This window comes from Hyperolius riggenbachi, chromosome 3 (assembly GCF_040937935.1).
Source record: "Hyperolius riggenbachi isolate aHypRig1 chromosome 3, aHypRig1.pri, whole genome shotgun sequence".
Classification (NCBI taxonomy): Eukaryota; Metazoa; Chordata; class Amphibia; order Anura; family Hyperoliidae; genus Hyperolius; species Hyperolius riggenbachi.
Window position 1 is genome coordinate 136308738 of NC_090648.1, and position 144179 is coordinate 136452916.

At 44.0% G+C, this 144179-nt stretch overlaps 2 protein-coding genes across 2 annotated transcripts; one reads left to right on the top strand and one right to left on the bottom strand.

The window, feature by feature from the left end:
- Positions 1-17984: 17984 nt before the first annotated feature.
- LOC137562225 (piggyBac transposable element-derived protein 4-like) lies at positions 17985-19796 on the top strand. The gene has a single exon (XM_068273558.1). The coding sequence runs from the start codon at positions 17985-17987 to the stop codon at positions 19794-19796; it is 1812 nt and encodes a 603-aa protein (XP_068129659.1).
- Positions 19797-51406: 31610 nt separating this feature from the next.
- Positions 51407-102387, bottom strand: RAB11FIP1 (RAB11 family interacting protein 1). The gene is made up of 6 exons (XM_068274962.1): positions 101904-102387; positions 70947-71386; positions 68690-69416; positions 61971-63356; positions 55049-55154; positions 51407-53151 (listed from the first exon to the last, which is right to left on the bottom strand). The coding sequence occupies exons 1-6, from the start codon at positions 102251-102253 to the stop codon at positions 52933-52935; spliced, it is 3228 nt and encodes a 1075-aa protein (XP_068131063.1). The 5' UTR covers positions 102254-102387; the 3' UTR covers positions 51407-52932.
- Positions 102388-144179: the final 41792 nt, after the last annotated feature.

Below are 144179 nucleotides of genomic sequence, written 5' to 3' on the forward strand. Positions count from 1 at the left end.
GTACAACGCTGCCTTAGATCGCAGCGCTGTACAGACTTATTAGACGGCAGTTTCGCCGTCTAACTGTCTCCAAGCGGTGATCGCCGCTGGGAGACGCTCCGCCTTCCAAGCGGAGATGCGAGCGCGAACTGCTGCTAGCCCCATTGAAGGCCAATTGGCATGGCGTGGTCCTGGGGCTGCCTCTGCGTTCACGCCAATTGGCGTGGAGCGGTCGGCAAGAGGTTAAAGCGTAACTGAAGATCTAAAAATAAAGAGTTTCACTTACCTGGGGCTTCTGCAAGCCCCTTGCAACCGTCTTGTCCCGCGCCGGTCCTCAACGATCCTCCGTTCCCCGCCGCCAGCTAGTTTCGTTACTTGACTTGTAAGTTGAGGGTCGCCTGCGCAGCCTTGCCAAGGTTATCCTTTTTCCGCAATCCCATCTGCAATAGCAATGTTGTGGACTGAAAGCGAAGAATCATATGTGTGGCCAGAGCTGCACAGGTGCAGTGGCCCGTTGGCAAAACCGAAAGTAGCTGGCTGGAGAACGGAGGAATGTGGAGTACCAGTGCGGGACAGGACGGCTGCAAGGGGCTTGCAGGAGCCCCAGGTAAGTGAAACTCTTTATTTTTAGAAGATCTTCACTTCCGCTTTAATCACAAAATCATCAAAATGTGGTTGACAGACGGACGGACGATGGAGAGCCTGGAGTGAACAAGGCTAAAAAACAAGGCATGGCTTAGGACGGTTAAGCAAGAAGTTATAACCACTTCACTACTGAGGAATTTTTCCTCTTCTGTACCAGAGCAATTTTCCCGTCTGCGCTCCTTCCATTAATTCACCTATAACTTTATTACTACTTATCACAATGAAACGATCTACATCTTTGTTTTTTTTTTCCGCCACCGATTAGTCTTTCCTTTGGTACATTTTGCAAAGAATTAATTTATCCTAAATGCGTGTTAACAGGAATAATAAGAAAAAAATTTGAAAAAAATCATTATTTCTCCGTTTCGGCCATTACAGTAGTGTTGGGCGAACACCTAGATGTTCGGGTTCGAGAACGTTCGCCGAACATCGCCGCGATGTTCGGGTGTTCGCGCCGAACTCCGAACATAATGGAAGTCAATGGGGACCCGAACTTTCGTGCTTTGTAAAGCTTCCTTACATGCTACATACCCCAAATTAGCAGGGTATGTGCACCTTGGGAGTGGGTACAAGAGGGGAAAAAATATTTGAAAAAGAGCTTATAGTTTTTGAGAAAATTGATTGTAAAGTTTCAAAGGAAAAACTGTCTTTTAAATGCTGAAAATGTCATGTTTCTTTGCACAGGTAACATGCTTTTTACCGCCATGCAGTCATAAATGTAATAAAGAGAAGAGGTTCCATAAACAGGGACCGGTAACGCTAACCCAGCAGCAGCAGCAGCACACGTGATGGAACAGGAGGAGGCGCAGGAGGAGAAGGCCACGCTTTTTGAGACACAACAACCCAGGCCTTGCATGAGGACAAGAAGCGTGCGGATAGCATGCTTTGTACCGCCATGCAGTCATAAATGTAATACAGATGAGAGGTTCAATAAACAGGGACCGGTAACGCTAACCCAGCAGCAGCACACGTGATGGAACAGGAGGAGGCGCAGGAGGAGAAGGCCACGCTTTGAGACACAACAATCCAGGCCTTGCATGAGGACAAGAAGCGTGCGGATAGCATGCTTTTTACCGCCATGCAGTCATAAATGTAATAAAGAGAAGAGGTTCCATAAACAGGGACCGGTAACGCTAACCCAGCAGCAGCAGCACACGTGATGGAACAGGAGGAGGCGCAGGAGGAGAAGGCCACGCTTTGAGACACAACAACCCAGGCCTTGCATGAAGAACAAAAAGCGTGCGGGTAGCATGCTTTTTACCGCCATGCAGTCATAAATGTAATAAAGAGAAGAGGTTCCATAAACAGGAACCGGTAACGCTAACCCAGCAGCAGCAGCAGCACACGTGATGGAACAGGAGGAGGCGCAGGAGGAGAAGGCCACGCTTTTTGAGACACAACAACCCAGGCCTTGCATGAGGACAAGAAGCGTGCGGATAGCATGCTTTTTACCACCATGCAGTCATAAATGTAATAAAGAGAAGAGGTTCAATAAACAGGGACCGGTAACGCTAACCCAGCAGCAGCAGCACACGTGATGGAACAGGAGGAGGCGCAGGAGGAGAAGGCCACGCTTTGAGACACAACAACCCAGGCCTTGCATGAGGACAAGAAGCGTGCGGATAGCATGCTTTTTAACGCCATGCAGTCATAAATGTAATAAAGAGAAGAGGTTCCATAAACAGGGACCGGTAACGCTAACCCAGCAGCAGCAGCACACGTGATGGAACAGGAGGAGGCGCAGGAGGAGAAGGCCACGCTTTGAGACACAACAACCCAGGCCTTGCATGAGGACAAGAAGCGTGCGGATAGCATGCTTTTTACCGCCATGCAGTCATAAATGTAATAAAGAGAAGAGGTTCCATAAACAGGGACCGGTAATGCTAACCCAGCAGCAGCAGCAGCACACGTGATGGAACAGGAGGAGGCGCAGGAGGAGAGGGCCACGCTTTTTGAGACACAACAACCCAGGCCTTGCATGAGGACAAGAAGCGTGCGGATAGCATGCTTTTTACCGCCATGCAGTCATAAATGTAATAAAGAGAAGAGGTTCCATAAACAGGGACCGGTAACGCTAACCCAGCAGCAGCAGCAGAAGCACACGTGATGGAACAGGAGGAGGCGCAGGAGGAGAAGGCCACGCTTTGAGACACAACAACCCAGGCCTTGCATGAGGACAAAAAGCGTGCGGATATAGCAATGCTTTTTGCCGCCATGCAGTCATAAGTGTAATACAGATGAGAGGTTCCATAAACAGGGACCGGCAACGCTAACCCAGCAGCAGCAGCACACGTGATGGAACAGGAGCAGGCGCAGGAGGAGAAGGCCACGCTTTTTGAGACACAACAACCTAGGCCTTGCATGAGGACAAAAAGCGTGCGGATATAGCAATGCTTTTTGCCGCCATGCAGTCATAAGTGTAATACAGATGAGAGGTTCCATAAACAGGGACCGGCAACGCTAACCCAGCAGCAGCAGCACACGTGATGGAACAGGAGCAGGCGCAGGAGGAGAAGGCCATGCTTTTTGAGACACAACAACCCAGGCCTTGCATGAGGACAAAAAGCGTGCGGATATAGCAGCAATGCTTTTTGCCGCCATGCAGTCATACATGTAATACAGATGAGAGGTTCAATAAACAGGGACCGGTAACGCTAACCCAGCAGCAGCAAGCCAGCACCTCTATTGCGTACATTGCCAGTTCGTGCCAGGTGTCTAGCTTCGATACCCAATAGTTGAAGGGTGCAGATGGATTGTTAGACACAGCTAAGTCATCTGACATGTAGTCCTTGACCATCTTCTCCAGGCGATCGGTGTTGGAGGTGGATCTGCACGCTTGCTGTTCTGTGGGCTGCTGCTGCATGGGTGTCAGAAAATTTTCCCACTCCAAGGACACTGCCGATACCATTCCCTTTTGGGCACTAGCTGCGGCTTGTGTTGTTTGCTGCCCTCCTGGTCGTCCTGGGTTTGCGGAAGTCAGTCTGTCGGCGTACAACTGGCTAGAGGAGGGGGAGGATGTCAATCTCCTCTCTAAAGTCTCCACAAGGGCCTGCTGGTATTCTTCCATTTTGACCTGTCTGACTCTTTCTTCAAGCAGTTTTGGAACATTGTGTTTGTACCGTGGATCCAGAAGGGTATAAACCCAGTAATTGGTGTTGTCCAGAATGCGCACAATGCGTGGGTCGCGTTCAATGCAGTCTAGCATGAATTGAGCCATGTGTGCCAGAGTCCTACCAGAATCCTCATCATCCTCTTGTGAGCGTTGTGATAGTTGTTGTGATGCATCATAGTCGTCACCTTCTTCCTGGTCTGCTTCTGCTGACCATTCGCGCTGAATTGTGGAAGTCCAACGTGCACCGCTCTGGCCCTCGTCAGTGGTGGCAGGAAATTCCTGCTCCAACTCCAGCTGTTCCTCCTCCTCTTCTTCGTCATAGCTGCTGGGGCCAGCGTTTCCTGAGGCGGATGGCCTGATGTTGGTACCATCACACTGATCGTTTTCTCCTTCAGATTCTCCCAGTTGCATCATGACAGCTGTTTCCTTGATTTTCAACATTGACCTCTTCAGTAAACACAGCAGTGGTATGGTAATGCTGACTGAAGAGTTGTCACTGCTCACAAGCAACGTGGATTGCTCAAAATTTTGGAGGACTTGGCAGAGGTCCAACATGTTGGCCCAATTGGATCCACAGAAGCTTGGCAGCTGGCCGGATGCGCCTCGGTACTGCGCCGTCATGTACTGGACCACTGCACTCTTCTGCTCGCAAAAGCGGGCTAGCATGTGCAGCGTAGAATTCCAGCGCGTAGGGTCATCACACAGCAAGCGATGGTGGGGGAGATTGAAGCGCTCCTGCATCTTGGCGAGTGCCCCCGAAGCAGTACTGGAATTTATGCAATGTTTGGCCACTTGTCGCACCTTCAACAGAAGATCGGCCACGCCTGGGTATGTCCTCAGGAACCGCTGAACTACTAGGTTCATCACGTGCGCCAGGCAAGGGATGTGTGTCAGCTTAGCCAACCTTAAAGCGCGAATGAGATTACTCCCATTATCACACACAACCATGCCCGGTTTCAGGTCCAGCGGTGCCAGCCACAAATCCGTCTGTTCCTTTATTCCCCTCCAAATTTCCTCCCCTGTGTGCTGCTTATCCCCAAGGCAGATCAGCTTCAGCAACGCTTGCTGACGCATGCCAACAGCTGTGCTGCACTGCTTCCACGATCCTACTGTTGCTGGGTTAGCGTTTCCGGATGAGGTACAGCTTTGAGATGCGTTGGAGGAGAAGAAGTCAGAGAGGTAGGTGCTGCTGTTGTTATCCAGTGGGCGGTGCAGCTGTTTGCGGCGTGGGCAACACCCGCGCCGTAGCAGGTGAGAAATCGCTGCCAGGCTCCACAAGGTTCACCCAGTGCGCGGTAAGGGAGATGTATCGACCCTGGCCGAACGCACTCGTCCAGGTGTCAGTGGTGAGGTAAACCTTGCAGGCAACAGCATTCTTCAAGCTTCGGGTTATTTTGCTGACCACGTGCTCATGCAACTCAGGCACTGCAGAGCGCGCAAAGTGGTAGCGGCTGGGAACCACGTAACGTGGGATGGCCACTGACATCATGCCCTTGAAGCTGTTTGTCTCCACCACTCGATATGGCAGCATTTCGCAGGCCAGAAGCTTGGCTATGCTGGCTGTTACTGCCACGGCCCGGGGGTCATTTGCTGGCAATTTCCTCTTGCGCTCAAACATCTCCGAGACAGACAACTGAACCGTAGGGCTGCACACTGAAGGGCTGTTGGTTGTTGTGTTTGATGAACACTGGGAGACCTCAAGAGCACTACTCCGGAAAGTGACAGTGTCAGCGTCGTCTGATGTTTGTGAATGTTGTGAACCACGCAATGGCTGGGCTACTGCTGCTGCTGAGGCGGGTCTGGTGGTGAGTCTGGTGAACCCAAGGGAGGCAGTGTTGCTGGTACCCTGTCCTGTCGAGTTTGCCCACAGAGTGGGATGTTTGGATAGCATGTGGCGGCTCATGCTGGTGGTGGAGAGGTTGTTAATACTTTTCCCCCTGCTCAGGCGGGTCTTGCACACCTTGCAAATCGCCATGGTAACATCCTCAATGCAGTCTTCAAAGAAAGCCCAGACTTTGGAGCACCTGCCTTGCTGGCGATTTCTGTTTGCGCCTCTTTTGCCTCTCACTTGAACTTCCACGCTTGTGGTGCCTGAAATTGCGCGCCGCCTACCTTGTGGCACAAGGCAAACTCGTGCAGCAGTGGGTTCTTCAACAGACTCATCTGTGCTGCTGCTACGACGGCGATGTTCTCGTTCACAAACAAAATCTGGGTCTCTGTCCACATTGTCCATACCCTCCTCTTCCATCTCCTGAAACTCGTCATATGTCATTGTGGGGGGCCGCCGCCGTGGAGTAGAGCTCCCCAGAACAACCTCTGCGCAGCTCACTCCAACGTCGTCTTCCAGATCTTCTCGGCCGACCTCCTGCAATTGCAACCCCTCCTGCCCAACTTGCTTTGGGATTTGGGTTTCAAAGTCCTCGGACTCGCCTTGTTGTATTTCAGTGCCCGGTGCATTTCCCACCGTTAATGGTTGTGAATCCGGGCACAACATTTCTGGCTGTTCCTCCATTGACCTTTCAAAGGTGGAAGTTTGTTGGCCTGGGAATAGCTCCTGCGAATACCCCATTGTGTCCTGAGGTAATTCATCGGACTGGTTATCTGGCAGTTGTGTGCGTGGTGTCGCTGCCGGTTGTGTCAGCTTTGTGCCCACTGGCTCCTTGTAACTGGCTGAGGACTCGGACCTCGTGCGTGATGTGCTGGTGCTGCTTAACCCACTGCTGGACGCTTGAGAGGTCATCCAAGTAATTATCTGGTCCTGTTCTTTTGGATCTGTGAGGGTTGTTGTCCTGGACAACATGGGCGGTATTGAGTGGGTTTTCTTGGGTGCTCCCCTGTGGCCTGTACGTGAACCGTCAGGGGAAACACCTCTTCCCTTGCGCCTCCCTCTTTCACCGGATTTCTTCCTCATTTCACTTATCCTTAAAGTACACGCTGACTGGCAGCAGTACAGTGGCAGTACAGAAATGCTATACAGTGGTGGGTGAGCGGTGTACCACTATTGCCAGCAGCGACACAGAGCACAATGCTATACAGTGGCGGGTGAGCGGTGTACTACTGTTCCCAGCAGACACAGAGTGGCAGTAAACACAATGCTATATAGTGTGGCTGAGCCGTGTACACACAGTGGCAGTAAACAATGCTATATAGTGTGGCTGAGCCGTGTACACAGAGTGGCAGTACACACAATGCTATATAGTCTGGCTGAGCGGTGTACACACAGTGGCAGTACACACAATGCTATATAGTCTGGCTGAGCGGTGTACACACAGTGGCAGTACACACAATGCTATATAGTCTGGCTGAGCGGTGTACACAGAGTGGCAGTAAGCAATGCTATATAGTCTGGCTGAGCGGTGTACACAATGCTATATTGTCTGGCTGAGCGGTGTATACAGAGTGGCAGTAAACAATGCTATATAGTCTGGCTGAGCGGTGTACACAGAGTGGCAGTACACACAATGCTATATAGTCTGGCTGAGTGGTGTACACACAGTGGCAGTAAACAATGCTATATAGTCTGGCTGAGCGGTGTACACAGAGTGGCAGTACACACAATGCTATATAGTCTGGCTGAGCGGTGTACACAGAGTGGCAGTACACACAATGCTATATAGTCTGGCTGAGCGGTGTACACAGAGTGGCAGTACACACAATGCTATATAGTCTGGCTGAGCGGTGTACACAGAGTGGCAGTACACACAATGCTATATAGTCTGGCTGAGCGGTGTACACAGAGTGGCAGTACACACAATGCTATATAGTCTGGCTGAGCGGTGTACACAGAGTGGCAGTAAACAATGCTATATAGTCTGGCTGAGCGGTGTACACAATGCTATATAGTGTGGCTGAGCGGTGTATACAGAGTGGCAGTAAACAATGCTATATAGTCTGGCTGAGCGGTGTACACAGAGTGGCAGTACACACAATGCTATATAGTCTGGCTGAGCGGTGTACACAGAGTGGCAGTACACACAATGCTATATAGTCTGGCTGAGCCGTGTACACACAGTGGCAGTAAACAATGCTATATAGTCTGGCTGAGCGGTGTACACAGAGTGGCAGTAAACAATGCTATATAGTCTGGCTGAGCGGTGTACACAGAGTGGCAGTACACACAATGCTATATAGTCTGGCTGAGCCGTGTACACAGAGTGGCAGTACACACAATGCTATATAGTCTGGCTGAGCGGTGTACACACAGTGGCAGTAAACAATGCTATATAGTCTGGCTGAGCGGTGTACACAGAGTGGCAGTACACACAATGCTATATAGTCTGGCTGAGCGGTGTACACAGAGTGGCAGTAAACAATGCTATATAGTCTGGCTGAGCAGTGTACACAGAGTGGCAGTACACACAATGCTATATAGTCTGGCTGAGCCGTGTACACAGAGTGGCAGTACACACAATGCTATATAGTCTGGCTGAGCCGTGTACACACAGTGGCAGTAAACAATGCTATATAGTCTGGCTGAGCGGTGTACACAGAGTGGCAGTAAACAATGCTATATAGTCTGGCTGAGCGGTGTACACAGAGTGGCAGTACACACAATGCTATATAGTCTGGCTGAGCCGTGTACACAGAGTGGCAGTACACACAATGCTATATAGTCTGGCTGAGCGGTGTACACAGAGTGGCAGTAAACAATGCTATATAGTCTGGCTGAGCGGTGTACACAGAGTGGCAGTACACACAATGCTATATAGTCTGGCTGAGCGGTGTACACAGAGTGGCAGTAAACAATGCTATATAGTCTGGCTGAGCGGTGTACACAGAGTGGCAGTACACACAATGCTATATAGTCTGGCTGAGCCGTGTACACAGAGTGGCAGTACACACAATGCTATATAGTCTGGCTGAGCGGTGTACACAGAATGGCAGTAAACAATGCTATATAGTCTGGCTGAGCGGTGTACACAGAGTGGCAGTACACACAATGCTATATAGTCTGGCTGAGCCGTGTACACACAGTGGCAGTAAACAATGCTATATAGTCTGGCTGAGCGGTGTACACAGAGTGGCAGTACACACAATGCTATATAGTCTGGCTGAGCGGTGTACACACAGTGGCAGTACACACAATGCTATATAGTCTGGCTGAGCGGTGTACACAGAGTGGCAGTACACACAATGCTATATAGTCTGGCTGAACGGTGTACACAGAGTGGCAGTAAACAATGCTATATAGTCTGGCTGAGCGGTGTACACAATGCTATATAGTCTGGCTGAGCGGTGTATACAGAGTGGCAGTACACACAATGCTATATAGTCTGGCTGAGCGGTGTACACAGAGTGGCAGTACACACAATGCTAAATAGTCTGGCTGAGCGGTGTACACAGAGTGGCAGTACACACAATGCTATATAGTCTGGCTGAGCGGTGTACACAGAGTGGCAGTACACACAATGCTATATAGTCTGGCTGAGCGGTGTACACAGAGTGGCAGTAAACAATGCTATATAGTCTGGCTGAGCAGTGTACACAGAGTGGCAGTACACACAATGCTATATAGTCTGGCTGAGCCGTGTACACAGAGTGGCAGTACACACAATGCTATATAGTCTGGCTGAGCCGTGTACACACAGTGGCAGTAAACAATGCTATATAGTCTGGCTGAGCGGTGTACACAGAGTGGCAGTAAACAATGCTATATAGTCTGGCTGAGCGGTGTACACAGAGTGGCAGTACACACAATGCTATATAGTCTGGCTGAGCCGTGTACACAGAGTGGCAGTACACACAATGCTATATAGTCTGGCTGAGCGGTGTACACAGAGTGGCAGTAAACAATGCTATATAGTCTGGCTGAGCGGTGTACACAGAGTGGCAGTACACACAATGCTATATAGTCTGGCTGAGCGGTGTACACAGAGTGGCAGTAAACAATGCTATATAGTCTGGCTGAGCGGTGTACACAGAGTGGCAGTACACACAATGCTATATAGTCTGGCTGAGCCGTGTACACAGAGTGGCAGTACACACAATGCTATATAGTCTGGCTGAGCGGTGTACACAGAGTGGCAGTAAACAATGCTATATAGTCTGGCTGAGCGGTGTACACAGAGTGGCAGTACACACAATGCTATATAGTCTGGCTGAGCCGTGTACACACAGTGGCAGTAAACAATGCTATATAGTCTGGCTGAGCGGTGTACACAGAGTGGCAGTACACACAATGCTATATAGTCTGGCTGAGCGGTGTACACACAGTGGCAGTACACACAATGCTATATAGTCTGGCTGAGCGGTGTACAAAGAGTGGCAGTACACACAATGCTATATAGTCTGGCTGAGCGGTGTACACAGAGTGGCAGTAAACAATGCTATATAGTTTGGCTGAGCGGTGTACACAATGCTATATAGTCTGGCTGAGCGGTGTATACAGAGTGGCAGTAAACAATGCTATATAGTCTGGCTGAGCGGTGTACACAGAGTGGCAGTACACACAATGCTATATAGTCTGGCTGAGCGGTGTACACAGAGTGGCAGTACACACAATGCTAAATAGTCTGGCTGAGCGGTGTACACAGAGTGGCAGTACACACAATGCTATATAGTCTGGCTGAGCGGTGTACACAGAGTGGCAGTAAACAATGCTATATAGTCTGGCTGAGTGGTGTACACAGAGTGGCAGTACACACAATGCTATATAGTCTGGCTGAGCTGTGTACACACAGTGGCAGTAAACAATGCTATATATAGCGTGGCTGAGCGAGGTACACAGTGGCAGTACACACAATGCTATATAGTGTGGCTGAGCGAGCGGTGTACTACTGTTCCCAGCAGCGACACACAATGACTGGGGGGACCCTGGCTAGCGTGGCTGGAGCGCGAACTACCCTGCCTGCCTACCCAAAGCTAAACCCACAGACAAATGGCGGAGATATGACGTGGTTCGGGTATTTATTTACCCGAACCACGTGACCGTTCGGCCAATCAGAGCGCGTTCGGGCCGAACCACGTGACCCGTTTGGCCAATCAGAGCGCGTTCGGGGTCCGAACCACGTGACCCGTTCGGCCAATCACAGCGCTAGCCGAACGTTCGGGGAACGTTCGGCCATGCGCTCTTAGTTCGGCCATGTGGCCGAACGGTTTGACCGAGCACCATCAGGTGTTCGGCCGAACTCGAACATCACCCGAACAGGGTGATGTTCTGCAGAACCCGAACAGTGGCGAACACTGTTCGCCCAACACTACATTACAGTTTTAAAATAATACATGCTATCGTAATTAAATTCCACACATTTTATTTGCCTATTTGTCCCAGTTATTCAAACATTTAAAATATTTCTCTAGTACAATGTATGGCGCCACTATTTTATTTGGAAAAAAGGTGCATTTTTTTCAATTTTGTGTCCATCACTAATTATAAGCCCATAATTTCATAAAGTACATTAACCCATTCGCGTTCCGTCATTTTCACTTGAGAAATGTTCACCTCCCATTCATTAGCCTATAACCTTATCACTACTTATCACAATGAACTGATCTATATCTTGTTTTTTCCGCCACCAATTAGGGTTTCTTTGGGGGGTACATTTTGCTAAGAGCCACTTTACTGTAAATGCATTTTAACAGGAAGAATAAGAAAAAATGGAAAAAATTCATTATTTCTCAGTTTTCAGCCATTATAGTTTTAAAATAATACATGCCTCCATAATTAAAACTCACGTATTGTATTTGCCCATATGTCCCGGTTATTACACCGTTAAAGTTATGTCCCTATCACAATGTATGGCGACAATATTTTATTTGGAAATAAAGGTGCATTTTTTCCGTTTTGCATCTATCACTATTTACAAGTTTAAAATATAAAATATAGAAATATTTCATCTTTACATTGATATTTAAAAAGTTTAGACCCTTAGGTAAATATTTACATGTTTTTTTTTTATTGTAATGTTTTTTTTTATATTAAACATTTTATTTGGGTATTTTTGGGAGGGTGGGATGTAAACCATATTTTTTTAATGTAATTGTGTGTTGATTTAAATTTTTTTCACTTTTTGTTGTAGTTTTACTTTTTGGCCACAAGATGGCGGCCATGAGTTTGTTTACATGACGTCACTCTAAGCGTAACCCACGCTTAGAGTGACGCATCGGGGAGGGAACAGCCAGAAAAGGCGCAGCTTCCGAGAGAAGCTGTCGCTTTTTCAGCGGGGGAGAGGAATCAGTGATCAGGCACCATAGCCCGATTCACTGATTGCCTGGCTAACGAACCGCGGGCCGTCCGCGGGAGCGCACGGTAGCGCGCATGGTTCCTGGACGTAGTTTCTACGTCCAGGAACCAAAATAGGTTAATGTACCCGTTTGACATACATATTAAAAAGTTCAGTCCCTAAGGCAACTATTTATGTATTTTTTTTTAATTTGTCATTTTTTTGTACAATAGCAAGAATAAGTATGTGAACCCTTTAGAATTATATGAATTTATATGTATTTCTGCACGATTTGGTCATAAAATGTGATCTGATCTCATCTTCAAGTCACAACTATAGATAATCACAGTCTGTGTAAACTAATACCACACAAATAATTAAATGTTTCCATGTTTCTATTGAACAAACCATGTAAGCATTCACAGTGCTGGTGGAAAAAGTATGTGAACCCCTCGACTAATGACATCTCCAAGAGGGTTGAGGTGTCAGCCAGCTGGAGTCTGTATATGCATATCATTTATTTAGGTAACTATGGGAGAGGGTGGAAGGTAAGGAGTTAATTTTAAAGATATTTACGGATCTTTTTATAATTCGGACACAAGATATCCTCGCACATTGTTTCCTATTAGCGTACTATAACTATGCGAACAGGAAGTAATGGGTGGCCGTGTTACTCCAGTAGTTACAATGATCGTGGCATCTCATTGATGCCAGCGATCATTTACACAGGTACTTGGATTAATGAATGGGAACTGCATTCCCATTCATTCATCTCCCCTCTAACGGACAGCGCGGGAGCGAGTGTCGGCCATCTGCCAAAATAGACAAATATCTAAGTCCCTGAGCAAGAACTGAAGTTCTGCAGGATGTAGATATACCATCTATAACAACATAAGTTGTTAACCCTTTCCCTGCCAGCCAATTTGTCCTAAACACGAACATCTACTGCCAGGCAGTTATTAGACATTCTGCACTCATTAGGTTTATTAGGATTTTTGACAAGAAAACCTACACGAAATGGGACATATTATATATTGTTTTTTTCTGTGAATTGGGCTTGAACAATGAAACAAAATTTTGTACATTTCCTGGAGATATAACAATATTTTTGAGTGAAATATGTTCAATAAAAAAAAAAATATTTTGTTCTGTTGTGTTTTTTTTTTTTTTTGAAGAAAATTACATTTACTGACCAAAATGTTACTGGTCGTTAAACCCTGATTCTGCTGAATCCAACAATACTGGATATGTATTGGTATTCCACTTTTCCTGTCCTGGTATAGGTGCCTCCAGTACAGGTAGCCAGATATAGGTGCAGCCAGTATAGGTAGCCAGGAATAGATGCCCCCAGTACAGGTAGCCAGGTATAGGTGCAGCCAGCATAGGTAGTCAGATATAGGTGCTGCCAATACAGGTAGCCAGATATAAGTGCAGCTAGTATAGGTATCCTGGAATAGGTGCCACCAATCAAGGTAGCCAGATATGGGTGCAGCCAGTATAGGTAGCCAGGAATAGGTGCCACCAGTACAGGTAGCCAGATATAGGTGCAGCCAGTATAGGTAGCCAGGAATAGATGCCCCCAGAACAGGTAGCCAGGTATAGGTGCAGCCAGTATAGGCAGCCAGGAATAGGTGCCCCAGTATAGGTAGCCAGGTATAGGTGCCCCAATATAGGTAGTAGGTATAGGTGTTCACAGTATAGGTAGCAGGTATAGGTGCCCCAGTATAGGTAGCAGGTATAAGTGCCCCAATATAGGTAGTAGGTATAGGTGCCCACAGTATAGGTAGCAGGTATAGGTGCCACTGCGGGGAGGGAGGCCAACATTATGCTCCCTCCCTCACCATGGCCCTCCCTCCTGTGGCACCCTGCAGAGCTGGAGCACAGCGGTGCAGTGTATAATTAACTCACCCGATCGCTTGCTCCATGCGGTGTCCCCACCAGCAGCAGGCTCCTCTCTTGCCGCCCGATCTCCGTATGATGAGTAGTAATCACGTGTCATACAGGGAATCAGGAAGAAGAGAGGAGATGGCTGCCGGTGGGGGACACTTGGCATGGAGTGAGCGATCGGGTGAGTAATTGCACACTGTCTGCTGTTCAAGCTCTGCAGGGAAGCCCAGGAGAGCCCATGGAGAGGTAGAAATGGTATCAGTCCCCCTCCCCACTGCTTCCTGGGGGACAAACTGACAAAAATTGTACTAGGTACGTTGTTGGCAGTTGGAGCCCTTGCCTGCCAAAACGTACTTAGTACGCAGGGGCGTAGCCATAGGGGTTGCAGAGGTTGCGACCGCATCGGGGCCCTTGAGCCAGAGGGGTCCCAAAGGGCCCTCCCTCAACTGCAGTATTATCTCTCTATTGGTCCTGTGCTCATAATAATCAATTCTATACAGGGAGTGCAGAATTATTAGGCAAGTTGTATTTTTGAGGAATAATTTTATTATTGAACAACAACCATGTTCTCGATGAACCCAAAAAACTCATTAATATCAAAGCTGAATATTTTTTTTAAAGTAGTTTTTAGTTTGTTTTTAGTTTTAGCTAGTTTAGGGGGATATGTGTGTGTGCAGGTGACTATTACTGTGCATAATTATTAGGCAACTTAACAAAAAACAAATATATACCCGTTTCAATTATTTATTTTTACCAGTGAAACCAATATAACAGCTCAACATTCACAAATAAACATTTCTGACATTCAAAAACAAAACAAAAACAAATCAGTGACCAATATAGCCACCTTTCTTTGCAAGGACACTCAAAAGCCTGCCATCCATGGATTCTGTCAGTGTTTTGATCTGTTTACCATCAACATTGCGTGCAGCAGCAACCACAGCCTCCCAGACACTGTTCAGAGAGATGTACTGTTTTCCCTCCTTGTAAATCTCACATTTTATGACGGACCACAGGTTCTCAATAGGGTTCAGATCAGGTGAAAAAGGAAGCCATGTCATTAGTTTTTCTTCTTTTATACCCTTTCTTGACAGCCACACTGTGGAGTAACCGGACGCGTGTGATGGAGCATTGTCCTGAATGAAAATCATGTTTTTCTTGAAGGATGCAGATTTCCTCCTGTACCACTGCTTGAAGGCGGTGTCTTCCAGAAACTGGCAGTAGGACTGGGAGTTGAGCTTGACTCCATCCTCAACCCGAAAAGGCCCCAGAAGCTCATCTTTGATGATACCAGCCCAAACCAGTACTCCACCTCCACCTTGCTGGCGTCTGAGTCAGACTGGAGCTCTCTGCCCTTTACCAATCCAGCCACGGGCCCATCCATCTGGCCCATCAAGACTCACTCTCATTTTATCAGTCCATAAAACCTTAGAAAAATCAGTCTTGAGATATTTCTTGGCCCAGTCTTGACGTTTCAGCTTGTGTGTCTTGTTCAGTGGTGGTCGTCTTTCAGCCTTTCTCACCTTGGCCATGTCTCTGAGTATTGCACACCTTGTGCTTTTGGGCACTCCAGTGATGTTGTAGCTCCGAAATATGGCCAAACTGGTGGCAAGTGGCATCTTGGCAGTTGCACGCTTGACTTTTCTCAGTTCATGGGCAGTTATTTTGCGCCTTGGTTTTTCCACACGCTTCTTGCGACCCTGTTGACCATTTTGAATGAAACGCTTGATTGTTCAATGATCACGCTTTAGAAGCTTTGCAATTTTATGAGTGCTGCATCCCTCTGCAAGATATCTCACTATTTTTGACTTTTCTGAGCCTGTCAAGTCCTTCTTTTGACCCATTTTGCCAAAGGAAAGGAAGTTGCCTAATAATTATGCACACCTGATAAAGGGTGTTGATGTCATTAGACCACACCCCTTCTCATTACAGAGATGCACATCACCTAATATGCTTAATTGGTAGTAGGCTTTCGGGCCTATACAGCTTGGAGTAAGACAACATGCATAAAGAGGATGATGTGGTCAAAATACTCATTTGCCTAATAATTCTGCACTCCCTGTAGATTCTTTGAATAGTGATAATCATTAACTAGCTGCTCCGCCTCCCCTTCTTGCACCTCTGACACTGTAGTTGCTATTGGCAGGTTTTGGTGCACCATATCAATTGTTATTTATAGAATGCTTGGGGGGACCCATTGTAAAACTTGCATCGGGGCCCACAGCTCCTTCGCTACACCACTGTTAGTAAGTGCTTGTCAGATAATAGGTTAAAGGATAACTTAGCACTTAAAGGAATACTTAAAGAGAGTCTGAAGCGAGAATAAATCTCGCTTCAGACCTCATAAATAGCAGGGGCACGTGTGCCCCTGCTAAAACGCCGCTATAGCGCGGCTTAACGGGGGTCCCTTCACCCCCAAATCCCCCTTGATACACCCGGGAGCGCTTCCTGGTTGGGGCAGGGCTAACCGCCGCAGCCCTGCCCCACGCGCGTCTGTCAGCGCGTATCTCCGCCTCTCCCCCGCCCCTCTCAGTCTTCCTTCACTGAGAGGGGCGGGGGAGAGGCGGCGATGCGCCGCTGACAGACGCGACTGGAGGCAGGGCTGCAGCCGTTAGCCCTGCCTCCAGGAAGCAATAAATCACGACCAAATCTGCGACCAAGTGTTGCAGTGGTCGCTTTGGGGGTGAAGGGACCCCCGTTAAGCCGCGCTATAGCGGCGGTTTAGCAGGGGCACACGTGCCCCTGCTATTTATCAGCTCTGAAGCGAGATTTATTCTCGCTTCAGAGTCTCTTTAAAGAGACACTGAAGCAAAAAAAAAAATATGATATAGTGAATTGGTTGTGTACTATGAATAATTACTAGAAGATTAGCAGCAAAGAAAATATTCTCATACTTTTATTTTCAGGTATATAGTGTTTTTTCTAACGTGGCATCATTCTATAATATGTGCAGATTACACAACACTCAGCATTCAAAATGAGTCTTTCAGAGCAGTCTGTGAAGTAATGACCTCTCCTCTAGCAGAGGAAAAGTAAATAGTCCAGGAACAGTTGAGATAATAAAAGTCAGATAACAGCCCTCTCCACGACTAACTTAACCACTTAAGGACCAAGGTGATAGAGATCTACGCCCTGTTTTGATGGGCTCCTAGTTGGCAGGGCGTAGATCTCTATCACCGGCGCCGCCGCTCCCCGCCGCGATCGTCTGCACGGAATCCGGAGCTCTTAGCTGTCTTATGACAGCTAAGGCTTCCGGGTATCGGCAGGAGCCGTCACTGATTGGCTCCCTGCCGTGTGATCGCTGTGAGCCAATCACAGCGATCACCCTCCGAAAGGCAACATAGTTGCCGTTCCGCCTCCCTCTCCCTGTCACTGTGAGGATCTTTTGTGACAGGGAGAGACGCACAGCCTGCAGCCGTGACAGGCTGTGCGATTTTACCAAAAATAACACTTTTAGATACATTTATTTATCCCGATCTCCCCCCAATTCATCCCTTGATCCCCTTCCAACCACCCATATATATATATATATAGAATATATAGCTATATATATATATAGTATATAGCTATATATATATATATATATATATATATATATATATATATATATATATAGCATATAGCTATATATATAGTATATAACTATATATATATATATAGTATATATATATTTATATATATATATATATATATATATAATATTTACTGGATTGTGATTTTATTTACTGTGCTTTACTGCAGTTAGATAGGGGTTAGTATAATAGGCAGGGTATATAGTGTTTAGGGTATAGTGTAGGGTATTTAGGGTTTAGTATATAGTTTATTATATAGAGTAGGGTATATAGGGCTTAGTTTATAGTGTAGGGTATATAGGGATTAGTATATAGTGTAGGGTGTATAGGGTTTAGTATATAGGGGTTAGTATATAGTGTAGGGTGTATATATAGGCTTTAGTATATAGCGTAGGATATAAAGGGTTTAGTATATAGTGTCGGGTATATCGTGTAGGGTAAATCGGGTTTAGTGTACAGTGTAGGGTATATAGGGCTGTATATCAGTAGTGTAAAGGGTGGCATATAGGTTCAGGGTTTATACGCTTACGTATATAATGTCAGTGTGGGGTCTGATATTGTCTGTGCATATACAGGCTTGTTAGGGTATATTGTGTCCTTTATATTGTGTCCTGCACTATATACGTGATGGCGAAGAGATCTTTTACTGCTCAGCAGATTGTAGATCTGATCTGCCAGTCTGGGGAATCCAGTGAGGAATTAGACTCTGAAGAATCAGAGCCTGAAGATTCAGACTCAGAGTTTGAGCCAATCCCTGACAGTGACACCCTACCAAGTGAATCGGACGTGGAGGAGACTGAGAGTTCTGAGACAGCCATGCCAGAGCAGCCAAGCACTAGTCAGGAGCAGGAAGAGAGTGTCGCAACACCCAGACAGAGACGCCGCAGGCAACAGAGCGCTTCTACTAAACGTCGCCGCACTGACGTACCGGAGGAATTGCTTCACCCGGTGTGGTCGCCTGCCAACCTAGAAGCACCCTCAATTCCTCCTTTCACAGGCCAGGCTGGAATTAAAGTGCAAACGGCTAACCTCTCCCCAATTCAATTTATGGAACTCATAATCACTGATGAGCTCCTCGGCTCTATTGCTGAGCAAACAAACTTATACGCTCAGCAACACATTGCTGAGAAACCGCAATCCAGCTATGCGAGGCCTAAGAACTGGTGGCCCACTACAGTGGAGGAAATAAAAACATTTTTAGGCCTCACAATAAACATGGGCATTACCAAAAAAACAGACCTAAAACGGTATTGGTCGAAAAGACCAATTCAACATATGGGGATTTTTTCGCAAACAATGTCGAGGACACGTTATTTGACCATCTTGCGCTTCCTCCATTTCAGTGACAATTCCCAGTACCAAACCGGAGAAGATCCAAATATTGATCCCCTATACAAAATTCGGCCCCTAATTGACTACCTATCGCAAAAATTTTCAGAGGTATACGTGCCAGAAAAAAATATAAGTATTGACGAGTCCCTGGTACACTTCACTGGTCGACTTAGGATCAAGCAATACATCCCTTCCAAGCGTGCCAGATATGGCATAAAAATTTATAAGCTTTGTGAAAGCAGCACTGGCTTTACATGCGCTTTCCGAGTGTACGAGGGAAAAGACAGCCAGCTGGATCCACCTGGGTGCCCACCTTATATGGGCACAAATGGTAAAGTTGTCTGGGATCTGATTCACCCTCTCCTGAACAAAGGATACAACCTGTACCTAGACAACTATTACACCAGCATCCCACTATTCAAACATTTAGCGAGAGAGAACACGCCAGCTTGCGGTACCATCAGATCCAACCGCAAAGGCTTCCCTCAGAGCCTTGTCAACAAGCGCCTCAAACCTGATGAATCTGAGGGTCTCCGCAGTGAAGAGATGCTGGCTCTGAAGTACAGGGGAAAAAGGGACGTATATATGCTTTCAACCATACATACTCCTGAAAGCATAACACCCAGGACTGGAGCACAAGAGAAACCTAAATGTGTTCATGAGTACAGCCAATATATGGGTGGTGTAGACCGCAATGACGCGGCAATGAAGCCGTACCTGGCCGCACGCAAAACCAGATATTGGTATAAAAAATTAGGCTTATACTTGCTGCAGTTGGGAATTTACAACAGCTTTATACTATACAAAATGTCAAAAAACCCTCTCAGCAATTTAGAATTCCAGGAGGAAATAGCTGAATCTCTCATTTCCAAAGCTGCAACTCACCCTGGCAGAAGATTTGATTCAGTCGAGAGACTTTCTGGATATCATGTTCCAGAAATTATACCACAGACGGGGAAAAAGCAATACCCCCAGAAAAAGTGTAGGGTCTGCACTAAACAAAAAATAAGGACGGATACACGATACCATTGCCCCGAATGTCCCGAAAAACCAGGACTTTGTTTGAAAGACTGTTTCAAAGTGTACCACACCTGCCTAAATTTTTAACTTGGATTGTCCTTCAAATTTATGGTACACAAAGCGCCAGTAGCCACACATAGGCGATATAATTTTATTCAGAAGGAGCAACTGAAACCCCCCGCCCAAAAAAAATTGCTACATTTATTTTTTCTTCCCAAACATTCCATTCAAATTGAAGTATTGTAGGCATTCACCCCACAAATGATTCAGTAATTCCTTCTGAATAAAACGATACCACATATGCGTGGCTAGACTATTGCTTTAGTTCAAAGCTGTGCTGAGAAGAAGTTGTCAATTATTGAACCTTCAAAGACCATAAATCACACGTTTGCAATTTCCAGCACAGCCCGCTTTCAATTAAGTCTGAGGTAAAAAGTCCCTCAATTTCCCACCAAAATGAACCCATTTTGTAAACTAGACCCCCTGAAGTATCCATCCGTGGGGGCATTGATGATTTTGACAGCACATATTATTGGTGGAAATTGATGGAATGTATAAGGACAAAAAGAAAAATTCATTTATTTTATTCAATTTCCACCAATAATCTGTGCAGTCAAAATCATCAATGCCCCCATCGATGAATACCTCAGGGGGTCTATTTTACAGAATTTGACAGACTCTTTACCTCAGACTTCATCAAAAGCGGGCTGTATTGGAAAATGCAAGCGTGTGATTTATGGTCTTTGAAGGTTCAATAATTGACAACTTCTTCTAAGCACTGTATTGGACTAAAGCAATAGTCTAGCCACACATATGTGGTATCGTTTTATTCAGAAGGAATTACTGAATCATTTGTGGGGTGAATTTCTACAATACTTCAAAGCGTGTCTGTCACAAAACAGAAAAACTGACATGTCTGAATAAAAAAATGATTTTTTCTTTTTGTCGTTATACATTCCATCAATTTCCACCAATAATCTGTGCAGTCAAATTCACCAATGCCCCCATCAATGGATACCTCAGGAGGTCTAGTTTACAGAATGGGGTCATTTTGGCGGGAATTTGACAGACTTTTTACCTCAGACTTCATCAAATGCGGGCTGTGCTGGGAAAAGCAAGCGTGTGATTTATGGTCTTTGAAGGTTCAATTATTGACAACTTCTTCTAAGCTCTGTATTGGACTAAAGCAATAGTCTAGCCACACATATTTGGTATCGTTTTATTCAGAAGGAATTACTGAATCATTTGTGGGGTGAATTTCTACAATACTTCAAAGCATGTCTGTCACAAAACAGAAAAACTGACATGTCTGAATAAAAAAATGATTTTTTCTTTTTGTCGTTATACATTCCATCAATTTCCACCAATAATCTGTGCAGTCAAAATCACCAATGCCCCCATCGATGGATACCTCAGGAGGTCTAGTTTACAGAATGGGGTCATTTTGGCCGGAATTTGACAGACTTTTTACCTCAGACTTCATCAAAAGCGGGCTGTGCTGGGAAAAGCAAGCGTGTGATTTATGGTCTTTGAAGGTTCAATAATTGACAACTTCTTCTAAGCTCTGTATTGGACTAAAGCAATAGTCTAGCCACACATATTTGGTATCGTTTTATTCAGAAGGAATTACTGAATCATTTGTAAGGTGAATTTCTACAATACTTCAAAGCGTGTCTGTCAAAAAACAGAAAAAACTGACATGTCTGAATAAAAAAATGATTTTTTTTTTTGTCGTTATACATTCCATCAATTTCCACCAATAATCTGTGCAGTCAAAATCACCACTGCCCCCATCGATGGATACCTCAGGAGGTCTAGTTTACAGAATGGGGTCATTTTGGCGGGAATTTGACAGACTTTTTACCTCAGACTTCATCAAAAGCGGGCTGTGCTGGGAAATGCAAGCGTGTGATTTATGGTCTTTGAAGGTTCAATTATTGACAACTTCTTCTAAGCTCTGTATTGGACTAAAGCAATAGTATAGCCACACATATTTGGTATCGTTTTATTCAGAAGGAATTACTGAATCATTTGTGGGGTGAATTTTTACAATACTTCAAAGCATGTCTGTCACAAAACAGAAAAACTGACATGTCTGAATAAAAAAATGATTTTTTCTTTTTGTCGTTATACATTCCATCAATTTCCACCAATAATCTGTGCAGTCAAAATCACCAATGCCCCCATCGATGGATACCTCAGGAGGTCTAGTTTACAGAATGGGGTCATTTTGGCGGGAATTTGACAGACTTTTTACCTCAGACTTCATCAAAAGCGGGCTGTGCTGGGAAATGCAAGCGTGTGATTTATGGTCTTTGAAGGTTCAATAATTGACAACTTCTTCTAAGCTCTGTATTGGACTAAAGCAATAGTCTAGCCACACATATTTGGTATCGTTTTATTCAGAAGGAATTACTGAATCATTTGTGAGGTGAATTTCTACAATACTTCAAAGCGTGTCTGTCAAAAAACAGAAAAAACTGACATGTCTGAATAAAAAATTTTTTTTTTTTTTTGTCGTTATACATTCCATCAATTTCCACCAATAATCTGTGCAGTCAAAATCACCAATGCCCCCATCGATGGATACCTCAGGAGGTCTAGTTTACAGAATGGGGTCATTTTGGCGGGAATTTGACAGACTTTTTACCTCAGACTTCATCAAAAGCGGGCTGTGCTGGGAAATGCAAGCGTGTGATTTATGGTCTTTGAAGGTTCAATAATTGACAACTTCTTCTAAGCTCTGTATTGGACTAAAGCAATAGTCTAGCCACACATATTTGGTATCGTTTTATTCAGAAGGAATTACTGAATTATTTGTGGGGTGAATTTCTACAATACTTCAAAGCATGTCTGTCAAAAAACAGAAAAAACTGACATGTCTGAACAAAAAAAATGATTTTTTCTTTTTGTCGTTATACATTCCATCAATTTCCACCAATAATCTGTGCAGTCAAAATCACCAATGCCCCCATCGATGGATACCTCAGGAGGTCTAGTTTACAGAATGGGGTCATTTTGGTGGGAATGTTACTATTTCAGTGACTTAGTGCTTCAGAGAAGTGATGTACAACGCAGAAAACAAGCATTGTAGATTTTGTTCACTGAAAAGCAAAATTACACTTTTTTTCACAGTCTCTACAATGTACCAAAGATGTAAATAGTTTTCATTTTTTTTGCACATATATATTAGAAACATATGGCAGAATACATTTTGAAAAGAATTTATGTTTTAATTCAAGATATATACATATTTTTGGTTGAAAATTTCAGACAATATACATTTTTTTACTTTTTTTTAGCATAAATTCTCTTAAAAAACATATAAAATTCCATTATCAATATAATTAAGTGGTATAGATAAAAAGCCCTATTTGTTCTGAAAAAAACAATATCACATTTGTTTGGATAGACCAAAAATTTACTGAAATATCTAAACTCAAACAAAGCATGTCAAAACCAAAAAAAACGCTCTGGTCCTTAAGGCCATTTTATATGTTGGTCCTTAAGTGGTTAAGGGGCCCATACACTCAGCCGATTTTCTGGCCGACCGATCGATCCCGATCGATCGATCGATCGTTTGCAAATCGGTTGGCCAATCGACCGATCGATGGCCGATTTCGATCGATTTCGATGGATTTCCATCGAGCTGGCAGGATGGAAAATTTAGGTCGATCTGATGAGATTGCTTATCAGTTTGCATTGGCCTTAATGGAAATCTGATGGCAAAAAAAGGCCATCAGATAGAATTCCAATAGTTTTTAAACTGAAATCTATTGGAATTCTATCCTGGTAAAAAATGTTCTAAAAACGCATCAGATAGATCATCAGATGCATTTCTTATCTATCTGCTGCCAATCTGACGAGTGTATGGGCACCTTTAGTCGGAGAGCTTAATGGCTTGTTTGCATAGAGATAACAACTGGAGTTTCTCAACTCTTCCTGTACTGGAAACAATTACACTGATATATCAGATCTTAATGTTTTATTTCTTAGCTGTGCTACACATACAAATCATAATATCATCATTTTTTTTTCGCTTCAGTGTCTCTTTAATTCTAAAAAACAAAATGATATTTACTCACCCAGGGCATCCCTCAGCCCCCTGAAGCTGGATGGTGCCCTCGCAGCCCCGCTCCGATCGTCCTGTCCCCGCCAGCGCCTACTTCCGGGTTCATCGACAGCCGCCGACAGGCTGGGAACGCGAGTGATTTTCCGCGTTCCCAGCCGCTATATCACCCTCTATGCTGCTATAGCGTATATGTGATACGCTATAGCAGCATAGAGGGTGGTATAGCGGCTGGGAACGCGGAAAAATCACTCGCGTTCCCAGCCTGTCAGCGGCTGTCGCCGAACCCGGAAGTAGCCGCCGGCGGGGACTGGACGATCGGAGCGGGGCTGCAAGGGCACCATCCAGCTTCAGGGGGCTAAGGGATGCCCCGGGTGAGTAAATATCATTCTTTTTTTAGACTTAAGTATTCCTTTAATAAATTCTGAAATGTATGCCATGTATGGGTGTGGGGAGGTGCGCATATGCTTACCTTATTTTAATAAACAGACCCACGCTTATATTTAAAATTAACTCCATCCCTTCCACACTCTCCCATACTATCCTATCTATATATATAATAGAGTAAGTGCCTCAACCTTCAAGCAAGAAGAAGAAGTAGCGCCCTGCCCCCAGGGCCGGTCCAAGCAAGAAGAAGGGGCTGGTCCAAGCAAGAAGAAGAAGTAGTGTCATTTCAAACCAAGGGCAAAGAGGGATAATTTGCATGTTCAGTAGCAGTGCATTGTGGGTAACCATAAATGTTCACTTATAGCTGAATTATTGCAGATTTGCTTCTGTTTTAAGAAGGAAAATTACACCAAGCTTTGCTTTTTTTAGTAGGAGGGCTTTTTGGTCTCTTTTATCCTCCTATACATTCTTAGTAGTTTGCGTCACCCTGAGCTGCTTGGTTACTCTGTTGTACTGGTCCAAGCCCTATCTCATACAGCCTTATCAATCCCTGCTATGTACTGATGAGGACCAAACGTCTGAAATAGGCTGTCACATGTGGGTTTGATATGACTGTGTAAAACTTAAAGCTATAGGCTTGCTTTACTTACCAAGGGTGAAAAGGAATAATTTGCATATTTAGTAGTGGTGCATTGTGGGTAATCACAAATGTTCACTTACAGTGGGTTGCAAAAGTATTCGGCCCCCTTGAAGTTTTCCACATTTTGTCATATTACTGCCACAAACATGAATCAATTTTATTGGCATTTCACATAAAAGACCAACACAAAGTGGTGAACGTGTGAGAAGTGGAATGAAAATCATACATGATTCCAAACATTTTTTACAAATAAATAACTGCAAAGTGGTGTGTGCATAATTATTCGGCCCCCCTTGATCTGAGTGCAGTCAGTTGCCTATAGACATTGCCTGATGAGTGCTAATGACTAAATAGAGTGCACCTGTGTGTAATCTAATGTCAGTACAAATACAGCTGCTCTGTGAGGGCCTCAGAGGTTGTCTAAGAGAATATTGGGAGCAACAACACCGTAAAGTCCAAAGAACACACAAGACAGGTCAGGGATAAAGTTATTGAGAAATTTAAAGCAGGCGTAGGCTACAAAAAGATTTCCAAAGCCTTGAACATCCCACGGAGCACTGTTCAAGCGATCATTCAGAAATGGAAGGAGTATGGCACAACTGTAAACCTACCAAGACAAGGCCGTCCACCTAAACTCACAGGCCGAACAAGGAGAGCGCTGATCACAAATGCAGTCAAGAGGCCCATGGTGACTCTGGACGAGCTGCAGAGATCTACAGCTCAGGTGGGAGACTCTGTCCATAGGACAACTATTAGTCATGCACTGTACAAAGTTAGCCTTTATGGAAGAGTGGCAAGAAGAAAGGCATTGTTAACAGAAAGCATAAGAAGTCCCGTTTGCAGTTTGCCACAAGCCATGTGGAAGACACAGCAACCACGTGGAAGAAGGTGCTCTGGTCAGATGAGACCAAAATGGAACTTTTTGGCCAAAATGCAAAACCCTATGTGTGGCGGAAAACTAACACTGCACATCACCCTGAACACACCATCCCCACTGTCAAATATGGTGGTGGCAGCATCACGCTCGGGGGGTGCATCTCTTTAGCAGGAACAGGGAAGCTGTTTAGAGTTGATGGGAAGATGGATGGAGCCAAATACAGGGCAAACTTGGAAGAAAACCTCTTGGAGACTGCAAAAGACTTGAGACTGGGGCGGAGGTTCACCTTCCAGCAGGACAATGACCCTAAACATAAAGCCAGGGCAACAAAGGAATGGTTTAAAACAAAACATATCTATGTGTTAGAATGGCCCAGTCAAAGTCCAGATCTAAATCCAATTGAGAATCTGTGGCAAGATCTGAAAACTGCTGTTCACAAACGCTGTCCATCTAATCTGACTGAGCTGGAGCTGTTTTGCAAAGAAGAATGGGCAAGGATTTCAGTCTCTAGATGTGCAAAGCTGGTAGAGACATACCCTAAAAGACTGGCAGCTGTAATTGCAGCAAAAGGTGGTTCTACAAAGTATTGACTCAGGGGGCCGAATAATTACGCACACCCCACTTTGCAGTTATTTATTTGTAAAAAAATGTTTGGAATGATGTATGATTTTCGATCCACTTCTCACATATACTCCACTTTGTATTGGTCTTTCACGTGGAATTCCAATAAAATTGATGCATGTTTGTGGCAGTAATGTGACAAAATGTGTAAAACTTCAAGGGGGCCAAATACTTTTGCAACCCACTGTATAGCTGAATTATTGCAGATTTTCAGTTTTAAGAAGGCAAATTACACCAAGCTTTGATTTTTTTAGTAGAAGGTTTTTTTGGTCCCTTTTATCCCCCTATACATTCTGAGTGGTTTGGGTCTACCTGAGCTGCTTGGTTACTCTGTTGTACTGGTCCAAGCCCTATCTCACACAGCCATATCAATCCTTGCCATGTACAGATGAGGACCAAAAGTCTGAAACAGGCTGTCACATGTGGATTTGATATGGCTGTGTAAAATTTAAAGCTATAGGCTTGCTATACACCAGTGGTTCTGGATGCTTGCTTGGCTTACTAAGGGTGAAAAGGAATTATTTGCATATTTAGTAGCAGTGCATTATGGGTAACCACAAATGTTCACTTATAGCTGAATTATTGCAGATTTCCTTCTGTTTTAAAAAGGCAAATTACACCAATACAGTGTGCGGCATTGCAGGAAGTGACAGTGGAACGCACGATGGAACACGGAAGAGGTGAGTCATCCCCGCCCGCTGCCTCTTACTAATAGTGGCGGCTGCTACTGTGCTTAAGCAGGAGGGGGAGCGCACATTAGGGACCCAGGTGAGGGGGGGGGGGGGGGGTTCCTGCTGAGCTTAAAGTGAACCTAAAGCCAAGTAAAAAAAATGAGATTAACTCACCTGGGGCTCCCCTCAGCCCCCTGCAGCCGATCGGTGCCCTCGCAGCCCCGCTCCGATGGTCCAGGACCCGCCGGCGAACACTTCCGATTTGGCCGTCACCAGCCGACAGGCATGGGAACAAGAGTGATTGTTCGCGTTCCCAGCCTGTATATCGCCCCCTATACTGCTATTGCGGGAGGCCGCAATAGCAGCATAGGGGGGATATACAGGCTGGGAACGCGAACAATCACTTGCGTTCCCATGCCTGTCTGCCGGTGACAGCCAAACCGGAAGTGTTCGCCGGCGGGTCCTGGACCATCGGAGCGGGGCAGCGAGGGCACCGATCGGCTGCAGGGGGCTGGGGGAAGCCCCAGGTGAGTTAATCTCATTTTTTTACTTGGCTTTAGGTTCACTTTAAGCTGGAGGGGTAGTGCACATGGGGAACCCAGGTGAGGGGGGGGGGGGTTCCTGCTGAGCTTAAGCTGGAGGTAGAGCGTACATGGGGGACCCAGTTGAGGGGGGGTCCAACCCCCCTCCCCGCAGCTGTGCCCAATACCCCCTTCCTGCCCTCTACCCTCTTATGCGGCGTATGCTACGCCGCGGGTCGGCTAGTTTTATTTTTGCAGGAAAAAAAGAGGCAAATAAAAAAAAATACATAAATAGTTACCTTAGGGACTGAACTTTTTTAATATGTATGCCAATAGGGTATATTACTGTTATTTTTTTACTTATGGGCTTGTAATTAACCAGCTGAGCGGTCTGGACGAGCTCAGCTCGTCCAACACCGCCAGCGGCTGCCGCTCAGGCCCTGCTGGGCCGATTTTAATGAAATAAAAAGCAGCACACGCAGCCGGCACTTTGCCAGCCGCGTGTGCTGCCTGATCGCCGCCGCTCTGCGGCGATTCGCCGCGAGCAGCGGCGAAAGAGGGTCCCCCCAGCCGCCTGAGCCCAGCGTAGCCGGAACAAAAAGTTCCGGCCAGCGCTAAGGGCTGGATCGGAGGCGGCTGACGTCACGACGTCGGCTGACGTCGATGACGTCACTCCGCTCGTCGCTATGGCGACGATATAAGCAAAACAAGGAAGGCCGCTCATTGCGGCCTTCCTTGTTTATTCTGGGCGCCGGAGGCGATCGGAAGATCGCCTCCGGAGCGCCCTCTAGTGGGCTTTCATGCAGCCAACTTTCAGTTGGCTGCATGAAATAGTTTTTTTTTTATTTAAAAAAAACCCTCCCGCAGCCACCCTGGCGATTTAATCAGAACGCCAGGGTGGTTAAAGTAATGGACACAAAGCTGAAAAAAATGCACCTTTATTTCCAAATAAAATATTGGCGTCAAACATTGTACCAGGTAAATATTTTAAACGTTGCAATAATTAGGACAAATAGGCAAATAAAATGTGTGGCTTTTATTCACAGTAGAACTTTTTATTTTAAAACTATAATGGCTGAAAACTGAGAAAAAATGATTTTTTTTTTCAATTTTTTTCTTATTATTTCCATTAAAATGCATTTAGAATAAAATAATTCTTAGCATAATGTACCTCCCAAAGAAAGCCTAATTGGTCGCCAAAAAAATAAGATATAGATTATTTTGTTGTAATTAGTAGTGATTAAGTTATTGGCGAAAGAAAGGAGGAGAGCTGACAGGTGAAAATTGCTCTGGTCCTAAAGGGGAAAAAAAAACCAGCGGTCAAGTGGTTAAGGGCCTGTTTCCACTAGTGCGGAAACCGGGCCGAATCCGCAGAATTTCCCACAAGCAAATCGCTCGGGGAAACTTTGCCACAGGAAATAATGGCGCCGCCGGGCGAATCACTTGCCCTAGCGATTTGGCCGACATTGCCATCAGTTTTCATGCGAGAGGCAGCGAATCCCATAGCCGTGCATGACACGGCTTTTGGGATTCAGTCCCGCCGCGCGGTGGCTAGTGGTAACTGGCCCTAAAGGGTTATGTAAGCCAAAAACGCTCCCGTTGCTGGGATCGCTCTGTGCATGTGCAGTAGTGATTTTCCTATACTGTTCATGTGCAGAACACTCCCAGCAGCAGGAGCACAATCAGGGTGCGTGTGGCTGGCCAGCTTTGCAAAGGTCACAGCTTTTTTGCTGGAGAAAAGTGGAAGGACGGCACAAGCACATGATGACTCCAGAGGGCTGCAAGAAACCTCAGGAAAGTTAAATGGCTTTTTTTTATTTTAAGTTAAAGTACCCCTGACCTGGTCCCAAATACTTTTAAAATTGTTTTATTACTGGTGCTGTGACTTTGTCATAGCACCATCCTCCCACCCTCCAGCGCCCCCTGTGGCCCCATGCTGGCGTCAGTTATGAGCGGGGAGGAAGTAGCAGTTCTTCTCTCTGAGCCTCCTTAACTTTGCCCCCTCCATTCGCAGCTTTAGTTCCGTATGTGATTCACTGCACGCAGCACTCAGGGAGCTGCGGTGTGTGCGGGCTTGTGGTAATCAAGATCGGAAGGATATCCGACCTCAATTACCACAAGCCCGCACCGCATACAGTGCAGCTCCCATGCACGCTGTGTGCAATGGATCAGATACGAAATTAAAGCGACAGATGGAGGGGGCGGGATTATGGACACACAGAGGGGAGTTCCTCCACGCTCATTTTCAATGTTCTGCTAAGTCCAAGATTACGACTGAGCAGAACGGGGGCCACAGGGGACTCTGGAGAAGGGAGGATGATGCTGTGACTTAGTCACAGCACCAATAATAAAACACCATAAAAAGTTTAAGGGGGGGATGTAAACCGGGGTAGGAATACTTTAAGATTTCCTTTAAGCCTTATACACATACTAGACAGTCTACGACTAGGGTGGTTGTTCAGCAGTGTCTCAGTCCAGAATCTAGCTTGTAAAACTGCCCATGATGTCACTTAATCCAGCACACTGGATTGTTAATTGACACTGACAAACTAGTACATTGTGATTTTTCTTACCCAGCCCGCTGGAAGCAATCATTTGTGAGCCATCCCGTTGTCTCTTCTCCTCTCTCTGTTGAACAATACAGGCTGCTCTGCTCTGGCCAAGATGTGTGTCTGTATAGCGCTCATTCTGTGAACTGCTGTCCTAGTGATCAATGCATGTGTAGGCACCTTTATTAAAGGGGAACTTCAGCCTAACCAAACATACTGCCATCAAGTTACATTAGTTATGTTAATTAGAATAGATAGGTAATATAATCTCTTACCCACCCTGTTTTAAAAGAACAGGCAAATGTTTGTGATTCATGGGGGCTGCCATCTTTGTCATGGGGGCAGTCATCTTTTTGGTTGAAAGGAGGTGACAAGGAGCAGGAGACACAGTTCCAACTATCCTGTGTCCTGATCACCCCTCCCAGCTGCACACGCTAGGCTTCAAATGTCAAATTCAAAATGTAAAAAAAAAAAAAAAAAAAAAAAAAATGCACCAAAACAGCAGAACGAGAACAACAAAATCAGAAATCCCATCATGCTTTGCACAGCGTCAGGGGAAAAAAGCCCGGGCAGTTTTCTTCTGTGCAGCTAAAAATTAGGTTTGTATAAGAGAAACAAAGTTCTGATGCTGTGAAACTGTTAAAGAAACACAAAGCCTTTTCATTGCTGCTGAGTCGATTTTTAGTCCGGATGTTCACTTTAGGGCTGAGGGGAAAGAGTGAAGGCTAGATATTGTGACAGCCGGACAGGTGAGTGCACTCTGCTGGGAGTACTCTGCAGGGGGCAAGGGGGGAGCACTGTCAGCTTGAGGGGAGACATGGAGACACTGGGGTTACAGTACTACAATACTTGGGGACCAGCAGACCTAATGCTGCATTGAGTGGGTCAGACATTCGGCACCCTTATACTGCTTTATTTGGGGGTAGGTTGCGTGTCAGTGAGTAGCAGTGATTATTCAGTGCAATGAAAGTAAAAACAAACAAAACTCACTTGTGTTAGCTTAGAACACTGAGGGCTGGTTCACACTGCAAGAGCTTTTCTAAGCGCTTGTGATTTTAAAAGCTCTTGCTAATGTAATACTCAGAGGCGTGGCTAGGGTTTTCAGCGCCTGGAGACAAAGATGGTTTTTGCGTCCTCCCCTGGACAAAATGGGCGTGGCCAGACATCAGAATATGGTCATGGTGGAGTGAAATGTTATTTAGATAGTCATATGTGCCCCCTTAACTTATTCAGATAGCCAGGTGCAAATAGCCAAATGTGTTCCCCTCTAGATAGCCAGATGTGCCCCCTTCACCCTGTTTAAATAGCCAGATGTGTTCCCCTCTAGATAGCCAGATGTGCCCCCCTTCACCCTGTTTAAAAAGCCAGATGTCCCCCCCTTCACCCTGTTTAAATAGCCAGATGTGCCCCCTTGACCCTTTTTAAATAGCCAGATGTGCCCCCCTTCACCTTGTTTAGATAGCCAGATGTGTCCCCCTTCACCCTGTTTAGATAGCCAGATGTGTCCCCTTTAGATAGCTTTATTCTGCTGCTGACTCTTCTGCAGAGGGAGGTAGAGAAGCAGGGGCACTTTGGGAAGCCAGAAAGCCATTTCTCATGCACGTGGGGGTGCAATGGCCGTGCTGAGCGCCCTCACAGTGCTGCACCCAAGGACATATGTCCCCCCTTTGCCCACCCATAGCTACGCCTCTGGTAATACTATGAATTTGTTCTCACTGGAGCGATAGTGCTTTATAAAAATCACCCATAGCATTGCATTTGCATTAGAGGTTACATTAGTGGTTATTCCGCATCCACAGATGTAGTGTGAATAATTCCAAGGCAGGGAATTCCCGTAATGTCACTAGTAACAGGGCAAGCTTAGGACGTCACACATAACCGCATGCTACAGCACAGGAAATGCTGGGGGAAAGCTCTCTGCACAGCTATCTACAGTATGTTTCCTTTCTGGTGTGTGGGACACACATCAGCTGCTTTGAAGCACAGCACACCATGTTTTCTCATATCATACTTTTTTGCCAGTTTTTGCCACTCGTGTATTTTATCTTTACAACCTTTTTTTTTTTTTAACACAGCAGCACTTCCCAACTTTCATTTCAGAACTTTCTCAGTGAAGGCTCATTCAAGCACAGGCGATTTTTAAAATCGCCCACAAAATGCTTGTGCAATGAATGTCTATGAGAAGGTTCCTATCAGCACGGTTTGTGCGCTGTTAGTTCAGCAATGTGGTGCCTGTACCATTTTTGCGGCGATTTTCATATAATGGAAGGTATAGGAAGAGCGCTAAACTCTCACAAAACCGCTTTATGCTGCGTTTGTGTTTTTTTAGAATAAATACATTGTATTTATTCTTTTCCGGGTCAAAGAGTTCACTTCTTGGCTTGCGTCAGGGAGTGAATCTCAAAACCGCTCTGGCAACGCGCTTAGAAAAGTGATTTTTCCAAAAACGCAACACACAGTGGAGCGCCGGAAGAGGGGGAAAAAAGCACACAAAAATGCAAACCGCTTGCGATTTTAGGTGTGAATGAGGCCTAACTCTTATTGGAAACTTGTGATAGTGAAATCAGGTGATGCCTGATGACACAGATTTTCCAGTCTGCAGTGGGCAAATTGGAAATGAAATGTATTATTTTGGTAAGAGGGCTTTCTGGTCACTTTTTGCTGCGTATACTCTCCTAGTGGTGCTGGGTCACCGTGAGCTGTCTGGGTATTCTGTAGTACTGATCCAAGCCCTCTCCCATAGAGCCCTGTCAAACTGGTGTGGCTCTATAAAATGTATCAGCTACAGGCTCACTATGCACCAGCGGTTCTGGATGTGCAGCCTGGCTTTCAAATGTAGAAAGATTTGCATATTCAGGGGTGATGCATCATAGGAAACAACCATTGCTCAATGCTGAATAAAAGTTTTTTGGTCTCTTTAGCCATGAGCGTAGCAATCACCCCTGCGACCTCTGCCATCGCATGGGGGCCCAGATGCTTTAGGGGCCCTTCTGCCTCCATCTACCCAACCACAAGTGCTGCCAATTAGCAAGGAAATTCCCATTTACTCACAAAAAACGTGCAGGAGTGTGTGTAATTATTTCCTGCTTCCAGAGGCTGCTTCACAGCACCACACTAACTGCTGCCATTTGCTGGCTCCCAATCCGTGGGGTTTGGGTACATAGGGGGCCCCATGCTATCATTTTTGCAGGGGGCCCTGTAAAGTCTAGTTACGACCCTGCTTTTAGCCCTTTATTCCTGGTGGTTCTGGATCACCATGAGCTTGCTGGGTATTCCTTAGTATTGGTCCTAGTACTATCCCATAGAACCATGTCAATCCATGCCAGGCACAGATGAGGACCATGAAATCTGAAACAGGCTGTATGCTTGTTGAGTTGATGTGGCTCTGTAACATCTGTAAGCAATAGGCTTGCTATACACCAGCAGTCCTGAAAATGTGCCTGACATTTTGGCTGTTTTCGCTTTTGTGACCCTACCCACATGGAAATTCCAATGCATTTTACAGCCTATTAAAATCAATAGGCTTCATCCAAATCCCCGTGTATCAAGAAAAAAAAAAAACAGCCGTCCGGAAGCATAAAATGTAATTACAAATGCAAACACCCTTAGCTCATGGCTAAAGTCAGACGATAATCAACATCCATTGCATTAACCAGCTGCCGCCCGCGTCACGCCAGTAGGCGTGGCCGCGGCGGCAGCCCCAGGACCGCCTAACGCCGATTGGCGGAAGGTCCTGTCAAACAGAAATGCGGGCGATCGCGCGCATGCGCGCGCACATCGCCCGGCATGACTTGCAGCCCCCCTGTGTCATCAGCCCGCCGGCCAATTAGCAGCGCCGGCGGGCTGCGATCTTTCAAATAGCCCTATCCCAAGTGTATAATACACGTTGTTATGTAAACAACGTGTATTATACTGGCTGCCTCCTCCTCTCCTGGTCACAGCGCGCCCGGACCACCAGGAGAGAGGACGGCAGCCCTGCTCAGTAAGCCACACACGTTTCCCCGCTCGATCCCCCACCCGATTGCCGCTGATCACCCCCACTACCCCCCTCACTGGCCCTGCCAAGGCGTCTGACTGAGGTCTGAGTGTCATCTGGTCGCCTGTCACAGCTCTGATCGAGGTCTGTGTGACATGTGAGTGGCATGTGAGTGACATCATTGCCTGTGCACAGTTTTTTGACTTCTGATTGATTGATTGATTGATTGCGTTGTGATTATTGATCATCTGTGATTGCCCTGTGTTTTCAATTGCTGTATACATTGGTTGGCATCTGACAGCGGCACTGTGATTGATATCTGGTCGCCTGTCACAGCTCTGATCGAGGTCTGAGTGAGATCTATTGTCTGTGCACTGATTTTTGACATCTGATTGATTGATTGATTAGTGATTGGTATTTGATCATCTGTGATTGCCTGAGATTTCAATTGTTGTTTACATTGGTTGGCATCTGACAGCGGCGCTGTGATTGATATCTGGTCGCCTGTCACAGCTCTGATCGAGGTCTGAGTGACATCTATTGTCTGTGCACTGATTTTTGACGATTGATTGATTGATTAGTGATTGGTATTTGATCATCTGATTGCCTGAGATTTCAATTGCCGTTTACATTGGTTGGCATCTGACAGTGGCACTGTGATTGATATCTGGTCGCCTGTCACAGCTCTGATCGAGGTCTGAGTGAGATCTGAGTGACATCTATTGTCTGTGTACTGATTTTTGACATCTGATTGATTGATTAGTGATTGGTTTTTGATCATCTGTGATTTCCCTGTGATTCCAATTGCTGTTTACATTTGTTGGAATCTGACAGCGGCACTGTGATTGATATCTGGTCGCCTGTCACAGCTCTAAGGGCTCGTTTCCACTATTGCGTTGCGAAATCGCTGCGGCAAAATTCGCATGCAGATGCGAATTTTGCATGCGTGTGCATGCGAATTTTCATGCGAATTCGCATGGATGATGATGCATGTGAATTTAACCATGGCAATGCCGGTGTGCTTTTCCATTGATTTCATGCGAATTCGCATGCGAATTCGCATGAAAATTCGCATACCAAAACAGCATGCGAATTTCCTATTAAATACATTAGCGGCGATTCGCATGCGTTCCACTCTCAGGCGAATTCGTTGGCTCTTTTGTGCGTTTTTTCACCGCTGAAAAAAACGCACCTCAACAACGCTACAGTGGAAACAGGCCCATCCACTTGCATTACATGTGCGAATCTGCATGCGTTGGACGCATGCAGATTCGCGATAGTGGAAACGAGCCCTGATCGAGGTCTGAGTGACATCTATTGCCTGTGCACTGTTTTTTTGGCCAGTGAGTTAGCTAGGCCCCTTTTGTTAGGTAGTTAGCGCCCAGCCCACTACACCGCAATCACTATAAGTCGCTGATTAGCGTCATCACTGTCGCTAATCTGCATTGGTACTATATAGTATCTGTAAGTGATCAGTACTGATCACAGTCAGATCTATATAAGTACGTTAGGGTCACCTTAGAGTAGGCTCCACTAAAAACGCAGTGTTTGCCCGATCAGGCCTGATCGTTCTGCCGCACTTGCGTTCAGCCCTCCCCACCAAGTGAAAGAAATTTTTGTTTTCTGATCACTGCAAAAAAACACAATAGCTGCGACGCTATAAAGATCAGTTTTGATTTTTTTTTTTAAAATCAAAACTGAGCGATCGCAGCTCTTTACTTAACAAATACTCCCATTTGCTAGACAGGTGCATTTTTTCCTGGGTGGTCTCAGAGGAATACCCCCTAAATTTAGCAGCCCAAAATGGCAAAAAAGATGTATTCCCTGCAAGAGGCCTACAATATTATGGCCGAGTCGGGTGAGAGTGATTGGGACTTCTCATCCGATGAATCCGGCTCAGAATATGAACCTGTAGAGGACAGTGACTCTCTGACCGATAGTTCTGATGACGAGGTTGTGGTCCCTGCTAGCGCCAGGCGTTCCCGACCCCATGTCAGTGGACCACAGGTTGCGCAGGATCAACCTCAAGGCCAGCAGAGTGGTGCTAGCGCTGATCCAGATTTTGATGGTGAGGCATGCACCAACAGCGCAGCACATCCTGGACTTGAAACCAGTACTGCCGTAGACCCTGGTGAAGTGGCGAGCACCAGCATGGCAGTTGAAACTGGTTCGGCGGTACGTGCAGTAAGACCCCAGTCGCAGCCACCAGAAACACGGGCCCGTAGTACCCCTAGGCTCCCAGAGGTGCTGGCAAACCCTCATTGGAAGTTCCCTAATTCCGCCGCACCCGTAGTGCCCCCTTTCACCGCCCAGTCTGGAGTCCAGGTGGAGACAGATCATCTAGGATCGGCCCTAGACGCTTTTCATCTGATCTTCACCGAGGATCTCTACGACTTAGTCGTGGCAGAGACCAACCGTAAGGCCACACAATTTATCACCGCCAATCCGAACAGCTCCCATGCCCAGCCTTTTCGGTGGAAACAGGTCACAGTTTTCGAATTTAAAATCTTTTTGGGCCTTCTCCTTAACATGGGTCTAACTAAAAAAAATGTATTGCGGTCCTATTGGTCTACGCACCCAATACATCACATGCCCATGTACTCTGCTGCCATGTCCAGGTCACGTTTTGAGGACATCCTGCGCTTCCTGCACTTTAATGATGATACAACCTGTCATGAAAGAGGCCACGCTGACTATGACCGGCTCCACAAATTTCGGCCCCTCATAGACCACCTGTCATCCAAATTTGCAGATGCTTACACCCCTGAACAGAACATCTGTATAGACGAGTCCCTCGTACATTTTACCGGGCGCCTTGGCATTAAGCAGTACATCCCAACCAAGCGCGCCCGGTATGGGGTCAAGCTGTATAAGCTCTGTGAAAGGGTCACAGGCTATACATATCGCTTTAGGGTCTATGAGGGCAAAGACACAAAATTGGAGCCGGTCGGATGCCCTGACTACCTGGGGTGCAGTGGCAAGATTGTGTGGGACTTGGTGTCACCCTTATTCCACAAGGGGTACCATCTCTATGTGGACAACTACTACACAAGTGTGGCCCTCTATCAGCATTTGAAGATACTCGGAATTCCTTGCTGTGGCACCGTGCGGCCTAGTCGCCGGGGCTTCCCCCAATATCTCACTGCTACCCGACTTGCACGGGGGGAGAGGGCTGCCTTGTGTAATGACGACCTTCTTGCAGTGAAATGGAAGGACAAGAGGGACGTTTACCTTCTGTCGACCATTCACGGAGACACGACAGTCCAAATTCAGCGAGCAACTGAGGTTGTTGAGAAACCCCTCGCCGTCCACGACTATAATTTAAACATGGGAGGGGTGGACTTCAATGACCAGATGTTGGCTCCCTATTTAGTTTCCCGAAGGACCAGCCGCTGGTATAAGAAAGTGGCTATTTACTTGATTCAATTGGCAATGTACAACAGCTTTGTTCTCTACAGTAAGGCTGGGAGAACAGGATCCTTCCTTAAATTTCAGGAAGAGATCATTTCGGAACTCCTGTATCCAGGAGGGGCCGTGGCCAATCCCCCTGATGTAGTTAGCCGGCTACATGAAAGACACTATGCTTATGTCTTTCCAAGTACCCCAGGTCAACGCACCCCAAGAAAACATTGTCGTGTCTGTAAGAGGAATGGAATGAGGCGTGACACCACTTTATTGTCCCTACTGTCCTGACCAGCCTGCCCTATGCATAGGGGAGTGTTTTGAAAAGTTCCACGAACAGATTCGCTATTGGAGTAGGGAACGTGAGACACAGTAGTAATCTCTCAAGGCTCTTTCACACTGGAGCGATGTGTTGCAGCATATTGCCTAGCGAAAGTCCCACTTTGCGGTCCCCCCTTACGCCGGAAGTGGTTGACTTAAAGCTAGTGCATACCTACGCTACTGCGCGGCTCCTGTGTGTGAAACCAGACATCTGCTTTTGAGAGACCCAAATACATTGGAGTGATGGTTGCAGCATATTGCCTAGCGAAAGTCCCACTTTGCGGTCCCCCCTTACGCCGGAAGTGGTTGACTTAAAGCTAGTGCATACCTACGCTACTGCGCGACTCTTGTGTGTGAAACCAGACATCTGCTTTTGAGAGACCCAAATACACAGGGCTGCCAGAAACCTCTCCTTTCACTTGGGACAAAGTGCATAGTGTACTTCGCTACATCTCTGTGCGCTTTGCACACTGTCCCATGGGGAAGGAGAAGTTTGTCCTCGGAAGGAAACAAACAAAAAAAAAAAACAGGTAAGCAAAAGTTCCAAATGTTATTGTTTGGTTAAAAAGGTTTAATAAAGTTTACGAATGTTAATGTTAATGAATTTCTTGCATTGCTGCTTGCTTGTTTTTTTTTTTTTGTATGTTTTTTTCTCTCTCTTTTTCCATCCTTTACCCTTCCAGGTGGACCGAGCGAACGACTGATCGACCAACCAGCTGCAGCACTGATGGTGCATCCTGACAGAAGCATTGCGCGTCTGTCAGATTACACACAAGTCGGTGCATGCAGCGCTGCAGGACGAGATTTCTCCTCCGCAGTAAGATACGTTTGTCAAGGCATATGAGCTGAGGGGTGGTGTTGGAGCTCCTATGCTTTGGCAAGCACTTTGTATCAAAACTGGCAAAGGTTTTTTTCATCCACATCGATCGATGTGAATGGATTAATCTGGTTTGCCAGGGCATAGGAGCAAAGTGGGTTTGGAAACTTTTGTGGGCGGTGCTCCTATGTCCTGGCAAACGCCATGCCCCCCCTTTTTTCACATATTTCGGCAGATATTTTTTCATCCACATTGATCAATGCGAATGTGAGAATCTTTGCCGTTCATTTTTCCTTTTATGGAGAAAAAAGTGCATCACCCGTATGCCCAATATAAGGAGTATAGCAGAAACTCCTAATACTGGCCATACATGTAATGATTGTGGAGACGCTAAAATGCCAGGACAGACCCCCACAAGTGACCCCATTTTAGAAAGAAGACACCCCAAGGTATTCGCTGAGGGGCATGGTGAGTTCATAGAAGATTTTATTTTTTGTCATAAATTAGCAGAAATGGATTTTTTTATTTTTTTTCCCACAAAGTGTCATTTTCCGCTAACTTATGACAAAAAATAAAATTTTATATGAACTCAGTATGCCCCTCGTGGAATACCTTGGGGTCTCTTCTTTCCAAAATGGGGTCATTTCTGGGGTGTTTTACTGTCCTGGAATTGTTTGGTGGGGGCCTAAATTGTGAGCACCCTTGTAAAGCCTAAAGGTGCTCATTGGACTTTGGGCAAGTTTGCGCAGCTAGCCTGCAAAAAAGTGTCACATATGTGGTATTGCCATTCTCATGAGTAGTAGTATAATGTGTTTTGGGGTGTCTTTCCACACATACCCATGCTGGGTGGGAGAAATATCTCTGTAAATGACAATTTAGTGTAAAAAAATGGGAAAAATTGTCATTTACAGAGATATTTCTCACACACAGGATTGGTTATGTGTGAAATACACCCCAAAACACATTATACTATTATTCCTGAGTACAGCGATACCACACGTGTGACACTTTTTTGCAGCCTAGCTGTGCAAAGGGGCCCAAAGTCCAATGAGTACCTTTAGAATTTCACAGGTCAATTTTAATTATTTGGTTTCCAGACCACTCCTCACAATTTAGGGCCCCTAAAATGCCAAGGCAGTATAGGAACCCCACAAGTGACCCCATTTTGGAAAGAAGACACCCCAAGTTATTCCATGAGGGGTATGGTGAGTTCATAGAAGATTTTATTTTTTGTCACAAGTTAGTGGAAAATGACACTTTGTGAGAAAAAAAACTAAAAAATCCATTTCCACTAACTTGTGTCAAAAAATAAAATAATCTATGAACTCATCATACCCCTCATGGAATACCTTGGGGTGTCTTCTTTCCAAAATGGGATCACTTGTGGGGTTCCTATACTTCCCTGGCATTTTAGGGGCCCAAAACCGTGAGGTGTAGTCTGGAAAACAAATGAGTAAAATTGACCTGTGAAACTCATTAGACTGTAGGCCCCTTTGCACAGCTAGGCTGCAAGAAGGTGTCACACATGTGGTATCCCCGTACTCAGGAGTAGTATAATGTGTTTTGGGGTGTCTTTTCACACATACCCATGCTGGGTGGGAGAAATATCTCTGTAAATGACAACTTTTTCCATTTTTTAACACACAATTGTCCATTTACAGATATATTTCTCCCACCCAGCATGGGTATGTGTAAAAATACACCGCAAAACACAATATACTACTTCTCCTGAGTATGGGGATACCACATGTGTGGCACTTTTTTGCACCCTAACTGCGCTAAGGGGCCCAAAGTCCAATGAGTACCTTTAGGATTTCACAGGTCATTTTGAGAAATTTGGTTTCAAGACTACTCCTCACGGTTTAGGGCCCCTAAAATGCCAGGACAGTATAGGAACCCCACAAATTACCCCATTTTAGGCAGAAGACACCCCAAGGTATTCAGTTAGGAGTATGGTGAGTTCATAGAAGATTTTATTTTTTTGTCACAAGTTAGCGGAAATTGATTTTTATTGTTTTTTTCACAAAGTGTCATTTTCCTCTAACTAGTGACAAAAAATAAAATCTTCTATGAACTCACCATACTCCTAACTGAATACCTTGGGGTGTCTTCTTTCTAAAATGTGGTCATTTGTGGGATTCCTATACTGTCCTGGCATTTTAGGGGCCCTAAACCGTGAGGAGTAGTCATGAAACGAAATTTCTCAAAATGACCTGTGAAATCATAAAGGTACTCATTGGACTTTGGGCCCCTTAGCGCAGTTAGGGTGCAAAAAAGTGCCACACATGTGGTATCGCTGTACTCGGGAGAAGTAGTACAATGTGTTTGTAAATGGACAGTTGTGTGTAAAAAAAATCTAAAAAATCTCATTTACAGAGATATTTCTCCCACCCAGCATGGGTATGTGTAAAAATACACCCCAAAACACATTATACTATTTCTCCTGAGTACGGCGATACCACATGTGTGACACTTTTTTGCAGCCTAGGTGCGCTAAGGGGCCCAAAGTCCAATGAGCACCTTTAGGCTTTACAGGGGTGCTTACAATTTAGCACCCCCAAAATGCCAGGACAGTAAACACACCCCACAAATGACCCCATTTTGGAAAGTAGACATCCCAAAGTATTCAGAGAGGGGCATGGTGAGTCTGTGGCAGATTTCATTTTTTTTTGTCACAAGTTGGCAGAAATGGAAACTTTTTATTATTATTTTTTTTGTCACAAAGTGTCATTTTCCGCTAACTTGTGACAAAAAATAAAATCTTCTATGAACTCACCATGCCTCTCAGTGAATACTTTGGGATGTCTTCTTTCCAAAATGGGGTCATTTGGGGGGTATTTATACTATCCTGGAATTCTAGCCCCTCATGAAACATGACAGGTGGTCAGAAAAATCAGAGATGCTGGAAAATGGGAAAATTCACTTTTTGCACCATAGTTTGTAAACGCTATAACTTTTACCCAAACCAATCAATATACACTGAATGGGTTTTTTTTAATCAAAAACATGTTTGTCCACATTTTTCGCGCTGCATGTATACAGAAATTTTACTTTATTTGAAAAATGTCAGCACAGAAAGTTAAAAAAAATCATTTTTTTGACAAAATTCATGTCTTTTTTGATGAATATAATAAAAAGTACAAATCGCAGCAGCAATTAAATAGCACCAAAAGAAAGCTGTATTAGTGACAAGAAAAGGAGGTAAAATTTGTTTGGGTGGTAAGTTGTATAACCGAGCAATAAACAGTTATAACTGCAGTGGTCTGAATTGTAAAAAATGGCCTGGTCTTTAGGGGGGTTTAGCACTGCAGTCTTCAAGTGGTTAATAGTGTGAAAATAGCTCTTGAAAATGTTCCTGTTTAAAGAGAACCCGAGGTGGGGATCTTAGAAAGAAATCTATACACAGAGGCTGGGTCTGGCTATAGTGCCCAGCCTCTGTTGCTAGTTGAATCCCACCTAAGTGCCCCTGCGCTTCGCTCTAGCCCATAAATTACAGCCGCGCTCTCGGGCAATGTTTACCTCCCTAATGTCACTCACGCCACTCCCCCACCTCCTGCAGAGCGGCGAGGGAAGGGACGCGGGCAGGGACCGGCGCTCTGCAGGAGGCGGGGGAGCGGCTTGAGTGACACTAGGGAGGTAGATACAGCCCGCTGCGACACGCTGCGTGTCATCAGCGCGGCTGTAATTTATGGGGGAATGGAGCTGCTGACTTTAGGAAAAAGTTGCCGTGTAATACAATGTAACTATGGAAAGATGGATATCATTGTCTGCGGCAATTTCGATCGCGAAAATAGCGAAAACTAAAAGGCGTAGGGTGGCGGTTTATATATCATTGGAAAGAGGAGAAAGAGAGCTTTAAAATGATATGCATCTTTCCATAGTTTCTGCACTGCTCGGAGTCCCTTTAAACAGGAACATTTTCAAGAGCTGGAATGGTCCAAGCAAAAAATAAAATCAAAAACCACTTACCTGGGGCTTCCTCCAGCCCCTGGCAGCCGTCCTGTGCCCTCGCCGCAGCTCCCGGTGTCTTTCGCTGCAGAAGCCGAGTCGGCTTCTTGTGCACTCCAGGGCGCGAATCATGTGGTCCCGCCTGCGCAGTACAGACCTGATGACATCGGCAGGACCACGTGACTTGCGCCGTTGAGTGGACAAGAAGTCAACCCGGAAGCCAACCTGGCGAGGTCGGCTTCTACAGCGAAAGGACATCGGGAGCCACCAGAGCTGCACTAGGGCACCGGACAGCTGCAAGGGGCTGGAGGAAGCCCCAGGTAAGTGGATTTTGATTTTATTTTTTTGCTTGGATGTTTCCTTTAAAGGACAACTGAAGTGAGAGGGATATAAAGGCTGCCATATTTATTTCATTTTAAGTAGTACCAGTTGCCTGGCTGCCCTGCTGATCCTCTGCCTCATACTTTTAGCCATAAACCCTGAACAAGCATGCAGCAGATCAGCTGTTTCTGACTTTGTCAGATCTAACAAGATAATCTGCATGCTTGTTTCGGGTGTGATTCAGTCACAACTATAGCCAAATAGACTAGGAGCACTGCCAGGCAACTGGTATTGTTTGAAAAGAAATAAATAAGTCAGCCTCCATTTACCCCTCACTTCAGTTGCCCTTTAAATCAACAGAACTCTGATTGGCTGTTGATGGCTCCCCCCACTTTTCCTAACTTTGCACAGCTGTCACACAGTGACCGTGGAGCTTGGGGAGCCTGGCATTCAGAGTGTCAGATAGAGATCATGGTCAGCAAGATGCAAATAATTCCAAGTCAATGCAGATTTATGGTCATTTTTTAATGGAAATTAATGCTGCTTGAAAATGGCCAATCGGGCCCTGCAGTGGCTTCATTCCTTTGGTCAGTTTTCTGACCTCATGCCTGTGCTAGTAATAGGATGTTCCATCATTATTTTGCTGCTGCATAGAGAAAAAGAAACAGGATCTTTGATCAGCAATGAGTCAAGAAGCTGGTCTTGAGCAGATAGTGAAAGGCAAAGAATGCTGGCTTGCATACAAATCTAACCCTATGGCAGTGATCTCACTGCTGGCGATTGGCGCTGATCGTGGGAGATTAGCGCCAATCAAAAAACGTATTACCTGCAGCATTTTGCAGCAATCACGCTATAGTGCTTAATAAAGCGCTGATCGAGATCGCTCTGAATCACGGGAGTGTACATTGATTTTTCCGCTCTAATCGCAGCAAAATCACTTGGGCTACAGCTTTGCGCTTTTAAATAAAAAAAAAGTAGGAAAAGATTTCATACATACCTGGGGCTTCTTCCAGCCCCATAAGCCTGGATCGCTCCCACGCCACCGTCTTCTGCTGGTACCGGGTCCCATCACTTCCGCCGGACGCAACCAGTCGTACGCATGCACAGTGGCTCCCTCCAGCTCTGTACGCATGAGCCTGCGCAATACAGAGGGAGCGAACTACGCTTGCATCGAGCTGGCCGAAAAGACGGGATGGGGAACCGGCGGACAGAGGCAGCGATGGACGGCGGCGTGGGAGCGATCCAGGCTGATGGGGCCGGAGGAAGCCCCAGGCATGTATAAAACTGGTAGGTAGTTCGTCTCTGGGTCTCTTTAAGTGCGAATGGGCCCTAAGGCTTGCTGTAGCAGCTGTATGTGCGCATAGGTGAACAAAACCTGTTGCTCTTCCATTGACCTTGTCAGTCAGTACATTATTGATCAGGAGCCAATTTCAGAACTTTCCAAGAAGAAAAATTGAAAGAGAATCTGAAGTGAGAGTAATATGGAGGCCCTTATGAAACAATCCCAGGTGCCTGGCATCTGTGCTGATGCTCTGCCTCTGATACTTAAAAGGTGTATACACATCACATTTTTATTGGTCAGTTGTTGTCCAATTTTACCACCTCCATGTAACTTGAGAGCCAACAGACCTTAAATACTATAAACTGATTGTGTAGATAGGCTCTCATACTACATGGAAGTAGTCAAAATGGCCAATCAAAATTTAATAAGTGTACCAGGCATTAGTCACTGGCCCAGATGCAGAGCCGATGCTTTGATTTGGTCCGACTCCACTGACTGCATGCTTGTTACAGGTGTGCGACTCAAAGAACCAAAGCCAAACTTTCAGCATGACAGCCAGGAAACTGGCATTATTCATAAGGGAATGAAGATGGCTGTCTCTGTTTTCCTCTCACTTCAGGTTTCCAAATAAAGTCTTGGTTATCCACCACCGATGGCAATAGACTGATGTAAATGTGCTCTCTGGGTGCTTGAGACTCCATGTTAAAAAATAGGCCTAGCTTATACAGTAGTATACCCCACTGCCCACTCTATAAACATACCATGACCTCTGTATTAAATGTTAAATTACACTAACAAAGTACTGTATATTGACCTTGGGGAACCCAGCAAACCTGTACTGAAAACTTACCTCCCGCATACTCTAAACTCTTTCTACTCTCCCATGTCCTGTTTGTTCACTATGATCGATGGAATTCTCGTCCTCCATTTTAAAGATGGCATAGATCCTGTAACAGCTTCCTGGTCAGCACACTGATAAACTGTAATGTTGTCTACTTGAGCCATAGGGAAACATGGACATTACCTTGCACATCAGTTCTCCTTTCAGTTACAACTGACAGCAACTGATATATAACTAACAGGAAATGAGAGATTTCAGTTCAGACAAAATCTTGTAAGAACTTGAAGGAATCATTGTTAGAAGAAAATGGGTGAGCTTGAGAGAAATTGACAGCGAGGCAAGTATATAATATTGTGTTTCCCCTAAAGCAGTGATCTGCAAACTTGGCTCTCCAGCTGTTAAGGAACTACAAGTCCCACAATGCATTTGCCTTTATGAATCATGACTGTGGCTGTGAGACTCCTGCAATGCATTGTGGGACTTGTAGTTCCTTAACAGCTGGAGAGCAAAGTTTGCAGATCACTGCCCTAAAGTAAGACATCCCCTGAGAATAAGCCCTAGCAGGAATTCCTAGCATGCTTGAAATATAAGACATTTCCCGAATGTAAGCCCTAGGAGCAGCCCACATAACACCAGCAAGTCACGTTCAATACAAAGCCTGGATACAGGCTGCAGTATAATGTGAGTTCTACACAGTCCTATATAAGTGCCAGGCAATTTGTGTTTTTGTTGGAGCCAGCCCTCCTGATCTGTCCTGATAAGCATCAGCAGCACTTCACCTCTTCCCAGAAAAACACAACATATCCTATCACGGCTCTGGGGAGCATGACTGAGTTCTCTGCAAGAAATAGACTCTTAAGGGGCCCATACACTCAGCCGATTTTCTGGCTGGCCGATCGATCGCAAATCGGTTGGCCAATCGACCGATCGATGGCCGATTTCGATGGATTTCCATCGAACTGGCAGGGTGGAAAATTTAGGTCAATCTGAGGAGATTGCTTATCAGTTTGCATTGGCCTTAATGGAAATCTGATGGCAAAAAAAATGCCATCAGATCGAATTTCAATAGATTTCAAACTGAAATCTATTAGAATTCTATCCTGGTAAAAAATGTTCTAAAAACGCATCAGATAGATCATCAGATGCATTTCTTATCTATCTGCTGCCAATCTGACGAGTGTATGGGCACCTTTACCCACATGATCAGCAGAATCAATTTCTTGTAAAGGTGGCCATACACTGGTCGATTTGCCATCAGATCGACCAACAGATAGATCCCTCTCTGATCTAATCTGATCAGAGAGGGATCGTTTGGCTGCCTTTACTGCAAACAGATTGTGAATCGATTTCAGCCTGAAACCGCTCACAATCTGTGAAGCTGCCACTGCCTCCCGCCAGCTATACATTACCTGATCCGGCCGGCGCAAGTCCCCGCTGCTCCTTCTTCGCAGGGTTCTGGTCCTGCAGGCTTCACTTCTTCCTCTCCGGGGAAGTTTAAACAGTAGCGGGCGCTCTACTGTTTAACTTCCTGTTGGGACAGGAAGTAAGTGAAGCCAGCCGGTCCGGAAACCAGCGGAGAAGGAGCAGCAGTGACAGCAGGGACTCACGCCGGCCGGATCAGGTAATGTATTGCAGCTAGCGTCAGTTGTCAGACAGTCGAACGCCGCTATCGACACACTCCCAACCCGCCGTCGATTGAGCGAAATCTTCCGCACGGACGAATCTTTGGGAACTATTGATTTTGGACAGAAATCGATCGTTCTGTCAGCGTTTGCACAACGATTTCACAGCAGACTCGATCACAGTGATCGAATCTGCTGTAGATCGGTGGGAAAATCGTTAGGTGTATGGGCCTCTTAAGTGACAGTCAATATCTGCAAACCACAAGCTCTGTGTATGCTGCATGTGTCAGCATGGCATGCAGTATATACACATTTTGTATAGGAAAACTACCAGTGTTTTCTCCCAAAATAATACATCCTCTGAAGAGAAGCCCTAGTACACCTTTTGGAGCAAAAATTTATACAAGACAGTGTCTTATTTTCAGGGAAACCCAGTATTAATTTTCAGGTACATCATGTGTTTATTTTTTAAATATATTTTTTAATAATTTTATTTGGTTTAGGTTCACTTTAAGCAGAGCCCACAGCCTAAAACTACCAGCAACTTGGCATCTGTGCTGATGCTCTGCCTCTGATAACTGGGACACACACACACTCATACATTATAAAACTGATTTACATGGACAGATCTTATCTGGTTTTTAGAGCACAGCAGTTTGTTTCATTAGTCATATGTGGTGAAAAGGTGTGTCTGAAATTACCATAGCACGGTATTAAAACAATTCATAATCATCTAAATCGCTTTGCTCAGCCTATTGTATGATACAATGGTTTATTGAGCAAGCTAAATTTCCTGTTATTATTCAGGCAAATGTCATTCCATTAGCTCAGTAAATGACTCCTGAATGCACAGTGTACATATTGGTATGCATGACGCAGTGTGTTAAAGTGCAGCTCTAGTCACAGATTAGACAGAACTCTGTCAGGAGCTCTCCGAAAGTTCTGGAGGCCAAAAAGCGCTCAGAAAAATGCTTAGTGTGTCTGAGCCCCAACTTATGTAACATGAAAGGACTGGACTGAAATGTTTAAGATACAAGAACTGACACCATTAGCAACAATGTCCTGACATAATGAGAATTCAGAGGTGTACATATGCACACTGGTTGTCATCCAAAGGGATGAGGACTCGATCCCTCAGGAAACAGAGGCCAAAGGGCTGTACAGATACTACTGTATGTCAGAGTAACACCTGTTGCTATGGGGAGACTGCACATGGAGGAGCTTCTGGTGGGATGAGTAAGGAGAGAAACAATGTGTTTGGGGGGGGGTTTGATGCAGTTTAAAGTATACCTGAAGTGAAAAGCACATGGTTGCTGCCGTATTGCTGCAATTTTTACATTTAATCAATACCAGTTGCTTGGAAGTCCTGCTGATCTCTTTGGCTTCAGTAGTGTCTGAACCATACACCTGAACTAAGAATGCACTTAAACTAGTCAGACTTCATTCAGAAACAATCGGATCTGCACATTCTTGTTCAGGGTCTATGGCTAAAAGTATTAGAGGCACAGGATCAGCAGGACAGTCGGGCAATTTGCATTGCTCAAAAGGAAAATCGGTCAACCTCCATATGCCTTTTACTTCAGGTGTTTAATAAAGATCTGGCATTCCGGATCTTTAAATCCCTTCGGTAGACACCGGAACATGTTCAATTCCTGGCCGAGGTGGCCACAGACGCCTGCTTCAGCCAAGCTTAATATTGTGTGTAGTGTACGCACCCTAATGTCTGGTACACACCATGCATTTTCCTGTCAAACAGAACATTTCCCATCATTTGATAATTTCCAGCAGGTTTGATTTGTCGCTGATCGAGAAAGGGATAGATTTTAAGATCAGTACTGGACAAAATTGATCTCTTTCTGGATCGGAAGCAGATTGGATATGCTGAAAATGATCGATTTTATTGATGATGTGCTGGTGGTGTGGAGGGGGGACATGCGGGAACTTGATTCCTTCATGTGCCAGCTAAATAACAATGGAAGGAATATCGCCCTGACTTACACTGCGAGTGAGACAGAGATGTCATTTCTGGACTTGCGTATAAGACGAGGGGGCGATTGTTTGTATACAACTACATTCCGCAAACTCACAGCGGGTAATACCCTCCTTCACGCCACCAGCCATCACCCTGGTCATCTCAAAAACGGAATTCCGTATGGTCAGTTTCTGCGCTTGCGCAGAAACTGCACACTAGAGAGTGACTTTGGTAGGGAAGCCTTGGACATGTATGATCGTTTCCGGGAGCGGGGGTACCGACATGATGTGCTCTGCACCGGCTTTGACAGAGCCAGACTGCGAGCAAGGGACGAGTTGTTGGCTGGCAACACAGGCCGCCCTAGAGGCAGGCATGATAAAAAGTTTGAACCCCCCAGATTTATAACACCATACAATGCCAACTGGAGGAAAATCCAGGAGATCCTGTCCAAATTTTGGCCAATACTGCAGACCGATCCCGACCTGAAGGGAATTGTTGGTGAACGCCCTTTGCTTGTAGCAAGGCGCGCACCCAACTTGAAGGATGTATTGGTAGCTTCACAATACGTCCCTGCAGTAACGACCAATTGGTTAGGCCGTAGCAAAACTGTGGGAATGTTTAGATGTGGAAAGTGTGTTGCGTGTGAAGTAATGGTGCAAGCCAAAACCTTCCATGATGCATCGGGTAGGAAACAATGGAAGATCAAGAGTTTTATCAATTGTGATAGTGAATGGGTCATTTATCGGTTAGAGTGCCCATGTCACAAGATATATGTAGGACTAACTACCCGCAAGCTAAAAACACGTATTATGGAACACATATCCAATATCAACAGTGGCCTCCAGGACAATGGACAATTCAAGAGTTCTGTTGCAGAACATTTCTGCCAGGAACATGATGGCGACCCAAGAGGCTTGAAAGCAATGGGGATTGTGTCAATCCCAATGAATAGGAGAGGGGGAGACAGATTAAAACTATTGAAGCAGCAAGAAAGCCGGTGGATTTACCTTCTGGGGGCCATGGGGTCAGCAGGACTCAATTGTGAACTGAGTTATGCCCCATTTCTGCCCTAACCGGTGACGACCTTCACACTGCTAATTTGGGATGCCATCTGTGTTTGGAAAGGGAAAAAGGGAGAGGGGGCTGAGATACTCCAATTGTTGACTCTTTTAGCTGGCGGAAGAAGTATAATGTGAACAATCCAAAGCATGGAAACGAGTTGTGTCCCAATAAGGAAAATAAGACATTCATACGCATATACCTAATCTCCTTCCTTGAACTCACCTTTTTTCTATGGGTGTACATGAGGGCATCGTGAAAAGGAGCAATATGTGATCCAAAACGCGGAAAAGACGCCGCTTGGACGCGGATCTGAAACTATAGCTGGTGTATATGAGTAGCCATGGTTACCATCAGCAGCGTGTGGCGGTGTTGAGGTGGTGCGCATAGACTACCGCATGTACGCGGAATGATGACGCACTGAAGGACTCCCCGCCCCGTAACTGATGGGTAGAAAAGACAGACAGTGTAGCCAATGGCAAGCCACGTACACCCTGACGAAGCTCGCAAGTGGGCGGGCGCAACGCGTCGGTGGGCGGGTCTGAATCACGTGACCTGGAGCGCTCCTCACCGCTGCAACAACACGATAGCAGGACACGGCATCAGTGCGCGTTCCCCGCCATACAGCAACCAAGCAGAGCGGGTTGAGCAGACGCCTGAGAGCCTACGCTGTCCGACGATCCTTACCTGGTGGTGAACAGTTCAAATGACATCGCAGTGACGGTAACTGAGCGACTGAATTACCTATGGTGAGATTATCTGGACTCTGTTATAACTAGCTTGCAAGCTGAAGAGGAATCCGACTGCCCTCCATTACTAAGCACATACAAACTCTCTCCCCCTCTCTGAAGATACGGCCTAATTGGTACCGGTACCGTTAGGGGTGTTTGAGTGTGTGGTGCGTGATGAAGGTGCGGATGGTGCTGTGCTCAAAACAGGTTACTTTTAATTGATTTTAATTTTTGCTACACTTAAATGGATTTTGTGTCACAATAAAGCTAATTTTCTATTTTTGCATATACCTATGATCTCTCCCATTTTTTTGCATATATTATTATACTTCATATTTTTGATGGGGCTGATCCCTCGCAATGAGGTGCGGGTATTATAATTTAAGGTGGCTGTTGAGATAGGCAAGTTTATTTATGGTTTTGAAAATGATCGATTGACAGGAAACTTCCCGTCAGTCTGACAGAAAAAAAAAATTCACGCTGTGTACCAGGCATTAGGCTAAACTGACCATTGCTTTCAGATAAGGACCAAGACACAGGCTCACAAGTGTATAAACAGCAGGCCTTCTCCAAATATGTAACTGGAATACCAGATCATGAGAAGTACAACATGCATCTGCACAGCGCTATTTAATACTTTAAGCACTACAGTGAAAAAAAAGTAAGCAGTTAAAATCTCACAAAACCAATAGGTTTTGGACAAGTCCCATCTCCTCAAGGGAGATTCTTAGGGTTTTGTTTTTAAAAACATTTCCTGAATGACAGTTGCTAAGTCTAATAGCCACAATTGTGTGCAAGTGATTAGGGAGGCTGGTTGGCAACTCACTATTTTGGCAGTTAGAACTGCCGTTCAGGAAATGCTTTTGAAGACAAAATAAAACCCTGAGAATCCATCATGAGGAGATGGACCAGACCAAAACCCATCAGATTTTAACTGAATACTTTTTTGGATATAGTGCTCCATTAACCATTTCTTTACCATATTATCAGTCTAATTACTGGTAAATTCCCTTACCTGCGCACATAAAGAGGGACATCATATAAACAAAAAAATGACAAAAAAGAGCTCATTTTTTCCACCAAATTTAAAATATTTATTTTATTTTCATATAAATATATCACTACAAAAAAAATAAATCCATCCAGTCTATAACAATTTGTGATTTTAATAAAGTGCTAATAGAGGTGCTGGCTAATAGGACAGCCGTAGATATCCAGTGAGCGATCCACAGTCAGAATATGAACCGCGCTAAAGGCACAAGCGTGTGGAGACTGGAGAACACTTCTAGGCAGCAGGTTTACTTCAGTGTACAAAAGGCAGCACTGGTGTGAGAGAAAACGTGTGTAAGGAAGCCATGACATCTTCACGCTTCTTCGGTCACTTACCAAGATTTTCTGAAAGGTGCAATCATGCCACAGTGAAACTATATCCTTCCCTCTAGCATTTCTCCAGTTTAAGAAACAACTTGTAGCCGTCTCAGATACACTAAATGGAAGCAGAGAGTTTGTAAAAAGTGTAGTAACCATTAAATGTGTGTAAGGCCCAAGTAAAGGCACCAGTGTAGTTGTATTGCCACAACCACATGCAAGTGGAAACAGCTTATTTGTGCGAACACCACTTTCAGAATCATTACTCTGCCTGGTTATTTGGAAAAACATGACACTTCAAGTACAATAGTTTGTGGTAGATGTAGAGTCTGTATGAAATCACTTCATGCCAGTTAAGGTGTTGTAACATTTCTACATAGAAGCTAATAAACTCATCTCACCCGCCAAATGGATCACAACACTGTGCCAGTATGCAGCACTCCCGATTCCCATTATAAACCGCAATTACAAAAATATGGAGGATTTGCTCCTCAAAGATCAGTGTGATTGAAAGCTTTATAACTCAGTGGCTTGCATCAAGTTGTGAGATATTTCCTGCCTGGTACGGGAGGCAGAACTAAAAACGTTTAATTACGGCAATAACATATAAAATCAGGATTACATAAGAGTGCAGTAAAGCCTCCAGGACAGATTGTCATTGCAACGTGGCTGCCATGTACGCACTTCTGTGATAACCACGTCATTAAAAACTAAAATTTGTTCCTTGCAAGAGATTCCATAAAATCTATGAATAGAAAATATAGGTTTCCGTATGCAATTCCCTGCAGTAAAAGCAGGTCCACAGGCCATAAAACCAGTAAAATCAAAAACAAAAATAAAGGCTTATGCAGTATGTACAAGGGACATAAATATACACAAAGAAATATAGAAAGGCACAATATTAACACACACTTCTTAAAACCATTCTCAACATCGTACCAGGCTGTTAATACAGCTTAATCATCTGCTGGCTCTGGTGGGAAGATGGTGGATTCTGAATGGAGACTGTGCATAAATCTAAACTAATTTTAGTGAACTTAACCTTAATTTTTGTCATCTGTCATTCAGATGTTATACGGTTCACTTTAATTTCTCTCTGGTAGTAAGGCACAGGTAGATGCAGTTTCCTTCCCTCTTGTACTGTGTACTACATGTAGTTAAATTCTCAGTCCAACACTGGGCTTTGATGTGAAGAATATACAGAGAGTTCAGTCAATGAGTGTTTGGATTAGATCCTCCCAGCTTTTTTACTGAGCTGTGCTGAGCTGCGCAGGATGTTTGGCGTCTCCTCCATGACCCGTACCAGTAGATCGTCTAGGTAGTCCTCCAGCTCCCGCACCTGAGCATCTTTCCTACTGATGATCTCTTTCTGCTTCAACACCAGCTGGATGAGCTCATCGTGTGTCAGCTGAGCATAGGCAACTGCTGGGTTTGAGGCATCGTATTTCTGACACAAAGAAGAAGACATGCTGGTTAGACAAATAAGCTGCAGAAAAGGAGGGGAGGGGGTGTAATGCCATATCTTAAAGAGGCCAATTTACAATTTGCATGGAATGGGGCTTTTTATGGTTCATTATGAGCTACATGCTCTTTTTTCCCTCCCTTCTTATTTGTCAATCAGGCAAACTAACAGAGAGATATCCATAGTTTATGGACTACCTCGTAGCATCACTCAATATACAATCAGATTTCAGTAGAGATCTGATATAATACGTACCAATTGCACTGCTGCCACTGACTGCTTTGTACTGCTTGGTGCAGTACAAAACTATCCAGCCATAGATCAAGAGCAACTGAAGCTGATGAATTGACCAAGACCATATGTATAGAAAGAGCAGAAAAGGGGTCTAAAGACAGAGCCTTGTGGTACCGTTATAGAGCGGGTGGGGGATTGTGACATAATGTAATGTGAGTGGGTGGAAGTCCACCCTAAAGATTGTTACCTGAACCCCAAAACCCCGGAATTTAGCCAACACTTTTAAAAATGGTTAGTGAAATACAGAGTAAATGAGAGCTGTAAAAGTTGTGCGCTAGTGCTGCCCACAACCACTGCACAAATAATTTCTGCTACAGCCAGTTAGGCAGGTCTTACGCTGGTTGGAAACACAAAGAGGAAACAGATGCAGGTTTTGTAGTTGCAGGGAGATTGATGGTTGACCATAACCACTAAGTAAAAAATGCTGTTTCAGAAAAGAGCACATCCTGATTTAATGAAATGCACATTGTTCCAGCCAGTTATGATGAAGGAAAGACTATTATTTCATTAGGGCTTCCTCTATAAATGTTATTAGAAGCAGAAAGAAGTTAATTAATTGCCTTGTGTTTGCCACATTTGTTTTCCTTTACAAGATTATTATGAACATTAAACTAATTATTAATTAGGCAAAATTATTCAGTTGCTGCTTTCTGCCAGGCTCGACCAGAATGATTATGCAGGAAAATGAAAGTCATACTGTAAGACTCGTGGAACACAGATCTAATAAAGACAGGCTGCAGTGATTACACCACGTCGTCAGCTCTCTGCACTAGCCAGTCCTTCAATAAATTCACCTCAAGTGCCCCAACACACTGACTACGGAACACAGGATGAGCTTGGTCAACTTTCTCACATGTGAGGAGCTCCTCCAGCACACCATAAGAAAGCATCGTGGAGGTTCTAGGAAACATCTTGAAGGATACGTCCAAGCAAAAATAAAAAATGATCTACTTACCTAGGGATTTCACCAGCCCCTGGCAGCCTTTCTTTCCCCCGCCACAGCTCCTGTGTCCCACGATCCCCTCTGTTGGAGATGCCGACCTGCGCAAAACGCTCCAGGCTATGTGAGCGCTATCGCGAGCAGCGCAGTAGATGTTGACCTGGCGAGGTTGGCATCTTCAACTGAGGGAATCCCGGGACACCGGAGCTGCAGAGAGGGACAGATCGGCGGTCAGGGGCTGGAGAAAGCACCAGGTAAGTAGATCTTGTTTTTTATTTTTGCTCGGATGTATACTTTAAGAAAACTGCAACAGAACTGTAAAGGAAATCTAGTAATGCTTTAAATATGCTAATGAAGGATACATTTAGTAAGCAGCCTACGTGCTATTTGGGCTAGTGGGAGGGATCTCCCACGATTGTCAGCTTGTTGTACTGATCTATAACAACCTATGAATCTTTGTGGTCAGGCTATGTAATAAGGGGCATGACTAAAGGCATGCCTATGGCTAGAGTCTACAGAGTCTTGCAGGATGGAGATTAGGGGGGGGGGGAGAATACCACTCCTGCTCCCATACTGGTATACTACCGGTATCTTGCATCACACTTTAGTCTGCATTCAAAAAACAACAACGCGCTGATATAGATTTACCTTGGGGTTGAAGGCATTCATTCCATTCTCATGCCCCTTGATTGGCTGTGGGAAGCTGGAAATCTGTTTGGTCTGTGTGGAATTCAAGGGCTTCACTGGGTTTGTTCTAAGGAAACAAATAACATTTTAATGGAAAATGCTTATCGGATTTGCAAATACAAAATATACCAATTAAAGCTATCGTTCTCTTGTGGTGGAGATGACAAACTTGTCACAGAGTTCAGCTGCCAGCTGGCATTACCAGTTCCATATAAGCTGACAGCTAGAACATTCAGTGGTAAAATGCAGAGTCTACCCAAAAGTTCTACTTAAAGTTAAGGGGGGTGCTGGAAGGGCTGAAGCACCTAATGGTGGCAAAATATCCTGAACAGATCCTATAGTTAGGACGTTCAGAAGGTGCAGCCATGTTCAACATTTGTAGAAAAAGGAAATCTGAATATCAATTCAGCAGCCTATACTGAATGCTGTGGCAGTTTTCACCAAAGATAATCTGATTACACTCATATGCTCAGTTTGCGCGAGATTTTCTTTTACATATGCAGTCTGTTTGGGTCAGACACTCCTTTAGTGTAATGGTGAAGGGCTCTGCCTCTGGAGACAGAGGACACAGGAGACCAGGGTTCAAATTTTGGCTCTTCCTGTTCAGCAAGTCAGCACCTGTTCAGTAAGGAGTTCTTGGGATAGACTCCCTAACACTGCTAATGCCCACTAAGCACACCCTAGTGGCCTAAAGAAAAACTGTACTTACTGCATCAAGCCATCTGATTTCTAACAGCTTTAACATTAACATAGTTGTGTGAAAGCTAAACCCCCTGCCTATATACAAAATCATTATTCGACTTCACATTAGACCACAAATGTAGCTAATGCTGGGTACCCTATTCAATGTTCCGTGCGATTGACGGGTAATCTGATGGGACGTTGTATCGTGTGTACATGTCCAACCTGCTACCGATCAATAACAGTATCGATTTTTCCATAACATCAGAAAATTGACCTGGTTATCGATCGGGAGCAGATCAGACATGTCGGAAATAATTAACAGATTCCCATCAATTGGATGGGAAACTACATACAGCCATCACTTTACATACCTCCTATAAGAACACAATTAATTTGTATGAGACAGAAACAAAGGATGCCAATTATATATGAAATAAAGACAGGTGTATTTAGGCAATTATTTAATGTGTGAATCAACAGATCTGATTATCAATCCTGATCGGCCACATTTTTGTCTCTAATTATGGTATGTACTGATTATTACTCTTACATAACTACACAGTGTTTATTTCAGGAGAAGAGAAACAAAACAAAAAATAAAATCACAACGTCAGTCTTACAACACCAAATAATTATACGGTGCAGAATTTCTATTAATATCTGTGATGCCAGACTTAGGAAGTTTCCACATACTTTTATCATTTTTCAACAGAGCAAACAGAATGACAGATCCAGAAAACCACATTAAAGTGTCCTAGCCCAAGAGGGATGGGGAGAGCCTAGGTTTTAAACAAGCATACAGTCTAGAATGTTGAGAAAAGCCGAACTAGATAATTAAACATCAAAGATAGCAGTAAATTAAAATAAAAACACAGGATCAAATAATTACAAAATGTTTACCCCACCAATTAAAACTGGAGAAACCACAGAAGAGTTAATCTGGACATGATCCATTCACACCTGCATGTCAACAGCTCTGCTAGCACAAAATGTTCTAACTTTATTTCCCTAGTCCTGGAGTCACCTGCACTGCATACGTCTGGGTGTTGCCAATCCCAGAGAACAATGAGGCTCAGTGTTGCTGCTTTTAGATTAGGCTGGAGCTTAAACATGTGAATTAAACACGTGTTTCCAGCAAGGATCTATTTATGTCCAAATGATCCTTTGCATAAAACAGGATGTACTTATAACTACAGTTTCTATAAAGGGAAAGGCAGAATTAATAATAAACCTTAGTTGTACCTAGAAAGACAACTCCCCTGCAGGTTATGTGCCCTGTGACTCTACACTAAGCATTCAAATGTCAAGGTATTAGGAGAACTGGAGGCTCCAGCAGTTGGGATGCCAAGTATCCATCATGGCTGACACCCAGTGATGCTGGCTGTGCATCAAGGGAAGAACTGAGACTGATTTGTGCTATTAGAGGGCACCACAGAACAATGGGGGCAAAATAAAAGTATTGATGTACTTTTCTTTGACTACGGGGAGGCAGAGAAAAAACAGATTGTGTAATGCAAGTTTTTGCTGGACAATGTGCACAATGTCACTTTAGCACATATGACCTATTTATTGTATATCATTGGCAGTATAGGCGGTTTTCACTCACCTTGCCTAAAGTTGTGCTTAAAGTAGTTCTACAAGAGCTAGTCACTTGTATCCTACAGATACAGGCTGAAAATTCAGCCATAAAAAAGGCACACCTGCAAGAAGTTTAGACTATTTCTTATTCTGGCACAGTGCATGGACAAAAGATTTATGGATCAAGCTGCTATGCTATTCTATGGACAATGCACTTGTTTTATGTTATGTGACAGAAATAAGCCACTTCCTCCTAACGGGTTATCACAAGCCACACTAGAACCAGTTGTCAAGAGTATTTATTTCTAATAATCATAGTATTATGCCCAAGACAACTACACTGTACAGGCAGCCATCTTTACTACAGCCAAAGACATTTACAAGCATGCTGTTTGCTCTTGGGTATAAAATGCCACTGCTAACCCACTAACTGTAATCCAGCAATGAGGAATGGTTATCTAACTCGCCTTGGCTTGCATGTACAACGACTGTTCACCTTCACATTGTAGAGAAAATCTCTTTTCTTGAAAATATTCATTGCTAGCAAAGTTCATTTTAAGAGTCACCATTCAAACACATTCACACCATATGCTCATCAGTATACTGTATATTGTATAGTCAGTCAATTTGATTTTTATTGGCTAGTGTACACAGACCTTTCATCTCAAGTTATGTACAGGCTAACATCAGCTCGTGCCCCAGCTGAAGGAGTGATTGGGAAGCATAGGCTGCACTTCAATTTCAACTCTAACTGCAGATAAACTGATCGAGCTGCAGTTGATCTTCAATAAAACTGAGGTGAAATGAACATTGAATAAAACTTTAAAGTCCATGCACAGTAGCCCTAAAGGTGCAGACAAGTATTTTGCCATGTTCAATTTGATTCCAGTACAAAATTAAAGGGCTTAAAGTTTGCCCAGAGGATGACTGGCCTTTCTTTCAGCGGGTAATGTTGCATGCTTAGGAGAATCATTTCTCATGAACATTTTCAGAGTGGAAAGCATGCAAAACAAGGGTGTCAGTAATGTCCTTCAAGTGACCTTACACATTCATGATACACTGAAGCAGGAGGAGATACAATGACTATAATTGTCATATGCTCAGGATGCCATCAGCTGTACAACAGGCCAGCCATCTCTAAGACAAAAGAATTTGCATCATGATCCATCTGTACCTTTGTAATTATGAGTCTATCGGTACATCTATAGAATTAAAGAGGAACTAAACAAGCAGATAGTCTATAGCTAACCAGTGCTGATCGATTAACAAGGATAATTAAGTAATGCCAATTAAGTGGCAGACATTTGTATGTATGCAAGTCAATTACAGCAAGAGTCCCCAAGAAACCAGCCAATGTTGCCATTGCATAAGAGAAGTCCGAGATTGCTGAACAGCTTAGTAGTGTAAATAACAGAAGACCTATGGATTGTACAGTCAGGAATAACACCATGCATTAATCTTATGATTGGGTGCTCAGTTCTGTAAGACTACAATGATGACCACTTATCCCCCATGCTGCTCTACAAGTTTATGAGGAAAAACAGGAGAAATGTTAACCTGTAACCAAATTCAGATGTTGATATTCCTTCAAATGATTGACAGAATGTGGGAAGGACATTTCCTTTTTGTTTGTTTTTAATTTGTTTCCTGGCATCAGCAGCATATAGGTCACCAGCACTCATGCCACGCTGGGTGATTATTCTCAGCATGTTCAGAGGAGGAGGGAGTGCGGGACATGAATGTGAGAGAAGAAGGTTTTCAGTGTTTGCAATTTTACCATTGCCTTGGTTTGGGTTAGGGAAAAAGCTGCGACACTGCTGAAAAATTGAACTTAAAAAGAAAGGATATGGCAAACCACAGAAGCCTGATATTACAGTTGTGGGTGGGAAGCTGTGAGAGGCGTCATCAATTAGTTTCTCACAGCTTTTTTACGATTTCATAAAAAATTAGGTCATCCCCCTGCTGCTCAGTTTTCAGTATTGTTAGCCATGGAAAACAATCATACTGTGATACCATTTCTTGTCTTGAACAGGTTAGTTCATCCATCTGGCAGCAAAATCACAAACACAGGGGGTCCCCTACTTACAAACAGGTTCCAGGAGACTAAGTTGATTTTGTTTGTAAGTGGAGTCCTGTGTTTGGTGAAACAAGGATAAAATATTTACTTTCACACAACTCTGTATTTGGACATGTAGTATAAACTAGATTTTTGCTTGTTTACAATGTGCTTTCAAAGTGTTTTGAACTACTTTTTAGTTTATACAATACTGTAACATTTAAAAAAAATATGAAATAAAAAAAAAAAACAGTATTGTATATGTTGTATATGAAGACAACTTTGTAGATCTGAAATGTAACTCGAGTCATTTATAAGAAGAGGACTGTCTGTATAAGAGGTTATAAACAGAAAAAAAGCTTAAAGTAAAACTGAGACGCCAATAAAGATTTGATACTTACCCAGGGCTTCCTCCAGCCCCATAAGCACCACCGAGCCCCTGGCCGTCCTCCCAAGTGCCTCAGTTCTCCGGCTATCGGTCCTGCTAATCTTGCTCAGCCACGCGAGTCGGGCTCTTCTGCACATATGGAGGGCTGCACAGATTACTGGGTAAGATTACCGGGACCGATAGCTGGAGAACAGAGGCACTCGGGAGGATGACAAGGGACTCATCGCTGTTATGGGGCTGGAGGAAGCATTGAAAAAAAGTATCAAATCTTTCTCTATTGGCATCTCAAGTACACTTTAATAGAGGATGCATTTTAGAATTCTGTAAATTAACATATACTGAAAACTATATAGAAACGACAAAACAGTAGAACCTTGGATTGCAAGTAACGTGGCTTAAGGGCGTTTTGCAAGACAGGCACAAAGGTTTATGAAATTTTGACTTGCTATACAACAAGCAATATCTTGCTATACAAGCACAGAACGCATACATGCGTCACGTCAAACTGAGCTGATTGTTCTCCCTTTAATACTACAGGATTGTACGTAATCTGAGTGTAGGAGCAGTTCCATGTCACATTTCCACGAAATCCTCAAAAGTAGTCATAGGAGAAGTTCCTTGTTAAAGCGGAACTGTAGATGTAAAATAAAAACATTGTTTCACTTACCTGGGGCTTCCCCAAGCCCCCAGCAGCTGTCCTGTCCCGATCCTCAGAGAGTCTCCGTTCCCCCGTCGCCGCTCAGTCCCGTAGCTCGACTTGTAAGTCGATGCCAGCGCGGCTCTGGCCAAGCGTATCCTTTCTTCGCGTTCCCTTCTGCAATAGCGGGGGAACGCAAAGAAAGGATACGCGTGGCCAGGCGGCGAAAGTGAAAGTAGCTGGCGGCGGGCGAACAGAGACTCGTCGAGGAGCGGTGCGGGACAGGACAGCTGGTAAGTGAAACAATGTTTTTATTTTAGATCTACGGTGCCGCTTTAAAGTAACACAAGATATAAGGTTGGGGTGACCCAACAGATAACAATGATTCGGTTATATTAGAAGTCTTAATTTTTACCTCATACAATACTTTGTATTCAATATTTTTCTATGTTTCTGTATTGAAGAACGAATCACTTGAGTTTCTATTAAACCTTATGGGGAAATTTCCTTTGATATAAGAGTGCATGTTTTTAAAACTCACAAACCAAGGGTCCACTGTACTTGTAAAGTATTTCAGGCATTTAAATCCTACTTAAAGAGAACCTGAAGTAAGTGGGAATGGAGACATTTATTTCCTTTCAAACAGTGGAGATTGCCCGACTGGCCTCTGCCTCCTCAAAAAAAAACAACAACTTTTATAGACCCTGAACAAGCAGAATCACAACACATGGTTGGGGTCGCAAGCACAGTGCATCACCGCGTTACATGCAGAGTGCATATGGAAACAAGGCCTAAAACAATATAGTCAGCATTAAAAATAGGACTTATATGGGGTGCATCACACTGACTGCTTAATTAGGAATGTTGGGTCCAATTTCTCTGGTGAGTGCTCCATGGCGGGGTGTGGTGATTCTTATTTGTCGGTTTACCAGATCTATCTTTTCTGGACTGAGATTTCAATGCATTACATTTGTATGCTTTGCAGGAACCCAAGTGCACGACCTGTGTGTTGTACAGGTTAAATGTTCTTAACTGAAATATCATGAATAGACATTCTTATTTCAGGTGTATGATTCATACAGCGTTGATGCCAGTAGGGCAAATGGTATTGTTTAAAAGGGAATAAATATGGCAGCCTTTACAACCCCTTCACGGTCATGGCGCTGTGTCCACTAAAGCTTTGAAGTTGCTCTACACCCCTTTCTTACTTTCTTAAAAAGAAAGCCAGTTGCCTGATGACCTGCTGATCTAGCACGCAACTAGTCTTGTCAGAAATATCTGATCTGCATACTTGTTCTTGGTCCATGGCTAAAAGTATTAGAGACAAGGGGTCAGCAGGAAAGCCAATGTGAACGGTTTAAAAGGAAATGAAATGTCAGCATTCATATGTCTCTCACCTCAAGTTCCCTTTAAGAACCATATATGGGCTGGTCCGGTTGATAATGCTTATGGCCAATGCAGACTCATTAATCTGCCATTACAGGTGCAGACATGGAGACTAAAAATAAAAGGATACAAGTCATTGTGACACTTTTCTCACCTTTGTCTGGAAGACACAGCTCCACCACTCTGCACTGTAGGCATTGGATGTGTCTCAGAGGGTGAAACCCATGCCCGCAGTAGCTTCTTCTTGCCAGTGCTTTCCATCTCATTAGATACATCAACGGTTGGATTTATCGAGGACTCTGTTCTGGAGGTGTTAGAGTGATCATTTGGAAGAGAAGCAGAAATGAGTGAAGGAGAGGAGCTAGAAGAAGTGTTAGAAGTAAACATTTCAGGCAGGTCTTGGTGGGTTGAATCACTAGTCTCCACCTTAGCTTTCTCTTCACTACTGGAAGTGTCAGAGAGTTTCTCCTTGCCATGTTCTGGAGAATACAGTGGCTCTGGATTTACTCGGCTTTCTATAGTGTCATTCTCTTTGTGGGCTTTAGGTTTAGTCTCAGCAGGAGCTAGGTCATTTTTAACATCAAGCTGCTCATCATCAGAAAGTCCTTCTGGATTTTCAGGAATGACTGGAAGTTCGTCTAATCTGTAGCTGAAGTCTTCAATAAACAGACTTGTAGTTCCTTTGGTCATAACTTGTCCTGAATGAACCTGGCTATCAACGGGAGTAGCACCAACACGAGAAGCATTCTCCATGATGGAATCAGATGAGGATCTCTCCACATGCTGAGGAACAGAGACCGTGAATTCAGAATCTGATGCTTTATTTAATTTTCCACTTCTAGGTGCTGGTTTGGGTGGCAATGGCTTTATTTCCTCAGCTTCTTCTTTCTTGGGGGCAGACTGCATTCTTGGAGTTGGCTTTGGAACATCTTTTACACTAGACTGGTATTCGTCTTTACTTTCATCAGGCGATACAGGTTGACCACCATCATGGTTCTGTGGAGTTGCCACTCCATCTTTTGCTGTGTAAACGTTCCTCTCAGGAAAGGAGTCAGAATCTTCATAGAGGGATGAGGTATGTTGTACAGGAAAGACACCCCTTACTAGATTTTCATCTACTACATTTTCTTCATTTTTACTGGCCGACTTGCCTGTGATTTGGTCAAGAAGGGACTTTACATAGGTTTTCTTTGTTTTATTCTTTTCACTAAAAGGTGTGACAACATTCACTTCTTTGGGTTCTGAAGGCTTATTTGAAGAAGAACTGAGGGATCTCCAAAACACAGGCAGAGAGGGCTTCTCAGTATCTGTAGAAGATTCTTTAGGCTCCTCACTTGTGCTATCAATATTCAAGTACACTGGACTTTTTGGGGAGGAGGGACTTTCATTAACAGGGCGAGTGGAGTAAAGACTACTGGACTCGAGCAAAGCAGATTTAGGAGAGGTGTCCTGCCCACCAAAGAAAGAAGCAGCAAAGAAAGTATTGTTAGATGAAGAAGACAGCCTGGCTTCGGTTTCAGCCTCTGAAGACACGTCCAGACTGTAAAGAGGACAAGGGAGAGGAAAGAAAAAAAAATCTGCAGGTCAGTGGCCTAGCAGATACAATTCCGTTTTACAAGTACTATTATTCAACATAGCTGTGTAAGGTACACCTGTCATATTAAGAAAATACTGAAATAAGGAAGCAGTCATTGTTGACGACCTAAACAGGAAAGCTGTAGTTCTCAAAAACTTATCCTTCAAGAAATTAAACTTACTGTATATAAAAGCACCGTCAGAGTAATCAGCTGCTTTCAATAGTACAAGTGTCTCAGTGTGGCCACCGTTGTTATGACTTTTGCCATGTCTGTAGGGACGTTACTGTAAGTCTTGTTATAGTTGCAAATACTTATGCTTTTGTATATATTTATGTTTTTACAGGTGATAAGCAGCGGATCAGTTGGGGCTTGTGTGATCCCTGGTTTGTCCAAATTGCCCAGGGGGTTATCTATTGAGCGCTGTGGTGGGTAAGTGATGGGGACACTCGGTCCATCTCTGATAGTTTCTATATGTATCTGACGCTGTGAGCGTCAGGATTGCCTAGCTCCCTTGTTGCTTGGCAACGGGAGCGTGACTTGGAGGAGGGGCTTTATTAGCCCATCTAGCCGTGTCCTGTTGCGGAATGAATGGAGGAGGCGTGGCCGTCTAGGTTTTGATGACGGGCGCTCCGCTATTGGAGGACAGGGCGCACGTGATAAACATCACGTGGGCTAGGTACGTCATGGATGACGTTGAATATACGGAAGGAGATGGATGGGGGATGTCTGTTGAGCTTGCTTCATTGCAGCATTACTAGCGGTGAGTAGAACACCGCGCTTTCTATGCAAATCTTGTTTATGGTAGACTCCCATGGGGTGTGGATTTATTTTGCATATATTTACATATTACTTAGAGGGGTTCCCCATCCGGTCCGCTGGGGGCTGTAGGGCTCCGATTGGTCGGCTGCTGGTCACCTGTTTGGAAAGTTCACTATTTAAACAGCTGATATGTCAGTATGTAGTGTGGATGTTACACTTTTACAGCTTGATAAAGGGTGGATAACCCGAGACAGCGGAGCTGTCGCTGTTCTGCTATACACCATGCTGTTTTACCTTTTGATATGAAATAAAGAACTATTTAATACAGAGACGGTGCTGACTCCGTGGGAATTGACCATTGTTATCTTGACCTCTATAAAAAAAATAAAAAAAAAATAAGGGAAAGTCCTGGCTACTGCACCGCTCTTACCGCTCACTAGGAACTTGGAGGTATGTACCATATTCCATTGAGCAATTCAGAAAGTATATCTGTAGGGCCAGCGTTATTAAGGTAAACAAGGCTATTCCTCCAGGACCACAGTCTGGGTCAGTGGTTGTCTGCAGCAAGCTCGGGGGGCCCCCAGAGCTATCTTTGCCCCAAGGTGCCCATGCTGCTTAAACCAGCCCATATATCCAATATTACAGCCAGGCAATCAGTTTCAACAATGGCAGCTTCCATACTCCTCACACAACAGGTTTACATTTCAAAACAAAAACATGAAAGAATACCTCGGAACACCTCCTCATGCATGCATATCCCGCACAATGCTGCTTCCATATACAGACAAATAGCGCTTTACAAACAATGTGACGTCTCCAAACACTTTTCACTGGCTGTATGCTGGCTTCAGGTGGGTGACAAAGTATTAAAGCAAAATCCCACCACAACAGCCGGCAACGTTTTTTTTTTTTGGGGGGGGGGGGGGGGGGGGAGCATCCATTAAAGCACAACAAAACACACAACTGAACAAGGCAAAACAGTCATGAGTTGAGTTATAGGGCATTACCTTCTGAATTAACTTTTCACGTGGGATGATTCAATCATTTCCGAGTTCATGCAGGATTATGCAAGTTCCTTGATTATGTAATCAAGTCCCACCAAGTTTTAATTGGATTGGTCCTTTTCCAAGCTGCATGAATGCATAAAAAAAAGGCACATAATCCTGCATGAACTCAGAAATATTTGTATCTCATGGTTCATCTCTACTATTCACATCGAAACCACTTTGTGAGCTTGCCTGCAGCAGTATGCCCATCAATTTATACTTAAGGGGCCGGTTCACACAGGCTTCTGCCTGGCTTCCAGCGGCATCTCGTTCGGTGGAGTCTATTTTGGGGTTTTGGTGGCGTCCCGATTGCAGTTTTTCATCCACAAAGACATGGCGGTACTCAACCCTGGACGCCGCATGTAGCATCCATGGTTGCCTAAAAACAAGGCAGGGGGCATTGATGCGCAATCGGGATCGGAACGCTGCGCTCCTGCAAACGCCGGTAAAAGCTCAATACAAATACTCCCATTCACATTTAACAACGAGTCCCGGACGCCAGCGGTAAACGCCTGCCAAGCGTCCATCTGAACCAGCCCTTAAGCATCTAGCACTCAGCTCGTTTCCGGTTAGCAGAATTAAGACTTACAACTGCTCCCCACCTTCTTGTGCACAACAAGTCCACCCACTCTGATACTGAAAGATGCCTTCTACGGTATTGCAAGGATGATGGACACCAGGACCTGAAAGCCAGCACACCAGGCTCCTGAAACAGGTATTCTGCCCAGAACTTGCTATACTGATTGCTTCTAGCGTGTATACAGGGGTCCAATGAGGATGCTTAATGATCCAGCCCACCAGATCTTCAAGCGACACCAACAAGCGGGTGCACTGCTCCTCCTTTTCCCTCCCAACAGAAATTCTAGCAGGAGTAATACATGCACATCTAAAAAACACTGCAGAGGTGGAGGAAATACAAAAACACAAAACCTTACTTTTCACTTGTTTTAATTTTTTTTTTGCATTAAAAAATAAATAAAAATCATGATTTTATAAATTCCCCCCAATAGTTATAATTGGTCAATGATTAAACTGTGAAAACCCACTTTAGGCTGGGTGCACACATAACATAATGTGATAGGATGCATTTTATGGTAATGTTTTGTGCGTTTTTGCTGCGGTCACAGGTTTAACGCTGATGCATTTTTCAAGTGTTTTGCGTGCGTTTTAATGAGTTTGCGGTTCACATATATAAAATGCATATGTGTTTTTATATTTACATTGATGCAATTCACTAGGAAGACAACAGGAAGTGGAAATATATCAGAAATTAAAAAAAAAAAAAAAAGCATCAAATACTCATACAAATCGCAATACATTGCGTTTCGATTGACTTTATGTGCGTTTTTGATGCGTTCATGCATAATATGCAATTAAACTAGTGATTTTAAAAGTGTTAAAGTACAAACGCATACCCATACGTTTTTTTTATGCAGCCCACTGAGTAACATTGGTGCATAAAACGCAGCGTTTTTACAAAACGCTAGCGTTTCTGCTATGTGTGCACCTGGTCTTAAGGCAAAACCGCACAAGGAAAAGTCATTCTGAGGCCTCTTGCACACTACATGCAATTTCAAATTTTTATACATTTGATTTTATGATTCAGATTAAAAAATCATAGCAGCATGGAGTACTTTTAATCGGAATCAAAAATGGGATGTATTAAAAAATAAAATCGGAATCGCATGTCGTGTGCAAGAGGCCTGAAGGATTGACTATTTTATGTATTTATAATACGCCAACATATTACGCAGCAATGCATTACAATGGCTTTTCACAAAAACCAGACAAGCAGCGAGATTTAACAGGGCAATTCCGAAGAAAGAACCTCCTGTGTTAATAAACCTTAGCATGCAGCTTACTGGCTTCTCTGGATCTAATCTTCTCTAGGAACAATGCAGCAGAACAGACTGATTACTGGGGTACTACAAATAGCTGTCCTTTCAGTCACTTCAAATGAGGCAAGTGTGGGACAGCCAGTGATAAAACAGGCCGTAAGCTCTACACTTCTAAAAGGTGCTCTTTGTTAGTCTGTAACTTCCCTCCTCCAATTCATAACATGAATCTCCAGGTGAGAGGAAACTTAAACAGACAAAGGTTTCAACTAGGAAGTGCTAGCAGTTTCAGATCAACAAAGGGTTAATAGAAACTATCCCAGCGAGAAGCAGTTCTGCTTGCATACTGAAACACAAAACACTGGCTAGGTGTGTTTTCTGGCCTTCTGCCTAGTGATTTCATACCAGTGTAATGATTAACAACATATACCAAACAGAGAGATAGCACTGCTCCTGCCCTTCATAAAAACACAACAGTTGGAATGTAAAAGAGCACAGAGCTATCTAAATCGTTCAGGGGAAAAAAAATAAACAGATTTCCTGTAGAAGAAGCCAGAACAGTTTTTAGTTGGGTGGCTGCCTCTCCTTTTTTCATATACTGTACAGATACAATAACATTTGTAAAGCGCTTTTCTCTCATAGGACTCAAAGCGCATAGCTGTGTCTCAGATTAATACAGGGTTGCAGGCTGGGTTGTGTTACAGATGAAAAGGGAAGAGAAAAATACTAGCAGGAATATAGAATGAAGATATAAAATCCTATTTTAAGGGTGACCAAAGACGAATTTAAGCAGTGCAGATCCTATATTTAGTAATCATCCATAGTAGTGTAATCAAAAACTGTCCTCAGAATTAAGTCCTGCCAACAGTGTATCTTTTTCAGTTAACCTGGAAAGACCTCAGCTGTAGAATTAGAATTTCAGCAATGTAAAATAACTAAATTGTGTATTTAGTTTAGTTTGTGGGGTTGCCACAGCTTTGGGACATCATTTGAAATTCTGTCCACTGTCTAAAAGCCAAACTCCAGGAGCTTCTAGTTTTTGACAGTAAAGACAAAGTAAGAAGTTTTGAATCAAGATGATACGATTAAAAACTTCTTGCTTTTACTGATGGCTAACAGTACAATACTCTACTGCTCACAGTAAAGAAAAAAGTATTGACCTTTTTGGGGTTTTATTAGTCTCATTTGAGAGCGATTGCCTTACTTCCTGTCTCATGGACCGCTGTAGTTTCAATAAGAATCCTAGTGGTCCTGGGGAAAGGAAATTAGGGACTGTAAACATTTCTAAAAGTTCTTAATCTTGACACATTCTTCCAGGAAAGAAAATGGAGAATTCTCCCACATGGTGACACATGAGTAAATAAGCAAAAAGGTTAAAAATACCTGTTTAAAATGAAACATTTTACTTGGAATTGGGTTTGGATTGTCTTTTGCACAGAAGTGACACCACTCTCCTACTTTACATCAAAAACTAAAATAATGAACCACTGGAGGAGGTGAACGTGCACCTGCTTTCAATGGATTGTTTTTTACCGCCATTAAAATGTGAGATACAGTACGTTGATTTACACACACAGTTAGTTCAGGTGGTCATACCTAAATATTTCTAATACTTAAAATTTAAGCTATCAATTACAAAACGTGAGTGATACTAACCTGGGTTTGACCGCTGAGGTTTTTGCATTCCTGTCAGCAGGCAGAGGTTCTGGTTTCTTCTCTACCATATCCTCCTCAAAGGGGTTCAGGGAGGACTTCTTGCTGGATACCTCTGGAGGCTGCTGCCTATTAGTCGCTTTAGGCTGTTCCGTCTTTGATGACACACCAACAATGTTCTCCACCTCAGCCGGTTTGGGGGTTTCTTTCCTTCCAGTAACCAATGCCAGTAATGAAGATTTTTTGTTTTCTGTTTTTTTATTTTCCTTGACATCTTTTGAGGCATCAGAAGGCAATGGAGGACTTTTTGATCTCAGCTCTTCGACTTGTGAGATTGGAGCTGCCTGTTGTTCAGATTTCAAAGAGGAATTAGAGGTGGAAGTGGTCATCCCCTTTTCATTATTATTACTTGTATTTACAGCTTCCTTGGATGGTTTGAAGGCCAGGTTCTCTGTAGAAGCCAAGTTTGGAGATTTACGGAAGATCTGTGGTGAATTGTTAAGAGAATTCTCCTTGGAACTATCACTTTTTGGTTCGGATTCTTCCATGTACACATGATTTCCATTGATGCACAAGTTGGATCGAGTAATTGGATCATTTTTGGGTCTTAAGCCACTAAAGAGGGATGATGCATCTTTTTTGTTTCCTGGTGCAGCTTGACTCCACTGTTTGGTGTCTTCACTTACTGTTCTTTTGTGTGTCTTAATTACAGGGAGGTGAGGAAATCGTCCTGAAAAAGTGAAGTAAAGAAGTGTTTAAATAGGTTTAATCACAAGTAAGAAAGGTCGATTGCAAATGGCAACTAACAGGATTCTTGCTTTAGTTCTCCAAATATTATAGCCAAGCTAGGCGTCTTCTGACTATGCTTAGAAATACTGCATTTCATACTATCTTTACAGCAGATTTACTTAAATACCTCTAAAATTACTGTGAAGTGAGAGGGATATGGAGACTGCCATATTAATTTCCTTTTAGACAATGGCATTTGCACATCTATTTTCAGGAGCGTTCTAGCTTAAGACGTGCTTGACTTACACACCTAAACTACCGCAGGAGTCTATTGCAATCGTAATGATCGCTCGGCACTGGTCTGACATGACACCTGTACAGTACAAAGGGTCACTGCGGTTGGTAATACATAGAAAAACATAGCTTAAAAATAAACTCCAACCTAGAATTGAACTTTATCCCAATCAGTAGCTGATACCCCCTTTTACATGAGAAATATAATGATTTTCACAAACAGACCATCAGGGGGCGCTGTATGACTGATTTTGTGCTGAAACCCCTCCCACAAGAAGCTCTGAGTACCGCGGTACTCTGGGCAAACTGCCACAATGTAACAATGTTCACAGACAGGAATTAGCTGTTTACAGCTGTCTCTAACAGCCAAAACAGCTAGGAGCAGCTTTATAACCTGCCCACAGTAAAAATGTCACCATGTAATAAATGTCAGAATGTAAATCGGGGAGAGGAAAAATTTTATAATGGAGCAAACACTGACTAAATAATTTATACATAATTATGGTAAAAAAATGAAGAACTTTTTTTACTACATTATTTTCACTGGAGTTCCTCTTTAACAAATTTTCATTAAAAAGATGTTGCGCTACATCGCAAAAACATTTCATCGTGGATACAGACCCTAAGTTGTTTGAAGCACAGGCCCCATTAGCAGCAGTAGCAGCTTGTTACTCAAGTTTATCCATCCCCCATATGTCTCTCTATAGAAGGTGCTGACAATCTTTATTAAACAGCCTAAACACTTATAGATGGTGCCCTCAATTCAAAACAAAAGAATGCCTTCAACAACTGAATAATGTTTAGTGAAGAGCCAACATATATTCTAAACATTACTTCCTAGTTGGCAGTCAAAATATGGCCTTGGATACATTTTGCGATAGGTTTCGTTTGAGGGAGGGTGTTGTGCTTGTCTGGTGGCACGCTAAGATTGGGGCCTATCGTCATTTGAGGACAACCCAGTGAGGGTGCATGGCAGTTCATACAGGCAGTACTGGGGACAATACTAGGGGGTCACAGCAATAGTTGTAGAGCAATTTGAACTTCAGAGTACTCATTTAAAAATTTAGAGGTTTAAAGGGTTCTCTTATACTTGAGATCATCTTCATTTCAAATATATACAATAATTAATTTCCAAGCACTAAAGATTACATATTTTACAATGAGTGATCAACTGAAGTTTTGTTAAAGTTCACAATGATAATAACATCCTAAAACTATATCACTATGGAGTACTCACTCTCTGATACTGGAGATCCTGAAGATTGGTTGAAGTCTGATGAGAATTCACCAGGTCTCAGTACTGTTCTTTGAGAGGGGGATGGTGGAAGTGTTGGCAGGACTGACATGGACTGAGAAAGGGAGTTCTTCTTTAGTCCTGGCTTAGAGAATAGGGTTTTCAGCTTTGATTTCTTCTTGTCTACCTCAGGTATTTCTTCATCGCTGTCATCGCCATACTGGTTCATGCTGGGAACAATAGCGGAGGCTGTGTCTGGTAAACCATCCTGCCGCTTGCCTTTAATCTTGTCCTTCAGTTTCCCAAAAGGTGATCGGGACTTCTCTTTCATGGAGAGGTCAAACATGCTGGCAGTCATGTTGTTCCTCATGAACTCCACCTCCACTTCTATCTGGCCACGATCCTTCTCTTTCTTCCCGGGCTTGGATTTAAGCGGATACCACCTAGATGGAAATTTCAAACAAATGGTGAGCCAACATATATATAGTAACACATTTTCTCCTCAAACTGCATTTTAGGAGCATTCCTTTAAGCCCAATAAATTATGGTCAATCATAAGTAAAGGCTCTGACCACCAAATACTGGTTTGCCTTTGCATCACCCTCTACAAGACATCTGAAAGAATGTGCCCTTTTTATCAAGTTAACCTGTCTTCAAGAAGACTGACACTACTAAAGGTGGCTACTAATGGTCCAATTTTAAGCAAAAAATAATTTGATTGATCGGATAAATGCAATCGGAAATAACTTCACCATACCCCGGTAACTGGCTTAGTCACGTCAGTCAGGGTCTTCTGCACATGCGTGGACCTCCCGCATATGCGCAGAAGAACCCAACTAATGCGACTGAGCCAGTTACCTGGGCTGAGTGCGGTTGAACAGCAGACGGCGTGAAACTCAGACATGTATATGGGGCGGTAGGAAGCCCTGGGTCAGTACCAAACCTTTATTTTACTATATTTCTGTTTTACTTTAAGAATAGTTCACAGTTGGGAAAAAACAATTTTCTGCCAATCCGATCACAATTTAATGGCTCAACGGTACTTCGCTTAAAATTGGACCATTAGTGGCCACCTTAAGCCATCTCACAGCAAATCGACAAGTACGCTTGCTGAAATTTAATCTAAAGCAAATAACATGGCTGGTGTTTAGTTGGTAACAATTCCCTCGATTTAGAATGTCCTTTAAACAGGTTAAGCCTGTTGCAGAGATTGCACCATGTACCTTGCCTCAGATGACGATTTACTACAGGATTCAGAAATCCTGAACAATTGACAAGTTTGCATTAAAACATTCCAACGTCTAAAAAGGTGTATAATTACAGCCACTAATTCAGGTCACCTCTGAAACCTTGCGCTACCATATCAACAAACAGCGATGTCATAGTTCCAGTGTTTGCAGAAACAGTCACGCCAGGCTGGTCACTTTGCAGAACTAATTTGCCCTTGAAAATGAACGACCTGAAAAGTCTGAACAGGTTGGGTACATTGGTGCTGGAGGTTCTGTGTGTGCAACATTGGACACGATTTTACAGTTTAGGAAGCAAGGAAGAAAAAAATCTTCACTGCAATTAACCAATCACATTCATGAAAAGTTGGTCAATTCTCTTAAAACCAATTTGGTATTCAATGTGAATCCAAATGGAATGTTTTCTTTTTATAGTGTTACAGCCAGTGTAAACTACAGTTTTTGTGAGTGGGCTGTAACTGGTATGGGAACCTCACTTTAGCTACTAAGTAGTTTAAGCAAACTCCTTCATCCACTAGTTTCATTTACATAAGAACTAGAAGCTACCAATTGCTGCCAATGTACAGCCCAGTGCACCCATTTGACAGTCAAAAAAGGTTGGCGATTATTCTGGCCCAGCGGTGAGAGGTCTGTACAGGAAGACTGCTAGAGGAATCTAGCCTAATATTGTGTGCGGTGCTGAGCGGTACTCCAGGCAATCGCCCGATAGAGAGAATGACTGTTTACCAGATATACTGCAAATGCATATTATATGGCCAGTTTTAGATGCTGTTGGTAGGTGCATTCTCCATTTCTGGCTCTGAATAATCTACCAGGCCTTAGGTAAGCCTCAATTACCCAGTCTTAAGGTGCATATACAAGCACAAAGGTAGTTTGATCCCTAAGGAAACAGGTCGGGCCCTAGTGCTGAACAGACGCATTGCTATGGAGGAGGGATGACAGCTCATCGCACAATGGAGTGACTACAGGCAGAAGTAAGCACGAGAACAATGCACTCGGCTGAACTGATCCGGCACCCACGATACCTCATCGATGCATCTGGGGCCCTGGCGCACAGAAAATTCTGAGTAGAGAAAGCCTTTACCGTCTGTTCGAGAACCCTCCAGCATAAGGCTTTAGATATAGTTGAGGAGTTGCAAATCATTCTGAATAATTGAAACTGCTGCAGCAGGCCTTTTCATTCCATCCTTTTTACACAGACTGACGTTTATATACCCAATAATGTTCACAGACAGAAGGAAATGAGCATCTACTATTGTTTGAAAGGGAATTTTTTAGATTACCAAGAAAATGCAAAGAATTGCTTTTAAAAACAACCAGGTATTTCCCCAATGCTGGTCTGTTTCAAAAACAGCTTTCCCCTTGACATACAAGGTGGATTGGGAAGGGGGGGGGGGGGGGGGGTGGACTGAGTTAACAGACGATGAAAGCTTGTCTGAATTTTTGCCCTACTTCCTATAAAGGTTAGCTGGGCTAGCATTTTCAGCTTTCCAGGTTTGCTCTTATAAATTTCAAGAATGCTTAATCCCTGCAGGTGATAATGGCCCGCCACCAGAACTGGGTCATGTCACATATGTAAACTGTCAACATTTTCTGTGTGACAGTTCCACTTTGTACAGCATTAATGCAGGGACTAGGCTAACAGCTTATTGGCAATTCTGTCTGCGCCAGTAGTTTCCTGATAGCTCTAGACCTGGCACATAGTTACTGGCTGAACAAGGGAGTTTCCAATTCTAAACAAGTTAATAGAACAATACATTCTTCCTACACAGAAGCCCACAAACCTGTAGGAGGCTTCAGTAGAGCTAAGTCACTCTCTGAAACCAGCTGACTGGCTGAACTGTGCCAATGTATACTATGCTAATCCACCTACTGATAAAGGCTGCCATTACATAACCATACCAGTTTTATTGACTACTAGCTGATTGCCCGGCGTTGCCCGGGTATGTATTTGGCTAGTGTTGGCTCCGCCCACTTTTTCTAACCCTAACACACAATTACTCAATGACCAAGTTTGTGAGCTTTGCGGTCTTTGGAAACAATAATTTGCATTGAAATGAAAAAAATCTGATTGGCTGTTTGTGGCTCCACCCCTTTTCTGAATTTGAACCCCAGTCACCCAATGACCAACTGTAGCAGGTTTGAGGCCTGTGCCATTAACAGTGCAAGAATGGCAGCAATTAAATATTCCCCTTGAGAAGCAATAGGTGAAGTTTGATTCACTTTTGTAGGCTCCACCCACTTTTCTGAATATTTAACCCAGTCACCCAGTGACCAACTGTGCAAAGTTTGAGAACCCTACCATTAACAGTGTAAGTATGGCTGCAGTTTACATTTTCCCAGTGAAATTTGCATTTGTCTCCACCCACTAATGACGTGGAACTGCCTATGTATTTGACCGGTTTTGGCTCCGCCCACTTTTTCTAACCCTAATGCACGAACACTCAATGACCAAGTTTGTGAACTTCGGGGTCTTTGGCATCAATAATTTGTATATTCCCATAGAAATTAAACAAATCAGATTGGCTGTCTGTGGCTGCACTCCTCTCCAACATTTGAACCCCAGTCACCCAATGACCAACTATAGCAGGTTTGAGGCATCTGCTACAGCCCCGTTTCTATGGGTGTGTGATACGTGCAATCGCCCGGGGTGCTTTATTGTGCGGCAGGAGGGGGGGCGCCGGAGCGGGGGAACGGACATAATAGTTATAACTCACCTTCTTCATCCGTTCCCCGCAGTTTCAATATCTTTCCTCTCCCGGCGTCCGTCGCCTGGTAACAGCGCCCCCTGTGATGACATACCGCATGTCATCACAGGAAGCACTGTGACTAATGAGATAGATGCCGGGAAAGGAAGGACATTGAAGCAGCGCGGGTTCGGCGGAAGCAGGTGAGTTATTACTATTATGTTCGCTCCCCCCGCTCCTGCGCCCAACTCATACCGCCCATACCAACTAACCTAAACTGTGGGAACCTACCTAACTAACCTAAACTGCAGGAACCTACCTATTTATCCTACACTGCAGGAACCTACCTACCTAACTAACCTATACTGCGGGAACCTACCTAACTAACCTATACTGCGGGAACCTACCTAACTAACCTATACTGCGGGAACCTACCTAACTAACCTATACTGCGGGAACCTACCTAACTAACCTATACTGCGGGAACCTACCTAGCCAAGCTATACTGTAGGAACCTACCTAACTATCCTATACTGCGGGAACCTACCTAACTAACCTATACTGCGGGAACCTACCTAACTAACCTATACTGCGGGAACCTACCTAATTAACCTATACTGCGAGAACCTACCTAGCCAAGCTATACTGTGGGAACCTACCTAACTATCCTATACTGCGGGAACTTACCTAACTAACCTATACTGCGGGAACCTACCTAACTAACCTATACTGCGGGAACCTACCTAGCCAAGCTATACTGCGGGAACCTACCTAACTATCCTAAACTGCAGGAACCTACCTATCTAACCCATACTGGGGGGACCTACCTATCTAACCTATACTGGGGGAACCTACCTATTGAACCTATACTGGGGGAACCTACCGATCTAACCCATACTGGGGGAACCTACCTATCGAACCTATACTGCGGGAACCTACCTATCTAACCTATACTGCGGGCACCTACCTATCTAAACTATACTGGGGGCACCTACCTATCTAACCCACACTGGTGGCAACTATACGGGCTACCCTATACTGGAGGCACCAACGTAGATAACCTATAAAGCAGGCACCTACCTATCTAACCTACACTGGGGGCAACTATGCAGGCTACCCTATACTGGAGGCACCTACGTAGCTAACCTGTTCAACCTGTACTGCGGGCACCTATGCCTGGCTCCATGGGGGTGGGGTGGGGGGCGATTTTTACACCCTCGCCCTGGGTGAAATTTAGCCTAGAAACTGCTCTGATCTGCTAATACCAGTGTAAAAATGGCAGCAATTTAAATATTCCTTTTGAAAATCAACAGGTGAATTTTGACTATTTTGGCTATTATAGGCTCCACCCACTTCCCTGAATATTAATCTCAGTCACCCAGTGACCATCTTGGCAAAGTTTGAGATCCCTGCCATTAACAGTGAAGAAGGGCTGCAGTTTACATTTTCCCATTGAAATTTGTTTTTGGCTCCGCCCACTTTTTGTAAACTGGACACACAGTCACTCAATGACCATGTTTGTGAGCTTTGGGTCCTTGGCATCAATAATTTGTATTTTCCCAGTGAAATGAAACATCTGATTGGCTGTTTGTGGCTCTATCACAGGCATGGGCAAACTTGGCCCTCCAGCTGTTAAGGAACTACAAATCCCACAATGCATTTGCCTTTATGAGTCATGACTGTGGCTGTCAGACTCCTGCAATGCATTGTGGGACTTGTAGTTCCTCAACAGCTGGAGGGCCAAGTTTGCCCATGCCTCCTCTATCCCCTTTTCTGAATTTGAACCCCAGTGACCCAATGATCAACTGTACCAGGTTTGAGGCTTGTGCCATTAACAGTGCAAGAATGGCAGCAATTTTAATATTCCCTTTGAAAATCAACAGGTGAATTTTGATTGTTTTTTTAGGCTCCACCCACTTTTCTGTATAATAATCTGTGCCATTAACAGTGCAAGAATGGCAGCAATGTAAATATTCCCCTTGAAAATCAAAAGATGAATTTTGATTGGCTGCTGTACACTCCACCCACTTTCCTAAATATTAATCCTAGTCACCCAGTGGCCAACTGTGTCAAGTTTGAGAACCCTGCCAATAACAGAATGGCTGAAATCAATCTAACAAATCTGATTGGCTGTTTGTGGCTCCACCGCCTTTAGTGAATTTGGTCCCCAGTCACCCAATTACTGACTGTATCAGGTTTGAGGCCTCTGCCATTAACAGTGTAAGAATGGTAGCAATGTAAATATTCCCCATGGCCAATTGTATCAAGTTTGGGAACCCTGCCATGTAAAAAATTAAGTTTCTGGCACCGCCCACTTTTTGTAACCTTGACATATAGTCACTCAATTACCAAGTTTATCAGCTTTGGGATCCTTGGTATCAATACTTTGTATATCTGATTGGCTGTTTGTGGCTCCGCCCCTTTCTGAATTTGAACCCCAGTCACCCAGTGCCCAGCTGTACCAGGTTTGAGGCATCTGCTATTAACAGTATAAGAATGGTTGCAGTTTAAATATTCCCTTTGACAATCAAAAGTTGAATTTTGATTGGCTGTTGTAGGCTCTACCCACTTCCCAAAATCTTAATCACATTCACTCAATGACCAACTGTGCAAAGTTTGACAACCCTGCCATTAACAGTGTAAGAATGGCTGCAGTTTATATTTTCCCAGTAAAATGTGTTTTTGGCTCCACCCACTTTGTGTAACCTTGTCACACAGTCACTCAATGACCAATTTTGTGAGCTTTCAGGTTCCTGGCATCAAAATTGTGTGAATGGAAGCAGTTTATCCAGCAAAGAAATCTGATTGGCTGTTTGTGGCCCCGCCCCTTTAGTGAATTTGGACCCCAGTCACCTAATGACTGACTGCAGCAAGTCTGAAGCCTCTGCCATAAACAGTGTAAGAATGGCAGCAGTTTAAATATTCCCCTTTAAACGCAATAGGTGAATTTTGATTGGCTGTTGTAGGCTCCACCCACTTTCCAAAATCTTAATCTTATTCACCCAGTGGCGAAGTGTGGCAAGTTTGAGAACCCTGCGATTAACAGTGTAAGAATGGCTGCATTTTTTCCCATTTAAAAGGAATGGCTGAATTTTGATTGGCTGTTTTATGCTCCACCCGCTTTTCCTGGATTTGTAACCTCGGTCACCAAGTGACCAACTGTGCCAAGTGTGGGGACTCTGGCTTGATTACTGTGAGAATGGCAGCCTTTTACATTTTTTCCATTGACTTGAATGGGTGGAATCTGATTTGCTGTTTGTAGCTCCGCCCAGGTGGGCAGGGGGGCCGCGAGACCCCCAGAACCTATCATCCCAGGTAGTAAGGAACCTGTATACCAAGTTTCGTTCAAATCGGTCAAGGGGTTTTCGAGTGAACGTGAACACACACACACACACACACACACACACACACACACACACACACACACACACACACACACACACACACACACACACACACACACACACACACACACACACACACACACACACACACACACACACACACACACACACACACACACACTTTTATATATATATAGATTAAAGAGGATTATGCAACATCAAATACAGGTCAAAGACAACTGCAGCAACTGCCCTGAAATACCAATCCACCCAAAACAGATCTATTCAATTTCTACATGTAGGAGTCAGACCAGTCAAATGTTTACAGTTTTAAGTAGATGTGAATGGGCTGGATTAAAGAGGGATGAGTGAGAAAGATCTCGCTCAGCCATAGATTTTGTATCTGTCTTTGTAAATCTTAACACTGTCCAAGAAAACAAGCAGTTGTCCACGACATTTAATCAGAATCAGTGTTTGAACAATTGCCTGGGTGGTACATCTCCATTTTCTGTGCATCTGTCCTGGCAATTCATATTTCCATGGAACCGAGCTGAGGTGGGCATAGACAGAGCAATTTTGGATTCAGTGTGTAGACTGGCAAGCAACAACTGCTGGCCACCCTTCTGCAAGTTTGTCCACAGATACCGCAGAGCTCTTTCTACTAAAGCAGCGTTTACTCATTCTTTTACAGGCAGCAATCTTGGATTAACTGTGTAGCAGTTGGAATAGTCATTGAGATGTAGGATTAGGTAAACATTGTATGCAAATTTATGCAGCATGAATATAAAGGCGCGTACACATGCTGTACTTTTTCAAACAACGGGTCCGCCAGACCCTCCCGCAGTGCGGTCATTCTGCCGACAGTTGCACGTGAGTACAAGCTGTCTGCAGACTGATAGGACCGTTTTTGACTGATCCACTCGGCTGATCAGTCAAAAACAGTCTTATCAGTCTGCCAACAGCTTGTACTCACATGCAACTGTCGGCAGAAGGCCCAAAAATATCAGATATATAATTCCCATTACTAAATAATTAAGAAGCTTCACAATTACCGCACATGTGATTTACTTACGCTTGCCCAATTCAGTCACATGACACAGAACGAGCAACTATGACTGAAATAGAACAGCACACAGCCATGAGTTATGAAGTACGTAATGTCCGTGGTATTATTTCTTTCATGACTGCAGGAGCTATTTAATGGCACACCCTTGTTGACTACACCTGAAACTAAAAATATAATACAACTCTGCAAATACCTGCCCAGTGACATAAATGTGTCACTGACATGAAACCGCGAAACACTCCATTAAACACATTTTATAGCCGACAGACAATGCAGTATAACCACCGGAAGCCATAAAGGACATCAAAACAAGAAAATATTTTTACCTGTTGCTTTACAGAGTGTGTGCGTCATTCAAGCACAGGCTATTAAAGAGAAATGGCCTGCACTGCCTGACTGGCCAGTTCAGAAAGAACTGGAAGACCTAAAAAGTCTACACAGATTGTTAAAGGGGCTCTGATTCACTTCAAATGTTACTGGCCTGTGCTACAAAATAAAAAAAAAATACATGCTTTGAAAGAGTGCTGCATTATAGAACATGTCTTCCCTAAGGAACTGTCTCCAATCTCCTCTCCTAATATGCAACTATTCTGTTATATAATGAGGCTACTAGTGGTTGGATTTAGTAGAGTTTAACCCACAGAAAAGCATACTCATTCCCATTTCTTCCTCTGCCAGGAAGCATACATCGCTTTACATTATGATTCAATATGAACAACCATGTCAATTTGCCAAACTGGTTGAAGTGTTGTGCATCTTGTATGTTCATATTGCCTACATGTGCTTCACTTCATATTACAGATCTATACATCTAGGCAGGCCCAGGTAACCCCACAATCTACACTTATACTGTATATCACATCATAGCCCTGAATAAAAATTTAGGTATTCAGCGTGTCAACCCAACTATTTGATCTCTCTAGGTGTACCTGACTTGTGCCTCACCTCTCTTAGTATACCCCTCCCGAGCCTTTACTGTACTTTGCTCCAAGCCTCACTCTAGTTATGAGTTTTGAGTTACCGTATGGAAAGCAGTCAGCCTACAGTTAAATTTGTACAGATATTTACAGGGCTGTGGAGTTGGAGTAATTTTGACTGGATGCATTGCTCACCCTCTGGCTGCGATATTTTGAACCATTCCCTAGAAACAGGTATAGAGATCGAGGCAATAGTCACAGCACCATTACTTGTCCCAAAGAGTGATTTAAAAGACATTACACCAGAGGATCAGTATTTATAATCTGATAAGCAACATCTCTCAGGCACAAGTCAGCAAAGGCATTCTCCATATTTCTTTCATGACAAGTTCACTTTATAGAGACAGCATGCTCAAGTGACATTACTTACTACAAAGCAATCTGACTGGATTATGGGTCCCAGTTCCAATTTAACAGAGTAGGTAGTCCATGCTACACTGTGGAGCGGATAGATGGTCTTTCCACTATAGTCTTGTGGAGAAACCTGGCAGTTTAGTGAAAAGAGGGGGAAGAACCTTCCTGTAGGGGAAGCCCTAAAAGTCTATTCATCTGCAAAGGCTGGAGAACATAAACAATCCAGAAAAGCTGTACTAGGTTTTTAGCAGTAATAAGGTACAACCTTTACCTGAGCCATGTCAGAATATTGTGGACTGCATGAAAGGTTAGAAAAACACTGGCTGTGCAATTTCAGTCTTGTACAATAGGACGGGAGTATGCATTCAACTCTGCCCACCAGTAAAGTCTGCACCAATGTCTAGGGGAGATTAGCATTAGAGAGGGGGTTGTTCCTTCATCAACTCAGAATGATTTGCATCTCATTGATTATGCCTGCTTGCAAGTGGGTGTGCACAGGTGGGAAGGGTCACATTACAGTGTATAATATTCACATAACCAGAGTCTAGCCTTTCGGATTTTGAGACTGTTTAAAGGCGTGAAGGTGTCTGTTTTATTAGACATTTAACAAGATTTTCACTGACAAACTTGTTTCATTGGGACTGGCCCAGCTTCACTTAATCTTTAATGCATGAGGAAATGTCTATGTATAATTAATGTACACCACTAAGAGGATGAAAAATACTGTATTTTTTGGACTATAAAACTCACTTTTTCTCCCCCAAAAGTGTGTGAAAAAGTCACTGCGTCTTATAGTCCAAATGCAGGGAGTTCCTGACTTGTGAACACCTGCCAATACTAACCTCCAACCTGCCGCAATGTCAGGGACTCCCTGTACTGTGCCCATGCAGAGGAGGACACGGGGACACACACAAAGGGGCATAGAGGAGGACACAAGGAGGACAGAGGCCGACATATGGGGGGCACAGGAGGACACATGGGGACAGAGAAGGACACGAGGTACAAGGGGGGCATAATCCACAAGATGCTCTTTCACCATGGATGCACCAGGTTTAGTATATATTTTTCCCCTGGTTTTGTCCTCTAAAACTAGGTGCATCTTATGGTCAGGAGCGTCTTATAGTCCAAAAAAATACAGTAGCTCCGGTCAGCCGTATATATCCAATTCCAATTACTGACAACGTATAGTAAATGTATCCTGCAATCATTCGTCTCTGGGTGTATGAGTGCACTCAGATTACACAGGATATGCAACACACACATTCTGGGAGGTTTTGTATTCCTTGAACAGACATCCTATTGTTATCTATAGACCTAACGAAGCTGCAAGGGTATCTACTGATTACATAGATGTGCATGTCTGAGTGATGACATGACAAAGAAAGGAGCTCACATCCATTTCCCCCAAAGAACCAAAACTATTGATCCCCCTCTGATTGGAAGCTGATCAGAGAGGGATCGATTCCTTCCATACACAGAATATCAATTCAATAGATTTCAGTAGGAAACCCAGTGAAAAAAGTCAAACCACAGCACTTCACCGTTTGATGCAGTGCATTGCTATGACCCATCCACTGATTGGGAGCGGGGCAGAAGTGGTGATCAAACTAAATTCACCATCCACTCCAACTGATTTTAGGCCGAAAACGACCGGATGTCACTCAATCGGGCATGATGGTACAATAGATTTCCAGCAGGCATGATTAGAGTGATTGAATTTCCCGTAAATTGTGTTTAGGCCTGTTTTGTAAGGGTGTGTGCATGCCTATAATTATGGTCACCTGCATGGCAAAAGTTTGGGGCCAACTCCTGTACACAGTCCATGTTGTATAAAAAGTTCTAAATACAATTTTTCTCCTTTTCATGCAGTAGTTAGATTTTCATTCATGTAGGTAAGACCCCAAATGTCTGTTCACAGCTCAAGGGTAGCCCCATGTGATTCACTTGCTTATTGGTACACCTGTGCTGTCAGCTGAGAAAGCAAGGAGAGAGATATAGAGAGGAACAATTTTAGAAATGTTTATTTAAAGCTTTAAAGCTTTTCAATGGATACAGATGTGCTGAAGGAAATAAATTTAATTTCACCATGACCGTCCACTTCAAATTTTTCCCCCTCTGTTTCTACAGAAATGACAGCAGCGTCCCGTAAGGCAATCTATCTATTAGGCTAAGTGCCTCAACCTTCAAGCAAGAAGAAATAGCGCCCTGCCCCCAGGGGTGGTCCGACATTGCCGAGCTGGAGGTGGTAGCAGGCAGGAAGGAGGTATTGGGCACAGCAGCGGGAGGGGGGGTTCAGGCACCCCCCCCCCTCACCTGGGTCCCCCATTTGCGCTCCTCTAGCTTAAGTTGAGCAGAAGCCGCCGCTATTAGTAAGAGACAGCGGGTGGCGAGGACTCACCTCTTCCGCGTTCCAGCGTGCATTCCACTGTTGTCACTTCCTGCAATGCGTCCACTTACAATACTTACAAGTTGCTGCTCAACTTAAGCTAGAGGGGGAGCGCAGATGGGGGACACAGGTGAGGGAGCGAGGGTCAGACCCCCCCTCCCCGCCGCAAACTTAAGCTGGAGGGGGAGCGCACATATCTGTGGGCTAAACTAGGCTGTGTGTATGTAGTTTTAGAATAAAAACTAACGATTTTATCGTTCAGTCTTGTATCGAATCTGCCCTCTGAAGAGTCAGTCATACTACTGCACTGATTATTTTCTTATAAATTGTTGATTTGCTAGCTAGGTTGTAAATAACCGTTTCTTCCTTCTAGGATTAGCTAATACTTGATTTTCTGTGTGAAATCGATAACTTTAGTTTCTCGATTGGACATACAATCGAGATTGCATCATATATGGACCCAGTAACCTTTCTTTAAACGTCACATTGCTCACAGTCTTTAAGCCTTCAGAAGTGACTATTCCCCGAACGGTGACTGGAGCATATCGAACGTGATTGGGCTGGCTACCGTATTATGATAGCGTTGGGGTCTCTTCGCCCTAGCAAATCGGAGAGTGGTGGCAGTGTAATTACCAGATTTCCAGCGCAAAAATCGATCATTTTTAATTTACCGATTGTACATACAATCGGGATTGTACATGTATGGGCACCTCCAACCAATCTTAACCGTTTACTACGCACACAGTGAATTTGCCTCCAGAAGTCTCTAGTGCATGAGACCTGCATGGCAACAGTGGCCTAGTAATACGGGATTGGTGAGCGATTGTCACATTACATATTGTCGGCAGCTGCGCAATCAATCTTTATTGTCAGTCTGCTCGCCGTACTTCCGGCGTATGCTAACGGGAGCAGATCAGACGGGATTGGCACGCTCTGTCACATTAACAACCTTCTTCTGACGATCCAGCAACTTTGTTGTCAGTCTGCTCACCGTACTTCCTGCGTATGCTAACGGAAGCAGATTAGACGGGATCGCGGGGGGAGGGGGAGTGCACAAGTATCTTCTGCAAGTCCATCGCAGCACTTTGACCTCAGCCTGCCGGGCAGAGCTCGGCAGATTCCCACTATGGTTGACTACTCAGCAGAGGGCACTCTCATACTGGGCGTATATACAGAGCAGCAATCCAAGCACTTACCACCATAAAGCCTCACTGAGCCAGGGGGGTGAGGCCATACCACGCGCTCTCAAGCAAAGCATCAGCAGCCAGCCCAGCTAAGACCACCAACGCAGGCTGACAAAAGCCCAAATAAAAAAGGGACTATAGAAAGCTGCAAGGAACGATACATAGAGGAATGGAGAAGTGACAAAGAATTCCCAGAAACTCACTGTCTACCAATCACTACAGAGGGAGTACACAATGGCTCCATATCTTGAGAGGCTACACCACCACAAAGACACGCACGGCCCTGAGTCTGTACCGTCTGAGTGCCCACAGCCTGGAGATAGAGACAGGGCGCCACAGACAGACATGGAAGCCCCAGGAGGAGAGCGTGAGACTGTGCAGACAATGTGACCAGGGGGTCTTGGAGGATGAGGCCCACTTCCTGCTACACTGCAGCAAGTACGCACCTGTGAGGACTGTCCACTTCCAGAGACTCTGACCATATCCAGGATTTTACCTCCACAGATGAGGAGAGGAAACTCTACAATCCTACTGGGGGAGGAGGAAACAACCGTGCAAATAGCTGCCCGATATGTCACAGCCTGCCACCAACTGAGAGGAACCGGATACCACATGGACTGTATACCCCCAATAACCCCCTATGGACCATATATCTCAGCCCCCCATATTATCCCTTACATCCTCCACACCCTAAGGACTACATACCCCCACCCCCTATACCCTTCCCTTATTCCCACAACCCCCTCCCCATGTTAATGCTTTGTTTTGCTTTGGCAATGCTAAATGTATTTGGTCCTGCCAATAAAGCTTTTTTGGGGGATTTGGGGGACCCAGATGAGGGAGGGGGGGTCCGACCCCACTCCCCGCCGCTGTGCCCAGTCCCCCCCTTCTTGCCCGCTACCCCCTTATGTGGCGTATGCTACGCTGTGGATCGGCTAGTAAGTTATAACAGCATATGGAAGTTTGCAAAGTGAAGACATTGATGAGCTACTGAGTTATTGAAATGGTTTCTGCAGTCTCATCTGACACGTAAATGCTTTAGTCATTAATTTTTATAGATGGACAGTCACCAACTATTTGCATTGCACGTGAGGAACAAATGCACCACAACCAGATGCCTTATGGATTCCTTTGGACTAATCTGCCAAATAGTCTTCATTAAAGACGATAATCAGAGGATATGACAAAGACTAAGACTGAAGTACCGGTAAATCCATCTCATTGAATTTAAACAGTATGTTAATACAAAGATACACTCATGCAAGGTCAGTTTCTATGTAAATAATGTAACTGTTCACAATGTTTGCAACAATCATGTATTGTATAACACACGCGCACACACAGTATTGTATACCCATACATCCAGGTGACTTCTTCAAATAAAAAGCCAATAATACTAGAAAGGTGTCCCCCCAAGTTATGTCAGGTATTGTGTGTCTGGGAGACCTTAGGTCATGGCAAAGCACTAAGTCACCAATACCTAGGGAGTGTCTAACACTATCACAGGGCACTGCCTCCAGCCAAGTGAACTAAACACTGGTAATAGTAAATATCAATGTGACACCTTCAAGAGCTGAATCAATCCATGGTTCATGAGATACCATGTAGGGCCATGTGAAGACAAGAGGCTTCGGAATACAAAAGGTCTCTTATGCTGGGGATACACTGTACGTTTCTGTACCGTGTATCGACCAGCTGATAATATTCAGCTGGCCCGATCATGCCGCTCGACCCACGCCTGCTCGATTCCCGCCGGCGGACAATGGCAGGGAATAGAGCGGTGATAAGGAAGCGCCGGCGGGGACGAGCGGCAATCAATCCGCGCGCACGAGCGGGGATGCTTTGAGCCGCTGGCTCGATCCGGCGCAATAAACGAGCCGTGTATGCACGGCATAAGGCCCCATTCACACTTGAGCGTTTTGCCGGCGATTTTGGCAAAACACTGAATCGATAGCGCTTTTTAAAGTGCTAGTGTAATAATACCCTATGGGCCCGTTCTCACTTGGGCGATTTGCATTAATCGCCGGCGTTTAATGCAAAATTGCCAAACGCAAATTTGTAGCCTGCTCTATTTTCCGGCGACTGCGTTTAGTGTTATAGAAGCGCTAAACGCAAAAAATAAAATAAAAAATTTGCCAAGTGTGAAAGGCGATTTTTTCACGTTAATCGCCTAAAATCACCAGAGCAAACATGGCCATCAATGGCGAGTAGCCTTTTTCAAAATTATCTGGCAGTTTAAAGTGCAGTGTTTTCTTAAATTAAGTCTCAGCGACTAGTCACCAGCGCTAGTAACAGATACAGAAACCAACTGCTATGATTAGCGACTAGTTACTAGCACCTCAGTCACCCATGTGACATGATTATCTGCAACAGTCGGATAATCATGTGACTAACAGTCACAAGCTGCATGACCTGTATTTCAATTTATGAAATCTGGCGGTCAGATAATAGCCACTGCCTGCCAGTGTTGCTTCCTCACCATGCCCAGATTCAAAGTCAACATAAAATTATCTGTGCTGATAACGCAAAATAAATAAATAAAAACTTATTTATATTTTTATGACAGACTGCATACCTGTCCGTTAAACAAAATAAATGGAACATAAGGACAGCTTGGACACCTAAAGCATTGTGGATCTACAGACGGAGCACTAAGAACAAGGCTAATGCTTGGTAAACACAATGACATTTCTCAGCAGATTTACTGATCTTTTCAATTACCATTCACTTCTATGAGAAATTGATCAGAAAAACAATCGAAAATAAAATCTGACCTGTCAGGAAATTATCTATCTGCCAAAATATCTCATGGTGTATTCCCAAGATTAGGGACAACTGTACAAAGGTGAGGGACAAGTACAAAGGCTAAGGGGCCACTGTCATCTCTAAAAGACAGGCAAAAAGCTGACTGCATTGCAGAACACTGGAGAGCAATACGCTTCTCTCAGCTACAGCCTCTAGGCAAATCTACCTTCTGCTTTGAATTTGCATTAAGTGATACTCTCTGGGGTTTTGTATAAAACTTATCTACTGTAAAATTTCAAATAAGAATATACATATGAAAATAAAAACCAATATAATTTGTGCAATATTTATTTTCCTGTAGTGTAAAAGCTCTCCGTTAACAGCACAGAGCCAACACAGAGTTTTTGTATACAGTACAAATTAGCTGACTGGCTGTCAAGCTCTGTATATACCGTACACAGAACTATCCAGAAGCTATTTAGATCCACCACAGGACATGAACAATGACTGCAGTACTGCATCAGTTCTCTCCTGTACAGTATAAATGGATGTATCTACACCAGCATGTACAGGCTGTGCTGGTATTTACCAACAGAAGGTATAGGAGAAGCATGGAGTAAACTTGCTTCTGCTGCTCTGTAGGAGATGTAATAGACTCAACATGCATGCTGCACTGGCTGGTATGCCTGGAGGAGGGACTCAACTAAATATCTAGGGTCAAAAAGTTAAAAAATGTGATAAGCCTCAGTGTTCCTGGAAAAGCAGCTCTAGAATTCCACCACATTATACACAAACTGGGAAGATTAAGCAATAGGGGACAGAAAGTGTGGGGGTGTACCAAACATAACATAATACAGTATGTACACCTTTTTTAATGTATAAAGCTGCAACTTTAGCAGAGCCTGATCGGATCCCCTCTACTCGTGCCTGTGCAGTAAATCAGACTCGATCGGGCTTGGCCATTTCCACCACAACCCGAGCGGAAGCTGGTACTGCACCTGAGCAGGAGTGTGGATAGGTAAACATTGCCAAGTGCTGAAACCCGTACTGCGCCGGTTCGGGGACTGGCAGCGCTGGATTCCAGAGGATGAAGAGGACCAGGGGGAAGCCTCATCAGGTTCCAGAGGCAAGTACCCCATAGGGAAATTTTTTTTTTTTTTACAGGATTACTTTACACACTTGGTTTCTTTGTCCCATTCCTCAGATATCCCCATTGCTTCTCAGTCTACACATGGGAGTTCACAGAGGAAGTAAAGGTATTGGAAGGTTTTCCTAAATTTTACAATTAGCTACAATCCTTTATTTTGTCTCTGTGAAGTCTAAGAGGAATATATATGCACAGTAAGGCTAGGTTCACTCTGGTGCGCTGCATACCCTGTAAAAACAGGATTGCAACAGAGTGAAAAAGCGAGGCAAACAGTGAAGCATAAAGTACATAAAAATTATGCTTCACTGCACCTGTACATTTGCACATTATCTGAGAGAGTACTGCATGCAGTGCACTACTCCAATGGATTCAGTCACACAAGTCTGCTAATGGGCCGATGTGGGCTACCATTACAAAATAATTGCATTGAGCCATGCAATATTAATGTCCAATGCAACGCACCAGCGTGAAAGTAGCAAAGACAACCAGAGTTCAGCTATACTTTAAATTGTGAACATGGAGATCTGCTAAGGAGTGTGTTTGGAGTGAAGTTCTCTTTCTCTGTTTTCACTGTGTGGTAGGATTCAGTGAGTGGAAAATAAAGAGCAGTGACAGCCTATACTTCCTGGTGATGCTCACGATGAAAGCAAGGGCTCATCTCATTAGCTGAAGTACTTCAGATTTATTTGCAGAGCATCAATTCTGATCCATCAGATTTACCCAAACACAATCCTTTGCTGAAACTTAGGAAAACAGCAGGCTTATGCAAGTGAAGCGCCAGCCCATGGAACAAGTGCAGCACACAAATAAGTGAAGTATTATGATGTCAAGACAGAAGGAATGTGGTCCAACCTGCTATGTGCGCAGTAAGACAGGACACTCTATTGTGAAACTGGTATCTATATCTAGCAGATACCGTAGGCTGCATAGCTCACTGTCGTCACAGCTCTATTATAGCTCAGCTAACACAACTACAAAGCCAACTTTGCACTATAAACTATTTATAAACGCTCTGCACGCCTGACAGCACGGAAACTAATTAGATCTGATGCAAAGAAAACATTGTTCTTTGGGAGTTATTTGACCAATGATAGAAAGAAAAAAAAATACCTTCTGCCACTGCACTAGAGTGAAGTTGAAGTAACACAGGCGGTCCCCTACGTATAAACAGGCCTCATTTTGGGAGGTGGTTTGTGGAGTTATGGGTTCTACATACCGGTACATGTGGGTGACCTACTTTCAGAGAAGTCAGGATTTGGACACACAGTATAAACAATGGTTTATCTGTTCTTTTTAATGTGCTTCAAAACAACCTACAACAGTTTATACAAATACTGTAACGTAATAAAAATACCCGGTATGTCATATCAAAAAGGGTCATCTAGTATGCCACCGCATAGATCTAAAAACATTTACACTGCGTTCCAAATAGTTATGCTAATTGTACTCAAGTGTCAAAGCTTAAATATTTTGTTTTTCAATTAAACTCACGGATGGAATAGTGTCTCAGGGCTCTTGATCACTGAAATCAATCTTGGACACCTCTCATAACTAGTTTGCCAGGCGAGTCCGAATTAAGATCTCTCTGCTGCCGAAAAATGTGAAGTAGTTAAATGCCTTGGACGAGGAATGAAAACCTCAGATATTTCTTAAAAACTTAAGCGTGATCATCGTACTGTTAACAGATTTGTGGTTGACTTAAGAGCACACACAAGTTTGTGTAGATACAGGCAAAAATGAGGAATGATACGTTCTGCTACAGAAATACATTAGAATAATAGTGGTTGCTAAAATGCCAAATACAAAGCAGCAAACAGGTATGGTGTTTCCATTAGAACGCTGCATTTTTTTTCTTCCAAAAATCGCAATTGCCGTCCTAAATTTTAAATGCGATTGGCCTATTCAAAGTATAAAAGCACAGCAAAATTTCATTTTACAGTGATTCCACAGTGCTAATTTTCCAGCCAGTTTTCTTTTCCCTCCCATCTCATAACACACCTCAATCGCACTGTACACCCGACAGATCATGGTGGAATTGCGGTAGGAGACGATAGAAAGAAACAATGATCACATCGCAGGGGGATCATGATTTAGTGGAAAAGGGCCATTAGCCACCTCACTACACTTGAATATGTATACAAGCCTAGCCATACATCCAGTGTGAGCCTTCAGGAACAGCAGTCCACTGTGAGCCTCTGCCTCTGACACAGGAGACCTGCGCCTGCCTGTTCAGTAAGCCAGCAACTATTCAGTAGGAGACCTTGGGCAAGTCTCCCTAACACTGCTACTGCCTATAGAGCGCGTCCTAGTGGCTGCAGCTCTGGCGCTTGGAGTCCGCCAGGAGAAAAGCACGATATAAGTGTTCTGTGTTTGTTTAAGGCTACAGATGAACAAAACAGACACAGTAGAGCTTGCAACTTAAAGAGAACCAGAGGTGTGTTTAAAGAATGTTATCTGCATACAGAGGCTGGATCTGCCTATACAGCCCAGCCTCTGTTGCTATCCCAAACCCCACTAAGGTCCCCCTGCACTCTGCAATCCCTCATAAATCACACTGAGGCTGTGTTTACATCTGTAGTGTCAGTCTCAGCTGCTCCCCCGCCTCCTGCATAGCTCCGGTCCCTGCCCCGTCCCTTCCCTCCAATCAGCAGGGAGGGAAGGGATGCAGGCGGGGACTGGAGTTCTGCAGGAGGCGGGGAGAGCAGCAGACTGACACTATAGAGATAAACACAGCCAGCTCTGACAAGCTGTTTGTCAGCAGCGTGGCTGTGATTTATGAGGGATTGCAGAGTGCAGGGGGTCCTTAGTGGGGTTTGGGATAGCAACAGAGGCTGGGCTGTATAGGCAGATCCAGCCTCTGTATGCAGATAATATTCTTCAAACCCACCTCGGGTTCTCTTTAAAAATATATATCAGGACAAGCCAAAGGTCCCAGCGTGACTCAACACTCAATCATGTCTAAACTCTCTACCCACATAGGATAGGATGTATGTTTAAATGTCATCAACCAAGCCAGGAAATGTAGATAAGCATACATAGCTAACCAGCAAATCTCTAAAAATAGACTTTGTAAAATGTCACCTCAAATTCAGACAGCTTTTATGAACTGTTGAAGAATCTTGGGTAGAAAAACACAGCTAATGTTAAAAAAAAAAAAAAAAAAAAAAAAAAAAAAAGGGATGTTATTGTTTTGGAGTACCCTACTTTATATAGAATATACAGAATGATTGCACTCTTGGGAAGTTGCTCAGATATGGAACCTCACATGAAGGGTTGTAACAGAGTTCTGCGTTTCATTCTGAACAAGTGGCCTTTTCAGATCAGATTAAAGTTGTGCTTGTTTTGGAACATTCTGTTGGATAAGTGCCTGCCACTGTCTGAGGGAAGGAGCAAAACAAGTTTTACACTAACACTGTAAATACACTTGATGTGATTAGTTCAATCATGACCTGAAAAAAAAAATCCATGCATTGTAGAAAAGAAATGGAAAATATATCAACTATGAAATCTCAGTTTCAGATTATGCCTTGGTTTAAAGTGCCTAAACTATCCCATTGTATTAGACAAGCTAAATGACATTCAAATGTAAACATTACATTTCTCCCTCACCATGGGTGTATAGTATATTTTGCCTTCTTAAAAAAAAAACGTTATTTACGATAATTCAGCTTTGAAGCAAATCTGTAGTGAGAGGGAAAACAAAAGGCAGATATGCACTCTGAAAACACACCTGTTCAGACAAGCCTATAATTTGCTATAAGCAGCACTAAAGGCACACTGCCTCACCCACTAACCCCTGTGTTTCCTCCCCACTACCCTCTAGATTGTAAGCTCGCAAGGGCAGGGACCTCCTCCTAGTGTTTCTCATACTGCTGTAATTTTAACATATGCACATGTACCAACTACACATCAACTATGTATGTATTTGTATTTCTACTATTCAATGTCATGACTGTACAGTGTCTTGTAGTTCTTATGTATATTTGTTCCCCATTATTTGTTTGTACTATGTACAGCGCTACGGAAGATGTTGGCGATATATAAATAAAAAATAATAATAATACTTACCTGTGGAGAGGAAAAGCTCTGGATCCTAGTACAGAGCCTTCCCTGCATGCTCTCTGTGCCCTCGTTCAAGCACTGCCCCCTGGTGAAGGAACGCCACCTCCATGAGCCCTCACAAGGCTTTGGGAGAGTATGGAGCCGCCAGTATTCATAAGCACGCAGGGACACAAGTGCCCCCAAAGCCTTCTCAGAGCTCATGGAGGTGTACTTGACGAGTTGGCTGACTAGCTGTATGGGGGTGACCGCTCTAGAAAGAGAGGACCTAGAGGGGACAAGGACATCTCAATAGGACCCAGAGCATTCCCTCTCCATATGCACGTATCTGACTTTTTTTCCCCTTCTTACTTCAGTTTTACTTTAGGTGAGCAACTGTGGTTTCCCACAATGCACCAATCCCAAAGATGCAAATCATCTTTTTATGCCCCTAAAGTCAGGCTTACATCCAGAACCGCTGGATGTAAGCCTGAGCTTATACATTTTACAGAGCCACATCAACCCAACATCCATGTAAGCTATAGTTGCTCCCTTAGGCCTCGTTCACATTGCGTTCCGATTGCGTGGCCGTTTGAGGGTTTTTTGCCCCGATTCCCTGCGCTTTTTTACGCTTTTCTAAGCAGTTTTGCCAAGCGATTACGTTTTTTACTTCCTGACCTCAGTCAGGAAGTGAACTCCTTGAATCGGAAAAGAATAAATACGATGTATTTATTCTTAAAAACGCAAACGCTGCACAAATCGATTTTGTGAGCATTTATGTTTCTCCTATACCTTCTATTGAGGCGGAATCGCCTCAAAAATGGTCCACGCACCGCTTTACTTAACGAACAGCGCACGACCTGTGCGGATATGAACATTCTCAGTCAGTCATTCATTGCACAAGCGTTTGGTGGGCGATTTTTAAAAATCGCCTGCGTGTGAAAAAAAAAAAAAAGAACGAAACGTCTACAGTGTGAATGAGCCCTTAAAGCTGAATTATTGTAAAGACCTTCTGTCTTAAGGCAAATTAGTTGCAAAAAAATGATTAAGGTACTGTACAGTACTTTTTTTTGTACTTGGCACCCAGGATTTTTTTTTTTCAATTAAAAAAAGTATCTACTGAATTGGTTTTATCATAAACATAGGCCTAGACTGTCAATTTCATCACCAACCATTTTGATCAGTTAGCAACCACACTAGTGCGCATCTGTCCTCTTTTTATCACCACATCAATAATACAGACTGATACGCATTCCTGAAAAGTGGACAGAAGCACACTGGTGTGTTCAGGCACTATATTATGGGGCAATGCAGCTTATCCCCTGTCAAGCCCTGTAATTGTCAAGCTGGGGGGCAAATAAAGCCCTCCATCAATGGGTAATGCCAACCTATAATTCATTTATGGCAGGATCCGGTTACTTCCATACACCTATCAGTGGACCTGTTCAGCCTCCAGGATAGGTTATCTAACGATCAGGTCAATTCAAGTTTGTGAAGCATGAACAAGCATAATGTCTACTGTGACTTTCCTCTAGGACAGCAGCAAAGTCCTCTGGCTGAGTATGTTTAGTCAATTGTGCTGCTATCAATAAAAACATACTGATTACATATTAACCAGCCCCAGGGAATATGAAGTTTCATAACCTGCACACAGCCACTGAATATTTTAAACTTTGGCCATTTGGTTTAGACAAACCCCACTTGGTGTTCATACAAGTTACAATAAGCAGGACAAGCATGCTAGCACATGGGCAGTGTATGGCAACCTTCCTGCATTACAAAATGACAAGTCACAGTGCCTGGGCAGTTTGAATAGCATCTGGTTTGCTCATGCAGGAAATGGACACAGACGTAATGTGCGCAAGACTTTTTCTATATACATTTATATCTCATTTCACGTAGACACCCTTCAGTCATAACTTTAAATCCATCCTCAGTGCAGAAATGGAGCTAACCCATGCCTCTGCATTCCACCCAAATACACAGAGTGTGGTGGGAGAGTGCTCCTGTTGTCATAGCTTCCACTCCTGCTCCACCAATTAGTTTCCTCTCGTCAGCTGACGCACGCCCACATCTTGTCCAGTCCAAGTGCAGTGTGCAAGCTCCTCTGCTGCTCCCCAGATGTCATAAGCAACAGTCTTGTACCGCATCAGACAGCACAAGGTTATCGACTGCACAGTCATTTGGGCAGAAATCTTGTACAAGTGGTGGAAGGTGGTAGATGAGGTAAATGATTAGCATCAGGAAGATATTAGTGGTCAACTTAATCTAAGACATATTGTACAGTGCATGCGGCTTATGTTTCACTACCCATTAATGCACAGGAAAGCACAAGCACTGGTCAATTCTATAGACCACAGTCTTCCCAGGAAGTTTTAGACTGTGCCTTTCCCCTTGCTGTACGAATTGTAAGATGATGCAATCTGAACAGCAGTCCAAACAGATCCTCAAACTCCACCCCCAGCCCCATCACTTCTCTTTCTTATCAAAATTTTATGACTGAATTTTTAGCTACAAAAGCCTGATTTCATACCGATTACCAAGCTTCTAGCCTAGCCTAGCCTAGAGAAGGGCTTTAAGGTTTATAATATTTATTTTCTGTGCCAAATAAGTTTGATTTTGAGAACTGCAATTAAAGCAAAGAATTGCAATACAGGCAGTGTATCTCACCTTAGTTCAGCACTATAAATTAATAAAACAAATGCAAAGTATTCAGTTTTAACCTTTATACCGCTGTCCTATCACCCATCTAATGTGCACACAACCAGTTTACTCATGCTATGACTAAAGAGTGCTCTGCATATAAAATTACATGCATAAGCAAATTCTGCCCAACCCAGCAGCAAGACTTCAGCTACACAAAGTAAATCCAGACTAAGGCTTCTTGCACACTGCAAGCGATTCCGATTCCGCTTTTTAATCAGTTTTTACATCAGATTCAGATTTGCAGTGTGCAGGGAGCAAACTGCAAATCTGAATCGGAATCGGAAGTAAAAACAGATTAGCGGAATCTGAATCGGAATCGCTTGCAGTGTGCAAGAGGCCTAATTGTTACATTATCATGAGCCAAGCTTATGGTCCTAAAAGGGCACCATTTGCTTTATTCCCAATCTACATTGCTCCCGATTATGTCAGCAAGAAAACTTTATAGGTGTTCCCGGGTGTCTCTGGCCTCCTCTGCTGTGATCTGCTATGACCATTTGCCTCACTTGATATAATTTGGTCTATCTGGGGACTTTTAAAATACAACTGAACTGAGAGGGATATGGATGCTGCCATATTTCTTTCCTTTTAAACAATACCAGTTACCTGGCCTTCCTGCTGATCATATGCCTTCAACACATTTAGCCATAGACCCTGCACAAGCTTGCAGATCAGTCGGCTTGTTTCAGGGCTGTGATTCAGATGCTACTCCAGCCAAAGATCAACAGGATGCCAGGCAACTGGTACTGTTCATCTTCCTCCCAGTTTAAGTGTACTTTAAAGACGCTCCCACATCTTGGTGGCACTCGCTCATCTGGCATCCTACCTTCACCATAGGGCAGTACATGCTGCTTGGCTGGGAGCTGAGCAGCGTACCTCTATGGAAATTGCTCCAAAAACGCCTGCACTAAATGTGTAACAGAACTCCATGTCTGTACCAGGCTAGACATAATAGTGCAGCCATACAAAAAGAAGAAGAGATAGCCAGCCACATATTTAGGACACTAGCGCTACATGGTGCACAGTTTGACTGGTTCATAGCCAATGTTACAGCAGTCTTGTAGTGTAACTAAACAAAAATGAGCAATTTCCCTTCATAAAGACATTTCCATACACATCTTTTATTGTACCCTGAAGCTCCTTGCAGGCTATTTTAACTGTTGGGTCTTTCTGTAAGCTGCATAAATAATCAGGTAGTAGCACAGTCCAGCCTTTATCTTACGCTATATTACAAACAATCTCCTATCAGGGGACTTCAGTGGGAAGATAATCCTTTTAGCTTGACAGCAAGTGTCAAATCATTCAGGAGTATTAAATCTTTATGTAAAGTAATTTCCAAAATTCCAACAGCTCCCATGAAACAGACAATGGACTGTACAGTTCTGTGCAGCAAGATGGGTAGACACTGTGGAATAACACTATAATGTAGTTTAGTTATGTATATCATAACACATACGGACTCAAGTGAGGGGGATGTTAATTCAGGTCTGTTTAAGGCGTGTGTAGTGTCCTTCAAATGCAAGTTCCTGTAAACACAGGGACTGGCGTGTGAGTAGTTCTATGTGCTTTAGATATTAGGACTATATAAATACTGCGATTATACAGCATATGATACTGATTATAAATGTGCACGTGAACGGGTCACCTTATACAAGGTGACTTACATAAGCATGTACAAAGCAAACAGTATTGTTTCTATTGTTTCCACCCCACTACCCTCTAGAGTGTAAGCTTGCAAGGGCAGGTAACACCCCATCTACACGATACGATTCTTTGTGCGATTCGATTACGATTCAATTTACGATCCAATTAAATCCGACATGTCCGATCGGGATTCGATTCAATTCGCCATTGTTTTGCAATGGCAAATCGAATTGAATCCCGATCTGACATGTTGGATTTAATCGGATCGTAAATAGAATCGTAATCGAATCGCACAAAGAATCGTATTGTGTAGATGGGGCTTTACTCCTTTCATCGTTTGTTATTTTGCTGTACTTTATCATATGAATGTGTACCATTTCATAATATCTCAATCCACACATTAACTATTTATGTATTTTACTAGTGTTAGGCCCGGTTCACATTGGCGGTCTGAGCCAAAATGATCCGGTAATCTGATCCGGTCTCCGCTTCACCGGATCCGGATGGCTCAGTCCGTGGCCCGGTTCACATAGTGAAAACGGATCTGATCAATGATTGATCGGATCCGTTTTCACTCAGCAAATACATACCTAATTTTCAGTAGTAGACGGCGGTAGAGGCTTCCTCTTCTTCTGCTGTGACTACACAGCGCGTCATGTGACTAGTCACATGACGCGGAAGACGCCAGAAACCTCTACTGTAGGCTACTACTAAAAATTAGGTATGTATAAACCCTCCCTCACCCACCCACTGCCTGGCTGCTGCACCCTACCGTCGCTAGATTCACGTTGGCCCATGCCCCCATCCCCCGTGGAACGTTCAGTTTCTTCACTAGTGTGAAGAAAATATTCCGGTCCACTGATCTAAAAAATGCTGCAGGCCCTAATTTTCCGGACCGTTCTGCCTAGCGCAGCGGATCCGGACTAAAAATTCTGCAGCATTGGGGCAATGGGAAACGGAACGATCCGCACCAACGGACGCATGTGAATGGATCCATAGGTTAACATTGGATCCATTCACATCTGTTCCGTTTGTACAGTATACGTTCTGGTTCTGATCCGCAAAAAAACGATAATGTGAACCGGGCCTTACTGGATGTCATGATTGGGTCTTAAACTTCTCATGTATACATGTTCCCCAATATTTGTTTTGTACTATGTACAGCACAATGGAAATGGAAGATGTTGGAGCCAAATTAATAATAATAATAATAATAATAATAATAATAATACATATGTTCAATGAAGATGAGAAATGCTGGTGTAAAAACTGTTTCTTTCAACAATGTGTCAGCAGTGAGACAGCGATTGCAAAACAGAGGGAGTTTCACATGACTACCAAATCTGCAGATGAATGCGATAGAATCAGAAATGATTAAAAGGAAAAACATTCACACCCCACACTAAGATCCTGTACTCAGCCCATGTCACCGCGCTGCTTGCCAGTGAATAAACTGGAACATGAGCATTGCTCATACAACTTGACATTTGAGATAAAATTTCATTAAAAGAATGGTGTGCAAAATCGAAGAAATATGCCAAGTCAACACTATATGTGCCATTGTCTACTCTAGGTAAGCGTCATAATGTAAAGTTATGTAGAAACACTGGATTTTCACTTAAAGTGGACCTGAACTCTTGCACAGGATAGATGGAAAACCGTGAACTCCACCCTGTATGTATTTAGAGAGTTTAGCCTGTCTGATTCCCCCTCATCTGTGACTAATCACAAGGCTGTGTCAGCTCAGGAATATAGTCAGCCTGGGCAGAGCAGCTAATTTGTAAACACAGGATGTTAACCTTATGTCTGCTTCCAAGAAAGCAGGAAGTAAACATACTGCAGATTGATTGCAGGATTTGTATCAGCTGTAATAAAGAAATGTTTTTCTGTAAAGGTTATTATGCTGCTGCTTATCTTTTAGAGCAGAGAGGAAATTCTCAGTTCAGGTCCAAGATTTTGTGCACGCCATATATAATGTGCATGTAAGCTGTGAGGTGGGTGGAGTACAATCTTCCCAGGGATTAGGCACATTAAAGTTATGGCGGTATTAGGGTGCATACACACATCCAATTTTGATTGGCCAATCATTGGTCAATTTTACCACTTCCATGTAGTATGTGAGCATATCTACACTGTTCATACTATGTAAAATCTGCTGGCCCTCAAACTACACGGAGGTGATAAAATTGGTCAGTGATTTGCCAAGCTAAAATGTATATCTATATACACCCTTATCCACCAATACAGTCTGAGCATCTATCTCATTGTCCAGCCCCCAAGAAATTCAAACTTCCTGAGGAATTTGTCACTGGAATCAATCATTCATGATCATACTGGCTACAAATCTAGTGTGTGTACAAGTATCCCATTGTGACTGACAATGTCATTACCCATTTCCACTTCTGTACACTTGTGATATATATTAGTTGTAGGAACCACACAATACAGCCATGTGAAAGCAGCACTTTGTGTCAAATATGGCTTTATTTATTGTTTTACATATTCGGTCATGTGGCTTGAAACGTCCAAGTGAAGGCAATTACACTACACATGGAACATGTACATATATCACCTAAACAATCTCTTGTGATCACTGAGTGAAAATGTACGATATGTGCTTACTACCAAGCAGCATGTTCTCTCCTATAGATAAGTCAAGAGGAGGAAGAGTAGGAAATATCCCAAACTATAGAAAAAGTCTGGATTTTCCACCTGAACAGACTGCTAGGGCGGATGTCAAGGGACACTAGTACACAGTAGACCATCCCCTGAAAGGATCGCCAAACGACTGTTTTGGCTTACTAAAGAATAGCATTTATATCTGATCTAAATGTCCAATCAGGACAATCAATAGAAAAAATTTATTATTTGTCTAGCTCTAAAGATGGGTACTGGTGATGGTCAATGTCTAGGAGAACTAATTGAGAAGCATGTGATTTGTTTGATCAACTGAGGGCTGGTTCGAACGGAAGTCTGCGTGGCATTAGCCGTCGCGGTTGGCCGCCCCCTGGAAGCTACATGTTGCTTCCAGGGGCAGCTCGAACGCTAGCGAAAATCGGGACCCGAACGCCGCGATCATGTAAACGCGCGCAAAAGCTCGGTGTAAACGCTCCCATTCACTTGAATGGGAGCGTTTACCGTGACGTTCCGAACGCTTGCGGTGAATGCTCTGCAAGCGTCCATCTGAACCAGCCCTAATAGGATGTGATCACACCATGCTTTAGTACTTGAGCAAGACTAGCAAATCATAGACTTAAGGTGCCCATACACTCGTCAGATTGGCAGCAGACAGATAAGAAATGCATCTGATGATCTATCTGATGCGTTTTTAGAACATTTTTTACCAGGATAGAATTCCAATAGATTTCAGTTTGAAATCTGTTGAAATTCGATCTGATGGCATTTTTTTGCCATCAGATTTCCATTAAGGCCAATGCAAACTGATAAGCAATCTCATCAGATCGACCTAAATTTTCCACCCTGCTAGTTCGATGGAAATCCATCGAAATCGATCGAAATCGGCCGTCGATCGGTCGATTGGCCAACCGATTTGCGATCGATCGATCGATCGATCGGTCGGCCAGAAAATCGGCTGAGTGTATGGGCTGCTTTACACATCTATCACCTGACCAAGCTGATCACATGCTTCTCCATAGGTTCTCCTAGACACGACCATCACTACTGGGTACACACGTCAGATAAAAATGCTTACAAAGCAAGGAATTAATCTGCCGCATATGTTTGTCAGGAAGGTTTGAACAATGTATCGTTCTAAAGATGCCATACAGATGCAAATGATCAGGTCATGCAAAAGACCCAAAGAAATGCTTCTGTAGTCCACTTCTCTCTTTTTCAAGCATGAGCTATGCACACAAGTAAAAGTGGACTTGAACCTTTGCACAGGACAGAAGGAAAACAGAGAGAAATGCACCCTGTGTGTATTTAGAGAGTTTAGCCTGTTTAATTCCCCCCCCTCGTTTGCGTCTAATCACAAGTTGTAATTTGATCTCTCCTGTGTCACCTGACTGCCACGGCAGATAAGATCATCTGAAAGCACAGGATGTCAACAATATGTCTGCTTCCATGAAAACATGAAATAGAAACAGTGCAGATTTATTGCAGAATTTGGATCAGCTGTAACAAAGAAATGTTTTCATTTAGGTTATTGGGCTTTATTCACAATCACACATGTGGTAAGAAATGTTATACCGCTCTATTACCGGCAGTGATAATTTCCGCATTTTTCCTACATTCACTAAAAATTTTCTGCATGTGGAAACAATGCCTAAAAATACATGGGAAACATGCGTATTTATGTAGTAAACATGCGGAAGCAATACGTAAAAAAAGTGGCATAAAAAAAAAAAAAAATTCCAGCAAACAGCGCTCAAGGCTGAAAACTCCTTTTAAGTCAACGGGAAGCGAAATATATCACCAAGTACTTGTAGGTGATATAAAATCGGTAGTTAAGTCAAATAATGCGCCCCTTTTTCTTTGCAAATTTCATTTTTTTGCAGCAATTACCGACTTTTGCGTACTTTTACCATTACTTTTCCCCGCATGCGGGAAAAGTATGCGCACAATTTTACGCATGCGGTAAATGACCATGCATAAAATTGTGTGAATGTCAAGATGGTCTTATTTCAGTCAGGAATTTACCGCAACTGCATTAGCGCATGTGAAAAATGATTGTAAATTGAGCCCATTATGCGGTTGCGTATCCTTTAGAGCAGATTGGAAGTTCTGAGTTTGAAATATCTGACGATCTAATACACAAAATATATCTTTGAAGATATTTTGCAAACTGTATTTTATAAAGGATGATCAGCAGATCAATCCTTGATAGTTCATGTTCCAAAGATTGCATGTGTGTATGCAGCTTTATTCTAACAACTCCCAACAAAGTCTTTTAAAAGTGATTATTTTTTACTTTTCCTACTCAATAAACCTTAAACAACCCTGCCTCAGTGACAGCACACAAAATACTTGTGTCTAGAGTGCTTCAATAAAAAAATATTATAATAGAATAAAAGTTTGAGGTTTTTCATATCCATCATTTGCCTGATAAAACCTGGAATACCGACACAGCACTTTCCCAACTCAAGCATTCCATCAGTTTTCTCACAGGAGAGGTTTTCACACATTTCCAATAATAAAAAAAAAGTCTAAGTTTAAGATTACTTTACTTCTAAGTACTTTAACATTTTCTAGGTGGTGAAAAACTTATAGATCCAGAAGCTAAGAGAGCATCTCCTGTGAGACAACACAAGAAAAAGCTGTAGTTTGGAGTCAGGGCCAGAATGCCACCAGGCCAGCAGCAAGCATCTGTCCCCAGCTGGGAGCCAGCGTAGTGATGGTGATGTGTGGAAACATGCACCTGTTCCCAGGAGCTATGAGCTCTCAGGTTACCCCCTCCACCTGCCTCCTGGGATACTCACTGAACTTTTCTCCTGTTCCTGGTCTGGTGCAGATCCCACAGGTTGAGGTCCACCTGGCCCAGGAACTTGTCCATCCCCACCAGGGCCCGGTGCATGACAATGACCCGCACGGTGCAGCGCTCCTGGTTGTCATTGTGGAGCAGCGGCACTTCGAATGTAGCTTCCTCCTTCCACACCGGCGCCACGCTCTTCTCGGACACGGTGGTGGAGTACTTCTCCTTGCCCAGCTGGATGATGGCGTAGGCATCATTGGTACCGGCTTTGCCCTTTGACCTCAGCCCCTTGGCTTGTAGCACGGTGACCTGGACGTGTGTAGGGAACCAGGTCTGCGACTGCTGGGCGAGAGACATGGCGCCGTCCGTCACCTGCCGAGTTATGAGAAGAGGGCGGCGAGCGCTGCTTACATATATTATGGGCAGCGGCAGCGCACAGGTAGGCGGCGCTCCACTCCCCACAGCTCAACCTGCTGCTGCACTGGCATTGCACGGTCGCTTAGGAACGACGGGCTCGGCGAGACATGTGATAGCTACGCCAGCCAATCGCTAGCGGGATGCAGCTCCGGCGAACACCTTGTCGTCAAACAACTTTATTGACTGTCGGACCAGTTTCGGCTCAGGACATGGTGCTCACTTGGCTGACTGAATTGTTGGCAAACAGTGAAAAGGCGCTTGTTAAAACTGACCTAAAGTTATAGCAAAACAAAACAAGTGAAGCTGCAGGATGTTTATGGAGGAAACCAGACAGACAGGTTTATGTACAGAGCATGCAGGCCATGACCTGGGGGTGTGCTGTTTGTCGGAGAAGGAGGGGGATATAGAATGTACAAATTGAGAGGCAGGGGTACTGGCAGAAACGTGGGATGGCAAAATAGTTTTTCTTGTGTAACCAGTGTAATTACTGGTTTCTTTTTGTGTCATTTTAATTAAGGAAAATATTTGCAGGTTATTAAAGAAAATGTGATGAGCATTAAGCTATGTACCCAACTCGCTATCGTTTCCGCGATATTGCAGCTTGGGCACAGGGGCACAACCATGCGAACCGTCGCTTAGTGTCACGCGGCAAAAACAACCGTCACTGTGGATCAGATCTTTAAGATCCCCGACGACTCACGCGCAAAGTACCACAATCACTAGAAGTTTCATTCATTTGAGCATGTTGCGTGACCTCGCGCTTAATACACCGGCAGGAAAAGGCACCGCTGATGACTGTCGTCAAGGGGACGTCGCTGGACACGTTGGGTGGTGAGTATGGAGCTTAATAAGGTTGTTACAGTCAGTCAGATGATGAGGGGATGCACAAGCACAGTAGTATCCACTTGTATTAGGAAAGAGAATGTTCAGGACTTATTTTGGGATATTTGAGTAGGTGGAAAAGATTCGATTTACTTACCTGGGGCTTCATCCAATCTATAAGGTCCCTCGCTATAATTATGCTGCCCTCCAGGGTGCGGCTGTCTCTTCCGAAAGATCCCTGACCACAGCTCTCTAGATCTGTGCCTGTGAGATCTGCGTTAGATTCCTGCAGCACGCACCTGAATCCCACATGCACAGCAAGGCTTAGCGTTTTGAGACGCATCTTCGCAGCACAATGGGAGCCTCAGCCGAATTAGAAATGGCCGCGGCCCCTTGTGAGAACTGACCCTATCTGTCCCTCAGAGGTGCTCACAACCTAATCTTTACCAAAGTCACATGCTCAATGTTCTCTAGGATCTATTTAATGCTGGGAATACACAATGAGTTTTTTGGCAGATAGATGGGTCCAATCTGATTTTGATCGTTTTTCTGATCGATTTCCTTATAGAAGTGAATGGAAAACGATTGGAAAATTGATCAGCCAGTAAATCTGCCAAAATAACTCATTGTGTATTGCCACCATGTGGGGGGGGGGGGGGCATTAAATTAAACTATTAAAGTTAGACAATTACCGTTAAAGGGAACCTAAACTGAGATGGATATGGATGTTTCCTTTTAAACAATACCAGTTGCCTGGCAGTCCTGCTGATCTCTTTAGCTGCAGTAGTGGCTGAATCACAGACCTGAAACAAGCATGCAGCTAATCCAGTCTGACTTCAGTCAGAGCACCTGATCTGCATGCATGTTGAGGGGCTGTGGCTGAAAGTATTAGAGACACAGAATCAGCAGGAGAGTCAGGTAACTGGGATTATTTTAAAAGGAAAAATCCATATCCTTCTCAGTTTAGGTTCACTTTAACTATTACATTTTACCAATTGAAATTAACTATGTAGTCTTGTCACTAACTGTCCCTCAGGGGGGCTCACAGTCTACCTACTATAGTCACATGTCCATTGTTGTCTAGGGACAATGAAGTGGGACGTCAATTATCTGCATGTTTTTGGGATGGGTGAGAAAGCTGGAGTGCCCATAGGAAACTCATACAGACATGGAGAATACATACAAACTCTGTTTTGTTCCCCTTCCCCCAGATAGGAGCATTGAGTGGCATGTGTCTCCCTCTCCTTCAATAGCAAAATTGACTGGCATTTGCCCACCCTTCCCCCAGATAGCAGCATTTCAGTTGAAATAATAAAAGTGGTCATTTTGTGCCCTGTTAGTTATTAAGGGTTACAAGTTAAAAAAAAACCAAAAATCCCACACGATGCATGAAAAAGTACAGTTCAGGTTCAGTTCAGGTTCCTGGCAAGTTTGACATTTCAGCTGTGTTGCTATTATTGCAGCAATAACTTTTTCTTAACTTAGGACATCTAAGTGAAAGACATACAGTATAAGGTGAACATTGCAGGGCCTTTTATTCACGGATGCTACTTTTTAACAAAAAGAAGTCATAGAGACAGCGTGCAACATGGAAGCACCCATAATGACATATCAACTCAGCGAAAAAATCAAAACAACAGTCCACAGGGTAAGAATGTTAAGTTAGACAACCAATGAAACGTAAAGCATCAACTATTGAGATCCGAGCCAAGAGGACCGAACAGGTTTGTGAGCATATGTACAAGAGGAAATAAACATTCCCAAAAAAGTCTGCATATACTAAAATTGATAAAGCCACAAAGCCAGTCAAGGAGAAAGTGCGTAGCACCTCCTTCCCACTACCTAGACCAACATACAGAAGCCTGTGATTGGCATATGTTCTTAGTTACTTTCCTAAGAGTAAAACAGAGATTAAGGAAATAAGGTACAGAGAGAGAAAACGGGGGGAAAAGGGTCAGGGGACAACATGGACAACACTTGCGCCAATGGAGAAGGATTAGAGTAGACAGACAGGAGAACCATGGTCAAGAATCCAAACCACAAACCCTGCTAATGTAGCACTATGATTAAAGAGAGGCAAAAAACAACTGAGCGTATCAGAGGCAGTATTTACAAGAGAGACATCTCAGGCCATACCCATCACAGCTCTATACTCGTCAGACTCTAAGAACATGTGCCAATGATTCCATTTGACATATTAATTTAAGCTCATTGAAGCACTCACAGTTAGAGAGCTGCCGTGATTTCCAATGTCTAGCTATAAGTACACGAGCAGCCTGGATAAGATTCTTTTTCAATGATTGCTTACAAGGAAACCAAGGTGAGAGGGATAGGGAGGCTACCATATTTATTTCCTTTTAAATATACCAGTTGACTGGCAGTCCTTCTGCTCATTCTGCTCAGTAGTGTCTGAATTACACACCTGAGACAAGCATGCAGCTAATTTGTCATATTTGTGTGAAAAACACTTGGGGCTTGATTCACTAACCGGCGCTAAGTGTTAGCGCCAGTGTGAAAACCCACTTTGTGCCCCCTAAGTAGCTTTGCGCGTACTAACAGTCACGCAAAGCTACTTCGCGCACAGCCCCGCTCAGTGCGCGCGCATTGCGGGTAATAGTGCGTGGTGCGATGTTAACGTCGCACCCGCTGCCCTGTAAACCCGGTGCGACGAAAACGGCGCATCGGGTGCCCCCGAAATTGCGCGTCAATGTGCCGCTTCAGGTGGCACCCGATGTGCCGTTTTGTTTACAGGGCAGTGGGTCCGACAATAACGTCGCACCGAGCACTATTACTGTGCAGCCGCACTGCGCGCAATGTGGGTGGTCCTGTGGGCGCAAACCACCTAACGCTGTGATTTGCGCCTACAGGACCACCCACATTGCGCGCATTAAGGCCTCCTAACCGGTTTAGCACAGGTTAGTGTATCAAGGCCTTGTTCTGCATGCTTGTTTAGGGTCAGAGGCAACAAATATTAGAGGCAGAGGATCAGCAGGACAACCAGGCAATGCATTGTTTAAAAGGAAATAAATATATCCGCCTCCATATGTCTCTCACCTTGAGTTCCCTTTTTACATTTCTTAATAAGTTTTCTGGTATTTTGTAAAAGATAGTACGGGGGTCACTCACGGGATCACCATCCATGAGAATTTTAATATATTTTTGGACCTCTCTCCAAAAAGGCCTATCAGGAAATTCCGTTCACCGTTCACCCCCACTCCTCCAGCACAAAGGATTAGCATTAGGAAACATTCTATGAAGTTTGCTACAACTAAGATACCACTCGGTTAAAATTTTGTAGTTGGATTCTATCCTAGACAATACAACAGAAACTGGAGGAGCACTCATACATAAGGAGGAGCTGATGTGTGCCCAAGCCTTAGATCCCAGTATCCTCAGAATCCTGAAAATAGTATGCAGAAAAAGGCTGGCACCACACAAAAATAGGAAAATTAAACAACATGGTCAAAAAGTAGGCTCTGGCCGCCAGACCCTACTTTTTGACCATGTTGTAATTTTAATGACTGACAAATACAGAGCTAATTTTTTACTTTTCCTATTTTTGTGTGGTGCCACACAATTAACTTTTAAGCATTTTACAATTGAAAAAGTACCTAAAAGTTGGGGGGAAAAAAGTACTATAAAAATTATTTTGAGCATTTTCTTGCTTGCTGGTTGTTTAAAAATAATTTTATGACAAGCTGTGAAAATATCACCCAGGAGAAAACTCAGGGGGAAAAAGTGAATTGCATATGGGCCAGGATTTCTGCTGTTTGGCCAGCAGGTGGATTTCCTAGTTGTTTTCCACCTCCCAGTTCGACACTGTACAGTAGCAATTGGTATATTAAAAACAAGGATTTTTTGATCATTTCATCACCATCCTAGACAAAGGGATTCAAACTGGTTGAATGAGCCTTATAGCTGACCTCTTCTGCCTAAAAGGACGTTAATTTAACACCTAGGAAACTGAAGTGGTTAATTAAATAAAACACACAAATCTGTTTTTAAGTCTTGATTCAAATATTGATCTTCTTTTCTTGGTGTTTTACTTGCAGTCCGCACTTGTCACATCTATGGCCAAGGATATACTGTATTTATTTATTTATTTATTGTATTTATAAAGTGCCAAGTTATTACGCAGTGCTGGACATTGGTTAAAGAGAATCTGTATTGTTAAAATCACACAAAAGTAAACATACCAGTGTGTTAGGGGACATCTCCTATTACCCTCTGTCACAATTTCACCGCTCCCCGCCACATTAAAAGTAGTCAAAAACTGTTTTAAAAAGTTTGTTTATAAACAAACAAAATGGCCACCAAAACAGGAAGTAGGTTGATGTACAGTATGTCCACACATAGAAAAATACATCCATACACAAGCAGGCTGTATACAGCCTTACTTCTGAATCTCAAGAGATCACTTGTGTGTGTTTACCTTCTGTCCCCAGCTTCTCTCATCATGCACTGAACATTACAGGCTTCCTGCAGACAGCTCTGCCTATGTCGTTAATTCCTTAGTATGTGACAGACCAGCTCCTTTCACAGCCTCCAGAGGAGGATTTTTATCCAGCTCTCTTCTATCACTGATAAGATAGCAGAGAAGCTGCTGGCTTATGTAAATAAAACACACACTGGAGTGTGCATAGAGGAACAGTTCAACACTGAAGAACTTGGCAGCCTTCCAGACACAGGCCGACAAGTCTGACAGGGGAAAGATACATTGATTTATTACAGAGATGGTTATAGTAGAAAGAGCTGCAGCAAGCCAGATCACATTAGAATAGGTTTAGGAACTTGTAGGATGGTAGAAAAAACGTTGTAATTTTTGTTACAGAGTCACTTTAAGGTTACAGACAATATTTAGGGGTGACATACAGCAATATGACAATACAGGAATACAAGAAAGACCAAATCATGCAGCACAGTATGAGTACCAGGTAATGCTTAGTCAGTCACTGGATGGGAGCATGGAGATTAGGCAAGTCGAGTTCACTCAAGAGTTCACTCAGATCCATAGGATGGGTGTACGGTAATGGAGGTCCGTGAACAGGTAGGAGACACAAGGAGGAGGATCCTGCCGAAGGCTTACAATCTAGAGGGAGAGGCAGGGACACAAAAGGTAGGGGACCAGAGTTCAGCTGCGGGTTTAGAGCACCAGTGAAGGGGGGTAGGCCAGAGTTAAAGCAGAATATAACCCAGAATTTCTTCTTTGCTCTAATAGATTATTGACAGCATATTATATAAAACCAGCATTTTTTTTTTACTAGAACATCATTCAAAGGGTTAACACAGGCTTTAGAAGCTTCAATGCCTTCAGAGCTGGCCGCTTCCGAAAGTTAAACAATGTAATCTTGTGTTTACTTAAATGTATCAAGTGTGGAATGTGACACATTCTCTGACTGTGCAGAAGCTGGTGGACACAGAGAGAGAGTCAAACCATGTCTGCCTGAATGAATGAATAAAAGCAGTTATCAATAAAATGCAAAGTCAGCTCATAAAGCAAAAAACTGTACTTTTGGGAAGCTATAACTTATAAATGAATAATATGCACAAATGCAAATATGATAACCATATGGCATATAAAAAGTAGGAAAACATGTTTTTATTGAATATTATGTCAGGGTTTTAAACCGCTTTAAAAGGTGCGTTTTGAGGGCCTTCTCGAAGATGTTGAAGAAGGGGTAAACCCTAATCGGGGAGGTAGGGGGTTTCATAGTGTTGGAACAGCTCTTAAGAAGTCCTGGAGGCGTGCAACAGTTATTATTATTATTTCTTATCTATATAGCGCCAACATCTTCCATGGCGCTGTACATAGTACTAAACAAATATTGGGGAACATAAATACATGAGAAGTTCAAGATACTGTACAATCATGACATCTAGCAATACACGTACAAATACATACTGTACATAGTTGATGTATGGTTTGAGACATCACTAAAATTGGTACAAGTTCATATGATAAATTACAACAAAATAAGAAACAATAGGAGGAGGTCCCTTCCCTTGTGAGCTTACACCCTAGAAGGTAGCTGGGTGGAAACAATAGGGAAGGAGACACAGGAGTTAGCAGATTAAGCAGTGAGCCTCCATTGCGACCTACAGCAAATTATAGGCTTGTCTGAAAAGGTGTGTTGTGAGAGTACGTTTGAGGGTTTCCAGGCTTGTAGCATGACGAAAAGGCCAGTGGGAGAGAGTTCCAATGGAGCAGGAACACTTGTGAGAAGACCTGAATGCTAGAGGACAAAAGGGTCTCTTTGGAAGAGTGAAAGATCCAGGTGGGATGGTATTTAGAGGTTAAAGAGGAAATGTATGGGGGCGACAACTTATGTAGAGCTTTGTGTGATTGAGTGAGGTATTTAAATTGGATCCTTTGGGTAACACGTAGACAATGGAGAGATTGGCAGGGAGAAGCTGATTCAAAGGAGCGGAAGGAGATTTGGATGAAACAGGCAGCATAGTTTAGTAGGGACTGCCAGTCTCCTTTTTTGAAGTCCACAGAGTAGAGTGTTACAGTAGTCAAGACAGGATATGATTAGAGCATGTAGAAACATTTTAGTTGCCGCCTGTGAAAGGAAGGGATGAATTCTGGAAATGTTTTGAGATGGAGGTAACAGAAGGTAGTTAAAGGGACCCTGAGCAGTACCCTAAATTAAAAAAAATAACTTACCTTGGTCTTCCTCCGGCCCACTGTAGGCTGCAAAGTCGCCTGGCCTCCTCCTGGCTCCTCTCCATGTCCTGCCGCTGGCTCCCGTTACCGGCGACACCCGGGCAGGGTGTCGGGCAACTCTTCCTGGATCCTGACATTTTGCATCATAATGGCATCTGGCGTGACCGTCCTGCACACGCGCGGTTTTGAGTTAGGAAACGTCACAATTCAGAAAGAGTTGGCCCGACTCCCGGCCCGGGTGTTGCCGGTAACGGGAGCCACCGACGGGACACAGAGAGGAGCTAGGAGAACACCGTGGGACCTCACAGCCTACGGTGGGCTGGAGGAAGTAAGTGTAAGTGATTTTTTTTTTAATTTAGGGTACTGCTCAGGGTCCCTTTGATGTGTTAATGTGTGGTATTGAGGTTATTGGGGTGTTTGTTACATTGATGGTGACTATGTGAGGTGGAAAAGAGAGAGAAGGTGTAAATATCACAATCTCCATTTTATTCATGTTAACTTGAAGGAAATAGAATGCCATGAATGTAGATACAGCAGATAGACAGTTAGGGACTTGAGATAATAGTGAGGAGAGGTCTGTGGCTGAAAAATAGATTTGGGTGTTACCAGGATAGAGATGAGATTGAAAACCAAAAGAGCTTATTATTTGTGTAAGTGGAGAATAGGAGAGGTGCAAGGATGGATCCCTGTGTTACTCCAACAGACAGTGGAGAGGAGTAGGAATTGGAATAAGTGAAGGAACACTGAAGGAATGTCCAGCCAAGTAAGAGCAGATCCAGGAATGTGCTAGGCTCTTGATCCCCAGTGTTGAAAATGGTCTTGAAAGGTCGAGGAGTATTAGTACAGAAAATTTGCCTTTGGATTTTGCAACTAGGATGACATTAGCAACCTTAGTAAGAACTGTTTCTGTGGAGTGTTGAGGGCGGAAGCCGGACTGGAAGGGGTCCAACAGGGAACTAGCAGAGAGAAAGTCAGACAGTTCTGAATAAATGTGGCGTTCAAGCACTTTGGAAGCAAATGGAAGGCGTAAGACTGGATGGTAATTAGGAAGGGTCAAACGAGGGTTTTTGATTAGTGGTGTTATAATTGCTTGTTTAAAGAGACACTGAAGCGAAAAAAAATTATGATATTATGATTTGTATGTGTAGTACTGCTAAGAAATAAAACATTAAAATCAGATACATCAGTCTAACTGTTTCCAGCACAGGAAGAGTTAAGAAACTCCAGTTGTTATCTCTATGCAAAAAAACCATTAAGCTCTACCACTTTCAAAGTCATGGAGAGGGCTGTCTTCTGACTTTTATTATCTTAACTGTTAGTGAACAAATTTATTTTTCTCTGCCAGAGGAGAGGTCATTAGTTCACAGACTGCTCTGAAAGAATCATTTTGAATGCTGAGTGTTGTGTAATCTGCACATATTAGAGAATGATGCAATGTTAGAAAAAACACTATATACCTGAAAATAAAAATATGAGAATATTTTCTTTGCTGCTAATTTTCTAGTAATTATTCATAGTACACAACCAATTCATTATATCATATATATTTTTTTCGCTTCAGTGTCTCTTTAACCACTTAACGACCAGGGGCTTGTGCTGATCTGTGCAGCGTGGGCTCTCCAGCCCACAGCATAGATCAGCAGGCAGCCAGGGCGACCAGACTTCCCCCCTTTTTTCCCTACTAGGGGGATGTCCTGCTGGGGGGGTCTGATCGGCGCCGGGCACTATGTGGGTAGCGGGGGGGGGGGATCCTCCCTCAAAGCCCCCCTCCGCAGCGATTTCCTCCCTCCCTCTGTTTCCCTCCCTCTACCTCTTCCCCTGGGCGGCACAGGACGGCGATGCGTCCTGCGCCACCTCTGATAATAGGCTTCAGCCTATCAGATGCTGGCAATCCCCGGCCAATGTAAACAACGGGGATTTCTTCCCCGCGTTTTTACATTTAGCCTGCGAGCCGCGATCGGAGGCTCGCAGGCTGTTCACAGAGACACCCTCCGTGAACTGACATGGAACGCCATGGTAACACCACTTCGACCTGCCAACGCCTAACGGCGTTAGGCGGTCGTTAAGTGGTTAAATGAAGAAGGGAGAATGCCAGTAGAGACTGAGAGGTAAAAAGTGTTGTTAAAGCAGAAATGAAGGAGGAGGAGAGTCGAGGGATAAGATAAGAGGGAAAAGGGTCCAGAGCACAGGTAGTGAGGCTGCTTTGGAGATAAGTGAAGAAAGATGTTCAGAGAAAGTTGTTAGTAGGGAGGAGGTTTGAGTGAGTGACTGTCCATGAAGGTAGGGGGAGGGGGAGTTTCTAGTTGGTGAGCAACCAGACAGAGAGGAGAAAGAAGGAGGAGGTGATTGTACTGTTGAAAAGGGATGCCTTTTAAAGCTGTCCCGTATTATTTCAATTTTGTTCACAAAGTATGATGCAAAGTCTTCTGCAGACAAGCATGTGGTTGGAGGACGAGGCAGGGCAGAGAAGAGAGTTGAAGGTGTTAAAAAGGTGTTTAGGGTTATGGGACTGTGAAGAAATGAGTGAGGAAAGGTATGACTGCTTTGCAAGTGAAAGCGCATCCCTGAGCTGGAGCAGCACCTTTTTGTATTGTCATCTGCAGTGGAGTTTTTCCTCCACCGCTGTTCTGCCACCCTGGAATTATTTTTCATTTGTTTAATGGGTTCAGAGCCAGGGATATCTGTTGATGTGGCGGGGGCGGTTGTGTTGGTGAGGGGGGCAGCTAAATTTAATTACAGCAGAGACTATGGTGGAGTAGTGGGATCAGCTGGATAGCGTACTGGCAAGTCTGCTGCCTTTGATGTGTAATTAGAGCCTTTGAGCACGGTTAGAATCCTGGCTCAAGCCAGTACTCCAAAAAAGGTTAAGGAGTATTTGGGAAAGGCTCCCTAATAATCCCGGTCACCTGAGACAGAATAAAGGAAAAAAATCAATACTTATCTGGGGCTTCCTCCAACTCTGTTGCCTCTTTCCCCAACCTCCCCGGTGGCTCCGTTCCTCTGTAATAGCCTCCAGTAATAGAGCTTCAGTCGGGCACATCTGCGCATGTGCCGCCCATTGGCTGCACCCCTGCATGCTAGTGTGGCCAGGAGTGTACTGCGTCTGCCCAGATAGTACTGGCCAAACCGCGCATGCATGGATCGGTCAGACCTGTCTCAAGGTTAGTAAAAGATGACAAGTAGCCCAGGAGTTTCAAAGAATCAGCCAGGGAGCCAGTGGCGTAGCTAAGGAGCTGTGGGCCCCGATGCAAGTTTTACAATGGGGCCCCCCAAGCACTCTATACATAACAATTTATACGGCGCACCAAAATCTGCCAATGGCAACTACAGTGTCAGAGGTGCAAGAAGGGGATGGGGAACAGTTTGTTAATGATTACCACTATTCAAAGTATCTACAGAAGTCATTATTATGTGCATAGGACCAATAGAGAGCTAATTCTGTAGTTAAGGGAGGGCCCTTCGGGGCCCCTCTGGCCCAAGGGCCCCGATGCGGTCGCTACCTCTGCACCCCCTATTGCTACGCCCCTGCAGGGAGCAGAGGTCAAGGTTTGTGATAATTCCTGCATAAGCGGATATGGTGTAGTCCTTGGGCTGGAGTAGACAGGGAGGGACAGATTTGGAAAGTTATAAGATTGTGATCTGAGGGGAAATTGAGAGTTATTAAAGGTTGAAACTGGGCAGAGTCAAGTAAAGACAAGGTCTAGAGTGTGGCTATCTTTGTGGGTGGAGGTAGAGGACCCCTGGGAGAGGCTGTAGGAGGAGGTGAATGAGAGGAGTTTACCAGTAGTAGTACAGTTAGTAGTGTAAAAAGGAATCAAAAGCCCACCATAGTGTAGTACGTTCAAATAAATGTAAAAATAGTATCTTAGTATACAATAATTTAATACTCACAACGGTGGGTTACCACTAAAGCAACCAGTGTGTTAGCAGATGAGGATCATTAACCTGTCCCTCTCAAGTTAAGTAGTCACTCTCTGTAGATCATAAAAAAAGGGCAACATGCACCCACCCAGTGTGGACTCAGTATATCAATAGTGCTAGTATCACAGAGGCACCAAAGTAGGTTAAAATATATTAAATACAATCTAAAAAGGGAGGCAGTGGTAGACTTTCCTCCCCATAGATGATTTGATCTAGTCGTTATTCCAAAACATGAACTTTATTATGTTATAAAAGACCTGGAGATGATTTGAGGTGTGGTGGCTGCATGTGGAAGGCTTTGATGGGAACAGACAATATATATAGTATTAGTATAACAGAGGCGCTAAGGTAGGTTAAAATATATTATATAATATAGTTTAAAAAGGGAGATAGTAGTGGACTTACCAACCCATAGATTATTATTATTATTATTATATATAGATGACTCGATCTAGTTGTTATTTAAAAAAAATAAACTTTACTGTACTCCAAATTGCAACGCTTTTCGCAGTTGTGACCCGCTTCATCAGGCAGAGTGGGGAGTAACTGAATGTTTGCTCCTCTGTTTGACTGAGGCACTTGGCTTCCCTTAAGTAAACATCCAGTTACTCGCCACTTCCAGGTACGCGTTAAGGCGCACTCCACAGGCGACTGGGATCAATAGAGAGCCTTTCCCAAAGACTCCTTACTGTTTTACCTACTGGCTTCAAGATCATCTAGATCGAGCCATCTATGGGTAGTTAAGTCCACCACTACCTCCCTTTTTAAATCGTTTTTAATATATTTTAACCTATTTTGGCACCTCTGTTAGGCTCCCTGCACACTGCAAATCCGTTTTCCGATTCCGATTCCGATTCCGTTTCCGATTTTCCTTGAATACATTCAACAGAAAAACGGATCAAAAAACGCAGCATGCAGTTAAGATTAAAAATCTGAATCGGAATCGGATGTAAAAACAGATTAAAAAGCGGAATCGGAATCTGAAATGCATGCAGTGTGCAAGAGGCCTTATACTAGTTCTATATACTGTATATTGTCTGTTCAAATCAAAGTCTTCCACATTCAGGCACCACACCTCAAATCAACTAATAATGACATAACAATGCACATACCCGCATCTGCCCATAAAATAGCCTTTGAGTGATTTGTCCAATTACTTTTGAGCCCCAGAAATGAAGGATTTATGTTAAAAATGCTTTAGTTGCCTTACATTTTTATGCAATCATTTTGTTCACCCCACTGAATTAAAGCTGAAAGTCTGCACTTAAACTGCATCTGAGTTGTTTCATTTAAAACTCATTGTGTAAATGTAGACAACCAACAAAAAAAGTTGTCTCTGTCCAAATATTTATGGACCCAACTGTACATTTGTACATACCCTAACCAATCCGATCAGATTAATGAAATCAATCGGAAATTTGGTTCAAACCCTTTAATCTGATTGGATCGGTTAGGAGATTTTTGTCCATTAGTGGTCACAAATGATCATTTACACGAAGAATTGTTCATAATCGATTGTTTAGCAAATTGTATCATTAGTGGCAACCTTATTCATGATTTAATACAGGTGTGCAATGCTCCAAACATTGTGTATTGTTAATAAATGCAACTTTACTAGTGTATGCAGTAAAAATGAAAGGATGCACTAGGACTGTAGGAAAATATAGTGCCTCATACTATATATAAGGTGCATTCTATGCTAAGATCACCATTGAAAAGGTGACATTTACCTTACATTCTTTTGCCTCCACCTTATGGCGTGGCACCGCAAAACATAATGTACATAAATGTCGCATTTATAATTATTGAAGATACCTGAAATATGTGGAAACACCCATTCCCTTCTGGTATAAATGGCCTTTAGGATGCTCTACATGTGCAAAATATTGCATGCATTGCTTTTGTGTCTTACTTTTACTTATACCTTAATCAGTTTTACGACGTGGTAAGAACAATACAGTTTTAAAGTGACACTGAAGCAAAAAAAAGTATGATATAATGAATTGTATGCGTTGTACGGATAATTAATAGAACATTAGTAGCAAAGAAAAGAGTCTCAATTTTTTTTATTTTCAGCTAAATAGCTTTTCTATAACATTGCATGATTCTGTCATATATATAAATTACAAACCACACTCTGTATTTTAAACAATAAAACAGAGCCGAGGTAATGACCCTTTGAACTTCCAGACAGTAAAACCTTATCTTAAGTTGTCTCTCACTGTTTCTTTGATGTATACGTGCTTCCGAAAAAAGCACTGTAGCTGACCCAAGTTGGGTCGGAGAGCTCAGGCAAGCTCTTTTTGCATAGATACAAGTGACGTTTGTTAACTCTCCCTGTACTGAAAACAATATGAGGCTCTTTCCTTTGCTACTAATGTTCCATTTCTTAGCTGTACTACACATTATCTCGTAAGTTTATTTTCACTTCAGATTCCACTTTGCTTACTCCTTGGCTTACCACCCTGTATATCCCTATTTTAAGGAAAGACAGATATAGTTTTGTCAATAAAATAGCGGTAAAGGGTGGCCAGGCACTGTTCTGGCTGCTTCTGCCTCTTAGCAGAGGTGATGAGAGTCCATACACAAGAATGAGACTGGTGCTGACACATAGCCATACATGCACAGTGAGAGTCTTTACATTTGCTCTAAGTCAGAATCAATGAGATCGTTGCCCAGCCACTGGTTAGTGTTACAGAGGTGAATAACCTGTGGACACTTCCACTGAGGCCAGGGCACTTCCAAGCCCATAGAATCCAAGTGACTACAGGTATATATCATAGTGCTCTGAGGGCAGTGGCATGGCCAGGAGAACAAACAGTACTTTCTTCTGGCTGAAGAGGGGCCTTTATACATGACTGAAGCTCCTTTGGTGCTAGTTCTTGTGCCATGCAGTTGCACTCGCCAAATTAAAGTCAGATTCAACTGAAATAAAAAAAAAACAGATACCTATGGGGAGGGAAGACTAGTCTAGGTCCTTTAAAGTTTAGAGCCTTTCTGTTCCTCTCACAGTCCACTCGTTCCAGCGCTGTCACCTCATTTTAATCTGCTGCTACGGGAGGCTTCGGTAGTCTTCGTGAGCAGGAGCGTAACAATAGACCCTGCAAGGAATGCAGCTGCAGGGGGGCCCAGAAGCCACAGGGGGGCCATCCTGAGAGAATGACAACTAAGGGTAAGGAGAGAAAAAACTTTCTGCTCTCTGCACAGTTGTTCTAATAACTGCATCTGCTTAGCCATTAATAAGGAATCATACAAAGTTTTGCAGACAGAGATTTGTAGACAGTCCCTATTCAGTGTTCAGCAGGGTCTTGTGTACAGTGCTGTTCTACCCCAGCCTTTCTACCCCTCCCTAAGTTCGTGTACTGTAGTGATGTTTCTCTGTTTGAAAGCCTGAGTTCTCCCAAAGGTGAGCAGTTCCGTACTGCACATGCACAGTACAGAGCCACCCGTCTTTAGTAGGACTCAGGCTTCGGAAGACTTCCGATTCAAAGCCTCCCGTGGCTGCACAAAACAGTATTCGACTGATCGGTCTAATTCTGCTATTGGGGGTGACATCGCTGAAACGAGGGGACCGTGAGTGGAACAGGAAGACTCTATAGGACCCAGAGCCCTCCCTCTCCATAGGTGAGTATCTGTTATTTTTTTTTAATTTCAGTTGACATTCACTTTACATGCGTACCAACACAGGACCCAATTTGGCAATGTGAACACACACACATACATATGCACAGCCTCAAAGCTGCGACCAACGCATATACACACAGAGGAATGATTCCCTCAGTGCTGGAGCGAGGACCTGTAAGTATTACAGCCAGGGTGGACACTGGCATTTGTCATCATTACCATTGACAAATTAGTTTTATATACACTGTACTAAGGTAATTGCTACTGGAGGCATTTCAACAGAAACTACATTGAGTAAAGTGTCACTTCAATTCAGAATAATATAATTGTATGTTTAGCCTATTGCCCGGAGATCCTCTCTAATGAAAGCAATTCTTTTACATCAGAAAAGTTCTAATAATGCACATTATAGCGTTAATCATTTTGCCGGTAAAACAAGGACAGAGATACGTCAATGAATTTTACACCATGAGAAGCACCCATAAAGAATTTCCTTATGGGCATTTTCTGTGACCTCAATGTGTGACACATAACGCAACTTCTAAATGTCACAGCTCAGAACATTATTTACTTGGAAGTGAAGAACTAAAGTTAGACTTTCAAATGCCTAAAGCTGCCTCAAGGAATTCCCTCATCAAAAAGTAATTTAACCAAGTTGACAAGACACCTCTGAACCTCTGCATACATTTACTGATCCAAAAGCAATAATACAGTAGATAACGCTATATACATTAGCTCTCTCGCCTTGCAGCGCTGGGTCCCTGGTTCGAATCCCAGCCAGGGCACTATCTGCAAAGAGTTTGTATGTTCTCTCCGTGTCTGCGTGGGTTTCCTCCCACATTCCAAAAACATACGGATAAGTTAATTGGCTCCCCCTTAAATTGGCCCTAGACTACAGTACTTACACTACATAATATATAGATATATGGCAATGGTAGGGATTAGATTGTGAGCTCCTTTGAGGGACAGTTAGTGACAAAATATATATATACACTGTACAGCGCTGCGTAACATGTCGGCGCTATATAAATACTACTACTAATAATAATAATAAATACATTCACACTTAGAGATTGCATACAAATGTACAAAGTTTGGTCAGTATTCCATTTAAATGCCCCATTGGGTCAAATTTAGCAAATATGCAGCTTGTCTCATTCACCTCTTTTCAGCACTGGATTTCTGGAAAGGCTACAAAAGCCTGGGCCTTGGGCGGCTGCAGGCCAGGAGGCACTTGGACATGAAAGAGGGGTTACCACATATGAAAGAGGAGGGTGAAAATGAGGAGCACTGCATGAAAAAGTATAAACCCAGCCTTGCCTCTTATCCTTCTTCTCTGATCTTCTTTGCTCAATCCTTAATTGGCTGCATATACTCAGAGCAACCTAAAGGATACCCGAAGTGACATGTGACATGATGAGATAGACATGGGTATGTACAATGCCTAGCACAGAAATAACTATGCTGTGTTCCTTTTTTTCTTTCTCTGCCTGAAAGAGTTAAATATCAGGTATGTAAGTGGCTGACTCAGTCCTGACTCAGACAGGAAGTGACTACAGTGTGACCCTCACTGATAAGAAATTCCCCTTTTTATCTCTTTCCTGCTCTCAGAAGCCATTTTCTGCTATTAAAGTGTTTTATAGTTGGAATTCCTTATCAGTGAAGGTCATACTGTAGTCACTTCCTGTCTGAATCAGGACTGAGTGAGCACTGCAAGGTGAGAACACTAACCACTATGCCCCCATGCTGCCAGGAGTTGGCTTACCTCAAGGATGACATGGTTAAAATTATATGAAAGAACTTTGGTTACACTATGGTGACACGTTTTATGGGAGTAGACACCCACTTCCTCAGGACAGTGTTCAGCTCCAGCCACAAAAATAGTCGAGCTTTGAGCACCTCAGAGGTCTTGTAATCAGACCATGTGGAGGTAGGCAGTATTTGCATCCATTATTTAGCTCTATATGGGTTGTTGGGGTGATGACAACATTGCTTTTGCTAGCTGGCCACACCTTCACACTCAGCATCATTGCTTGCTACTCTCTCTAGGTTGGCTGTTCTTCTCTAATAGCTGTCACAACCTCAGCATGTTTGGCCATAAATGAGGAGAATGTTTCTTAGCACAGCTGTACAATTTATAGTATTCTTCAGTCTGCAAAAGTTGGATGGAAAGTGCTTATGGCCAGCCTACAATCAGTCTACCAGTCCTTTACTGTAGAGCATTGCCTGCTGAAATGGGGTCAACAAACTTTCCCTGGTAATTGTACAAGGCACCCCTGCTTGAAAGAAATCCATCCTGGTAACAAATACATAATGAGAGTTGCGTTATTTGTGTAACCTCAATTTTCAATTTCAATGTCAAAAGTGATGTCTGCTATTTCCACTAGTGTGGAATTGCAATTGCAATGTGATGCAATATCTCACAGCAGTAAACTTTTCTGTGCACTGCTTCATTTAATGCATTGAATGTGGTCAGCCCAGCATTACATTTTACAGCGCCATGTGTGTCCATACATTGTGGAATAATGCATGAACTCAATGTGAATAGAGCTAAAAGTCTAGTAACACACAAACCAATAGTCATTTCTGATTTGATCAACAATTTAATCAAGTTATTCTGCTGCGGGCAAATCAGATTTTGAGTAATTAGACTTGCCAAATAAACACTGATTAATTATACATGTCAACCTGAGCAATCTGAAACAAAAGGACAAGAACAGGAAGCTGCTAAGAAACAAATATCAGATGGAAGAGCTATTGCACACGTGTACATTTATCAGATATTCACATCTAATCAACTATGGCTTGCAACATTGATTAATTCAAAAATGGAGTTGTGTGTAGGGATCTGGCTGTGTGTGCTGGATGGAACCTCCCTATTAGTTCATAAGGGTGATGGACAGAACCTACCTATCAGTTCATGAAGGTGGTGGACGTAACCTCCTTATTGGTTAATGAGGGTGATGGACAGGGCCTTCCTGTTAGTTCATGAAGATGGTGGACGTAACCTCCTTATTGATTAATGAGGGTGATGGACAGGGCCTTCCTGTTAGTTCATGAAGATGGTGGACTTAACCTCCTTATTGGTTAACCTCTTGACGACCAGCTAACGCCGATTGGCGTAAACTGGTCGTCTGCGGGTTACCATGGAAACGGCCGCTCGATCAAGCGGCCTTTCCATGTCAGTTCACGGAGGGTGTCTCCGTGAACAGCCGGAGAGCCGCCGATCGCAGCTCTCCGGCAAAATGTAAACAGGCGGGGAAGAAATCCCAGCTGTTTACATCATACGGCGCTGCTGCGCAGCAGCGCCGTAAGGCAGATCGGCGATCCCCGGCCTCTGATTGGCCGAGGATCGCCGGCATATGATAGGCTGAAGCCTATCCTTCAATGCGCAGGACGGAACTCCGTCCTGCACATTACGAAGAGAGGGAGGGAGGGAGGTAAGGAGCGTGAGGGCAGAAATGGCTGCGGAGGGGGGCTTTGAGAAGCCCCCCCCCCCACAAAACGCAGATGGCCGGCGGCGATCAGACCCCCCCAGCAGGACATCCCCCTAGTGGGGAAAAAAGGGGGGTAGTCTGATCTCCCTGCTGGACTCCTGATCGGTGCTGCGGGCTGTAGAGCCCACGCAGCACCGATCAGTGTAAAATCCACTGGTCGGCAAGTGGTTAATGAGGGTGATGGACAGGGCCTTCCTGTTAGTTCATGAAGATGGTGGACGTAACCTCCTTATTGGTTAATGAGGGTGATGGACAGGGCCTTCCTGTTAGTTCATGAAGATGGTGGACGTAACCTCCTTATTGGTTAATGAGGGTGATGGACAGGACCTTCCTGTTCGTTCATGAAGATGGTGGACGTAACCTTCTTATTGGTTAATGAGGGTGATGGACAGGGCCTTCCTGTTAGTTCATGAAGATGATGGACGGAATCTCCCCATTAGTTTATGATGTTGAGTGACAGAACCTCCTTATAAGTTCATGACAGTGATGGAAAAAAAAACCTTCATGTTAGAATCAGATCATAATGATGATGAAGGGAACCTCCCTATTAGGTTATGACAGTGGTGAACAGAAACTCCTTATTAGTTCATGAAGGTGGTGGACAGAGCCTCTCTATTAGTTCATGACATTAATTGACAGAACCTCCTGATTAGTTCATGACAGTGGGGGACAGAACTTTCTGGTTAGTTCATGACAATAATGGACGGAACCTCCCTATTAGTTCATTATGGTGGCACACAAAACCTCTCAATTTGTTCCTGACAGTGATGGATGGAACCTCCCTGTTAGTTCATAATGATGATGGACTGAATTCATGACGATAGTGGACAGAACCTCCCTGTTAGTTCATGATGGTGGTAGACAGAACCTCTCTGTTAGTTCATGATGGTGGTGGACAAAACCTCCCTGTTAGTTCATGATGGTGGTGGACAGAATCTCCTTGTTAGTTCATAATGGTGGTGGACTGAACCTCCCTGTTTCTTAATGATAGTAATGGTCAGACTCTCCCTATTAGTTCATAATCAGGGGTGCTCGGATACCCCTTTTTAAAATCTGAATTGATTTGGATCCGGATATCCAGATATCCGGATCGGATATCGGAATTCGAACTTTCTGATATCCGAATAGATTCGGATATCCGAACCCAATATCCATGATATCCCCCGGACTGTGCTGCATGATTTGGTCTTTCTTGTATTCATGTATTGTCATTTTGCTGTATGCCACCCCTAAATATTGTCTGTAACCTAAACTAATGTTCAGTGCTGCGTAATATGTTGGCGCTTTATAAATACAATAAATAAATTAAATACATAAATAAATATCCGAATAGAAAACCGGAAGTGGCCTTTAAATTGCTTCTAAAACGTTGTTTAGGGTAAATGAGGCATGTAGCATCATGTTTTTTTAAAGGGAAACACTAGTTGGTTATGTGGGGACTTAAAATCCCCCCCCCCCCCAAAAAAAAAATGGCTGTAAATTAACATCAGGACTAGGTTCCAGACAGTGGTCGTGCAGCCCACATTGTGTCCAAAGTCCAACCGCACAACTGGGACATGACAGTTTTCAGGACGGACATCTCCCAAAAATTAGGCAGCAATTGTGTTTTGGTTTAAATATAGGGGGTACCGGTATCAGTGGCCTGTGGCACCCTGGCAGTGGGAGCAGCACAGGCAGCAGGAGCAGGGCAATGCAGCAGCAGCAGGTGTAACGTGTGTCAGGAGCATGCCGGACGCGGCACATGGCACGTGGCACATGCCAAGTGCCACATGGCACATGTACGTGGCACATAGCATTGTTGGTACCACGGCTGTAAAAAAATTGTGAACCAATCGGCTTAGTTAGTAATAGTTAATCAGGAGGAGCCGGGAGGTTGTGGTGGTGGTGGTAAAGGGTGGTAAGGCAGGCATAGTGATTCCCAGCCACTTCATGTCCACCTCTTGCCAACAACAGGCAAAGACTCGCCCAACAAGGTCTGGCAGCGGTTTTTCCTTGCACGGGAAGCGATGGAGGGAGCAGAGGAGGCCACTGAGGACGGGCTGCCTGAACAGGCCTCAGTGTCGGCAGGAGTGGCAGAGGGGGTTCTGGTGCCCCGAGCCTGACCACAGCCAGCGCCAGCTTGCTTCAGCCACATGATGTGGGGTACTTGTACTTTATTAAAATCGGGGTTGGACTTTAAAGCACATCAGCACGGAGTGACAGACAGCAGAGGAGAAGAAACTAGTGCACACTAACTGTCACACTGGCACTGCTCAGCAGCACAGCAGTTCTGTAGTAAGCTAACACAGTAGTACTACTCTAACAACTAACTAGCACTGACTGCAGTACCAACTACACAATAACACAGTAATCCTATTCCCTAATCTATACTGTAGCTAAGGCTAATAGCAGGCCAGCAGCTGGCCTGGTCTGTGCATAGCACACACAAAGACATAGGACAGGACCTATAGCAGCTGCTGCAGGCCTGCAGCACACACTCTGACTGTCACTGAATGAAATCAAGCTAGCTAACTAATAAACAATAGAACAGCAGTGTAGTGATAGTGAAGGTGTTAATCACTGAACAGCTTTAGGTTTATCACTGTATACAGCACTTGCTAGGCCAGCAGCACTGGAGCATGTCTCTCAGTGAGCAGTCACAAGCAAGGACAAGATTTCTCATCATGGCACCCCTCCTTAATATACAGGGGGGGGGGGCAGGCCAAGGTTCCCTTCTGTGATTGGGTGCTATGGCTTAGGCTGGGAGCCCTCTGACTGGCTCAATGAGGTCAGGAGGGGCTGGCCAGGGTTCCCTTCTGTGATTGGTTGCTAGGGCTTCTGCTGGGAGCCCTCTGATTGGCTCAGTGACGTCATGGACGTCATCTCCATAGTTACAGTACCCGGATTCCGGATATCCGACCGGATATCCGAATTCCTATCCGGATACTGCTGCGAATCTGTATACCGCATTCCGGATTTGGCCAACTATCCGGAATCTGAATCTGAGGTTGGATAGTGGAAAAAGTTCGGAGTATCCAGGTAGTTTGGATATCTGGAATCCGAATGAGCTCCACTGTTCATAATGTTAATGGATAACCTTACTGAACAATTCAACGATTGGATCTGTAATTAGGATTTGTATAACTGAGTTGCAAGCCCCTTCTTTTCATAGTGCCTCTTCATGAGTTTTAGTATAACGATAGGCTTCTTTGAGAATAATATTTTGTTCTATTTTGTACAGTCTTTGATTGATGAAATGTATGCCTTGTAAAGAGAAGCAGTACATAAGGTCAGCATGTCGCTAAAGCTTAGATTTCGGTATAAAGCTTTTTGATATATTTCACAAGAAGAAAAAAGATTTGTATATTTTTTTTCCCGGTTAAAAAAATAATATAACATCAGGAATGCTATTTAGGGTACATCATGCTTGTCCTCCATTATATTTCACTTGAATAGAGAATCATAATTTTGTTCTGCTCTTGTACCTGCCCCAACAATGACAATGAATTGTTTTGGTTTAGTAAAAGGGCAGGTTCACACAAAAACCATAGCAATGATTTCTTACATTGAAAATCCCAGCATGCAGATTCCTCATTGAACTGTGGCTTACTACCTCGCCTAAATGTATACATCAATGGGGACCCTATTAGTTTGTCAGCATCGTGATATGTTATTCTGACAAAAAGTTTCTCTGATTGAATGTATTGTCAGGCCTCAAATTTCCAGAATCTAACTTCTGGGAAAAATATAAATAACAACAGTATGCAATCATTACAATAATGTATGATTTTTCATTTTTCTTGTTAAATTGGGCTAAGCTACCAAGAAGAAATTGGGCTAAGCTACCAGGAAGAAATCAGAATCACAATCGGTTTTATTTCGCCATGAACGACTAGGTCGTGCCCGGAATTGGGTTTGGCATCAACAGGGCGCAGTGATGGTAAAAATAACATAATATAACAATGAAAGTAAAACAATGTAAGATAGTATAACCGAAAATAAAACAATATAAGATAGTACAATAGTAATAATACAACTAGTAGCAGAACATATAGCAAGACGGTAACATTAACTGTACAGCAGCCGTTAACAGATAACAGTAAGCAGACAGCTATGGCATGGAGGGGGAACAGGGGAGGACTGGGACCTTTTGGCCTGGGGGAGAAACACAAACCAGAGGCCCATTATCATGGCAGCCCCAGCCCAAATGACGTCACACACGCACCCCACGTCGTATATGCCAGTAGTCACGTGGAGCACCAATGAGGAAATACAGGCAACCGGTGCACATAATACATTTTGAGGGACAACGGCCGGAGTTAAAGTTGTGTCTAACATTCGTGGTTATTGCATGCCGTGATTATCGCACCTGACAACCACATTGGCCTGAGATTTACCAACATCTCAGATTGATACATTCAACCAATTTTCACCCAAAATTTTTATCTGATTTGATAATATCAAAACGGATGGTCGATCGGCTGTCAAGTCAACAGATGTATGGCCACTTTAATTCCCCAAAGCTCATTCCTCCCCCCCCCCCACACTTATGTCCTCCCCTTCGCCCCCATCTCTACTAATCCCTCAAATATGCCCCTCTTCCACCTCGGATATCCTCTCCTCCCACTTTACCAGACACATCCTTACTGACCTTCCTGCTGGCACCATGATCCCTGCCTCGTTAATGCTAATTTCCAAAGTTTCGAGACCCCTCCTTCCATCACGGTTTTCACTCCCCCCCCCCCCCCCCCAATATCCATGCCTTGCTTACCTGCTTTTTATTGGTGGTCAGTGGCAGTGAATCACTGCCTGCACGCGACCCACTTTACTATAGTATAAAACCCTACAGGCCACATCCATACTCATTACTGACAGGTGGAAAAGCCATTATGATTCGATCATAGTGAAAGAATCTGTCCGTAACAATTGATGCATGTATGGCCAGCTTTAGATTATGGTTTCTAATAAGATTGGAGAGAGGAGAGAGAAGGCAAAGCAGGTGGTTTTGGTGCACGGTGCTCAGCACCGGTTACCCAAACTAGGAGACCCATAGCAGCAATAATATACTGCGCGGGGCGCGTAAGAGAAATTCGGGGCTCCGGTGATCGCCGTACCCCAAATTACACCTCCCTCAGAGTTGCAACGACTCAGAGGGGGAATAGTATTTAACACCGCCCAACTTACCCGCAGCGTACAAATACTAAGGGCTCAGACACACTATAAGCGCTTTTATGAGCACTTTTTAGCCATCAAAACTTTCTGAGAGCTTTTTAAAAAGGGCTCCCATTGACTTACATTAAAATCATGGTAAAATTGTGATCGCGGTAAAATCGCTCAGAAAAGCGCTTATAGTGTGTCTGAGACCTTATGCAGAGAAGGGGAGAACAGATGAGAAGAGAAAAGCTGAAAGAGAAGGAAGAAGATAGTTAAGTGAGAAGACAATATGTTCTGTACAGCACTGTGGAAGATGGCGGCGCTATATAAATACTAAATAATAATATCAATAATTTGCCTCACCAGGATTGCACTTTTATTTAGCTTTCCTGTATGACAAGAAGACACAGCCAGCCAGCACTAGGGGAAGAGGGAAACAAAGGTGAATGAGGGAGGCTGGTGCACACCAACAGTGCTTCTGAGCGTTTTTTCAAATCGACAGTGATTTGAAAAGCGCATGGCAAACACACTGCATGTAGCATTTTTTGGAGCAATTCATTCAAAAATCGCTCTGAAAATCGCTTCACAAAATCGCACTCGCAAATTGCTAGCGATTGCTATTGCGATTTTGGCGTGCAAGAGCCCAGAGAGAGGAGGAGTGGAGAGAGACTGAGAATAGCCTGAGATAGAGCAGAGCTGTATTGCAGTCTTACATCACACAGAGGCTATTTGCCTATAATATGACTCATGTCCCTGCCAGTCTCTAACACAAGTCAGAAAGCAGCCCTCCTGGAGTAGTCTAGGTACTGTCAAAAACTTTTCAACTTGTTTAATGCCCCATCCACACATGCAGACATAATAACAATGGGGAGAGACCAGACAGATGTTTGCCCACGGACCCTCCATTCAAGCTCAGCATCATGCTGTGTATATTTACCAGCTTGCCTGTCCTCTGATTGCACTTTTATCAGCTGGCCTCAAGTTTCACATTGCCTTACAACAACAAACCTGAATACACCAGACCAGCCCTAAATCACTTAATGAAAGGCGGCCTGAGGGGAGATTGCCCCCCTTCCCCCATGGCCAGTCCGCCCCTGAGGGGGGAAATGGGCTTGTACAGAGTTCAAGAGTCTAATGGCTGCAGGGAAAACAGTGTTCCTACACCTTGTGGTCCTAGCAGGGATAGCCCAGAACCTCCTTCCCAATTTTAGCCAACTGAAGAGGCTGTGGCCTGGGTGGGAGTGGTCACTGGCAATTTTTGTTGCTCTAGAACGCAGTCTGGTGTTGTAGATGAGGTCTAAAGGGGGAAGGGGTTTCCCAATAATTCTCTTGTCCATCCTCCTCTACTCCCTGAAGTCGGACCGTGTGCCGTGCATGCGCACCAGGCACAACGCACAGACACAGGAGGATGCAGGGACAGGGACTTTATTATATAGGATTTATACTAAAGATACATTTTTTCAATTCACTTAGGCCTGGGGCAGATAAGGAGCACTTTTTTTGCAACAACTAGCGTTTGCAAATTCAATTAAACACAACGATTTTTGGTAAGATTCCTGCAGTGATCTGAAAGAATGCAATTTGCCCCTGCATTCCCTCAGTGCCGAAAATGCTGCAGTGGAAGCACCCTTATAGGGCTCCACTGCTGCAGCACTTTGCTGATCAGCAAGGTTCGGTAAGCACTGCAAAAGCCCTAAAACATGTTAAGCAAAGTAGGTATGCATGTATGCATTCAGTGGCGTAACAATAGCCCCCGCAATCCTGAAAACGTGGGGGAGGGGCTATAGGGGCCCACACCTCCTCCCTTCCCCCTTGCAGGGTAGTACAGGGAGCGCTGCAATATTTATCAGTATGCTGCCATCAGCCAATCAGCATGCTGTATGCTGCCAACAGGAGGGTGAGGGCTGTTGTTCAGTGATGCAGTAACAGGGGATGTAGAGGTTGCGACCGCATCACGACCCCCGTACCAGAGCCCCCCCACCCCCCAAGTACCCTTTTTCATCCATTTCATTCGCTTTTCATTGGTGCTATGCTGTAATATCGTATATCCTCTATGTGCATTGCATAGTGGTAACCCTAACTAACTGTTGTCGTAATCTGATTACACCTCTCTGACACGCAGCTGTCCTTGATAAGTTCTGGGGCTCCATATGAATAGAGTGCTAGAGGACCCATGTAAAAGTTACATTAATTCCCCAAGCTCCTTAGTTAACCCACTGCTGTTGTTGTACCGTGATGATTTTGCTGGCGGGTGGGGGCACTGCATCCAACAATATTGGACTTTAATTTCCTTCAACCAGTATGCAGAATATTTTCCATACTGTGAACCACGTGGGTTTTCTTGGGGTTGTTTTTTGCAACAAGGACTGTGTGGACTTTGTCATGTGATTTTTTGGGGGTTTCTTTTTTCCTTTTTCACATTTTTATAGGACTTTTCTGTGATAATTCCGTGACTTTTCCTTAATAATTTATTATTTACCGTGTGTGTGTGTGCGTGCGTGCGTGCGTGCGTGTATATATATATATATATAGTGGAATGCGAAAGTTTGGGCAACCATGTTAATCGTCATGGTTTTCCTGTATAAATCGTTGGTTGTTACAATAAAAAATGTCAGTTAAATATATCATATACAGTAAAAGACACACACAGTGATGTTTGAGAAGTGGATTTACAGATAGTGTGCAATAATTGTTTAAACAAAATGAGGCAGGTGCATACATTTGGGCACTACAAAAAATAAATGAAATCAATATTTAGTAGATCCTCCTTTTGCAGAAATTACAGCCTCTAAACGCTTCCTGTAGGTTCCAATGAGAGTCTGGACTCTGGTTGAAGGTATTTTGGACCATTCCTCTTTACAAAACATCTCTAGTTCATTCAGGTTTAATGGCTTCTGAGCATGGACAGCTCTCTAACTCTCACCACAGATTTTCAATTATATTCAGGTCTGGGGATTGAGATGGCCATTCCAGAACATTGTACTTGTTTCTCTGCATGAATGCCTTAGTGGATTTTGAGCAGTGTTTCGGGTCGTTGTCTTGTTGAAAGATCCAGCCCCAGCGCCGCTTCAGCTTTGTCACTGATTCCTGGACATTAGTCTCCAGAATCTGCTGATACTAAGTGGAATCCATGCGTCCCACAACTTTGACTTGTCTAAATGTGCTTTAGCATACCTAAAGCAGCTCTGTTTGTGCTGTGGGCAGAGAAAAGCCTTCTTCTGTATCACTCTCGCATACACTCTCGCATTTCCTTGTGTAAAGTGCGCTGAATGGTTGAATGATGCACAGTGACTCCATCTGCAGCAAAATTATGTTGTAGGTCTTTGGTGCTGGTCTGTTGGTTGATTCTGACTGTTATCACCATTCGTTGCTTCTGTTTATCTGAGATTTTTCTTGGTCTACCACTATGAGCCTTAACTTGAACTGAGCCTGTGGTCTTCCATTTCCTCAATATGTTCCTAACTGTGGAAACAGACAGCTGAAATCTCTGAGACAGCTTTCTGTATCCTTCCCTTAAATCTTGATGGTGAACAATCTTTGTCTTCAGGTCTGTTGAGAGTGGTTTATAGACCCCCATGTTGCTACTCTTAAGGGAAAATTAAAGGAGGATGGAAGCTTACAATTGACCCACTTAAATACTCTTTCTCATAATTGGATTAACCTGTGTATGTAGGTCAGGGGTCACTGAGTTTACCAAGCTAATTTGAGTTCCAATAATTAGTAGAGATGTCCCAAACGGTTCGCACGCGAACTGATTTGTGTGAACAACGCGCGTTCTCATTCGCATTGGATCGCAAACTTTTCGATCCACCCCCTATACTACATCATTGGGCTGAACTTTGACCCTCTACATCACAGTCAGCAGACACATGGCAGCCAATCAGGCTGCACACCCTCCTGGAGCCCCACCCCCCTTATATAAGGCAGCAGCGTCGGCCATGTTCTCACTCTGTGTGCTGCTGTATTAGTGAGAGAAGGGAGGGAGGTTGCAGCAGAGATAGGGAAAGCTTAGTTAGGCTCTTGTTAGCTTGCTCCTTGCTGATATTTGTTGCTGAAAAGCACCACCAAAGCAGCCCTTTTGAGAGCTAATGTTCTTGTGATGTGTTTTTTTTGTGTGTGTGTGTGTGTGTGTGTGCCACTGACACTGCATATACAGCCCTGTCTGTCGCAGCTGGCCCTTGCTAATTGCTGTACTGTGCCAGGCCCAGCACATTCAGTGCCTAGTGTGACTGCTGCACATTGTATTATAATACCAGTCCATTCATACCTTTCACTGCATCTGTGTGACCGCATGCTATTTTATATACCAGCAGTCAGTGCATCCATTTTCAATGCACCTGTGTGACTGCACATTGTTCTACCAGCATTCACTGCATACCTTTCACTGCACCTGTGTGACCGCACTCTGTTTTATATAGCAGTCACTGCATACATTTCACTGCATCTGTGTGACTGCACATTGTATTATACCACCAGTCACTGCATACATTTCACTGCACCTGTGTGACCGCACACTGTTTTATATGCCAGTCACTGCATACCTTTCACTGCATCTGTGTGACTGCATGCTGTTTTATATACCAGCAGTCAGTGCATCCATTTTCACTGCACCTGAGTGACCGCACGCTGTTTTATATAGCAGTCACTGCATACATTTCACTGCATCTGTGTGACTGCACGCTATTTTATATACCAGCAGTCAGTGCATCCATTTTCGATGCACCTGTGTGACCGCACTCTGTTTTATATAGCAGTCACTGCATACATTTCACTGCATCTGTGTGACTGCACGCTGTTTTATATGCCAGTCACTGCATACCTTTCACTGCATCTGTGTGACCGCATGCTGTTTTATATACCAGCAGTCAGTGCATACCTTTCACTGCATCTGTGTGACTGCATGCTGTTTTATATACCAGTCACTGCATACCTTTCACTGCATCTGTGTGACTGCATGCTGTTTTATATACCAGCAGTCAGTGCATCCATTTTCACTGCACCTGAATGACCGCACGCTGTTTTATATACCAGCAGTCAGTGCATCCATTTTCACTGCACCTGTGTGACTGCATATTGTTATACCACCAGTCACTGTATACATTTCACTGCATCTGTGTGACCGCACGCTATTTTATATACCAGCAGTCAGTGCATCCATTTTCAATGCACCTGTGTGACCGCACTCTGTTTTATATAGCAGTCACTGCATACATTTCACTGCATCTGTGTGACTGCACGCTGTTTTATATGCCAGTCACTGCATACCTTTCACTGCATCTGTGTGACCGCATGCTGTTTTATATACCAGCAGTCAGTGCATACCTTTCACTGCATCTGTGTGACCGCATGCTGTTTTATATACCAGTCACTGCATACCTTTCACTGCACCTGTGTGACCGCACGCTGTTTTATATAGCAGTCACTGCATACATTTCACTGCATCTGTATGACCGCATGCTGTTTTATATCCTAGCAGTCACTGCAACTTTTTCACTGCACCTGTGTGACTGCACATTTTTATACCAGCAGTCAGTGCAACCTTTTCACTGCACCTGTGTGACTGCACATTGTATTAGTCAAGTCAGTGCATACCTTTCACTTCATCCCCCCCAATATGGACAAAACAACAGGCAGAGGCAAGCCACCCGGCAGGTCTGTTCGAGGTTGTGCTGTCGTGATTTCGTGCGGCCCTCGACCAAAGTACATGTTCAAAAGAAGGCACATGCCATCAACCCCCAATATTGTCAGGACGTAGTTGACTATTTAACACAGAACACCTCATCTTCCTCAGCTTCCCCACGGAAGCGTGACATATCTTCCTCCTCCTGCTCTGATTCTGGCACCCCACTTAACACTCCATCGGCAGCCATCAACAAAGTGTCATCATCCCAGGGCTCAGCAGTGTGGAAATTTTTTAGTGTGTCTGCCTCAGATGAGAGCGATGCCATCTGTACTCTCTGCCACCAAAAATTGAGCCGTGGAAAGACCAAGACCCGCGCAGGGACAACTACCTTACGAAGGCAGATTATTAAAAAGCACAAACTGCAATGGGATCACCACTTGAGGAAAAGCAGCACACAAAAACAAAGTCACACACCGCAGTGGAAGATACCAGGCCGCAATTATTTCTCAAAAAAGGCGATACCTAAACTGTACTGTGATGTTGAAAGGCAAGTGGTGTCATCTCTGGCACACAGCATTGGGTTAAGGGTCCATCTGACCACGGATGCCTGGTCTGCAAAGCACGGTCAGGCCTGCCCGAAGACTAAGTCAGTCCCCCCACACAGCATCTCTGCCTGCACGCCGTGTAACTGCCTACCCCAAGACTAAGTCGGTCCCCACACAGCATCTCTGTCTTCAGGCCGCTTGACTACCTTCTCCACCACCACCAACAGGGTCCAGGACTCCAGCTGGATTCCTGAATTTTTAAGGCCGCTGCTAGCAGCGGCCACTATAATAATTTTTCTGGTGCGTGTACATGCCTGCCTAATTTTTCTGTCTGCACTGCAGCTGCAACAACAAAACAAAAGGCATGTACATGTGTCAATTTCCCTTTGTGATCATTACCTTGCCGCGGTGAAGGGGCTTGCGTATCACAATGAAGCAATGACCGGCTATATGAGTGTGTTTGGGGGGCACACCTGACCCAAGATAATAAGGTCGTTGCTTCATTTTGGACAGACCAAATTCGATCAGCTGGACAGTCACTGTTGTTCTGTCATTGAGCTACCTCAGCCCGACCATATGGGCTGGAAAGCCGCCATCGCCTGCACTCTCGCCAATCTGCGCATCAGCACAGCCATCACTACACAAACAGCTGTTTGTGATGCGTTACACAGTGAGTTTGGTCTGTCAGTGTGAAACAGTACACTTACACTACCTGATCCATGTATACACGCGCAAGATGTTTTTAAGCACTTTATGCATCCAATTTAGGAATGCAATGTGATTTCGGCCTTTTAGAATCCGAATCAAGTTTATTCAGCAAGTACAACGTGAGTTGTACCCGGAATTGGTTTTGGAACAACCGGGTCGGTGGTGGTACAATAGCAGTGTGTTTTAGCATACAATATATACATACAGTACATACAAACAGGTATATACAGTAGATACATACAGTAGGTACAGTGCAATACAAGGCGTAGAGCTATAGCATGGATAGAATGATGCATGAAAGATGAACCCAGGGGAAGAACCAGGGGGTAATCCGCTGCCGTCTATGGCACTCAAAACGCTTTGCAGCGATACTTTGGATCAGATGTCCCCCAGTCTAAACCCTGGGAAAGAGACAGAGTGGGGAGAGGGAAAAAAGGAAGAAGGTAAAGAAAGAGACAAGTGAAAAAGACAGTAAAAATAAAAAGAGAAAGAGTCCCCTTGGGAATGTGGCTTAACCTGGTCGGTCGGATAGTGTTCAGTTAGTGTCCCACTGGCAGGCTGCATCGCTTTGCTACTGAGCCTGGTGGGCATCGAAAATGGCTGGGGTGGACGCATGGCTGCAATCACTGGAGCTCTCCCTGCGAGGCTGGGGGCTGTATTGGACCTGCAGCTAGGGCTCTTTTCTGGATCCTTGGCTTGATGAGGTGCTGCTGCAGTGTCAGTCACCTGGAGCAGGCTGTGTGACCTGATCAGCAGAGTGGATAAAATGGTGGCAGCAGGCTCCAGGCAGAGGGCTGAAGGATAGTAAAGCTAGGGGAGTGATGGCCCAGGCATGTGCAGGCAGCATGCAGCCACATCTGCCTCACTGCGGTGGTGTAGCAGTCCATGTGTCTTTAATTGCGGTCAGCGTCCTTTGGTTCCCCTGGCAGCGGCGGTGTAGCTACCCACATGGTGGCCTCATGGACGCAGGAGCCAGGAAGTGCTGTATCATGCTCTGGCTAGGATTATAACCCTGCTGTGCGTCAAATCCTTATTTTTCCTGGGGACTTTTGGCGTGTATCCCACTCCGCCATGCCCCCCTCCAGTTGTTAGACCCATTGAAACATCTTTTTCATCACTTTTGTGGCCAGAATTAGTGTTTGTAGTTTTGAAAGTTCGCCTGCCCATAGTGTTTGTAGTTTTGAAAGTTCGCCTGCCCATTGAAGCCCATTGAAGTGCAATGATTCACTGGTTCGCAAACTCTTTCGCAAGTTCGCGTTTGCGGTCTGCGAACCAAAATCCACGGGTTCGCGACACCTCTAATAATTAATTCTAAAGGTTTTGGAATGTTTGTGGTTCTGGAGCCCATAGGACCATTATTATTATTGACAGGGATGCTCAAATCCGAATTCGTGTTAAACCCGGATAGTTGCTATCCGGATTTCACCCTGTTAATTACAAGCACCTGTGCGGGCTGGGTGGAGGGGGGGGGGGTCAATCTTACCTATCTGACTTCTTCTTCGGCCCGTATCTCGGCGCCTCCCACGATACGGTCCATGCGGCGGTCATGTGATTATCTGCAATAAGGTGTGTGAACTATGATTAAGAGTCTGAATGGCTCGAAACATGTCAGCTAACTGATGCTTGCATCCATGTTTTTCTAATGGATATGTCCTAATAAAGTTTGGAACCCTGGACTGGTGCGGACCTTTAGTTTTCTTTGATCACGTGATTACAAACACTTCCTCCTTCCCGGTTGAAGGAAGAAGTGTTTGTACTCACTTGACGCGCGTGGACCGCATCGTGGGAGGCACCGAGGGACGGACCAAAGAAGACGTCAGATAGGTAAGATTGACCCCCCCCCCCCCCCCCGCCCAGTACGCACAGGTGATTGTAATTAACAGGGTGAAATCCGGATAGCAACTATCCGGGTTTCACCCGAATTCGGATTTGAGCATCCCTAATTATTGATTTATACAGCACCAGCTTAATCAAGGACTATTAAGGTGCCCATACACTCATCAATCTTCTCATTCAGTTCCTTGCAGATTCAATCCATCTGCTGGGAATCAAAATGTCAGATCGATTTTTGCTAGATTTTGACTAAAAATCATTCAAAAGTACCGATCGGACAGGATGGAAAATGTAAAACAATCGGGGGCGGGGCAAGAATATTGGCAGATTAATGGCCTATAGCTGTGCACTGCATTGAACAGTGCAACTCTGAAGTTCGATCGATTTTCAATAGTTTCCCTGCTGGAATCTACTGGAAATTGATGTGCAGTGTATGGTAGGAATCAATTCATTCTGAATCTATTCTATTCAGAAGGAATCAATGGTTTTGGAACATTGGGTGGAAATCTATAAGTGTATATGGCCTTCTTTTTTGAATTACAAATACCTTCATTAGGAGGTTGAACACTCAAATGGATATTTAAGGGGTCCAACCGGCAGCAAACGTTGCAGCTGTTTCACCTGTGGCAAAGGAGTAGCTAGAGAATGATTTTTGTATTTAGTTTCTATTCTTCACTCCAGTGCCTTTACCCTCTCAGCCAATACACTGGAAGCAGCCAGCATCTCTCACACATGAGAAAGGGGAATCAAACAACAAGTCTTTTATCTCTGCATTACTGGTCTATGCCTTTGTCATTTAAATGTTTTGCTTTTGTGGTTGCTAAACCTGTTGCCTGACATTGTTTTCACAGAGCTGGTTGGTTTCGTTTTGCCATTGTCTTGGTGTAGTGTTGTATCAGTTCACAGGTTGTGTTACTACTGAGAACAATAGGCACATGCAATGCATATCAGCAGCTTTTATGGGGTTGTGTTACAGATATGTGAATCTCTAAAGCCCTGTAGTGAAGTCTGTCTCCTTATGATGCTATCATGCTCTTCTTGGCACGCTTTCCTTTTTAACAAATTGAAACACCTGTTGATTATGCTCGCAAAAAGAGTTTCTATTGCTGCTCTATCTGTAACCACTAGGTGGTGCTATTGACTCTCTTTCTCTTGACTTTTTTAGTCAATTCTTTTGTAGCATATTTTGTTCTGTACTATTTTTTTGTACGTTTTTTCCTTCCATACTCAGGGCCGGTTCAAGTAACAATTGGGCCCTAGGGCAAAATTAGCCTGGGGGCCCCCCAACAGACACCACCCCGACCAAAAAGCGTCATTAGAGGCCCTTTGTTGCAGCCAAATTTCCTCCTGGGCCCAAGAGCTGGCTGCTGACTCTCCCCCAATCACCTCCCAACTTAACAGACTCTGCAGAGTCCCAGGGGAGCAACAGTTAAGATGGGGAGGGACACCTTGGGGGCCGCTACAGGCTCTGGGGCCCTGGGGTAACTGCCCATTTGTTCCTATGGTAGCTCCGGCCCTGTCCATACTGCATCCATTTCTGAAGCTATCTTTATGAAGCCTTTATCTCGATTTACCTGCCTGCCTTTTACACCAAATAAACACATTTTTCCCCCTTAAATTTTCTGAACTTTTACAGCTGAGATACAAGTGCATGTCAATAAATGAGAAGTTCATTTAAAAGTAATTGTATTTCTGTAATTCAATTCCAAATTTGGCACTCATACATTATATAAAGTTAGTACCCACAGACTGATATATTTCAAGCATTTATTTCTTTTCATTTTGCTGATTATTGCATATATAGCCAGGTCGGAACAGCTCGTTTGTAGCTCAACAAAAATGGGCACAAGCGAAACAGCAGGTGCTGAGGCTGCCCTCTATGTGAACTGTGGCTACCAATAGCAGGCATGAAGGGGGGATTAAGGTTGGGTGCCCGGGTGGATGGGTGTTGGGCGCTATTAGTTGCCCCCAGGATGGGGTATTAGTTGCCCAGAGGGTGTCATTTGTCTGGAGGGGGCGTTTGTTATCGATATTTCACTATATCAATAAGTTGTAGAATATCGATATATTTACAGATATTCTACTACCGCTATCAAATGCTGCCTTAGCCATTTTTTTTCCCGTTTACCCTCGTGCCCAAATTAGCACACAGCATTTGGAAATTTACACCTTATAGCTAATGAAACCCAAAATACAGTATCTCCGAAAACTAGAATATTGAAGACTTGTGGTGTTAAATTCCACTCAGCTAACGGTGTCCTGAGCCTTTGGATGCTCTCTCAGGCTGGGTTACACAATCATGGGTAATTAGACTGCTGACTTGACAGTTGTCCGAAAGTTATTGCCACCCTCTTCAAGATCCCCATAGCTAATCAGCCTAGGCTAAACATCACTGGGAGGAATATCACTAAGAGGGCGGGGCTACATTCAAGATACAGCACTATATAGATACAGGAAGTGTTTCTGATGCTGAAACCAGGAAAATTACCATAAAAGTGGGTATCCTGAATAATTTACTGCATTCTACTATATGCCACTTCAGTGCCTCTTAACCATTTACCGACATCCTATCGTATTAAAACGTCATGCTTACCGCTATTAACGGCAACATGACGTTTTAATACTTCGTGCATTCCCGCCGCTGCTACCGCCGTGTGCGCGCCACTACCGCCGCTGTTTCCATCGGGATCCCGTGCTGGGTGATTGGGGAAGAAGACCGAACGGTCGTCTACCCAATCGCAGTGCCTGGAGTGAATGGACGTGACCGCGAACAGCGGCTACGTCTATTCACAAAAACAGGAAATGTAACAATTAAATAAAGTGTGAAAAAAAAAAAAGTGAACACTTCCTATAACGAGTGTTCACTAGCGCCATCTTGTGGCCAAAAAGTATATTACACCTACAAAATACATACATTTTCAAGTACATACACATCATTAATAAAATTACACTTCCAACCCTCCCCCCCCCCCCCCCCCCAAAAAAAAAAAACACTTGTAAAAAAAAAAAATCAGCTTAAAAAAATAAATAGTTGCCTTAGGGATTCAGCTTTTTTATTCTATATTTTATGGGGGAAAATTAATTTTAATTTATTACATAGGGGCTTGTAATTATGGCCAGAACAAAAAAAAACAGAACAGAAAAATAACACTTATATTTCAAAATAATATAATGTCGCCATACATTGTGATAGTGACATAATTTAAACGGTTTAATAATCGGGACCACTGGGCAAATAAAACGTGTTTGTTTTATCCACAGGAGAATGTTTAATTTTAAAACTATAATGGCTGAAAACTGAGAAATAATTATTTTTTTCTTTTTTCTCTGTTTTTCTCATTAAAACGCATTTAGAATAAAAAAATTCTTAGCAAAATGTACTATCCACAGAAAGCCTAATTGGTGGCGAAAAAAACGAGGTATAGATCATTTTCTTGTGATAAGTAGTAATAAAGTTATTAGGGAATAAAAGGGAGAAGCACTGACAACTGAAAATTGCTCTGGTCCGTTAGGATAAAAACCCTTGGGGGTGAACTGGTTAAAAAACAAGAGTCTGAACTAGAACTCTAAGAACCGCATCGCCATTGCAGGGTGATTGTTCATCAGGCAGGATTCAGTCACAGACAGGCTCAGTGCACACCAAAAACCTCTAACAGATCTGCAAAACGCTAAAGGTTTTTGAAGCAGATTTCAGAGCGATTCTAGGCATGTTTAGAGACGTTTTCTAAACATGTCTAGCATTTTTTGAAACGTTTTTGTGTAGCAGAAGTGCCCGTTCACAGCTAGAATCGCAAAACTTGCGGGAGTGATTTTCCCGCGATTAACGCGGAAAAATCACTGGACACTGCGCGGTTTTGAAGTGATCACTAATCACTAAACGCAAATCGCCGCCAAACCTATCTGACGTCTTCTTCAGTCCGTCCCTCGGCGCCTCCCACAATGCGGTCCATGCGGCGGTCATGTGATTACAAACACTTCATCTTTCCGGGTTGAAGGAAGAAGTGTTTGTACTCACGTGGCGCGTGGAGCGCATCATGGGAGGTGCCAAGGGATGGACTGAAGAAGACGTCAAATAGGTAAGATTGACCCCCCCACCCAGCCCGCACAGGTGATTGTCATTAACAGGGTGAAATCCAGATAGCAACTATCCGGGTTTCACCCGAATTCGGATTTGAGCATCCCTGATTATTGATTTATATAGCACCAGCTTAATCAAGGACTATTAAGGTGCCCATACACTCATCAGCAAAAACTCGGTATACAGAGGCGCCAGCGTAGAGTAAAACGTTTTAAAAACCGTTTAAAAGCAGAGGGGGATGTTAAGGTGGACTCACCTCCCTCTTATAAAAAAAGAAAACTCACTTGAGTCTCGATAAAACAGAATTGACAGATAATTTATTCAACTCCACAAATGCAACGTGTTTCACGGGCGTGACCGCGCTTCTTCAGGCAAAAATGGGAGCACAACTCAGTGGGTCAAGCAATAGGTTTGAGCGCCTCAAAGGCACTCAAACCTATTGCTTGACCCACTGAGTGAGTTTTCTTTTTTTTATAAGAGGGAGGTGAGTCCACCTTAACATCCCCCTCTGCTTTTAAACAGTTTTCAAAACGTTTTACTCTACGCTGGCGCCTCTGTATACCGAGTTTTTGCTGATCTTCTCGTCCACCCTGGGTGGAGGGGTGCATCCCCATCTACTATCTACAGAGAGCGACTGGGGTCAGGTCCTAATGCTCCCCACCTGCATTTAAAGTGGTTGCCTTCGGGTAACCTGTGTTTGTGAGTATATATACATAAAATTGTATTGAACTCTTCATTTTACCTGACAATACTGCACCATATTGGGCTCTCGATTCTCTTCTTGTTTTTAAGCATACACTCATTAATCTTCTCATTCAGTTCCTTGCAGATTCAATCCATCTGCTGAGAATCAAAATGTCAGATCGATTTTTGCTAGATTTTGACTAAAAATCATTCAAAAGTACCGATCGGACAGGATGGAAAATGTAAAACAATCGGGGGTGGGGCAAGAATATTGGCAGATTAATGGCCTATAGCTGTGCACTGCATTGAACAGTGCAACTCTGAAGTTCGATCGATTTTCAATAGTTTCCCTGCTGGAATCTACTGGAAATTGATGTGCAGTGTATGGTAGGAATCAATTCTTTCTGAATCTATTCTATTCAGAAGGAATCGATGGTTTTGGAACATTGGGTGGAAATCTATAAGTGTATGGCCTTCTTTTTCGAACCACAAATACCTTCATTAGGAGGTTGAACACTCAAATGGATATTTAAGGGGTCCAACCGGCAGGAAACGTTGCAGCTGTTTCACCTGTGGCAAAGGAGTAGCTAGAGAATGATTTTTGTATTTAGTTTCTATTCTTCACTCCAGTGCCTTTACCCTCTCAGCCAATACACTGGAAGCAGCCAGCATCTCTCACACATGAGAAAGGGGGATCAAACAACAAGTCTTTTATCTCTGCATTACTGGTCTATGCATTTGTCATTTAAATGTTTTGCTTTTGTGGTTGCTAAACCTGTTGCCTGACATTGTTTTCACAGAGCTGGTTGGTTTCGTTTTGCCATTGTCTTGGTGTAGTGTTGTATCAGTTCACAGGCTGGGGGGTCTACATGAAAAGGGCGCCGGTAAAAAAGGGCGCCTGGTGGAGCCCATCTATACCAACTTCGGCTACAAAAAAGGCGCCTGGTGTAGCCCATATAAAAACTTTGGCAACAAAAAAACTCTGGGATGTGTTAATTACTATTCCCCCTCCAGGCCGCCATGGATAGTGGGGGAATGAAATAATTCGGCTTCCAGCGCTTGTAGCCCATATCAAAACTTCGGCTAGAAAAAAAACTCTGGGATGTGTTAATTACTATTCCCGATCCTGGCCGCCATGGATAGTGGGGGAATGAAATAATTCGGCCTCCAGCGCTTGTAGCCCATATAAAAACTTCGGCTACAAAAAAACTCCGGGATGTGTTAATTACTATTCCCCCTCCAAGCCGCCATGGATAGTGGGGGAATGAAATAATTCGGCTTCCAGCACTTGTAGCCCATATAAAAACTTAGGCTAGAAAAAAGGCAATAATATGGGCTACAAAGGGGCACCTTACTGTAGCCGAAAACCTTGTAGCCGAAAAAATATGGGCTACAAAGGGGAGCCCGCTTGTAGGCTATATCAAAACTCGGGCGCCCTTTTCTACACCTTGTAGCCCATATTTCCGGAAATAACATTGATGTCTATGGCGGCGCCCTTTTCATACAGGCAGCTCGGGCGCCTTTTTCAACCGATCCCAGGCTGGGTCACTACTGAGAACAATAGGCACATGCAATGCATATCAGCAGCTTTTATGGGATTGTGTTACAGATATGTGAATCTCTGAAGCCCTGTAGTGAAGTTTGTCTCCTTATGATGCTATCATGCTCTTCTTGGCACGCTTTCCTTTTTAAAAATTGAAACACCTGTTAATTACGCTCGCAAAAAGAGTTTCTATTGCTGCTCTATTTGTAACCACTAGGTGGTGCTATTGACTCTCTCTCTTGAACGATAGACTTTTTAGTAAATTCTTGTGTAACATTTTTTTGTTCTGTACTATTTTTTTGTAAGTTTTACCTTTCATACTGCATCCATTTCTGAAGCTATATTTACGAAGCCTTTATCTCTATTTACCTGCCTGCCTTTTACACCAAATAAACACATTCCCCCCCCCCCCCCCCCCCTTCCCCTTAAATTTTCTGAACTTTTACAGCTGAGATACAAGTGCATGTCAATAAATTAGATAATTCAAAAGTAATTGTATTTCTGTAATTCAATTCAAAATTTGGCACTCATACATTATATAAATGTACTACCCACAGACTGACATGTTTCAAGCATTTATTTATTTTTATTTTGCTGATTATAGCATATAGCCAGCCCGGATGGGCACAAGCGAAACAGCAGGTGCTGGGGCTGCCCGCTATGTGAACTGTGGCTACCAATAGCAGGCATGAAGGGGGGGATTAAGGTTGGGTGCCCGGGGGGGAAAAAGGGTGTTGGGCGCTATTAGTTGCCCCCGGGGGGGGGGGGTATTAGTTGCCCAGGGGGTGTCAGTTGTCTGGAAGGGGGCGTTTGTTATCGATATTTCACTATTTCAATAAGTTGTAGAATATCGATATATTTACAGATATTATACTACCGCTATCAAATGCTGCCTTAGCCATTTTTTTTTGTTTTCCCTCGTGCCCAAATTAGCATACAGCATTTGGAAATTTACACCTTATAGCTAATGAAACCCAAAATACAGTATCTCAAAAAACTATAATATTGAAGACTTGTGGTGTTAAATTCCACTCAGCTAACGGTGTCCTGGGCCTTTGGATGCTCTCTCAGGCTAGGTTACACAATCATGGGTAATTAGACTGCTGACTTGACAGTTGTCCGAAAGTTATTGCCACCCTCTTCAAGATCCCCATAGCTAATCAGCCTAGGCTAAACATCACTGGGAGGAATGTCACTAAGAGGGCGGGGCTACATTCAAGATACAGCACTATATAGATACAGGAAGTGTTTCTGATGCTGAAACCAGGAAAATTACCATAAAAGTGGGTATCCTGAATAATTAACTGCATTCCACTATATGCCACTTCAGTGCCTCTTAAAAAACAAGAGTCTGAACTAGAACTCTAAGAACCGCATCGCCATTGCAGGGTGATTGTTCATCAGGTAGGATTCAGTCACAGACAGGCTCAGTGCACACCAAAAACCTCTAACAGATCTGCAAAATGCTAGAGGTTTTTGAAGCAGATTTCAGAGTGATTCTAGGCATGTTTAGAGAGAGTTTCTATAAATGTCTAGCATTTTTTGGAGTGTTTTTGTGTAGCAGAAGTGCCCGTTCACACCTAGAATCGCAAAACGCCGGCGATTACCGCCGGCATTTTGCGGGAGTGATTTTCCCACGATCAACGCAGAAAAATCACTGGACACTGCGGCGGTTTTGGAGCGATCGTGATTAGCGTGCTTTGCACGCTAATCACGATCACTAATCGCTAAACGCAAATCGCCGCCAAACTGCTGCATGCAGCACGTTTGCGGTTATCGGTAACCGCAAACACGGCAGTGAGAACACTACCACTTGCTACCAGGGGTGCCTCTAGTCATTTTGTCACTCCAGGCGAGAAAACCTGTGGACACCAAAAACCTCTAACAGATCTGCAAAACGCTAGAGGTTTTTGAAGCAGATTTCAGAGCGATTCTAGGCATGTTTAGAGAGATTTTCTAAGCATGTCTAGCATTTTTTGGAGCGTTTTTGTGTAGCAGAAGTGCCCGTCCACACCTAGAATCGCAAAACGCCGGCGATTACCGCCGGAATTTTGCGGGAGTGATTGTCCCACGATCAACGCAGAAAAATCACTGGACACTGCGGCGGTTTTGGAGCGATCGCGATTAGCGTGCTTTGCACGCTAATCACGATCACTAATCGCTAAACGCAAATCGCCGCCAAACCGCTGCATGCAGCACGTTTGCGGTTATCGGTAACCGCAAACACGGCAGTGAGAACACTGCCACTTGCTACAATGTGTAGAAGTTATTAGAAAACCGCTAGCGGTTTGCCATGAGCGAGAATCGCACGATTCCCACTCAGGTGTGAATGGACCCTTACAGTAAAGCTGATACTGAACAGCTTCTGTAACAAAAACGCTTGGAAAACCGCTCTGATCTAGCGTTTTTCAGAGCAGTTTTCCACTTTCCTATACTTTAACATTGAGGCAGAAACGCCTCAGAAATATAAAAAAATGCTGCAGCCCCCGAGTTTGCGTTTGTGGAAAAACGAACTGCTCTGGTGTGCACCATCCCATTCACTTTCATTAGCCAAGCGGTTTTCCCCCTGCAAGTGTTTTTAAAAATGCTTCAGAACCGCTCTGGTGTGCACCAGCCTTAGAGCTGTTTTGAGATAGCTTTATAAATAGGAAGGCTTAGCTCAAATAAGCATTCATGTCTATGTCTACAGAGAAGGAAGGAAGAACAGGAAGTGAGTAGTGGGCACTGTGAGCAGTACCCAGCTAGGGTGGGATGTGTTCTGAGTGATTATTCCCCACAACAGCCATCAACTTGAGGTCTTCTGCACAGGGTCGTAACTAGAAATCACTGGGCCCCCCTGCGAAGCTTTGGATGGGGCCCCCTCCTGCCAGGACAGAGCACTCGGGGAGGGATAGCGAGGTTGGGGGCTAGACGTTGTACAGAAGAGCCTGCTGCGCACTGAATAAGAACTGTCTACAAATCTTTGTGTGATTCCTTATCAGTGGCTGAGCAGATGCAGTCATTACAACAATTGTGCAGAGCAGAAAGTTTTTTCTCTCCTTGCCCTTAGTCGTCAGTCTCCCAGGGCGAGGCCCCCTGTGACTTCTTCACCCCCATGCGGCTGCATCCCTTGCAGGGTCTATTGTTACGCCTCTGCTTCTGCATCACCTATAGAACAAGCTGTTTAACAAGGAGCCAAGTAGCGTGCC

What these genes read in the sequence shown, in the direction of transcription:
- LOC137562225 (XM_068273558.1), top strand. Translation starts at nt 17,985, where the DNA reads ATGGCGAAGAGATCTTTTACTGCTCAGCAGATTGTAGATCTGATCTGC.
- RAB11FIP1 (XM_068274962.1), bottom strand. Translation starts at nt 102,253, where the DNA reads ATGTCTCTCGCCCAGCAGTCGCAGACCTGGTTCCCTACACACGTCCAG. An exon ending in AGGATCTCCAGTATCAGAGA is followed by an intron (nt 69,417 to 70,946) that starts GTGAGTACTCCA and finishes TCACTTTTTCAG; the next exon opens with GACGATTTCCTCACCTCCCT. An exon ending in GCTGTGTCTTCCAGACAAAG is followed by an intron (nt 55,155 to 61,970) that starts GTGAGAAAAGTG and finishes TTGTTTCCTTAG; the next exon opens with AACAAACCCAGTGAAGCCCT.